The sequence below is a fragment of the Aquarana catesbeiana genome, linkage group LG04 (assembly GCF_042186555.1).
Source record: "Aquarana catesbeiana isolate 2022-GZ linkage group LG04, ASM4218655v1, whole genome shotgun sequence".
Classification (NCBI taxonomy): domain Eukaryota; kingdom Metazoa; phylum Chordata; class Amphibia; order Anura; family Ranidae; genus Aquarana; species Aquarana catesbeiana.
Genome location: NC_133327.1, coordinates 395,205,317 through 395,349,495, shown reverse-complemented (window position 1 = coordinate 395,349,495; position 144,179 = coordinate 395,205,317). Strand labels below are relative to the sequence as shown.

General features: G+C 41.1%; 1 protein-coding gene across 1 annotated transcript; it reads right to left on the bottom strand.

The window, feature by feature from the left end:
- Positions 1–23,837: 23,837 nt before the first annotated feature.
- Positions 23,838–130,677, bottom strand: CLVS2 (clavesin 2). Its single transcript, XM_073627188.1, has 5 exons — positions 129,254–130,677; positions 80,905–81,079; positions 54,879–54,989; positions 52,477–52,700; positions 23,838–39,644 (listed from the first exon to the last, which is right to left on the bottom strand). Exons 1-5 carry the CDS (start codon positions 129,640–129,642, stop codon positions 39,554–39,556), a joined length of 990 nt encoding a protein of 329 aa, XP_073483289.1. The 5' UTR covers positions 129,643–130,677; the 3' UTR covers positions 23,838–39,553.
- Positions 130,678–144,179: the final 13,502 nt, after the last annotated feature.

Here is a 144,179-nt window from a genome sequence, read left to right as displayed (position 1 = left end):
TCCAAGGCATGCCCACTCAACATATTCATTGCTACTGTATAGACAGTTTAAGTCACGTTTTTTTCCCGCTTTCATCACTTTTTTTTCTTTTGGCCCAATTTTTTTACCTTAATTGTCCTTGTCCTGTTTGTCTTCCTCTCCCCAGCTAATGACCCCCTGTTGTCGACCCTGGCCTGGCCCTGTTTATGATTCTGGTATTCCCCTTTACCTGTATATATTTGTCTGTTATTATTTGTGGGTTTCTGTTGGTGGTTGTTTGGTTGCACATTGTAGTATATTGGAGGTGATTGTATTTATTCACTTATCTTAATAAATTATATATCTTCACCTTACCTGCGTTTGTTCCTCTGTTGCTGTCCACACAGCTCTGGTCACACATGATACCTGACACACAGTCAGGCCATCAGATACCACCAAATATGCTCAGACCCAGAGGACAGAGATAAACATCTCAGAACGCTAGCAGACTTCTTCCATAAGATAGGTTGCGAAGACAAAACCATCAACATCAGCATAGACACAGCCTTGAAACCCCAAAGAGACAATCTACTTCAATACAAAGAGAAAAATACAAATAACCCTGTACCTCTAATAACCACATACAATCCAGAACTAGAAGGGATAAGAAAGATAATCAAATATTTACATCCCATCATAACAGAGAATAAAACTCTGAAATAAATAATCCAATAACCCACAAAACTGGCTTTCAGGCATCTAGCCAACCTCAGGCATCAACTAATCAGCAGGAAAATTTGCTCTGATTTTAAAGTCACAAACAATGGAAGCAAACCCTGCAATAAAAATGTATATTAGTGCAAATGAAAAATGATCATATCTGGTACACCAATTGTATATAACAACCAGAAACACAGCATACACAACCTAAAGGACAGTCAATTACCTATTCCAGACATATTTTTTTTAACCATTGATTTTTTTTCTAACCATTGAATGAGGATTTGAGGAAGAGAAGGCAGCCAATGGCTATAAGACTAATTATATTTTTGCTATCTGCCCTTCTGCCGGCCATATAATTTCCCCCTCTACATTTGCAGAATTTTGGGCAGCTGTTTTATTTTTTCATTGGAACAAGGTGGTTGTGTATATGTTTGGGGCTTCCATTTTGATAAAGGTATAGTACTAGTTTTTTTTTTTTTTTGCAGTACCTACTCGTGTTTACTTCACTAGAACAGTAAAAGAAAACACGGTAAAATGCAAATAGTATTAAATAAAAAAAATGTAAAATATGAAAATAATAAAATGTCTAAAAAATGTCTATATACCTGCAAGTAAATTGGGCATAGTTTTTTCTATTTGCTGTCTATTCATGGTCCCTGGCTAATATACCTGGAGCAGCCTACTGCTGTTTAGGTCTCTAATCAGCTGCAAAATTTGTTCTGGCCACACAGGCTGTGTCTTGCCAAACACAGGTAGTCCAGTGCTCTCCAGCCTGATGTATTTGGAAATTGGTTCCAGAGCGCATTAAAATCATTGAGCAGGCTGGGTGTTTATATAGAGCACAAAATTGCCTGACCTGCTTTAGCTGGGCTCATTGTCTAATTAGCCAACCAAACAATCTCAGCTTTCCACCCCCCTGCCCCCCTCCCCCCAAAATGAGCACTACTCTGCATGCTCATCCCTTAGGCATAATTTCTTCTTGCAAACCTAAAATCTCCCCATACAGAAATTTATCTCCCCCTGTTGAAATCCCTCCTCCCAGCAAAAACCTTTGCCCCCCATCCTTCCCCCTTCATTTCTCTCCCCCCCCCCCCAGCACAAGTCTCCCTTCCCCCAAATCACCGTCACCAGCACAAAACCCCCTTCTAGCAGAAATGACCCCAAATTTCGCCTCCCAGAAAAATTCCAAATCCCTCCTCCAAACCCCCTACTAGCACAAACTCACTCGTCCAATACCCCCTCTCAGCACAAATTCCTATAAATCACTCCTCCTAGCAAAAATCCTACCCCCCAAATTTTCCCCTACTAGTATCTCAGTACATATCCCCCTCCCAGCTCAAATCCTCACCTCCCCAAATCCCCTATCCTAGCATTAATCCTCCATCCCCCAAAGTCACTCCTCCTAGCACAAATCCTCTACCCCCCCACCCACCATTTCCCCTCCAAGCACAAATTGTACCCAAATCACTGCTACATCCTTAAATCCCCCAACCCCCTCTAAGCTCAAAACCTCAAAAAAATCATACAAGCCATTGCATCAGTTTAAATATTGTCAGTTGTAAATGTATATGAGTATACTGTGCATGGCATAACCCTCACAGTAAGCAGTAGTCTGCTCCAATTCTTTAATATCTGCTTGGTAGCATAACTTGTAGGTACCTATTAGTACAGAAAAGAGAAAAGTGCAGAAACCCCAATCCACCAAGCAGCAATTATGTTTTATTGTTCTGCTTGCTCGAAATAGGGACCAGTGAAATCTGGGGACATGTTATGGGTTACCAAACATAATTACACTTTGCCAAACACTAATAAACTTTAGCATGCAACACATGCAATTGTGCAACCATTTTTCATAGCTCTTAAACTAATTTTGATTGGTGCTGCGTGCCATTGACAAACTAGAATTTAATATTTTCTGCTCTAATAAGGCAAGCATAGAGATTACTTGGCACTCCCCATAGACAAGTGTTTGCTCTGTGTTTTAATAAATAATTCCTGTTGTTCAAATCTTCCACATGTGCTTGTAACTGTGTAAAAGCCGAGGATAGTGTTTCATGCTCCCTTGAAAGATCATTAAATGTGATTGCTAGCTCATCATGCTTATTTTCCAGCAAGTCTGTGCGTGTGCCTATTGCTGCTATTTCTTGGGACAGGGTACTTGTGGATTTTTGGATTAATAAATAATTCCAATAAAATAAGATAAGAAGTCCCAGTTTCACACTTTGCTTTATATTCTAATACATAACAATGCCAAGCACAAACATAACATAGTATTTTTGTTTGATATAATGCAACATTGTTGTCTTTGCATATTTCTGCTTGCCTAGTTACCTTAAGTATAACCAAGGATGTAACGTTTTGTAGCCCAGGGGTAAGCCACTGTAAAAGTCTTGTTGTAAAGACACATCTGCAGTGACAGTTGTGCATCGTGAAGAGAAAACACACAGCTCAAATCTTTAGTAGCCACATCCACAGCTAAAACCTTTTTGTTGTCCAATGAACCTTTTTATCTTTCAACAATAACACCCATTTTTTTGTGCCTAAAAATCAGTACAGAATACAGGAATTGCTCTCCTAAGTAATGCTAGATTCATGTTGAGATTCAGTGGACTTTTTATAACTTTATTTTCGATATTATTTGACATTAGCATGCCACCGTTTTTTATATACTCTACTTTCTGGTGCCTTAAAAAGCAGCTCTGTTATAGGAGATGTATGTAAGGGAACTAGCTTGCATTGTGCTCTGCAAAAATAGTGTGATCACATTAAAACTTCACCTTTTGCAGCTGTCTTTCCCTTAAAGCTATCATGCCCAGCACTATATTTGCACAACTAAGACACCTGCAGGGCTCCCCAAAGGGACAGTTTAAGCATACCTCCCAACAGTCCCGTATTGGGTGGGACTTTCCTGCATTTACACCTCTGTCCCGCTGTCCCACTGTATAGGAGCTTTGTCCCACATAATTCTGTTGGTTAAATGTTGCCTTCTAGCTCAATAGGACGTGCAGCATTGTGAACATCCAGCACAGCCAGGGATTGGCGAGCAAGCCGGCTGGGTGTGCATTGTGCAGCCTCTGAGACTGCACCTGTCAGATCCCAGCTGTGATATAAAGTATGGACGGGACTGCTACCCATACCCACCACCTTTGTCAAGCAACCAGCGCATAGGAAAAGAGGCATGCGTACATTGCTGGCCGAGGAAAAAGTGCCAAGGCAGGGTTTTTTCAGCCTTCTGTAGTTGAAAGTGAAAGCGGAACAGCTCTCCCATGGCTCCTTCAACAGCCTCCGTGCTCTGCACTTAGAGCTTCACCACGATCCTTATCGCCTATCTGGTCGGGGAGTTCAGGAGCTGAAAAGGAGTGTACACTGAAAATGAAGCTGTGACAGAACCAGTTACAGAAAATTGCTTTTAGAAAGGTAATCATGTGGAGGATGGTGAAGCTTTGGGGAAGGGGGGATGGGAAGATGATGGCAGAGGAGAAGTTTGTGTGTGTGTTGCAGAGGTTGTAGCAGCTGAGGAGAGGTGCAGTATTGGGGTGTACATGAATGAATGGACTCTGTACCTAGTGTTCTCTTGAACCCTGTGCATAACGCACTCCAGAACCCACCTTCCTGTGCATAACATACTCCAGGACCCAGTATATAACACACTCCAGAACCCAGTACATAACGCACTCCAGAAACCACCTTCTTGTAAACAACATACTCCAGAACCCACCTTCCTGTGCATAATGTACTCCAGAACCCAGTGCATAATTCACTCCAGAACCCACCTTCTTGTACATAACACACTCAAGAACCCAGTACATAACGTACTTCAGAACCCAGTACATAACGCACTCCAGAACCCACCTTTCTGTTCACAACACACACAAGAATCCTGCACTCTCTATCTAGCACTCTCCTGAATCCTGCACCTTGTGCATAATACACTCCAGAACCCTGCACTCTGTAACTAGCACTCTCCTGAACCTTGCATTCTCCTGTACCCTGCACTCTGTGCGTAACGCATGCCAGAACCATGCTTCCTGTGCAAAAAGAACTCCAGAAACCTGCAGTCTGTACCTAGTGCTCTCTTGAGCCCTGCACTATGTATGTAAAACACTCCAAAAACCTACTCCTTGTGCATAGTGGACTCCAGAACTCTGCACTCTGTACATAACACACTCCTGAACCCTGCACACTGTACATAGCGCATTCCTGAACCCTGTACTCTTTACATAGCGCATTCCTGAACCCTGTACTATGTATGTAATGCATTCCTGAACTCTGCACTCTGTATGTAATGCATTCCTGAACCCTGTAGTCTGTATGTAATGCATTTCTGAACCCTGTACTCTGTACGTAATGCATTCCAGAACCTTGTACTCTATACGTAATGCATTCCTGAACCCTGCACTCTGTATGTAATGCATTCCTGAACCCTGCACTCTGTATGTAATGCATTCCTGAACCCTGCACTCTGTATGTAATGCATTCCTGAACCCTGAACTCTGTATGTAATGCATTTCTGAATCCTGTACTCTGTACATAATGCATTCCTGAACCCTGTACTCTGTACGTAATGCATTCCTGAACCCTGTACGTATTGCACTCCTGAATCCTGCACCTTGTATGTAACACATTCCTGAACCCTGTACTCTGTATGTAGCGCATTCCTGAACCCTGCACTCTGTCCGTAACGCATTCCTGAACCCTGTACTCTGTACGTCATGCATTCCTGAACCCTGCACTCTGTAAGTAATGCATTCCTGAACCCTTTACTCTGTATGTAATACATTCCTGAACTCTGCACTCTGTATGTAATGCATTCCTGAACCCTGTAGTCTGTATGTAATGCATTTCTGAACCCTGTACTCTGTACGTAATGCATTCCAGAACCTTGTACTCTATACGTAATGCATTCCTGAACCCTGCACTCTGTATGTAATGCATTCCTGAACCCTGCACTCTGTATGTAATGCATTCCTGAACCCTGCACTCTGTATGTAATGCATTCCTGAACCCTGAACTCTGTATGTAATGCATTTCTGAATCCTGTACTCTGTACATAATGCATTCCTGAACCCTGTACTCTGTACGTAATGCATTCCTGAACCCTGTACGTATTGCACTCCTGAATCCTGCACCTTGTATGTAACACATTCCTGAACCCTGTACTCTGTATGTAGCGCATTCCTGAACCCTGCACTCTGTCCGTAACGCATTCCTGAACCCTGTACTCTGTACGTCATGCATTCCTGAACCCTGCACTCTGTAAGTAATGCATTCCTGAACCCTTTACTCTGTATGTAATACATTCCTGAACCCTGCACTCTGTACGTAACACATTCCAGAACACTGCACTCTATACTTAACGCATCCCTGAACCCAGTACTCTGTGCGTAGTGGACTCCTGGATCTTTCTACACTTTGTGTAATGCACACTTCCATAGTTCATGCAAATCCATTTGTAATGGAAACTCTTTATTTTTAATGATTGTGCTGGGGTTTGTATGTATCCCTGTGACTCTTGCTTGCGGCACAACAATCAAAGCATATTTTATAGGTACAAGGAAACCTAGGTTTTGTTTAACCATGCCCATTAAGCCCCTCCCACTGTTAATTTTGGCCACAGTTACTTTTGCCGCAGTGCGCATAGCACGCTGCAGGTTGCTTCCTCCCTCATTTGTCCCTCATTCTGAAGTTCAAAAGTTGGGAGGTATGGTTGACAGATGACCCAGAATATATGTAATCTATGATCTGAAGCAAGCATCAAAGCAGGCAGTGTCCTGAAAAATGAAAGGTTCAGGGCTAGCAGCATTCAGAGAAAGTAATTTTCTATCCAAAACAAGGGTCAGGGAAGGCAGCTTTCAGTTTGTATTTTATTATTCAAACCAAGAGTCAGTACAGTAAAGACAAGGCAAGGCATGGACACATGTAAGCTAGATAGCAAATGCTATTAAAAACCAGTGCTCAAATCAAGTGCCACAGTCAATTAGGAGCAAGGAGACAGAATGACTTGAGATAACTACTGCCACCCCTGTATAATCAGAATGGGGGAGGGATGTCAGGTCAGGAAGGGTGTACAGCAACTGGTTGTGTAGGAGTCACACTCCTAGTGGCAGCTGCAGCTGAGAAAGTACATCCCTCTCTTCTAACACTATACAAAAAATATTGCTTTTGTAACAAAGATAATAACAAAAATCAGCACTGTAATATGTATAGCAGTGTTAGCAATTTCTATTAGATCAATGGCTTCATGGCCAGAATCTAATGATCTAGTGTTGATTCCAGTGGGCTTTATTTTTTCTCCCTCATTGTGTTAATATAAATATCATCATTATTAGTATATTCATTATAAGGGCCTTTTATATTTGTAAGATTGTGTGAGAAATATACTGTATATATGCACTGCAGGGTACTATTAAAGCAGACCTAAAGTCTTTTTTTATGCAAACACTCTAAAATTGCAATTTAAACATTGGGCATACAGTATACAGTGCCTTGAAAAAGTATTCAAGCCCCTTGAAATTTTCCACATTTTGTCATGTTACAACCAAAACTGTAAATGTATTTTATTGGGATTTTGTGTGATAGACTACCTCAAAGTCACACATAATTGTGAAGTGGAAGGAAATTGATAAATGGTTTTCAACATTTTTTACAAATAAATATCTGAAAAGTGTGGCGTGCTTTTGTTTTCGGCCCCCTTGAGTCAATACTTTGTAGAACCACCTTTCACTGCAATTACAGATGCAAGTCTTTTTGGGTATGTCTCTACTAGCTTTGCACATCTAGAGAGTGACATTTTTGCCCATTCTTCTTTGCAAAATAGCTCAAGCTCTGTCAGATTGCATGGAGAGCGTCTGTGAACATCAATTTTCAAGTCTTCCACAGATTCGCAATTGGATTTAGGCAGTGACGTTGTGTCCATTAAGGGTGCATGGGAGCCGCCCCCTCTATCCAGCCACCCCCTCTATGTAAAATGGATAGATTCATGCATTGCACAGCCCATTAATTGGCCCGTTACAGTGGCGAGTAGGGATGAGTTTCGAGTTCGAGTCGAACTCATGTTCGACTCGAACATCGGCTGTTCGTAAGTTCGCCGAACAGTGAACAATTTGGGGTGTTCGGGAAAATTCGAATGTCGCGGAACCCCCCTTTAAAAGTCTATGGGAGAAATCAAAAGTGCTAATTTTAAAGGCTTATATTCATGGTATTGTCATAAAAAGTGTTTGGGGACCTGGGTCCTGCCCCAGGGGACATGGATCAATGCAAAAACAAGTTTAAAAAACAGCCGTTTTTTCGGGAGCAGTGATTTTAATAATGCTTAAAGTGAAACAATAAAAGTGTAATATCCCTTTAAATTTCGTACCTGGGGGGTGTCTATAGTATACCTGTAAAGGGGCGCATGTTTCCCATGTTTAGAACAGTCTGACAGCAAAATGACATTTCAAAGGAAAAAAAATCATTTAAACAACTCGCGGCTATTAATGAATTGCCGATCTGACAATATACATAAAAGTTCATTGATAAAAACAGCATGGGAATTCCCCACAGGGGAACCTCGAACCAAAATTTATTAAAAAAAAATGACGTGGGGGGTCCCCCTAAATTCCATACCAGGCCCTTGAGGTCTGGTATGGATATTAAGGGGAACCCCGGCCAAAATTTAAAAAAAAAAATGGCGTGGGGTCCCACTCAAAATCTATACCAGACCCTTTAGGTCTGGTATGGATTTTAAGGGGAACCCCGCGCCAAGATTTAAAAAAAAAACGGTGTGGGCCCCCCCAAAAATCCATACCAGACCCTTATCCGAGCACGCAACCTGGCAGGCCGCAGGAAAAGAGGGGGGATGAGAGAGTGCCCCCCCTCCTGAACTGTACCAGGCCACATGCCCTCAACATTAGGAGGGTGCTTTGGGGTAGCCCCCCAAAACACCTTGTCCCCATGTTGATGAGGACAAGGGCCTCATCCCCACAACCCTGGCTGGTGGTTGTGGGGGTCTGCGGGTGGGGGGCTTATCGGAATCTGAAAGCCCCCTTTAACAAGGGGACCTCCAGATCCCAGCCCGAGGGGTGTTTTTTGATGGCTCTAATCAGGTGCTTAAAAAAAAAACGGACAGTTGCCTGCATTTGCTGGGCACAGTTGGCTGCATTTGCTGGGCACAGTGGCTGCATATAATGGGCAAAGAGGCTGCATTTGATGGCAGAGTGGCTGTAATTGATGTTTTTGTTTCAGTATTTTTCAGAATTTTTCAGTTCATTTGCACCCCCCCCAAAAAAAAAAATTTGAGCATCAGCCACCACTGGATTTAGGTCTGGACTTTGACTTTGGGCCATTCTAACACATGAATATGCTTTGATCTAAGCCATTCCATCGTAGCTCTTGCTGTATGTTTAGGGTCATTGTCCTGCAGGAAGGTGAACCTCCACCCCAGTCTCAAGTCTTTTGCAGTCTCTACCAGGTTTTCTTCTAAGATTGCCCTGTATTTAGCTCCATCCATTTTCTCATCAACTCTGACCAGCTTCCCTGTCCCTGCTGAATAAAGGCATCCCACAAAATGATGCTGGCACCACCATGTTTCACAGTGGGGATAGTTTGTTCAAGGTTATGTGCAATGTTAGTTTTCCGCCATACATAGCGTTTTAGTTTTAGGCCAAAATGTTCAATTTTGGTCTCATATGACCAGAACACCTTCTTCCACATGTTTGCTGTGTCCCCACATGGCTTCTCGCAAACTGAAAACAGTACTTCTTATGGCATTCTTTCAACAATGGCTTTCTTCTTGGCACTCTTCCATAAAGGCCAGATTTGTGGAGTGCACAACTAATAGTTGCCATCTCTTGGTAGGTTTTCAGTTGTGCCATATTCCTTCCATTTTCGGATGATGGATTGAACGGTGCTTCGTGAGATGTTCAAAGCTTGCGATTTTTTTTATAACCTAACCCTGCTTTAAACTTATCCACAACTTTATTCCCGACCTGTCTGGTGTGTTCCTTGGCCTTCATGATGCTGTTTGTTCATTAGGGTTCTCTACCAAACCTCTGAGGGCTTCACAGAACAGCTATATTTATACTGGGATTAAATTACACACAGGTGGACTCTATTTATTTATTAGGTGACTTCTGAAGGCAATTGGTTCCACTAGATTTTAGTTAGGGGTATCAGAGGAAAGGGAATACAAATGCATGCCACACTTTTCAGATATTTATTTGTAAAAAATGTGTAAAACCATTTATCATTTTCCTTCCACTTCACAATTATGTGCCATTTTGTGTTGGTCTATCACATAAAATCCCAATAAAATACATTTACGTTTTTGGAGGTAACATGACAAATTGCGGAAAATTTCAAGGGGTATCAATACTTTTTCAAGGCACTGTATGCATACAGTATTTGCAAATGTGTGTTACCTTTTTCATTATCAATATTTTATTTTTATCCAAACTAGTGATGAAAAATAAAGTAATATGCAGTTCTGATACTGGCGCAGACCTAGTACACACTTGAACAGTAATAGGGTTAGGAATGGTTAAGGCAATTGGAACATATTGAGAAAAAAAGTTGTAAGAGACAGCTGCCAATAGCCAGGAAATAACCAGGAATTTGATCATGCGATCTAGAGCATAAAAAAAAGGTTTGCCGGGTACAGGTTTCATCCACTTACTGACAAATCAATAGCAGAGAACCCAAAAATGGCTGCACTTATTTTTATGCTATGCGGGGAGAAGTTGCAGTCCTTTTCTGTGAATCAGAAGAATAAGCTTGGAAATGGGAATAATGCAGTAGGTAAGTAGAAGGCAGCAGGGGCCAGACCACTGGGCTGCTGTGGAAGGTTGAACAGGCTGTCAAGAGGAGGAATCCAGCCCTTGTTTCTCAAGCAACCTCAATTCCTGATAGGTAAGCCACCTGTAGCCAAGAGCCATCTGAGCTGACAGGAAAGGGAGGCGCAGAGCGCTGAGCTGTCTGTGTAACATAGCTGTGCACAGCGACATGTAGCGGAGAGGAGCTTATGGGTTGGCTGTTGTTGAAGTTGGCTACTATGACAACACGTTTTGGATCTATACGCTCCTTCTTCAAGTCAGTTGTTTTTGTTAGAGCCCTTTTACACTGCCGATGCCCGGGCGTCATCGGTAAAGCGGTTTTAACCCCCTGCTAGCGGCCGAAAAGGGGTTAAATCTACCCGCAAAACGCCGCCGGAGCAGCGTTTTGCCGGCGGTATCGCAGCACTGCTCCCCATTGATTTCAATGGGGAGCAGCGGTGGAGGAGCGGTGAGTTCACCACTCCAAAGAAGCTGCTAGCAGGACTTTTTCTGACGCCCTGCCAGCACACCGCTCCAGTGTGAAAGCCCTCAGGCTTTCACACTGGAGTGCAAGGGGCAGCTGTTTTAGGGCGTTTTGCAGGTGCTATTTTTAACGCTATAGTGCCTGCAAAACGCTCCAGTGTGAAAGGGGTCTTAGTGAAGAACTAGTGTATAAATGCTCTAAAAGGGGGCGGTATTTGGAAAAAGAGAGAGGAAAAAGTGCTAATACACCCAGAGATAAGAAACTTGTTCAACAAAGCGCACAATTTAAAGGGGACATTTAAAGGATAATGTTGAGAAGGTATAAAGTGTAACTTTTTATAGTTCTCTCAATAAAATGTAAAAAAGGAAATGAAAATAAAGATACACAATAGGGAGGGGGCTGTCGCTGTGAGAGAAGACAATGAGAAAGTCCTGGATAGAAAAATAAAACATAAAATATAAAATGTAAAATGACAATTGTATATTTTTTATCTTATCTTTTATTTTTCTATTTAGTCTGTTTCCACTAAACAGACATAAGTTCAGACATCTGTCTGAATGCCTGAACAGCCAAAATTCAGTTAGAAAAATCAGCTGATCCCTAATCAGAAGCAGTGTATAGAACAGCAATTCCCAAACTTTGGCCCACTGGACTGGACCAGCCCCTGCAATGAAAGGCCCTACATACAGGGCTATAGAGTTCACTGGCCTGCAGAGTAGCAGTGAGTGGCAGGTACTTGAATGCAGAGTGTTCTGGCACTTAAGGCACCATCAGGTCATGTGGTCTATTGCCTGATGGTGGTTGTATAGTTTTGGCCATGACCTCATTGTGACGCCACGGCATTTATTATTGCCACTGACACTGGGTCATTTATTACTCCCACTAACACCGGACATTTATTACTCCCACTGTGACTGGGGCATTTTTTTACTCCTAATGACATTGGGAATTTATTACTCCCACTGACTCAGGGCATTGTTACTCCCACTGACACTGGGACATTTTTTAATCCCACTGATGCTGGGGAATTTATGACTCCAACTGACACCAGTGCATTTATTCTACTGACACAGAGGCATTATTACTTCCACTGATGCTTAGGCATTTTTTAAACCCATTGTCCTATGAAGCAGTGGCAGTTTTTATTACCACAGACCACCGTTGTATTTTTTGCATGCAGAGATACAGTGGAATTTCTAACGTCCACTGATGCTAGGGCATTTTTGTAACCCCTACTGGGCACAGTCCAGTTCTCAAATACTCCAACAAACAGTGAACTGGCCATTTGTTTAGAAAGTTTGAGGATACCTTGTATAAAAAAGTAATATATTAAAAGTTAAAATCTTGTATTAGTCTGATCATTTCTTAATGTCTGATCATTATCTAATGTTACTGTGAAGCTTGTCACTGTGACAATAAACTTTTTTTTCGTAACTAACGCTACTACAATAACAATATAATTGGCAGAAATATACTGTAACTACTAGCTGTATTTTCAAATAGATCCTCTTTTGATTACTTTAAATGTCTCAGAATCACCTTTTCCAACTCAGTTATCGTATTTCTACATAACAATATATACAATAAAGACAAGTATCTAAGGATATCTTTATGTATAAAATGTGAAACAAGAAGCATAGAACATGTCATCTTGCAGTGCTTTCATCTTCTTTAGAAGATGCACAATCCTCACAATTCTGTTCCCTGACCCAACTTCACATATAATTTTTCTGCACATCATTTTGGATGACAGACAATATTATCTTTTGCTATTCAAACTGCAAAAAAAAAAGAATATTAGCATTTCAAGATCTGAGAAAGCTTATCTTTGGTAGACAAATTAACATACCTTGGAAAGTCCAGATTTTTTTTCCTGCATATTTTGTTAAAAGATATTAATAAAGAACCCTAGATAAATATATATTTTTGGTTTTCAGTTCGTTTGGTAGTCACCGACAGACATTTACAGATAGATAAAATGTATTTATACTAAAAATGCACTCACTTTTACCCTTTAGTCTTTTACTGTTTACAGCTCAGTTACTCAGCTAATTAGTGACCTTTACAATATATTCCTCTTAATATCATGTTTTCTTTATTTTATTATGCTCAGTAAAACCTAAGGGAAGGGGATTTATCATCCACAGCATATACTGTATACTTATAAATTGTGGATACTGCCAGTTAAAAAAGACAAATTAATATAATTAGTTTTATCCCATCCATAAGATATACAGTATAACTTTATACTACTTCATACCAAAAATTCAACCTAATTAAAGCTGAACTCCGGGCTGATATTGGGCCTTATTTACACACTTGTACTGGTCCATACTAATGTGCACAGGGACATTTTTACCCACACAGGGGGCATAGGTGTAAGTGTACATCTCTGCAGGTCGGATGCACATATCAGAACACAAGCAAACTGCTTTCTGATACCTGCATCAATCCCAGGAATGTACACTCAGAGATGCGCTTACAGATCTTTGCAAATCTGTGCAGCAATTTGCCTGTCATTGATTTATTTTTTTATTCCTTATTGATGTTTTCACATGACATTCAAAAATGTATACATATATTTGTACCAAGTTTCAGTCACATATGTCTATTAGCATTCATACATGTGTTTCTTTTTCCTTTAAGTCCCGGTTCACACTGGTGCGCTGTGCGATATCGCATGTGATCCGCACCGTACTGCAGTGAAAATCACATGCGATGTCTGTGCGATGCGAATTCAGCCATACAATCTGCATGTGGACCAAAATGTTACAGGACCCTTTTTTTGGTCCACACCGATTCAAGTCCCAACTGACAGTATGCACTGCGATATGCAAACCGATCTGGGGGTGTCATTAACTTTGTATTGACACTCCCAGCGGTTCGCATCTGGCAGTGTGAACCACTGTGCGATTTAGGTGCGATGCGGGAAACCACACTGGATTTGCAGGGTTTTCACATCGCACCAGTGTGATCTGAGTTTTACTGTCCACAGGCTACAGCAGGTCCAGGACAACATGGCTCAAAAGAAGTGGGTTGAATGATACTAGTTATCAAACAGAAACATCTGGAGGCAAAAATAAGTACTGCAGGAGAAATCTCTGCATGGAGGTTAATGTTGCAGCTAAATCTGGTATTGTTTTTTTTTTTTTTTTTTTTTTTTTAATGTATTATTTATATTTTGTTATTTTTAACGATAGTTCTGTTTTAAAATATTAAACAATATTACATGAGAAGCTTAAATTGTTTGTTACCCCAAGATTTCATATTTCTGATATGTGCCTGTTGTACCATGAACTTGTATGATAAGGTATCCTGTTCTCTTTGTATTGCTTCCTTTGTTTGAAATTCCTGGCATTCCTGCTAGTCCCTCTGCTTTCCTATTAAAAACTGACCACACTATGCAGGATAACACATCGTGTTAAAAAAGCTATGGTGGGAACTCAGCCTGCTCTCCTCCAATGATCAGACTTGTCCCTGCACAGCCACTCACTGGGAAGCTCAGTGTGCTGCTGCTTCTCCTCCCTCCAGCTCTTATGTAGCTAAGAACAGAGAAAATGTGATCACTTATAAAACAGGGGAAAAAAGGTATTTATAATGTTTTTTTACATCTATACAAAAATGTTTTGCCTTTTATTTCTGTTTTAAACTTAATGGGCTGTTTTACAAGGTGACTGTTTACAATCACTTTAAGACTTATCACTAAATATAACTAGCAATGATGTACTTATTATTTCATTTCAATAGAAAGACATAAAAACCTATAAAAAATTTGAGACCCTAGAATACTTGAAACAGTAGCATAAATAAAACCATTTACATCGTGTATACTATCTAGCCAGCAAAAAAAAAAAAAAAAAAATTACACTGTTTTAGTAACCTTGGAAAGTAGATAGAGAGGAGTGCCCAGTATCCAGTAAATGTGAGTTTGAAAGTGGGTTTTAAAGATGTTTATTGAAGGTAGCAACATGTTAAATCAAGCCAACATGTTTCGGTGGGAACAGTGACTCCCCTTCTTCATGGCTGTTCAATAAACAAAAGGATTCATAAGAACATATACTGTATATAGAGCCATATAATTATGTAGAAATGACAAGGTGGCATTTAAAAACATTATTTAGATAATTGTTTGTCAAAAATCTTATAAAACTAAAATGCAATAATATTAATCCTATAAGAGTTGTACACAAAAAATATACATATGTCTAAATATGATAATCAGATGCTATAATTGGGTGTTGATACAAAAATACACTGACAAAGAAATGAATAGTAAGGTAAGTAAATGTAGTGCTGCCCCTTCAGGAACCACTGGTGAATAAATTATTCCCACCCTGCAGAGCTAGACACACAGCATTTTCCACAGCACTCTTGAGTCAAGAAACAGTCCTTGCAGCTTTGTTTTTTTTTTTGTATTTTTATTAGGGGTATTGAACTTGGATGGGGATAGGGGTATTATGGGATGCCCATTTGACTTTAGCAGAACTCTTCAGAGACAACTTCTTCTGTACAGACTATTTACACACTCCTCAGCTTCCTCCAGTACAATACTTGCTTGCAGCACAAAATTTCCAGGACTAGCTGGTACACTGATAGGTGATCTGACAATAGGGTTCAATCAGATTTAGCAAATGCCCATTACAGGCAGGGACTGTGGACCCCTTGGTTGTGTAGAAAAGTCCTAGTGCCCAGCTGTCCTTCTGTGGCTACTGATACCAGCACCACCTGGCTGCAGCTGCCCTTTCTCTAGCCCTCCTGGCTAATCTTCCACAGTCCTCACAGACTGACTCTGCATCCATTTCAGTCCCCTCAGGCTGCTTCTCAGTCCTCTCTGACTATAACACTCATCACTGCACTGCTCCTGTACCACTGCACAGGTTTCCTCCTTGGGATATCAGAGGATCCCTCCTGCACCGGAGCTCCCAGGCCAGAGGTCATCCCCAACCCCAGACTAGGGGATTACCCTCAAGGGCCCACCGACAGCCTCCTAGCACTCCGTCTCCAAATTCCAACCAAACTCTCCTGCCCAGCTGGGCTGACCCTGAGTAGTTGAGGGCCTTGCCCCTGCCAACCCATTTGCTGGGGATTGGTCAGGGCCCAAAAGTAGGGGGAGGTACCAGAGATGCTGTCTGCTGAGTCATACCAGCCTCCCTGGATCACTCACTTGACCCAGATTTAAACACAGGCTTGGCTGCCAGCCAAACCAAAACAATTTACCTACACTACAACACTATATTAACTACTCTAGCACACTAGAGGGTGCTACATAAATATGATAGAAGTAGATATAAAGATAAAATCAATATAATGTATGTCTAAAGTTAACTGGCATTTAGAAGTGTAGTGTAGAAGTTCTGGTACATAGAAGACATAAAAAATAATAATAATAAAAATGGTTATTAGTATTCTACCACTAACCTGTTGCTGCATGCTTTTGGATGGAGGAAGGATCCCAATTCAGTGTGCCTGTCGCACAAGAATCTGTTGGGAGAAAAACTGAGGAGGTGAGAACTGGTCCAGTTGTGGTGCAAAGGGTGGTAGGGTAGGGTGGAGGGAAGTGGAGAGGGGGGGACAAGGAGGGGAGGGTTTGGTGCAAAGGGTGGTGGGGAAGGGTGGAGGGAGGTGGAGAGGAAGGAGGAAGGGGGGACAAGGAGGAAAAGGAAGAGAAGGGGGGGCTGTGGGTGTGGTAGGGGGTGGAGAAAAGGGGGGGGCACTGAATTGGGATTCTTCTCCCATAAAATTATGATGCAGCCACAGGTTAGTGGTAGAATACCAATAACCATTTTTGTTTATTTATTTATTTTTATGCCTCTTTTATTATTATTATTATTCAGGATTTATATAGCGCCAACAGTTTACGCAGCGCTTTACAATATAAAAGGGAGACAATACAGTTATAATACAATAAAATACAAGAGGATTAAGAGGGCCCTGCTCAGATACACTGCAGAACTTATCCACTCCACTTATGAATGCCAGTTAACAATTGCCATATATATTGATTTTATCTGTATGTCTAATTTTATCAAATTTACTTTTATTTTGATTGCTATATTTATTTCTTTGGCAATTTGTTTCTATATTAACACTCAGTTATGGTATCTGATTATCATATTTAGACATATGTATGTTTGTATATTTTTTTTTGTACAGCTCTTATAGCATTAATTTTATTGTGTTTTATTGCATTAAAGTTTTATGACTTTTGACAGTTATCTAAATTATGTTTTTTGCTGCCACCTTTCCATTTCTACATATTTTTACTGCTCCATATATATGTTCGTCATTTTTTTTTTAAATTTTGGTTTGTGGGGGTCCCCTCCGAATCCATACTAGACCCAAGGGCCTGGTATGGACCTGGGGGGGGACCCCATGCCGTTCTTTTTCACAATTTTTTTTTTTGCCGGCATTTTTTTTTACATTGAGCGGGAAGCTCAATGTAAAAGGACTCATCGATTGTTAAGGATGCGGTGGCTGGTTTCCCGACCCCCTCCTTAGCAACCAACTATATACAGTAAAAAAACTAAATAAAAAAATGCAAAACACAAATCACAGCAAAATAGCGGCAAAATCGCAGTAAAAACGTGGTACTTGCGTTTTGGATGTGGGTCCATTGAATTCTATTACATGCAAAATGCTGCATTTTGTGGGAAAAAAGTCCCAGACCCTTTCCAAAAACACAGAGGCACAAAAATGCATTGATGTGAACATGTTCCATAGCAACCCATGTTAAAAAATTTCCCTGCATTTCTTCAAAATGCAAAATGCATCAAAAATGCATTAGTGTGAATCAAGCCTTAGAAAGAGAGGTTTTAATTGTGTATAACTGCCAATATATGTGGAAGCCACACTACCTTGTCTAAATGTTTCACTCTTTGTTATATTGCAGCCATTTGCCAAACTCATTTAAGTTCATTTTTTTCCTCATTAATGTACACACAGCACCCCATATTGACAGAAAAATTTTTTTTTTTTTGCAGATTTATTAAAAAAGAAAAACTGAAATATCACATGGTCCTAAGTATTCAGACCCTTTGCTCAGTATTTAGTAGAAGCACCCTTTTGATCTAATACAGCTATGAGTCTTTTTGGGAAAGATGCAACAAGTTTTTCACACCTGGATTTGGGGATCCTCTGCCATTCCTCCTTGCAGATTCTCTCCAGTTCTGTCAGGTTGGATAGTAAATGTTGGTGGACATCCATTTTTAGGTCTCTCCAGAGATGCTCAATTGGGTTTAAGTCAGGGCTCTGGCTGAGCCATTCAAAAACAGTCACTGAGTTGTTGTGAAGCCACTCCTTCCTTATTTTAGCTGTGTGCTTAGGGTCATCGTCTTGTTGGAAACTTTCCTCTCAGTCTGAGGTCCTGAGCACTCTGGAGAAGGTTTTCGTCCAGCATATTGCTGTACTTGGCCGCATTCATCTTTCCCTCGATTGCAACCAGTCGTCCTGTCCCTGCAGCTGAAAAACACCCCCACAGCATGATGCTGCCACCACCATGCTTCACTGTTGGGACTGTATTGGACAGGTGATGAGCAGTGCCTGGTTTTCTCCACACATACCACCAAAAAGTTCTATCTTGGTCTCATCAGACCAAAGAATCTTATTTATCACCATCTTGGAGTCCTTCGGGTGTTTTTTAGCAAACTCCATGCGGGCTTTCATGTGTCTTGCACTGAGGAGAGGCTTCCGTCGGACCACTCTACCATAAAGCCCAGACTGATGGAGGGCTGCAGTGATGGTTGACTTTCTACAACTTTCTCCCATCTCTCGACTGCATCTCTGGAGCTCAGCCATAGTGATCTTTGGGTTCTTCTTTACCTCCCTCACCAAGGCTCTTCTCCCCCGATAGCTCAGTTTGGCTGGACGGACAGCTCTAGGAAGGGTTCTGGTCATCCCAAATGTCTTCCATTTAAGGATTATGGAGGCCACTGTGCTCTTAGGAACTTTAAGTGCAGCAGAAATTTTTTTGTAACCTTGGCCAGATCTGTGCCTTGCCACAATTCTGTCTCTAATCTCTTCAGGCAGTTCCTTTGACCTCATGATTCTCATTTGCTCCGACATGCACTGTGAGCTGTAAGGTCTTATATAGACAGGTGTGTGGCTTTCCTAATCAAGTCCAATCAGTATAATCAAACACAGCTGGACTCAAATGAAGGTGTAGAACCATCTCAAGGATGATCAGAAGAAATGGACAGCACTTGAGTTAAATATATGAGTGTCACAGCAAAGGGTCTGAATACTTAGGACCATGTGATATTTCAGTTTTTCTTTTTTAATAAATCTGCAAAAATGTCGACAATTCTGTGTTTTTCTGTCAATATGGGGTGCTGTGTGTACCTTAATGAGGAAAAAATGAACTTAAATGATTTTAGCAAATGGCTGCAATATAACAAAGAGTGAAAAATTTAAGGGGGTCTGAATACTTTCCGTCCCCACTGTATTTCTGAAAAAGTTGACATTTTTGAAAAAGTCATGGAGCTATTTATTTTACTCAAGACCACCACAATGCATTTAAAGTGTAATTAAGGGCAAAACCTTTTTTCTTTCAATTTTGATAGAGTAAAGGAGGGTTATAACCCCTTTCAGTTTTTTTTTTGTCATCTGTGTCTCATAGAGGAGATTTCCCTGTACTTCCTGTCCCATAGCCAAAATAGGAAGGAGGAGGAAATCCCTCCAAAGTGAGAAAATCCCAGGGTGTCACCACAGTCACTAGAACTTGAGTCTCCATTGGAAGATTTCCCCTTTATTACTGTTCTAGTGTCAACCCAAAATGTGGAATTTTCTTTCTGTTTCACTTAATGATAATAGTAAACAGGATAAATAGAGAATGTGAATCTTCCTAAAGAGTGAACAGGTAGCTATAAAAACCCCTAGTTGCCTTTAGTTACACTTTAATGTATGTCATTTTAATGTAAAATGGACTTGAGTGCAACAAGTGAAGATTTGCTATGCAATAGGGAACATCTACTTTCAGGAGATATGGCTTTAGATTTGCTAACCTCGCTACTTTGCTGCTCAGTGATCTTCTTCCAGTAGAGGAAGATGAAGTTCAAGGGTTTTTCTCCATTTTCAGCTTCTTTCATTCTGTGCATCTGTGCTTTCACCTCCTTTTTTTTTCTGCTTCTTGATTATTCCTCAATTAGTCATCAGATCACCAGTCATCCTGAGGTGGCCCAAGATGTCCACCTCCACACAAAAAACAGGGCATGGTAGATACATAACAGGGAACAGATAAGCCGCAGAAAGTCAAAAGGTAATACTGGTGACTGGTCTTACTGCTTTATAGAACTTTGCTCACTGAATGACGTGTCAGTGATCAGTATATATAGCTCAGTTTTAATTATGTATTTTGTTTTTTTTAAATAGCAAAGCAAAAGAAATCCATCCATGTTTTTTGGATACCTGCAAAGCTGAACGATCTGTTGTAAAGTTCAGGGTAAAAGAAATCAGTGTACCGATAGTAAATCTAATAAAAGCTTACATTATTATGAATGGCAGATTAAAATGAGCACAAACTGTAAATCACAGAAATGTTTCGATGCAACCAGGTCTTTGTGAAACCAAGAACAAGATGGACCAAATCTGTGATATGGTGTTCATTGTGCTTTTAGTCTGCTGATGACAACAAAGTAACCTTACTGAATTTATTCCGGGTGCATTGATTGCCTTTATTTGGATTCTTTTTCATATCATAGTAAATTAATACATTAGTATTCTTAAAGCATGCTTCTCTGCACATTCCCTAGACTCAAGAGATTGTTTATTTAGCCCTTACACAGAGATCACGTTGCAAATAGTTTTTAGCCTTGTGTCCTTTATTTACGGTTGCCAAGGTGAAGTTCTGTATGTTCCAGAAGCTATGAAGTGAAGGTACCAAGCAGAGAGATATAAAAAAATTATATTTAAACAAAAAATGCAAAATTAAACGCAAATGCAAAAAGAAACAACACTTTTGGCCATGGTATATTAGCAAACCTGTCATGATAGGATTATGGAGGCTCCCATTGCTGACTCTTTGCAAAAATGTTAGTTGCTTGGTTGTCATACTGAACTTTTGGCTTCAATATTTTTCTGACCCATGACAGGTATATTGAATTTTGACTTTGCCTTATTTTTTATTTGCACTACCTGTTCACAGCCAAGCAACTAGCATTATCAGATCAAGGCCCCTAATGGCAGGCCCCAGGTTTCTCTCATGACAGGTGTATTTAAAAAAATTCCCAACACTACAGAAGAAAATTCACAGGATGGAGCTATGTTTGAGCAATAACACCACCTAATATAGCCAGATAGAAGAGCATTGGACCTTTAGGTTCAGGAAATCTCCTTGGTGCAAAATCAACATTTTTCACTGTACCACAAATATCTTAGGATGAAAAGAAAGTTTGTTCTAGCAATTTTAATGATATCAGAAACCCAAGTGTACTCTTATCGCCCTAAGGTAAACTTGGGGTTTGCCACAGAGCTAAGAGCTGTCTGTCACATGATCCATATGGTTACCTCCATCCCTCTACCTATTATGTAATCCTAGCTCACTCCCTGTCCTAGGGTGACAACAATGCTCAGTGAAAAAAAAAAAAAACAAATTCAGCTGCCTTATGTAAGGGCAGATACACTGCAATGCTATCAGTTTTTGTTCTTAGATTTAAATACACTTTAAATATATATGCTTGAAACCCTTATGCAGATCAGGATTTTTACTTTACTGGCTGCATGCTTGTTTCAGTTTTCTGACTCAGAAAACCCTAAAGGGCAGAGACAGCCAGAGACTAGAATCTTCAGAAGGAAATCAGCAATGGCAGCCTCCATTTTTTCTCTATACTGGTTTCCCCTAATGCACCTTTGGGTCTTCAAATCTCTCTGTCACCTCTTTGAAGACATGAAAGGGTACTGGTTGGGTAAACAAAATTCAGACTTTTCGGGCATAGAAACAATGGAGAGGCAATGGGAAGGCAACAAAAAAATAATCATAATATTATTTATTGAAAAAAGTACATAATATATCAGAATGTTCAAAAAAGGTTAAAAACATGATAAAATAATTTGTACATTGAGCCCTTGTGCGTCTACGCGTTTCGCCGTGAGGCTTCTTCAGGACACGATCAAGGTTCAGAGATGTGAAATATGCAAAGAGCAAATCTCACTATCTTCAAATGGAACTAGGCCTCCTGTACCTGTTTGCTTCAATTGGTAGGTTTCCAAAAGTATAAGATATTTATAGTAAATGTATTATAGCCTTTAAACAAAATTCTAGCAGGGGCAGGGACAAGTGTGCATTTTCGGTCCAAAAATAAAATGACCACCAGAGCACTTCAAATGGAAAATCCAAGGTCCAGAGAGGAAAAGGAAATCCTGAATAGAGTTCAGCAGGGCTAGTGGCATGTGATAAAGTCCAAACTAGCATGTACTGCATAGAAGTTGAACAAAGTATATGTGCCCCTGGGAGACAGCCAGGTGCTGTACAGCGGATGTGGCATTAGGAATGTTTTACCCCCTCTTTTCATAGTTCTCTTTGGAGACATCTCCCATCAATGTGTAGCGTGCAGTTTACTAGCCTCTTCATGTCCCCAGTGACTGAAGGTGTGGCTGACATTCTTTAGTATGTCCATTTTCAATCAATCTAATGGATATTTCCAGGGGAAAACGTACTCACTGGCATCAAAGAGGGCAATAAACAACTGATGGACTGAACCTACTTAATTTCAATTTAATCTAAACAATTGTGGAAATCTATTTAAAAAAACCTTCCCTGGGCAACAGCCAAATTAAAGGCTAAGTTCTCCTTTAAAAAAATAATATATGTGCATATTTTTGCAGAAACAAAAGTGCATTTATTATATTTATATTAGGTGCAATGCCAGTCTCCTGTAGATTTTTCTCTCCAACTTCTTGCCCATACGTCTGTACATGCTTTCAGTTGGAAAGCTGCAGGAAGTGTCAATGGACTACAAGTGTGCTGATTACCACACTTTTATTGAGAGCTACAAGTCTGATTGGTGCAGTGGCAGATGGGGGACTTGTAGTTCATACATTCACAGATTACCAGGTATTGCATTTGGACATTTAAAATTAAGAAGAAACTGCGCTTGAAATAAAAAATTGACTCAAAAGGTGTCCTAAAGTGAAAAAGCATCAACTCTGCTGTGAGATATTGGCACAGTGGGACTCAAATTAGCATTATAGTGAATCACTAAAGAACAGGATTTGGATCTGCCGGCTCAGAGCACAACACTGTTACACTAACTGTTAGCAAACTTTGGTTTACACTATGTGCATTTTTTCCATGTCTTTGGGGATGGTCTATGGGGATGATACAGAAACCATCACTACTGCTCAAACATCTGCCTCTTAACAGACCCTAAAGGAACACTGCTGGAAGACTCTGTCCGGGTTGTTTGGCCACATGCTCTGTTGACCGTTCTTTTACAAGGTCCTGTGAAGCTGGTAAGCCTGCATTCTTTCCACATTGAGGTGGTGTCAAGGCCTTGATTTTACAATGGTGATGGATGTTCACTATACACATGGAATTTTTTCATTATATATAAAGAGACTAAATTTCTTTCACTAAAATTACACTTGGTCTTTGAGAGCCCAATATTTCTAGCATGCCAGACATTTCACTCACCAAACCCACACAAAATATACACACTCTCTCACAAATGCAAAATATCACTCTCTTCACTCTAACAATTTGTAGGATCACCTCTCTTTAGGAGGTGTCCAAAAAGTCCACTTCTGCTTGATTGCTGTGGATGTGTGCAGTTAATAGAGGAAATCACTCTTTGCCTTAATAAATACATTATGCTGTATAGTTGCTACTTTGGTCATTTTGTCTTGGGATTTACAACCTGGTGATCAGCAAACACATTTCATGACACATATACTGGCAGAATGCTCATAAGTTTATTCTTGGTAAAATAAGTTAAATAAATACAAATAAAATAAAATATATATTTATATCCTAACACTTCTTTTCAGTTATATTTAAACAGGTCATTGGAAGATTGTAAAAATATTTTTTTTAAAGTTGGAACAATTCACAAGCATCACATATGTGTCAGATCTTACATAAAGAGTTACAGCAATTGTCAAGAAAAAAATAAAGCAGAAACTAATTTGTCATGTTGCTACAGAGGGTTGCAGCAAACCGCGTTACAGACTGTAAAAACCGTTAAAGCAGTGATGGGCATTCGTCAGTGTAAAGGATGTTTAGGATACATTAATTTTGTTATGCTCCCAAATGTCCTAAATATCACCAAGACCACATCATTGTTGCTACAGTAAATAATGCATACTAATTTTATAAGATAAAGAAATGGACCAAAGAGTTCCTTGTGTAGGTTATCTTTACTAAAAGGAATAAGAAAAGGTTGTCTGCTACTGGGAAAAAAACTGCAAATACACATTAAAGGCATGTTTATAAAGCAGTGAATGGGACTTCATTAAACATTTCCTGTCAATTAAAATACATGCACTTGGCCACAATTGAATTACCAATCTTCCTTAAACTCTGTTCTACCTGTATGTCATTATGATGTGCTTTCTAGGCTAAATGACAACCTTTTATGCTGTACCCATGTCCCATATTTACTCTTTTTGTTATCTACCCCTTGTTTTGTTTATTTTGCTCTGGGAGTGCGGCGGATCGATTTATACCTAATAAAAATGCAATGCTGCAAAAAAAAAAAAAAAAGAAAATACATGCACTTGCAAGAGTCACCTGTAGCAAATGTTTATCAAATGTCAGTTTCACTGCTTCATAAATATTCTCCTAGTGTTTCGAATATATTTTAGGGGTTTATATGGTGTTCAAATGAATTTTTGGTATTTATCAACTTAAAACAAAAAATATTTTTTAACAACATTTTGTATGATGGGACAACACTGGGACAACACTAATCCTGATTATGGCAGACCTACAATATTCTCCATCTGCCCTCACTTCATGCTTTGCCTCCACCAGCCTCAGTGCCTTTAGCCCACATGGCCCTTGGACTGACCTGATTTAAATAAGCAAGAACAAACTGGTAATAACTAAATACATTTAATAGAAATAATGACTTTTCCATTTTCACACAACTGATGAAAACACAGTTCCATTCACTCTGAAAAAGCATTGATTAATGTTGAATGCATTTAATTGTTATCAACATATTCATCTTGTGCTTATGTAAAGTAATCAGCAACTGCAACTGAAGGCCAGGTTAGGTTTGTTCCAGTTGGCTTTGCCTCTTTTTGGTTCTTTCCACACCTGATCTTCTTCCTTTTATCCTAAAGCCCAACTTTTAAAATGCTGAATTAGACATAATGCTTACCAGTGTAGTACGGATTCATTCCAAAATAACTCTACAATTTATAAACACTATGAGCTGGCAATATATACACTTACATGAATGCACTAAAGACCATGTCATGCCCTGTCCTGTGTATGGCTGAGAGAAATTGATTATTTTCATTTACCTAAATTCCAGTGAAAATCAGGAGAATTTGGTAAAATATGTAATTTTGATAAAAATGTATTGCCAACCATCAGTATACTTACTGGCAGGCAGTAAAAATCAGTCTCTTTTCTCCTGCTAGTATATGCCAGTGACAGGAAAAGGTTGCCAGTAAAAAATATGGCTGTGACGCTCTTCTTGGAACTGTGCATGCAGTCCAGTCTGGAGCTGTCCAGGACCATCCAAATGGCTGCTACAGTATGGTCAGGTGGTGGCAGCGCGGGGGGGGGGGGGGGGGGTCTGGTGTAGGCGGTGCCTGAGCTTGTTGTGTGATGTCATGGTGCCAGGGAGCAGAGCAGCCGGAGCCCTGTGTGCAGGTCTGCTGGACAGGAGCAAGGCAAGCCGGGGGCAAGACGTTCAGTGCAGTTTGGACTGGAGTGGACTGAAGGGACCACCTGGCATGGAGAGAGACTGTCACGGACTCAGGGGGAGATGTGTCATCTCGGTGAGGTGTCATCATCTGTGCTGCTGCACACTGCTGTCAGTGTCACTGTGAGAGTCAATATCATATGTGTATGTGCCTGCCCAATCTAATTTCTTTCCCTCCTGAGTCCTGTCCCTGAGCTACTTACTTACTATATTAAAAATAAAATAAGAAATGTTTTTTTTTGCCTTAATCACATTGCTAATTACATATTGTACTTGTTTGCTGCCTAAATACTGAAATTTGCACTTAAAACTGTAATTTTGTAACTTTTAGAAATGCCAGTAAAAACTTAACTATACCAGTAAATTTTGGGTAGGTTGGCAACACTGATCCCAAGGCTTATGAAAGCTTCTTTCAACTATCTTGAGCCAAAAACAGTCTCTCATTAGCAATATTATTTTACATTTTTTCACAAAAAAAAAGACTGTGAAAAAAGGAAAATAAAACAAATTAAAGCAACAGTACACAAATAATGTTCACATACAGACAAAAAAGAAAAAATCATGCAAACAACACCAAATGAAATTAAATAAACCACCTTAACATATCAAGAAAGGAGAACTATATGCTTTAAGCAAAGAAAAAGAAGACTAGATGGTTTTTTTTTTCCCCATGCAGATTTCTCCTAAGTAGCTCAAATAATAAAATTAAGATTTTTTGTGAAAATTAGCAGCTGAATTACTCCAGGACAAGACTACGGGAATACTTTGACATAAGGGTTTTGCAATTTTGGCTTTCCTAGCAAGCCTTTATACAATGTCTGGAATACAATCACTCCTTTCCAGTGAACCGATGGTTTGTTTTTCATAGAGAGATAATAAAAAAAAAAATCTTTGTCATAGTTTTGGCACTCAAAGGTAATCATCATTTTTCATGGTACTAATAAAGTGAGATGCCTCTCTCTTAAAATATATGGCAGAGATATAAAATGGCAGTTAGCAAACGACATACAGACAAACAGAGTGGATTTCTGCTCTGAGATATGATATTATAACATGTTTTATACACAAATGATATCTCACAATGGTTTGCCATATGGTACTTTGGCAAAGGTGCTAATATTTCACTTGAGATTGTCTTGCTTCACAAGGACAATATGAACAGAGATTTATATTGATTTTCAAGAAGATGAATTTTAGTTAGTCAAGCAAAAGAACAGACAATGTTTTTTTTTTTTATCTTAAGGATGGAAGCAAAGAGACATTTTCTTACATGAAATATTTATAATGCACTGCAGAATCGGAGCGTCAGCAGGAATCACTCTGTTACCATAGCTACACTCTAAGGCCTACAGTCTCTCTGGAGCGTGTTTTATTGTCACACAGTAGACAGTAGCTCTTAATATATTGATCATGTTCTATGCATGCTGGCTACTGTGCCCTTAGGTGACTCACAATTAAACAAAGCAATTAGCCAAATAAATGTATCCATTAAATAGAAGCCAAAATAATATCTTATTAAATCAAAGACATAAAAACATGACACACTAAGACACGAACAAATGAAAGTTGGAGGAAAAATGTGTTGCTTCTCTCAGCAATGGTTATTTTCTTTCAGCAGTTATGTCCTTATACCTCATAGTCCACACTTTGCTCAGTTTCAACCCCCCCCCGGATCACCAAAGCATCCAGACATCTATCCCAGGCTATAACCTGATGACCCGCCTTCAGTTGATGTGGTAGGTAAACTAATAATTAAAGTATTTTGATTCATTTTTTTCCTTTCGACTTCAAGTTAGTAGCCTACTGTTCAGCAGCCAACTGACAGGTTCATTAGGTAACTTTTCCACCTTTCCTCTCTTACAGGTTTTAGAACTTAGCCCCTTTATTCATATGAAGAAGGATTCCATTCATACAATGTACCTAAAAATAACCATGCACTATATAAAAAAATATGTAGCAATTCACATTAATACAACAATATTTGAAAACATTCATACCCATCCAAATGAAAAAGAATGCTCTTCTTGGGCATAATTATTTAACTATTCTGATTTATGACTACAATTTACTATTTTAAATATTTGGAAGAACTATTTACCTCTGTTTAAGTTAAAGGCTAAGTTTACCTTTTCCCGAAAAAGCCTTTGCTTACAAACTCTCTAACGGGGGCGTGGCAGGCCACGGACTGTGATGGCAGTGTGAGAGAGTAGCTCCGAGACACAGGGACTCACAGCGGCACAAAACAACTTTCCAGCAGACTTTTACAACACACCAAAAGGGCGACTGATACCCCTATGTCCCGATGACAATGCCCAGGAAGCGGAAAAAGCACAGAAAGCCACAGAAGCTGACTAAATACTTCACACAGCGGCAGCATGGAGGTAGGCAAGATGGCACCAGCTCATTCTCTACCCCGTCCCATAACACTCACTCCCTCTCATCCAAATCAGCATCTGGCAACAGAAATAGTGGATCTCCAAAAGCCAAAACTCCTGCTCGAACACACCTTAATCCGGCAGCCCCGCTAAAGCTAGATTCAGGATGGATGGCACCAGATGCAGTTCGGAGGCCGGACCTGACATTGATTCTGGGGGGGACACTAGGGAGCTGCCAGATTGCATTGAGGAATTCCCTACCATGAATCAGCCTGTAATGGACACTGTACTAAAGGACATTTTCCTATCACTGCGAAGCACACTCCAGGCTGACATGATGAGCTGTATGCAAAATTTTAATAAGGATATACAAGTAGTAGAATCCAGGGTGGATCATATTGAAACCAAAATGGGGGAGTTTGCCTCCACAATAAATGACCTAGTAGATGCCCATGATGGGAAAGAGGAAGAGATGGAGTGGATTAAATTAAAAATGGCAGATCTATCCCAGTACACTCTGCAAAAGAAAAAGAGCCTTACTACTATCACTAAAGCACTCGGGAATCACAGGATAAAGGACAGGTGGGGGGTACCTAAGAAAAATCACCATCACCAGGGATGGGAACACACACATAGTGGAATCACTGTAAAAAGGCCTATCCTTACTGAAGGAATGGCAAATCATCCTTGAACCTGCCAGCAACTCAAACTTCCCCAGGAATGTTCCACCAATGGAACCAGAGTGGAGAATGGTTACTGCAAAAAACTCTAAAAAACACGCATGAGTCTGGTAAGCAGAAACCATAACAACTAAGACCCTGTGGAGACAGGAATCTCTCTCCGTCACGAACTTACTCCTCAGAATACATCTGAGCAGCAGTGTGCTGCATCCGGGTACAAAATACCCATATCTGGAATTGGACAGTTAGTCTAGAATGTTTATGCATTTTCACAAATCTGGAAACCAACTGTTTACATTGACTTTTTTTTTTTTTTTACTACTGTTATTCCTTCCTTTTCACCACAGTCTTTTCCTATTAATCTGCAAAAACTTCCTAGATTTCGCACACAGAGAAATCCATGTGGTCAGAACTCAAACCGGAGGCACTACCAGACTAATCCTATGTTTCAATACAAAGATACAGATAAAGTATTCCATATTCTATATACAACAAAGATTAAGCTGCAAAGCGTGAGTACTACCAACAATGCTTGTACACACAAGTTACACAAGAAGAGCTATCTTAACCTTGGCCACTGGAGGGAGCTCCTTCCAAACAAACAAAATTACTAAAGAAAGACATCTCAGTCTATCATTCCTACTTTATCCACATGGGGCTGACATTTATATCTATTAATACCAAGGGCCTCAACCACCCAGCTAAAAGGAAATCAATGTGGAATGAAGCCCGACAATTTAAAAGCGATGTCCTGTGTGCACAGGAAACACATTTCTGTGACACGGCACATCCCAAATGCTCCAACAAGAACTTTCCATATGTCTTCACTGCTAATGCAGATTCAAAGAAAAGAAGTGTCCTCACCACAATCAGGGACACAGTGTCATTCAGACTCCATGAAGAAATCAAGGATCCACAAGGAAGTTACCTAATCTTAATATGCAACATTAATTCCACCACATATACAATTGCCAACATATATACCCCTAACTCCCATCAAATTTGTTTCCTCAACAAACTGCTAAGGTAAATACATACACATCAAAGAGGATCCCTGTTGATTTGTGGTGATTTGAATCTCCTCCCTGACAAATCCATGGACTCAACCTCATCATCGACTCATATGGGACCTTCGCTCCTCAATCTAATAAACCACAATAGCCAATTTGATGCATGGCGTTGCTTTCATGCTGGTAAAAGAGACTTCAGCTTTTTCTCCACACCTCACTGGTCCTACTCCCGCATAGACCTTTTTCTTGTGGACCAGGGTCTCTTAACAAGAACAATCTCTACAAAGATCAATAATATCACATGGTCGGATCATGCGTCAGTGGTTCTAACTATTGCGGACTCCTTATCATCTGACACTATCCAAATATGGAGAGCTAATCCACTTCTCCTTCATAGAGAAGACACCAAAAAGACACTGGAGAGACACTTGACAGAAAATTTTACAGACCTAACATGAAACATCTGTAAATGACTATTTTGCCTTATGGAATGCCCACAAAGCGTTCATGAGGGAATCTTTATTAAATTAGGGGCAGGAGTAAAGAGGCAGCAGCAAAAGCAACTTAGAAACTCAAAATAATCTGAACCCTTCTCCCTCCACCTCCCACAAATTGACACAGCTCCGACATGATCTGAGTTACATCTTCTGGAGAATTTTGAAAAGTCCTACAGAAGATTAAAAATGACTTATTATGCCAATGGCAATAGAGCGGGGAAAGTTTTGGCCCAACGCCTTCGCGGCTGCAGGTACAAATCTAAAATCCCGTACATAATTCACTCCCTCACCAAAGATAAACGTTACCACCCTAAAGATATAGCGGATGCTTTCAGACACTATTATGGATCCTTATAAAACCTACAAAAAGATCCACGTACTTAACCATCCCAATCCTGAATTGATAACAAATTGTCTAACCAAATTATCCCTTCCCCAGTTAACAGCAGAACAACTGCAACAATTAAATTCACCCTTTGACTTTCCCAAAGTAATCCAAGCTTTTGACACACTACCACTCAACAAATCCCCTGGACCAGATGGATTTATAGGGGAATACTACAAAACTTTCAAACAGATCCTAATGCCATGTACACACGTTCGGACTTTTCAGCTACAAAAGTCCGACAGCCCATTCGACAGACTTTCGACGGACTTTTGGCAGACTTTCAACAGACTTTCTAATGACCTGACTTGCCTACACACGATCACACAAAAGTCCGACGGATTCGTACGTGATGATGTACACCGGACTAAAATAAGGAAGTTGATAGTAGCCAATAGCTGCCCTAGCGTGGGTTTTTGTCCGTCAGACTAGCATACAGACGAGTGGATTTCTGGGTCTGGCAGAGTTACGACGTACATATTTGAAACATTTTCCAAATCTAAAGTCCGTCAGATTTGCAACTGGAAAAGTCTGCTGAAGGTCCGGTGAAGCCCACACACGATCGGATTGTCCGCCGGATTTGGTCCGTCAGCGTCCGTCGGACAAGTCCGGTCGAAAAGTCCGATCGTGTGTACGCGGCATAACACCCTATTTAGTTTGCATTTATTACACTGCTGCTGCCTCCTATTTTCCTTCAGAACTGCTTAAAGCCTTAATAATTACACTACCTAAGCCAGGGAAGGACCCATCCACTCCACAGAATTTCAGACCTATTTCACTCCTTAACAATGACCTAAAATTATATGCCAAACTCATAGCTTTATGTTTGATAGACATTCTCCCTAAACATATACACCCAGATCAATTAGGGTCCACCAAGAGACGCCAGACTTCAGATGCCACCAGGCACCTAATAAATATTATTCATGATGCTAAACTGCATGGAACGCCTTCTCTGCTTCTAGCACTGGATGCGGATAAGGCATTTGATCGCATACATTGGGGATACTTGGCCAGGGTGCTATCAGCTTTTGGCTTCGCAGGCCCAATTTTTTCAGCAATAATGGCTTTATACACCAAACCTTCGGCCCAGGTGTACACCTCTGGAGCCCTTTCAACCCCATTTAATATTACGAATGGGACCTGTCAGGGATGTCCACTGTCATCATTAATATTTAACCTGTTGATGGAGCCTCTGGTGAGTCACATTTGTAGCCATCCCCACATCACAGGTTTTCAGATTCACAATTCATCACACACCATCAGATTATTTGCAGATGACGTCATCTTATTGCTCACGGATGTGGAAAACTCCCTGGCTTCGGTACACCATACATTGAAAATGTTTAACCGCCTTTCCTATTACAAGGTGAATGAAACTAAATCCTATATCCTTGGGTTAAATGTTCCTCCAAATATCCAACAGAAACTTACAAAATTGTATCCGTACACATGGGACAGTGTGGGCATAAAATATTTAGGCATTATCCTAACACCAAAAACGGAAGAACTATTTAAAGCCAACTACACCTCATTTATAGGTAAACTAAGCTCAAAACTCCATGACCTAACTAAAGTGGAACTCTCTTGGTCAGATCGTTTAGCAGCCTTTAAAATGATTCTCCTCCCCCAATTCATATATCTATTCAGAACACTCCCTATTCCTGTACCCAACTCTTTTTTTACAGCAGCCCAGTCAGAAGTTAATAGATACTTATGGCAAGGAAAGAAGGCAAGATGCGCCTTCTCTAGACTGGTTACTAATAGAAAGGCAGGTGGAGTAGGAATGGTAATACTCAAGGATTACTATACTGCCTCAATCTTAGCACAACTTAAAACATGGTTCCCTCTATCTAAAGATTCTAGATGGAAAGATTTAGAATGTTCCCAAACACAAGGGAAACATCTGTATCACCTCCTACTCACAAGCCAATGTAACAGTCCACAAAGTACATCACTATCCCCTACTGTACTAGCATCTCTTATGGCCTGGGATACGCTCATAACTACCTTCTTCCAAGAATCCAAAACAACAGCATTCCCAGTATCGTTACAAAGCCTACCCACTATCATACCCAACTTAAATGTAAGTAGATGGGTGACTAAAGGGATAAAAGACGTAGATGACCTGATGATAGGGCCAGCACCCAAAACCTTTAGATCCTTACAGATTGAGTATGGTTTAGCCAACTGTGAACACTATACTTATTTACAAATAAACCTCTTCATTCACTCCAACACAAACAATGTCCTTTCACTACCATGGAATATAACCCAATTCTACTCTAATCCCAACACTAAGATTAAAGGTATATCCTTTTACAAACTGCTCAGCAAAAAGGATGTATTCATTAAAACATCCAACATACTGGCATGGGTAAACGAGATGAATATTAGATATACCCCTGACCAATGGCAAAAGGCACTCAGCATCACATATGCAGTGACAAAAAGCGTGAACCTATGGGAACTGACGCAAAAAAATTTACTCAGATGGTACTTAACTCCCTATAGAATTGCAAAATTCTCTCCACATACTACTGCAATGTGCTGGAGGAACTGCAGGGAGGTCGGTCACATTATACCATATACTATGGTCTTGTCCAGTCATAGCCAATTTCTGGATAGCAGTGTTTTGACTGCTCACACAAATTCTAAAGATAATATTACCCTTATCACCAGGTCTAGCACTGTCATTAAACATCGAATCCATGCCAATAGAAGTCAGAACCATAGCTATCCATATCCTCCTAAGTGCAAGATTAGTGCTAGTACGCCACTGGAAAAACCAGGAAGCTCCTCCTATCCAAGAGGTAATAACGACAACCCACACGCATGCCACATATGAGATGCCGTTTGCTTCCACACAAGGCAAGCACCGTAAGGCTAGCTCTCAAGATTTGGTCAGAATGGTACAAGATTTGGTCAGAATGGTACAAGATTTGGTCAGAATGGTACAAGATTTGGTCAGAATGGTACAAGACTTTCTCTATTACTCCATTACCAAACAGGAAACCTGACTTACTTACATTGACTGTGTTGATGAGTTGCGTTAATGTTTGTTTGCGTTATGTTGTTGAAACGCAACTACTTTTTAATAGTTTTATATTTCTCTCGTTTTCTACACACCCTAACCCCAAGTTTTAACACTAACGTTTTTTAAGGACGAATGCAGATACAATAAATAGACCGAGCAGAAGTCTCCCATGATGTGTGAATGTAAATTGTTTATTGATGTACTTGCAACATCATATATGATCTATAAGGAAACCGTTATTCCAAATGTCCTTTTATTTCTTTCCTCTGTATTAACAGTAAGATAAACACCAATAAAGAAATATTGAAATTAAAAAACTCTCTGACTCCTGACTTGTTGCTAGGACAAAAAATTGTTGGATGCCCACTTCTAACAATACATTAATTAAAATCTATGGTTTTAATGACCTACCAACAAGAAAAGAAGTGGGTATTTCTTATGCAACTTTCTAGCACCTAAATTATAATTTCTTATAAAAATGTCCCTCAGGCTTCCATAAACAATAACTATGGTTAAAGAAGGGGTAGCCTGTGCTCATCCACAAGGTTTGCCTTCTCAGTTGAGGTATTTGTGGACCACAAATCCAGGCCTAATTGATCCTGTTGCAAATAAACCTAAACAGGGATATATAATCAGCCTAGACACCTTAAAAGGGTTGTAAAGTCAGAAGATTTTTTTATCTTAATGCATTCTATGCATTAAGATAAAAAGCCTTCTGTGTGCAGCAGCCAGCCCCACCCCCCCCGGTCCCCCCAATACTTACCTGAGCCGCACCTCTGTCCAGCGATGTCCACAAGTGTCTCAGCGGTCCGGGACTCTACATCCTGATTGGCTGAGACACAGCAGTGGTGCCATTGGCTCCCGCTGCTATCAATTAGGAGAGAGAGGGGGTGGGGCAAAATCACTGCTCTGTGTCTGAATGGATACACGGAGCTGCAGCTCAGCTTGGGTTCCCATAGCAAGCTTCTTGCTGTGGAGGCAGTTAACAGGAGGGAGAGGCCAGGAGCACAGAAGAGGGAGCCGAGAAGAGGAGGATCTGGGCTGCTCTGTGCAAATCCACTGCAATAGAGCAGGTAAGTATAACATGTTTGTTATTTTTATAGAAAAAATACTTTAAAATCACTTTAAGACATATATAGAAATGAATAAGTAGGTCAAACAGTGATTTAAAGCTGAACCCTAGGCAGATTTAAAAAGCAACAATCATTGCAAATATGTTTATTAAAGATCATTAAAGTATTTTGAAATCCAGCTGGGGCATGTACCTGGACTTGGCATTGATATTGAACATGTTGACAAGATTAGAGAACTGATGGATGACTTCATCAGTTTGCTGCTTTTTCACTGTCTATTCACATACTGGGAGTCGAGAAGGTGATCAAGCTAGCTCTTATAGAGAAAAGTTAGGTCACCATGCTAACTGTATAATACTGTGTAAAACTTAGGTCTGGGTTCATAGAAATACAGATAGTTTGGCAGGTGAAATGTCTCCCACAGATAATTCAACTGTATATAACAATTTGTCTGGAGTTCAGCTTTAAGTCTTTATAAAGATGATTAAAAAAATAGAACACATTTTGTAAAACAGTTAGTAAGAACCTATATGGTAAACAAAAAAAAAACTGGCCTGCTTTGCATGAAATTATTCAAAATTGGGCACCATACTGAGTGACAATAGTTTGTCTATGAAAAAGGAGAATTACATTTTCTAGCAGTGTCAACAATAGGAGTTGTTGTAGGTGGTATAATTAGGGCCATGTATTTGTCACAAACATACGTTCCCTATAAAATAGATGTATGTTATTTAAATGCCAAAGCACATTTAATCATGGTTCGTGCCTATGTGCTTTGATCATAATTAGTGCATTTCTGGACAACATCAATATCTTAAGGGTTATGTTATGCCATTTCACAAAGCCTTTATTATTTCAGTTAACATAACACTGCCTTTAATGCCAAATTCATGGCACATATATAAGCTATGCCAACATTTTATAGATATACGGTGTATTAAAAATGTTTTCAAAACCTCAAAAAATTACAAATAAAATATGAAATTGCTTCACTTGCCATTCACCTTCAACTTTGCAATGGCAGTGTTTCCACTAAAGACCAAGAGTATAATTCAGAAAAATTATTGATTCTAAATAATTGCATATTGCCAACAATTCATACAACTCTTTACATATTGTACATTCACATCAGTCCCTGCTCCTGAGGAGCTTACAATCTAAGGTTAATATTTCACATGCATACATGCACACACATCCTAGGGACAATTTGGACAGGTGCCACTCAACCTTTTTGGAATGTGGGAGAAGGAAGGGCATGGAAGAACATGCAGACTTCCTGCAGATAATATCCTGAATGTGATTTGACCATGGACCCCAGTACTGCAGAGCAAAACTAAGCCACCGTGATGCACAGTTTATACTTTCAAGTAAGAGTTTTCAGCTATATAAAAACAGCATGTTCTTGCTGCATCTCCATATAGTAAGCACTTAGTAACCTCATATTCTAATTTTATTTCCTACATTTACACTTTCAAAAACACATTGCATTGCTCATTAATGTATGACAACTCATAACATACAGTAATACATACAGTAACTAACTACACTAAACAGCTGAAAGCACTTATCGGATGATCTAGCTATTGGGGCTTACTTCATGTATTCGGGAATTAAAGACCTTGGTGGTGGTCTCAGTCTGCCTATATATAATACTTTAAAAGTGCTGTATAATTGGATACCTGTGTAAATGTGGTGACAAAATAAGGAGCTGGTAGGGTATATATTAAAAATCAATGAAGAACAAATATTAATGACAACCTAGAGATGAAAGCTTACAAGATCAAAATTTCCTAAAATGCACCTGAATATAAAAACAGGCTTTCGATCCACTGGTCTCCCTTTAGGCTACCATTACAAAAATGAGACCCCTGACCTACCCATATTCTTAAAGCGGAGTTCCACCCATTTTTTAGTTTATTAAAAGTCAGCAGCTACAAAAAGCATAGCTGCTGACTTTTAATAAACCGACACTTACCTGCCCCATGGTCCAGCGATGTGGCCGCCCGGAGGCTACCTCCTCTCCCCCTCCTCTCCTCTGCACCGTCATGGAAACTGTGGGCACTCGGCCATGACAGCTTACGGCTTCATGGCCGGGCGGGATGCGCATGCACAAGTCGCTCTGCGCTCTCCTATTGGCCAGCCGATCTTCTGGGACCTTAGTCCTTAGAAGATTGCTAGCAGGGAGGGGCCACCTAGGGCGAGAGGAGGAGTCACCTAGGCGGCTGAAGATAGGAAGCAGAAAGTGGGACAGGAAGTCTCACGAAAAAAGGGTACACACACCTCCCCAAAAAAAATGACATGCCAAATGTGGCATGTCAGGGGGCGAGGAGTGCTTAAAGAGGAAGTTCCACTTTTGGGTGGAACTCCGCTTTAAGTCTGTCCTGGAGTAGCATCCCCCTGAGACTCAGAGCCTACTGCTTCCATGTTTCTTCAGTTTTCTGTGGTGAACAAATGTATTTTTTGATGCAGACACTGATTGGCAGAGGAAGGTAGTCAGTTCCTTGAGCCACGAGTAACTCAAGTCCTTCCTAACAGATAGAAGAGTTGGTAAAGCAGCTGCCACTGGGACTCTAGTGGGCCCAACTCCAGGTCAGGGGTAGGTATTTTGGCTTAATTATCGATCGCAATAGAAATTGCAGCCTTAAGGGGGACCAGTTGATCTAAATTAGTTTTTTGTTTTTTGTTGTTTTTTTTCTTTAGGTCCACTTTTATTGGAAATGAAACAAAAATATAAGATACCATAACTCATAGTAATAAGACTTTAGCCTTTAAAAATCCAGAATGAATCACATAATATTTGTTTACAAGCTTGTTTTCCAATGTATCCAGTCTATTTTTTTGGTCACATTTTGTTCCACTCATTCCTTTGCTTGCAGCCAGTGATAATTTGAAAAGTACATAATGCAAATTGCTTGAAGTACATATTCTAGTACATTATATATGCAGTTATAGATGGCAGGCAGCACTCATGGGACCACAAAGAAAGTGCGTAATAAAAAAAATGATGTTGGTGTCTTCTAACACTATACCTGTTAATGCTAACAAGAATGATAGTAGTTCTGTCACTGATTTTCCATTTCAGAGACACTCATACGAATACTGCCCAATGCTTGTTGTTGTTTTTTTTTTTTTTTTTCTGTTAAATATAAGACAGAAATGAAGAGGCTTTGTGGCCACATTACCTTGTAGGATAAGCATTAATTATTTTGGTAAACTGTAAATAACAAATACATATAAGGTACTATGTTCTTACCATGCACTACCTATTACACAATCTGTTTGAATACACTTGTCAAACTAAATATCTGTGATGTTGAAAAACGATGGATGACCTGATCTACCACAGTGCACATACCTCGAGTTTCTCGAAACTTAAAAAATGATCATCAGTTGATAGGCACCCTAAAGAAAATGTAGTTTGCCATTACAACCCAACAGCATGTCCAAATACCACTATACATTGGGTGCAATGAGCTTTGAACAAGCTGTATAGTGAAAATATCATGTAAAAAATTTTGTAATACTGTGAAATAACATTGCATTGTTAAAGTAAATGTATTTTCATTCCTTTATATTAGCAGAAGTTATTTCTGTAGTTGTCATTCAGAAAATACAATAGATATGGGAAAAAAGTACCTTGCACACAAGACTACATAGCAGAACTGCAGCGACACTCTGTGTTGTAATATTTAATTACAAATTTGTGAATAACAGTGTAGAAAAGTGGATGGAAACACTAATGGAAACACAAAGACGTAGCTTAAACCACAGTAATAGTTGAACGGATATGCTAAATTTAAATAGTGATTTTTGCTTGCTGTCTGTGATCACACAATAACCCGTAGTAATCAATGTACAATACTGAAGAAAAAATGACTATCATGAACATACAATAATTCTGTTACTGAGAAGCACTAATCTGACAAGATCATCTGTGCAGATAGACAAACGAGAGATCTCAAAAATAGTTCAGAGCACGTCTAAACATTTTCTACTCGATGGCACTGGTTTAACGCACTCTATTTTTTTCTGGCTTGCTGTAATAATAATACTATTTAAAAAAGAAACTAGCGTCACAAATCCCAATTACAAATTAATTTGGCACAGTACAGATATATTTTGTTCTGTTGTCCTTAATAAAACCAACATGCATTGCCTTGTAGTCTAACCTGATACTTCAATACTGGAGGCACAAAAGCCCCTTCTGTTTCCTGTTTAGAGTAAAGCAATTTCATACTGAAATGTCTTCTTTCAATATTCAGAATAAAAAGCAGTGTGGTATCTGCTATATGGCTTTATATAAAAGAATGAATCCTACTATATTAATATATTTTTTGTATTGTAAGTCTTTTTTTTTTGTACATTACATAATTTTAATTACGCAGTGGTGTTCATCCATTTTCTTTCACAGAAGTGTTCAACGGAGCACTTAGAACAATAACTCTAAATAGAGAGATTACTTTGGATTCTATTTACAAACGAGTTGGCACTTACAGAGTAAACGCATTAACTGGTGGCCCTCTTATTACTTGCAAAGAAGAGAAACCCTTTTGTAAGAATACATTTTACAACATTAACATATGTGATACATTTCCAGTTGGTACATTCCAGTAGAGGGTTTAGTTATTAAGAGAAAATCTTCTTCTCCTTTGCGAGTCTTGCAACAACGCAGTCTGCTAATCAAGTGACAGGAGAGGCTGCTGTGTCGTGTCATCTTCATTTTTGTCATTGTGTTTTAACACCCCTGGATCCACTACTGACTGAGATCTGCAAATAGACAAAAAAGAAATGTTTTTCAGTCTATCAGCACAATGTTCTCAAAGGCCCTGGGGATAATGTCTTGACTTTCAGTAATGTGTCTATAATCTGCAATGGAAAACATTTCAGCAGTGATACATATTCATATCTTGGAAAAAGCAGCGAAATGCTGTTTCTACACAGTGCCTGCTAGTTCTTTCCTATTCATATGCATGTTGCTAGGCAAAAAAGAGCTACTGTCAATTGGATAGCAAACCTGACACTTGTTTCAGAGCAGAAGACAGCAGTTAGGCATATTAAGAAACACAATATCTATATATATATAAACATCCTTAATGTGTGTTATGCAAACCTTTACATATTGCACATATATGCATAATATGCATTCAAAGTAGATGTAAAACTAAATTATATTTCATTTGCTAAATCACAATGGGGTTAAGTCACTTAAACTGGAGGGAGCACAATCTGGTGCAGCATGGTAACTAATCAGCTTCTAACTTAAAGTAGTTGTAAAGTCTAAACATTTTTTACCTTAATGCATTCCTTGCATTAAGGTAAAAAATGTTTAGGTGTCAGCATCGCCCCCTAAGCCCCCTTTTACTTACCTGAGATCTCATTGGATCCAGCACCATGCACGTCTGCAGATCTTTTCTCCCCTCACTTCCGGGTCTCGCTGGCTTTGCTTTGCTGGGACATCAGAGCCACTGGCTCCCAGTGCTATCAATCAAAGCCAATGACGAGGGTGCAGGGCACCAAGTCCCTCTGTCTGTGCCAATGGAAGCAGCAGAGGGACTTTGGAGCGATGCACACACGTGCCCCCATGGGAAGCGGCTTTCCATGGGAGCACTGGCCAGAGAGGAGGGGCCAGAGGCACCTGCAGGGGACTCGATAAGAGGATGTTCCTGGCTGCTCTGTGTGATTCCATTGCACAGAGTAGGTAAGTATAGACATGTTTGAAATTAAAAATAAAAAAAAAGTTACCTTTACAACCCCTTTAGGCTTTGACAAAAAAACCTGGAAGCTAAATGGTTTCTATGCAGAGCTCTGCCAGATTTTGCGCTCTCCACTTTTAGTAACTCATGCTCACTGTTTCATAAGGAACTGTCACACTATTTTCCCTAAAATACTGTTTTCACAGCCTTTCTCTGGTCCAGCTTCCTGATTAAGCCCTGGTTTATACTGTATGGTGTGTGGTGATTTTGTCTGATTTAAAAGCGATTTAAACACGACTTCAGTACCACTTCAATGCCATTCAGATCTGGTATGAATTTTGGAAGGAAACCCCATGCCATTTTTTTTTGGCATGGTGTTCCCCTTACAATTCACACCAGACCCAAAGGGCCTGGTATAGATAGGGCAGGACCCCCGCGCTGTATTTTTCTCAAGTAATTGCCGGCAATTTAGGAAATGGTTAAAAGTGAAAAATGGCTCAAAGGCCTTTCTGATCTGGTATGGATTTGGGGCTGATGAAGGAGGCATAGTAAAGCTTCCGAAACATGCCCCGATTGGCTCACACAGCGTTTGGACTGACAGCTCCTCACTACTCCAGCTGGACACATCGTCTTTGGGCAGACATCCAATTTCTGGGTATACCATCACAGCCACATAGGGCAGCCTAACGTCGGTCTCCCTGCATGGACTTCAGGCTCATCTTGCTCCCCACCACAGTCAGCTTTCTTCTCCACCAAGGACTACCACACAACTCCCAGCCCATTACAATACACTGTGGACTGTCATCCTCTCTCTCCCCCTCACCCTCTGGTGAGTTCCATTTGTTTTATATGGTATTTTAATTCTTAATAAATTGTGCTACACTACGCGGGTTTGGCGCTTTCTTCCCTTCCCTTCCTATTTTACAGATTGTGGATTTCCAGCCCACATAGGAAAGCAGCCTTGCCAGTACCACAGTGTCAGCCATTTTCTACCAATTGACATGTTTATTCCTATACCTCCGGGAATAAGTATCTTTGATTACTTCTTTTTTAACCTGGTATATGACATTTTATCACTAAAGGATGGGCACAGTGTCAGCGCTGTAGTGTTTTTTGGTCATGGATTTGGGGAGGGACCACTGCATTTTCTTTAAATTTGATGTGGGGTTAAAATCCATACCAGACCCAAAGGTAATTCATTAGGAAAGGGTTAAAAATAAAGTGAAAACTGGCTTAAAGTCACACAGATATGGACCCAAGCACGACTTCAATGCTATCAACATTACAGTCTATTACCGATAAATCGCACTGAAGTCGGAAAAAAGTAATACATTAACCATTTTTCAAAATGCAACACTTCAAGTCTCAACTATTAAGACAGAGCCACAAAATACATTAGGTGCAACTTCAGGTGTGATGTGGAAATCACCTGAAGTCGCACTGGTGTGAACGGAGTGGTTAAAACGGAGTTCCACCCAGAAATGGAACTTCCGCTGATCCGGTTCCTCCTCCGGTGTCACATTTGGCACCTTTCAGGAGGGAGCAGATACCTGTCTAATACAGGTATTTTCTCCCATTTCTAATGAAAGAGCGTAGCAGCATCCGCGGTGAACTACGCCATGTCTGGCCCCTCCTCCGCCCCCCTCGCTGTCTTCTGGGAGACACACAGGTCCCAAAAGACAGCAGGGACCATTCAGAACGTGCAGCGCAACTCGCGCATGTGCAGTAGGGAACCAGGCTGTGAAGCCACAAAAGATGCCAGTGCCTGCACCCGGAGCCGAGGGATAGGTCGGCTTCGGGTGAGGACATCGCGGGTACCCTGGACAGGTACGTGTCCTTATTTTAAAAGTCAGCAGCTGCAGTATTTGTAGCTGCTGACTTTTATTTTTATTTCTTTTTTTGGCAGAACTCCGCTTTAAGACAACAGCGGATCAGCACAAAAGGGGGAAAGTTGTCAACCCATAAAGGAAGTACCTAACCTCCATGGCAAGATCACCAAATTCTATTTAATGAAAGCTGTGTATTTAAGAAGACTGAAAACAATCTTTATACTACAACTAACTTGTTACAGCTTATATTAGATCTTACTGATTACATTTAGTTCTACTTTAATATAATATCAACATTGTCAGTGGGCAGTCAATTAATTTCATTACATTGCATCTCTTACAGTGAACCATGCGTGAATCCATTTTTTCTCTCTTTTTTTTACGCTCTCTGATTTCCTATTGATTGCTAAATGCAAACAAGAAAATAGGATATTATTGTACTCACTGTAAAAATGTTTTTCTTTTAGTACATATAGAGATACAGGAATTTAGATACAGTTGCGTTATACTGCCCCCTTGGACACAGGCAAACAGAAAAAAATTAATCATCCAGCCTTTGTATAACCTCTCCTCTGTCCAACATGCCCCAATCTTGTGCAAAAACAGTACCAATGGCAATAGCAAAAAATAGAGAGGGTAAAGACATGTATGCCTCAATGTATTAAAAGAAAAAGATTTTAGGTAAGTACAATAAAATCTTAATTTTTCTTATTTTTATCTTCCATTCAGGGATACAGGGATTCAGATACAGTTAAGATGTCCAAATACAGTCCAGCTGAGGGATAGCAACATATACTGATGAATCATCAAGGGAACTAAAAACTTTCCACAACTCAGAATTTCCTGAGGAAGCAACATCTAAATCTGACCAAATAAAATGAAACCCTCTGCAAGAGAACGGAAGTTGCAAACGACCAGGGGGAGGCCACAGGGATTCAACCGCATGCACAAGACAAGAATAGAGGAGAGAACTGCTCGAAGGCAATGATTTCACCAAAAAAAACCTGAGGCTGAACCAGCAAGATGTTATGAACCAAAAGCATGGTTAAGGAAGAACAAACCCACAAGAAGAAACACTGAGACAGCCCTAGAAGAACAGTTCTTTAATTGGAACCTTAGAAAACTAAGGTCCACTGAAAAAAAGACCAAGCTGTCACACAAAATGGATCAAGCCTTATGCACCCAATCTAATCTAAGAATACAGGGAATACAAATTCCCAACAGGGAAAAGGCTTTCTAGCCAGACAACCCATCTTGCTAAAGAGATATGCAAGAATGCGAGAATTGACACAGCAGATCAACTCCTTAAGTCGTGTACACACGGGCGGATTTTTCAGCATCAAACGTCCGACGGTCTTTCCGATGGACTTTCAACGGAATTACGACGGACTTGCCCACACAGGAATGGACTAAAGTCCGTTCAAAAGTCCGTTGGTATGAATGTGATGACGTACGAAGGGACTAGAATAGGGAAGTTCATAGCCAGTAGCCAATACCTGCCCTTGCGTCCTTTTTTGTCCGTTGGACTAGCATACAGACAAACTTTCCGAGTCCATCGGAAAGATTTGAAACATGTTTCAAATCTAAAGTCCATCTGATTTTCGACAGAAAAAGTCCGCTGAAGATCCGATGAACCCCACACACGGTCGGATTGTCAGACGGATTTGTTCTGTCGGACCAGTCCGGTCGAAAAGTCCGCCCATGTGTACACGGCATAAGGTTTTAAAGATGCCCCTTAAGCCACCAGAAAAATCCAGGGTACAGTTGCACAAAGTCATCCAGACTCAACAGGAGAGGCGTCAAATAGTAATCCCAACAGAGCAGTAGGAGATAATGTATACCACAACACCAGACTGCAATCAAAAGAAAAGAAGATGAAAAAAAGGAAAATAAATGTATCCACTTAACACATGGAGAACTCAGCAGGGCCTGCCTAACCGTGAACATCGAACATTGGTTTAGGAATCATCTAACCCGCCTTGGTCCAATTAATCATCCATAATCAGAGAAGCAGGAAGCTTGGCCTCACTGCTAAGAACATTCAACTGACTAAAGGTAGAGCAGGGGATGGTATATGAGGAGCCTTCCTTACAAGGCTGCTAAGCATCTACAGAACGAGGACCTAGGTCCAAAAAATCAGGTCCAACAAAATCCTTCAGAAGCACCTTTTCCTCAACAGGCTGAAACTGCAGCAAGGCCTGAGAGTGTTTTACCTGCTGACAGTCCAGGGGAGTACTGTCTGCCCTGCAGAAGATGACGAGCACCCAGATGTGAAAATCTCACCTCTCCTGAGCAGAGAGAGAACATTCTGGATGGGGGTTTCCCCAACTCCCTATGAGGAGCCTTCCTTACAAGGCTGCTAAGCATCTACAGAACGAGGACCTAGGTCCAAAAAATCAGGTCCAACAAAATCCTTCAGAAGCACCTTTTCCTCAACAGGCTGAAACTGCAGCAAGGCCTGAGAGTGTTTTACCTGCTGACAGTCCAGGGGAGTACTGCCTGCCCTGCAGTAGATGACGAGCACCCAGATGTGAAAATCTCACCTCTCCTGAGCAGAGAGAGAACATTCTGAATGGGGGTTTCCCCAACTCCCTGCCAAAGCTCTATCAGGGAAAAAGCAAGGAACACCTGGAATCAACCTTTTTTAGAGGGTTTTAGATGCAAAGTCTTGCCAAAATGGGACCAGTAGCTACTTACTTTACAGACATCTGTAAAACCCTATAGAAGAGTTATAAGTGAAAAGGTCCAAAAACATGACCCTCTTTGGACAAGATCTTCTGAGCTTTTCACAATAGTGATGTCAGTGTGACGGACACGGTGTTAGACCCTGGCCACCTTCACCAACTTGTGACAAATGGATGGCCAAACCATACCTTACTGTCACTTATACAATGACAATGACACACTCAGCCTCACTGTTCACAAAGATTTTCCAGCTCGCAGGACCACAATCTAAGTGCCAGCAGACTGAGAGTAATCATCTCTGGGTTTAGTTAATTTCGGGATTAATCTGGTGCACTGACGCCAGTTATTTTATCATAAATATCAATGTTCACAATATCAGAAATTATATTTATGACTTGAAATAAATGTCTGTAATATGCATTGGGGGTTATTTACTAAAGGAAAATCCACTTTGCACTGCAAGTGCACTTGAAAGTGCACTGAAAGAGCACTTGGAAGTAAAGTCGCTGTAGATCCGAGGGGGAAATGCAAGGAAACTAAAACAGCATTTTAGCTTGTCCATGATTGGATGATAAAATCAGCAGAGCTTCCACTAATTTCAGATCTACCCCTTAGATTTAGAGCCACTGCACTTCCAAGTGCACTTTCAGTGCACTTTCAAGTGCACTTTCAGTGCAAAGTGGATTTGCCTTTCGTAAATAACCCCCATTGTCACATCAGACAGGAATACCCAGAGATTTACAATATAGTAGTGCCCTTTAAAGATACAGAATTCATGAAGTTCTGAGTTAGTGCATCAAAGATAATTTTATGATTTTAAAATATTGTTTAACCAAAACAGGTAAAACAGTTCAAACAAAATATTTACAGAAAAAGGGTATTAAAAAAACACAGGCAATAATGCAACAGAAAAACAGAAAGAGTTTAAGAGTGAATTATTTGAAAAAGTCCTGGGTTCTGTAAGTTTAGCAAAGTAAGGTGGGTCTGTTTGCTTTCATAAATCTTGGCTGCTGGTCTTTGATGGAAACAGAGAGTTCCTGAGTGCTGATGCATTCTCTCTTTACTGGTCCCTGAAGAGGGTGTTGACAGCAATGATCTGACCCCTCATAAAATCTGAGGAGTGGCCAGGAAACTTGAAGGTTTTATGGTGTATATTAAAGCCAGATGTCGATTGTTTTAAGTTCTGTTAATGGGGTTTGAGATTGGTTAAATCAAAATGTTATCTGTTCCCTATGCTTTGTTTTGATGTTGGTCAATTTGGTTAATCAATGTACTGATAAGAGATGCTTTGGGATGCAGCTAAAAAGTTAGTATAGGAAATGTATTACAGCCATGTCTGGAAAGGTGTTACTGCTGCTAAAAAAATGTCATGGCTGACTTATGAATTTCAAACAGCATGACTCCCCTGTGTCTTCTCACACAGTTTTTGGGGTGCCCAGTTGTCATTATTATCACAATCAGGAATGGGCACTAGGTAAAATACAAGACCCACTACTCTGAGAGGTATCAGGTGCCTCTGAAGGAAGCTGAGGAGCCAGAGCATTAGGAAAAGGATCACCAAGACTGGTTCTATATACCCTTGCAGAACAGGAAATCCCTTTTGAAAGGGGGAATGCTGGGAGCTAGCCTGTACAACTAGGGGTTTAACAGAGCTCAAGAGCAGAGGATCCTTCTGAGGAAGAGAGGGACAACTTGGGAATGGTGCAGCTCTAAAGCTCAAGTCCTCAATCAGACTTGGGTCCCTGACGTGGGAAACTCAACAGAAGCTGCAACAATTTATGTAGGAACAGAAGTAAGATTTCAAGAAAACACTGAAAGAGGTGCCAGGGAAAAGGGATTCGCCTGTGGGCTAAGGCAGGTGTCCTCTGCATGCAAGGGTCAGAGAGGTGAAATGCTTATAAACCCATCCAGAAAAAACACACATTCAAGCAGAAGGAAGGTGGTGGTAATTGACCTTTGGCTCTGAGCCTTATGGGCCAAGCGGGAATCAGGCTCTAAAAGCCTGGGAGTACCTGCAGCTGACGTGAATGAAGGAAAGCAGTTCCTCCAACCCCTTTGCAGACCTACTGTGTTGAGGCAGGAGCACACTCTGCTCTTTGCAGCTGTAGGATCCCTAAAAGATGCATGAGATGGCTCAGGATCTGGATCCTCTGCAGGCTGGCTCTGGTTTCTATGCAGGCTAAATGCTCCAGATGAGTACAGCCAGCTATGTTTGGAGTGGGCATTCAGGTCTCTGTGGACATAGGGGAAGCCTCACCCGACAGGTCAGGTCACTGTAGATAAGCAGCGGAACAGACTGGAAACCACGTGGTGCCTCAGGAGCAGCAGTGGGATGATGCTTTCTCCAGGATGAATGGTGGGAGGCTTTGTCATGGCTCTAGTCCTTAGTCTTTTTTAAACCTACTATGTTTGTCTGCACATCCCTATCAGTCTCTCCTCTATCTGACACCATTTTCTCCCGTAGTTTTACTTCATTAAAGTGGTAGTAAAGTCTCTTTTTTTAGTTGTACATACAGGTAACCCTATAATAAGGTTTACCTGTAGGTACAGTGAATATCTCCTAAACTTGTACTGTTTAGGAGATATAGTTACACTACATGCAGCCGTCAACATCACTGGCGCATGTGCTCTGAAGGGACGGCATACCTGTGCCATCTCTTCAGAGCTCCGTGCCGCAGTTTTGACTCCCGTGCGCATGCACCGTAGTGATGTCATTGCGGCATGGCCAATTTGACGGCCGGAGCACTCGAACCCGGAAGGATGGTAGGGTGAAGATGGAAGCCCTGTCAGAAGTGACATTCTAAGGTATGTATTTTGTAATGTTCTAGTATATGATGCATTCTAGCACTTTACTCCAATGTCTTTCAGTTTTCTTTTAACTGCTTGCCGACGTCGGCACAATGGCACGGCTAGGCAAAAGGACGTACCTGTAAGTCCTTTTGAAATTGCCGCTGTGCCATTGCGTGCGTGCCGCCGGCGGCGCGCGCGTGCCGGCTGGGAGCTCCGTGAGTCGGGTCGCGGGTCCCGCGGACTAGATCGCCGCGGGAATACCCGCGATCGCCTCACGGAGAGGAAGAACGGGGAGATGCTAAGGTAAACAAACATCTCCCCGTTCTGCCTAGTGACAGTGTCACTGATTTCTGCTCCCTGTCATCAGAAGCAGCGATCAGTGTAGTGACACTGCTAACCCATCCCCCCTACAGTTAGAACACATCCCTAGGATACATTTAACCCCTCCCTGCCCCCTAGTGGTTAACCCCTTCACTGCCAGTCACATTTACACAGTAATCAATTGCGATTTTAATCGCATGGATCGCTGTATAAATGTGAATGGTTCCAAAATCACGCCAAAATTGTCCGACGTGTCCGCCATAATGTCGCAGTCAAGATAAAAATCGCTGATTGCCTCCACTACCAGTAAAAAATAAATAAATAAATAAAAATGCCATAAAACTATCCCCTATTTTGTAAACGCTATAACTTTTGCGCAAACCAATCAATAAACGCTTATTGCGATTTTTTTTAACAAAAATATATAGAAGAATACGTATCGGCCTAAACTGAGGAAAAAAAATGTTTTTTTATATATTTTTGGGGGATATTTATTATTGCAAAAAGCAAAAAATAATGCGTTTTTTTCAAAATTGTTGCTCTTTTTTTGTTTATAGCGCAAAAAATAAAAACCGCAGACATAATCAAATACCATCAAAAGAAAGCTCTATTTGTGGGAAAAAAAGGATGCCAATTTTGTTTGGGAGCCACGTCGCACAACCGCGCAATAGTCAGTTAAAGCGACGCAGTGCCGAATCGCAAAAAGTTCTCTGGTCAGGAAGGGGGTAAACTCTTCCGGGGCTGAAGTGGTTAAAAGGTGAGGCTTAAATTGTTCTGCTTTAATTTGTTCCAGACCCTCTCTTTTCCACCTCCCTTATTTTCCACTCCCAATAGTTTAGGTGTTAGAATTATTATTAGCATACTGGACATAAATAACTACAACAATTTGCACAGTTTGTTCATGAAATGATAGATAGATAGATAGATAGATAGATAGATAGATAGATAGATAGATAGATAGATAGATAGATCGATCGATCCACTACTGACCACTACTAATACTCCTATTTTATGATAAAGATTACTATCTTTCCTTCTTAGTTCTAGATATATATTTTTTTGTTTTCTTTACATGTTAACTTTGAAGGGGAAGTCCTTTCTTCCAAAATACATTGGCTGTGCATGATGTTCTTATCAAATAAATATTCTACAGTTCAGTCCCTCTAGATTGTAAGCTCTAACGAGCAGGACCCTCTGATTCCTCCTGTATTGATTTGTATTGTAAGTGTACTGTCTGCCCTCATGTTGTAAAGTGCTGTGCAAACTGTTGGCACTATTTAAATCCTGTTTATTAATAATAATACAGTCTGCTACCAGTTCAGTCTGTTACTAGTCCAGTCTGCTACAGTTCTGTATTCATCTCATTCCTACCAGTACAGCTTGCTGCCAGTTCAGTCTCCAGTACAATTCAGCTGTCAGTCCTGCTACCAGCACTACCTAGCCGGTAAGCATCTGTTGGGTGACCTTAGGGTAAAGATAAGAGGTATACATCCATGCTCCATGTCAGCTTGAGATAAGGGTCAATTCTCATTGGCCATTACAAAGAACACAGTATAACTCAAATTTATCTAAATTCCTGTATCCCTTAATAGACAATAAAGAAACACCTCTGTCTTCCTCTGAACCCCCAACACTATGAGGTTGATTTACTAAAGGCAAATAGACTGTGCACTCTGCAAGTGCAGTTGCTCCAAAGCTTAGTAAATAAGGTAAAGCTTCACTTTGCAAAGGTTATCCAATCACATGCAAGGGAAATAAAAAAAACAGCATTTTGCTTGCACGTGATTGGATGATGGAAGTCAGCTTCTGCTCATTTACTAAGCTCTGGGGAAAATGCACTTGGCAAAGTGCACAGTCCATTTGACTTTAGTAAATCAACTCTTAATTGGAACTTTTTAGGTGGTCCAGCTCATACTGGACCTTCCTCATACATTTTTATTACAGATCAACACAGGTTAGGATAGGGGCATAAACTAATGGTAAAATGTGCAACCTGTCCAAAATGTTATCTCATGCTTTCTGTTCATGGACCTGTACAATATCAGAGAAAATGTAGCCCCTCATATAATCCACTTTTCAGCCACACTTTTCCACTTTCCATCACATGTGCAGATTATTATGAGGTAATGGAAGTAGTGTTTCCCAATGCAACTATCTATTTCTTCCTAACAGAGTGGACATTAAGTTGCTGATATTGATTTATAATACTTGTCATTAACCAGTGAAAGAAGCAAGGGTGAGCTCTAATTCACAGATGGAAGAGGCAAAAACATCATCATTATCTGCAGATAGCAGCAATGTCACTTCTTACTCCACTTCTATCAATTTTTTATATAGATATTTCATATCTTGAATTCATAATTTTTTTAACTTAACCCTTTACAGTTTATGGTTGAACTTTAAATGGACAGCTTCAAATGAATCTCTCAGGATAGACATATGTAAGCTGCCATTGCTATCTTGTATTGAAAGATCACCACTATTGAAGACAGTGAGTAGGTCCTGAAGCCAAGATAAGGATAACATCAATCCTGGATCCTCTACTTTCAAAAGTCAGTTGGTAATGACAGATCCCTTGTTCCTTTTATAACAGGCTTCTTTTAACTTGTATTCTTTTTTCATGTTGTGTTATAACTGTCAAACATGGACACACAATATAAATAATTTAACAACACGAAAGACATATTGTCTCTTGAAAGCTGTCAACTAATCAGAGTGTGGAATAATGGTGTTGGAGAAATGGCTATGTTGCCATTTTTAGTTACATGGTATACTTGGTTGACAAAAAAAAAAAAAAAAAAACATATAATGAGACCTGCTAGAAAGTGGCAGCATTGCAAAGAAAACCAAATCAATGGTGCAATGTGAGAATTTATAGCAGTTAGATGACTTTTTATATTTTACTTTTCTGTTTTAAAGTGAGCCTAGCATCATGGTATCACTGTATTCCCCCTGACAATGTCTGCATCTGTTTTTCCTTCCAGAAAGACTGTGCCATCTTTGTCCAGGCATCATCCAGGATCACATCTGTTTCTTAATACATACAGTACAATGAGAGCAACAAACAAACATCCAACAGCCCAAGGTTTTTAATGAAAAAACTGCTTTCTGGCAGAAAAAAATATTTTATCATTCAAAACCGTGAGCTCTTTGATATTCATTTGGTACTGACATCGAACTGTATGTACTGTATGTGGATTCTCAACTCTGGGTTATTTCCCTGTTTGTGGACTGCTGCCAAACCAGAACCAACATGCCCAGTGACATTTTCAGTAACCCTTAGAAAATCTAAATCCTGTGCTCTCTTTGTTCCTGTGTTTGGACATCTATTTTATGGACTGGCACACTGGGGTTGATTTAATAACACTAGAGAGTGTAAAATCTTATTCAGCTCTGCATAGAAACCAATCAGCTTCCATTTTTTTTGTTTTTTTTTGTTAAAGCTTATTTGAACAAGCTGAAGTTAGAAGCTAATTGGCTGTACCAGATTTTTCCCTCTCCACTTTTGGTAAATTAACCCCACTGGGTCAAATACACAATCATGTATATCTTGGTTGAACTGGCTGGACCTGTGTCTTTTTTCAACCTGACTAACTATGTGACTATCTTATGACGTTATTTACTATGTTCACAAATGCCAGATACAGATCACCCCCCTGCTAGTCTCCCACCTTGTGATTTTCTAAAAATCACAGTGTTTGATTACATATTATCAGCGGGGCCTTATCACTGATTTAAAACCCTAGAGGCGCTCTGAAATTCTGTTCCTCTCCTCTGGGTGGAGTGTCTCAGGAGCTTCCCCATCCATGCTTTCTTTTAGGGCATCAACCCTAAATGCACGTATTGTTTACTTGTGTTGGAGGGCTTTTTCCTTTTCTTCTTTGTTGAGTTTTTCAAAAGTATGTCACTGGTCACTGTGATATATGACTTACTCTGATGACACATATGTTATATGCCATAATTGCTTCCATTCTATTGACTATGTTGTTTTTCTTTTGCATTATCATTGAACCCAAAAAAAAAATACAAAAAAATGACAGTTTTGCAGCCTGATCACTGGAGGACAGAAGAATGAGAAAATGATCCTCCTGCCTGCAGCAGACTGCTAACATCATTTGAGCCTAGGTAAAGTCACTGACTGGAGCTCAGGGACTTCATTTTATAAGTAAAAGCTGCACTTTTAAAGATCAAAATTGTAACTGTATATTGTGATGTCAGAAATTTATCAATGCAGGCATGTTCATTTACCCAAAGGTCCACGTTACATTGGCATTAACATACCTCTTCATGTTTTTAGGAGATAAATCTTTTTCCACTTCTACTTTTGTTGGCATAGTATATGAGTCCACATTATAATCAGTTTCATCATCATACTCATGATCCAAAAGTGTTCTTGCCCATGTTCCCATGTCATAAGGGGGCAACATTCCTCCAAACTCAGAAGGTAGGATCTCTGGGTGGATCAGCTGATGCAGACTGTTGAGATTATTACCATGCAAAAATATCTGTAAAAAAATGCATTATTTAGAAGTTTGTAACTGGTGTTTAGGAGGATGTAAAGGACAAATGTAACCAAATGTCATATTATTTTTCATATTATTATTATTATTATTATTATACAGGATTTATATAGCGCCGACAGTCTACGCAGCGCTTTACAACATTAAGGCAGACAATACAAGTACAATACAATTCAATACAGGAGGAATCAGAGGTCCCTGCTCGTTAGAGCTTACAATCTAGGAGGGAGGGTCAAGTTATACAAAAGGGTAATAGCTGTGGGGGATGAGCTAATGGAGAAAATAGTTCAGTTGTTAGATGGAGGCAGGATAGGCTTCTCTGAAGAGGAAAGTTTTCTGGGATCGCCTAAAGGTGGATAAATTTGGAGACAGTCTGACAGATTGGGGTAGCGAATTCCAGAGGATGGGAGAGGCTCGGGAGAAGTCCTGGAGGTGGATATGGGAGGAGGTGATGAGGGAGCTAGAGAGCAGAAGGTCTTGGGAGGAACGGAGGTGGCGATTAGGTTGCTATTTTGAGACTAGGCTAGTGATGTAGCTGGGGGCAGAGTTGTAGATGGCTTTGTAACTTATTGTTAGTATTTTGAATTTAATTCGTTGGGTGAGTGGTAGCCAGTGGAGGGATTGGCAGAGAGGGGTAGCAGACACTAAGCGGTTTGTAAGGTGGATGAGTCTGGCAGCAGCATTCATGATGGACTGAAGGGGGGATAGTCTATTTAAAGGTAAGCCAATGAGGAGGGAGTTGCAGTAGTCGAGGCGAGAGATAACCAGGGAGTGAATCAGGAGCTTTGTGGTTTCATTGTTTAGAAAGGGACGTAGTTTAGAGATGTTGCGGAGGTTGAAGCTTTGGAATGTGATTGGATAGTATTCTGACTAAAATGATACCTTAGCAATGTTAATAATGGCTAAAGTGAAGCATTCAAAATGCAAAATTCCTTTAAATTACATTCTTTGAAGATGCCCTGAACCTGCTTGTGAAGTGACACATCTATACTTTGTATACAACCTACTACAGCAAAACTGACATTTACAAAGAAAAGCAAATGGTGCTGAAATTGTTGGTAAATACTTGTCCCCAGTGCTCTGTTTTGCTTGTAAGCCAGAGATTCCCTTCTTATATACCAAAGCCTTATCCTAGATGAGGGTCTGGTATATTTGTTAGTAGGGGCCCCAACCCCCCAAAAAAAGAAACTGGAAGCCTACTTTAAAATAGGGGTTCCCCAGATAGTCACCTCCGAAACGTTGATAAGTAAGAGGTACATGTGCTGTTTTTAAATGAACACCAGGGTCTCAATTTGTTTAAAATTAACTTTGGAATGAGATGCTGCATTTCCAGAAGCAAGAAGTAAGGTGCGGTAAATATAGATAGTTGGCCACCTCATCTAATTCAGGCTAATGGTTCAAACATAGGTGTTGGATTTTTCCCGCTGATTACACTGTAGTAAGTGCACATGTAATGAGCTGAACCACAGAAAAAAATCATAGAAATTCACAGGATTCCCCCATCAACACAGACAGTGTGCTCCTGCCGAGCCATTTTCTGTTCCTTGCGGGGGGAGAGGTGGCTGGGGGAAGAAGTTCCCGCCAGGAAAGGACAGTGATAATCGTAAGCGACTCTGGCAGGCTGGTTGTACCCAAGTTGATCGATCAATCAACTTTGTATATTCAGCCAACCCATTAACAGTTTGAATCTTGGTTGGTTCCTGATGAGCCGGGTGAGATTAGATTCGAACCATGTATGGTGGTCTTAAATAAGCCTGTCCTGAGTTATAAAATGCTTCATCTCCACAGGCCCTGTGTTGGCCTGGCAGAGATGCACTTTTATGCACTTTTAACGCTTTTGCACTTACTAGGACAATGCACATTGTGATTGCAATGTTTTGTTTCACATTTAGGGTAAAAAAACTAAAGATTCATCAAAGGCTCACTATCTCTGAAAATACTGTTGCCCAATAACTCATTGTTAAATTGCATGCCTTTGTTGATACATGCACACTGTCATAACAATAGCTATACAAGCTATGATGTCCTCTTTCATGATTTGGCAGATCTAAGTTATTTTTCTGCTGCTCACACTATATTAAGTAGCAATATTGTAAGGTTATGGTAAAAAGAAATATGTTTAATGCAGCATACACACGTTATCATGTGATATAATAAAATTACCCTCTTTCTTGTCTTTTCCTTTAGGAAGGGTCGAATAACTGTGTATAAGGCATGAATATACCATGGCTGATTAACAAAATGGATCCCTCCAAATCGAGCTGGAAAACTATCCTGAAACATAAAATAAAATAAAATGTATTTACTGTATGTGAATAAACAAGACAAAAGCATGATGTTTTCAATATGAATTTGCTTCAAATTGGGATTTAGTTGGGCAACATATTATCATTAAATCCAGCTATTTAACTGAGTCCTTAAAAGAGAGGGACAGTGGGGTAATCTAGACAGATTCTAGTACATAATGTTGTCAATCTAACTCGCCGACAGCAGTAAAGAGCAGACTGAGCAGCATGATTACCTTATCGGTGTAGTGATATTCCTACACTGGTCACTTGCCAGGCTGTGGGAGTGTCGGTGACCATGCTGTATTGCTTATTCGACTCAAAGAAGTGAGCTTACTGACCTACCTGGCTATGGTGAGTAATGTGGGTGCTCAAAACCTTTTATACTACCCCATTTGGGCTCTCAACCTACAGCTTATGCACCTTGGTGATAGATTGAACTAGAAAGAAGGCACATGCTGTATCAAGATCTCACAGGAACATGTGGAGAACACACTGGCTGATGACAAATGAGTAGACTGCACAATCAAAGATGGATAAGGATCTTCTAGTAAGAGACCTGAGCAACAGTGAAGAAAGATTACATGTCCAGTGTCAATGGATTTGTTATGAGAATATCAAGGATAAAACCAGAAACTGCATTCCTTGTACATATTTATCTATAAGAAGTATTTGCCTTTGAACAACCTAGAAAATGATCCACAAACCTACCACCCATTAAATGAAAATCTGGTTTTATGTATAATTTACTCTTGCCTTTGGGTTCCCCTTGAGCGTGCTGTGTGCAGCCTGTAAATACTTTGCTATTTTTGTCTTATCTAGCTTACTTAATCTGCCCTTTGTTGCTAAATAACTGGCAATGAGTGTGAACAAACTGAAACGTGTAATTAAAGACATCTTTCCATAAATATATATTTAAACAGCAATTAAGAGGCAAACATTGGCTTAAGCAATAAAAAGTGTCCTGTGGGAAAAATGAAGACATTTTAGTTTATCCAAATTTTAAACCAGACATTATACTTTTGGATAACAAGATATTGTGGCACTCAGTCACACATATTTTAGAAAAGGTACAGCCCCATAATGCATCAATAAAAACACTTAACAATGAGCAGGGGAGGGAAATTGGATGTTTAAAAAAAAAACAGTTAGAAACAGCAGTAGAGTAGATAAGTATTCTCGAAAGAAGTCAACCTGGGTACCCATTCCTTAAGGGAAAAATATACACCGAAGGAAGGCATTGCAAACCTCCTAAAAAATTCTGGTTGTTTGGTAGTTATGCAGATCCTCTGACTTCTATACTTTTTGAGAGACTGATATGGCAAACTGAACTGAGGAAAGACAGCAGCAAAATCCAAAATCTTGATTTAAATAATTGTTCCTGATGAGTTATTTACCTTGCAATAAGGTAAGGAACCTATCATTTTTAGACAGATAGGTCAGCAATGGCAGGCTCTCATCCCCTAATCCTCCTCCTAAACCATTGGATGCACCCATCCCTGTATGCATTTTTGCTTTTGTGTTTTACATACCTTTATTTTAATGTTTTTAGACAGGTCTATTCCTCCCAGCGCTGGACAGTTCTCAGTGTTGCAACACTGCATTCTGCATCATTGTATCGTGAGTGCATAGTGCCATTTTGATTCCCCCTCCCTTCCCAGGTGGGTATAATTCAACTTAAAAGACTGGCAACATCTAGTGGCAGAAATAAATTACTGCAAGGTCATCACAGGAGAGGAGGTGAGTATTTCATCTTTTTATTTTTCAAATGTCTAACCGCCTAAAAATACAAATTAAAAGTGTAATTGGGCTTAAAGTGTTTGCTGACTTCAGAGAATGTTTGCCTGATCTGACTTACTAAGGTTAGATCAGGGGATGCTTAAGTCTTTAGCTGCTACATGACCATGCCAGACATTTCCCCTGCCTGTTCTTTCTTGGGAAAGTGACAACTAACCAGGCTAGATTTTGCCTAGTCTGTCACTATTATTTTCAACCACTAAATGCAAATACACATATTATCCCACATTATTTGGATATAATCAGTATTGTAGGGTTATCTCTACTACAAGTTAGCTAAAGGACAACACACAAAAACACGCATGAATGCCGTGTACACATGAGCGGAATTTCCGTCTGACAAAATCTTGGATGGTATTTTCAACGGAATTCCGCTCAAGCTTGGCTTGCATACACACGGTCACACAAAAGTTCGCTGAACTTTCGACCGTCAAGAACGCGGTGACGTACAACACTATGGCGAGCCGAGAAAATGAAGTTCAATGCCGAGCATGCGTCGAATTGTTTCTGAGCATGCGTAGGAATTTTGCGCATCAGTATTGGTACAGAGATCGAAATTTTAGATCGGAACTTTTTCCGACCGAAAAATTGGGAACATGCTCTCAATCTTTTGCTGGCTGGAATTCCGCCAGCAAAAGTCCGATGGTCGCATTTTCGGACCAAAAGCTTTCATCGGACTTTTGCTGACGGAATTTCCGCTCGTGTGTACGGGGCATTAGACTTAAAGCATCACCTTGCAAAAAAATCTGAACAAATGAATGGGGTGGGCAACTACATAGCAAATGAGATTAATGCAGGAAAATGTAAAATAATGCATTTGGGTGGCAAAAATATGAAAGCAATCTATACAGTGGGGGGAGAACCTCTGGGGGAATCTAGGATGGAAAAGGACCTGAGGGTCCTAATAGATGATAGGCTCAGCAATGGCATGCAATGCCAAGCTGCTGCTAACAAAGCAAACAGAATATTGGCACGCATTAAAAAGGGGATCAACTCCAGAGATAAAACAATAATTCTCCCACTCTACAAGACTCTGGTCCGGCCGCACCTAGAGTATGCTGTCCAGTTCTAGGCACCAGTCCTCAGGAAGGATGTACTGGAAATGGAGTGAGTAAAAGAAGGGCAACAAAGCTAATAAAGGGTCTGGAGGATATTAGTTATGAGGAAAGGTTGCGAGCACTGAACTTATTCTCTCTGTCGAAGAGACGCTTGAGAGGGGATATGATTTTAATTAATAAATACCGCACTGGTGACCCCACAATAGGGATAAAACATTTTCGAGGAAGGGAGTTTAACAAGACACGTGGCCACTCATTAAAATTAGAAGAAAGGAGGTTTAACCTTAAACTACGTAGGGGGTTCTTTACTGTAAGAGTGGCAAGGATGTGGAATTCCCTTCCACAGTTGGTGGTCTCAGCGGGGAGCATCGATAGTTTAAAAAAACGATTAGATAAGCACCTGAACGACCACAACATACAGGGATATACAATGTAATACTGACATATAATCACACATATAGGTTGGACTTGATGGACTTGTGTCTTTTTCAGCCTCACCTACTATGTAACTATGTAACCTTAAAGTTCACCTTTTGAAAAAAATAAAAAAATTAAATGCACATTTTTTTGCAGGTAAAAAATGTGCATTTATTTATTATGTTTTTTCTAAGGAGCCTGCAGAATATTGCACCCATGATCAGCAGATCACAGGTGTAATGCGAGGCTCCTGCAGACTCTCAGGATTGCTGTCTGCCCATACCTCCGACATGGGCAGGCAGTTACTCAAAAGCAGAAATATCAATGAACTGCGAGATCGCTCACCAGTTCATTGAGAACTACAAGCCATCAGGCACAAAGGCTGATGGTACTTGCAGTCTATTCATTCACAGGAAACTGTATATGAATGATGTGGCTGCATGGATGGAACCCCATATTGACTGCACTGTTTTTAATTTTTGACAGCTTGTGTGGGGAGAGAATCCCCTGCCTTCTGTCACAGGGAGGGAAGCACCAGGGGGGGAGTGGGTGCATGCTGTATATGTTACACCCTAAATATGGGTGTAACATATTCAGAAAGGTGAACCTAGCCTTTAAGCTGAACTCCAGGAAAACTGTTAAATATTGTACAAATATGAAATACATATAAAGAGATTGTATTTTTATTGAACCAGTTCTGAGATTTACACAACCCCCTCAAATAGCACAGCCAGGTGGATGACACATCTTACAGTTTACAGTGTCACTGCCAAAAAAAAAAACTAACAAAGTATCATACCCTGCCTACATTTAAAACCCCCAAAAAGAAAAAAAAGTCTGGAAATCTAATTAAAAAAACCCTATTGTTGGAAGGAAAATAAAAACTGCTGCAGGCATAAAGTGTGAGCACCTAGAGGCACATACCTGCAAGTTTACAGATGCAGCCAAATGTTAGGCCATTCTGACAAGCAAAGCTCTAGTACCTCCTCACAGTGGTGAAGCTTGCACACCGCTTCCTATTGGAATGAGGCAGTTCATCATAGTAATAGTCCAATGGGGGTGAATGGGGATGAGAACTATCAGCAAGCTCAAATACTATTCCAAAGTGTCAGAGCTTTGCCTATCAAAATAGCCTGGCATTCAGCCATATCTACAGTCCTAACTCTAAATATTGAAAGCCTCCATAGTAGAGCACGTAGCACTTGCATTATAATGGATAGGCAGAGGGCAGGTGAGCTTGGAGGGGTGCAGTGAAGTGAAGTGGTTCTGCAGCTTACACTTGTATTTGCATATGTTTGCAAACGAAACCCTTTTGTTAATGCACACTGTTAGACAGGATAACTCGGTTGGTTGCAGGTTGGTCGGTAAGTTGAGCTGGGAATTTTATTTGGTTTTGTTTGACATGTGTAGGCTCTTCTAGGTGTCTGTAGTTTATATCTTTAGCAGTTTTTGGTTTTGTTTAAGAGACGTTCTCCTTAAATTATAATGGAATATATGGTTGCCATAGCCATATGGAAATCATTTGGATATTTGCTTCTTTCAGAACAGAAAAATTAAGCTACCATTTGTAAAAGCAATAAGGTAAAAGTCATGAGGTGGACATATATTTTTGTTGTGTCAGAGCCTAAACTATAGTCACAACTGAATCTCCCTCATACACTCCTCTGACTTTGACCTTTCATACAAATATATGTTAGTGCAACCTGCCACACAGGTGTTTGGATCTGAGAGTCAGTAATGAGTGTGGCGCAGACATAATTAAAAAGCAAACATACAGGTGATTTAAGTGAAAGTTTCGTAAAGACAAGTAAAGTGGTTAGTTATAGGGCACAAAATTTCAGGCTGAACATTTAGAAGCACTTTAAATTGTCTGAAAGCTGTATGTGAAATATTCATAAATTAGAAGATTGTAGGACAACTTTATAGATTTTAGATTGCAAAGTCCTATGTACTTGGTTTGGCAATTCTCTATGTTTGCTAACTTCAGCACAATAATGGCTCTAGCAGTTTAACTACAACCCAAGACCTGCTCTAGAGCCGTATGCCTGTGCATCTTTCACACTGGCACTGTCAGACCTTAGTTTATATGTATTTTAACCACTTAAGCCCTGACCATTTGGCTGGCCAAAGACCAGAGCACTTTTTGAGATTTAGCACTGCATTGTTTTAACTGACAATTGCGCGGTCATGCGACGTGGCTCCCAAACAAAATTGATGTCCTTTTTTTCCCACAAATAGAGCTTTCTTTTGGTGGTATTTGATCACCTCTGCGGTTTTTATTTTTTGCGCTATAAACAAAAAAAGAGCGACAATTTTGAAAAAAAAGCCATATTTTTTACTTTTTGCTATAATAAATATCCCCAAAAAATATATAAAAAAAAACATTTTTTTCCTCAGTTTAGGCCGATACATATTCTTCTACATATTTTTGGTAAAAAAAATCGTAATAACCGTTTATTGATTGGTTTGCGCAAAAGTTATAGTATCTACAAAATAGAGGATAGTTTTATGGCATTTTTTTTAATAATTTTTTTTTATTAGTAATGGTGGCGATCAGTGATTTTTATGATGACTGCAACATTATGATGGACAGCTCGGACACTTTTGCCGCTATTTTGGGACCATTCACATTTATACAGTGATCAGTGTGATTAAAAATGCATTGATTACTGTGTAAATGTGACTGGCAGTGAAGGGGTTAACCACTAGGTGGCGCTGTAGGGGTTAAGTGTGTCCTAGGGAGTGATTCTAACTGTGGGGGGGATGGGCTATGTGTGACACAATACTGATCACCGCTCCTAATTACAGGGAGCAGTGATCAGTGTCAGTGTCTCTAGGCAGAACGGGAAATGCTTGTTTACATAAGCATTTCCCTATTCTTCCTCTCCGTGAGATGATTGGGGGTATCCCCGCGGACATCGAGTCCGCGGGACCCGGGATCACACTCACAGAGCTCGCGGCGGCACAGGTGCCTGCAAGCCGCCTCTTAAAGGGCAACGTACAGGTACGTTAATCTGCCTGTACGTGCCCTTCTGCCGCAGTATATCTGCGTGAGGTGGTCGGGAAGCGATTAAGACAATTTAAAATATTTTATATAAATGTGAAATTATTAAGGTAAGTATTATCAAAAGAGGAATGTCTACTAGATAATATAAAAGTCAAGTGGTTTAAAAGAAAATGTATAGCCATTTGTTCAGTGAATCTGCATGTACATTTGCTCATTGCAAATTGGACAAAAATGAATGTTCTTAAGACTATTTGCTTCTCTGAACGAATGTTCATATATTATGGGCAATAGCCACAGAGCTGAGGACCATAGGAAATACATATGTCTTTGTAACAAGAAATACATTGTAACATGTCCAGAGAACACTACAGGGAATTAGTAAATAAATGTAACCATTGGTTAGATTAATTTACTAATACCCTTTAGTTTGGAGACAGAAGTACACACTGGGGTTGATTTACTAAATGTAAATCCACTCTGCACTACAAGTGCACTGCGAGTGTACTTGGAAGTGCAGTTGCTGTAAATCTGAGGGAAAGATCTGAAATTAGGGGAAGCTCTGCTGATTTTATCATCCAATCTTGTACACGCAAAAATGCTGTTCTTTATTTTTCTTGCATGTCCCCCTCCGATCTACAGCGACTGCACTTCCAATCGCACTTGCAGTGCATTGTAGTGCAAAGTGGATTTGCTTTAAACCCCATTGGGTGTAACATCTTGCCACACCAGTTGCAGCTTGTAACTTGGGTCCTGTGGAGGATACATGGGGAGGATGAGAAGATCATCTCTACCATACTGGGGGTGTTTTGGTCTCCTTCTTTCCTCTGTTGCAATGGGTTTCCGACCTAGCTAAAGCTATCTTCAAGTAAGAAAATCTTTACTTTAAATACTTTGACTTACTTTTTCCTGCACATGGTGACCAGATATCCACAACCCTCTATTATGCGTGTTCAGCGCCCTGGTAGTTCATTGAGAACTATAACCTGACAGTCACAAAGGCTGTTGATACTTGTAGTTTCTCCCATTTATCAAACTCTCCAAATTAATTTTGACAGCATGCGCAGAGTGAAGATCCCTGGCCTGCTTTCACAACAGGAACTCTGGGGGGGGGGGGGGGGGACTGGAGCAGTAGCATGTTACATGTTACCCCCTGAATATGGGTGTAACATATGGCATGTTATAAAAGGTGAACTTATCCTTTAAACCTAGACAGGTACATCTCTATATAAGTTAAAGTGGTTGTAAAGGCTAAAGGTTTTTTTACTTTAATGCATTCTCTCTAAAAAAAAAAATTCATGTTGAGCATACCTGATTTCAATCCAGCACTGTGCAGCGCAGCAGCATTGCTCTCTCTCTCTCTCCTCACTGGACTCCTCAGAGGCAGCTGTGGGAGCCATTGGCTCCTGCTGCTTTAAATCAATTCCTATGAGAATGGAGTGTGGGGTGGGGCCGATCCACGCTGTGTCTGTCAATAGACGCACACAGCTAGCTTGGGATCGAGCTCACACAAGTGCCCCCATAGGAAGCGGCTTGCACTTGGATGGGAGGAGGAGCCGAGAGTGCCATTCGGGGAACCCAGAAGTGGAGGTTGGGCGGCCACTCTGTGCAAAACCTTTGCACAGAGCAGGTAAGTACAACATGTTTATTGTTTAACGAAAACTTTTTTATATGTAGAATAATAAAAAAGCTACAAAAGAATAAAGTAGCACTGAGAGAAACTGAGTCCTGCCCCAGCAATTGTCCACCAGCAGGTGTCTCCCAGGAGCCAGCAGGCTGTGGTAATCAGGCAAATTAGTGTTCAGCTGCCAGGGGGCTACTTAAGGCTGCTCCTCCCTTTCCCTAGCACGTCACGATTCTGATCCCTTCCTTGCTACCAGTTTGTTCCTGATTGCCAGATCCAGGATGCACTCCTTTGCCTTGCTCTTGCCCCCTCTGCCTAGCTCCTGCTTTAGTTCACAGCCTTGATCTCCTCTACCCCACATCCCTGCATTCCCTGTACCCTTAGCAGTATCTTGTATATATTTGTATTTCATTAATAGTTAGGTTTGTTAGTTATTCTGGTTCTTCTGCATTTGGGTGTTTGGTTCTTGTTTGTCTTTGGGGTTGTTCAAATTTGCTGTTTGCTGTGTTCATGGTTTGCTATTTTTCACTTTAAATATCACCTTAAGTATATATACTTTGTTTGGTCTCAGTTTGCTTGTGTAGCTACATGTCTGGTCTCCTTAGCCGCTGATCCCTAACATAATCTTGACTCTAGCCAACAACCAGATCGGCTAAACATGGGAACTGGGAGCCAGTTGCTTTGGATTTTTGTTTTTCCTTTGTCAAGGTGCTTAGAGGAAAGGTTATTTGCCATGTGCAACTTGCAGTAGAGGATTTTTGTCATTCACTTTGGTAGGATCTCACTGAGGAAATGCTGGTGGGAAGCATTCTGACTGCACATGCCTTAGCTGTTGAGGGTAGATTTTCACTTAGTGAAGTAGAACCTTTGTTTCAGGTCTGTTCTGAGCTACTATTTCAGTTTACCTCTCTGGGCCACAATGTTTTCACTCCTCTGTTTACTATGTACCAGGTGGGATTTTTGGGATGGTTGCTGTGCACTGTTTAATTGAGCAATGTGAGCAAGGAAGAGACAAACTGACTTTAGTTCACCCTCTGCTACAAGCTTGGTCAGAGATCATATCCCCAGTGCAAGATGAGTCACATAAAGTCAGATCTGCTGCTAAAGATCAAAAATCTGTTCCTCTGTTACCCTTAGCAACCTCTGCTGCTACTGAGCATTCCTTACTTCCTGTAGATCAGATACCCTGCCACCAGGGCTCAGTCTCAGGGCTCTTCCTGTACTTCTGCTACTCTTCCCTCTATTTCCCCCCAGTACTATTACTACCTTTCCATCAGCAGTACACTCTGGTCAGCACAAGGCAACTACGTACAGGACTCCAGTATCCAAGCCCAAAAATAAACAAAACTTTTCTCCTGCTCTTACAACTATGCCTCATCTGTGTTGCCTGCTGATTGTGCCCAGTCCTTCTCCATGCTGATGAATGCTGCTGATGGTGCCCAGTCCTCCTCCATGTGGATGACTTCTGCTCATGGTGCCCAGTCCTCCTCCATGCTGATAACTGCTGCCGATGCAATCCAGTCCTCCTCCATGCTGATGACCGCTGCCAATGCGATCCAGTCCCCCCTCCATGCTGATGACTGCTGCCAATGCGATCCAGTCCTCCTCCATGCTGATGACCGCTGCCGATGCGATCCAGTCCTCCCCCATGCTGATGACTGCTGCCAATGCGATCCAGTCCCCTTCCATGCTGATGACTGCTGCCGATGTGATCCAGTCCTGCTCCATGTTGCCATGCTGATGCCGCCTGCTGATGGGGTCCATGCCTCCTCCATGCTGATGCCACCTGCTGATGGGGTCCATGCCTTCTCCATGCTGATGCCGCCTGCTGATGGGGTCCATGCCTGCTCAATGCTGATGCCACCTGCCTATGGTGTCCATTCCTCCCCCATGCTGCCGCTTGCTGATGGTGTCCATTCCTCCTTCATGCTGCTACTTGCCAATGGTGTCTATTCCTTCCCCATGCTGACGTTTGCCGATGGTGTCCATCCTACCTCCATGATGCCACTTGCCGATGGTGTCCATTGCTCAACCATGCTGCTGCCTGCCATGGGTGACCTGTCACCAAGCCTGCCACGGGTGACCTGTCATCTGTTGCCAAGCTTGCCATGGTCCTGTTGGACTATGCTGGTTCCCGGCCTGCTGCTGCCCCACTGGACTATGTTGGTTCCCGGGCTGCTGCCCAGCCAGTTGATCCAGTGCCTGCTGCCCAGCCGGTTGATCCAGTGCACGCTGCCCAGCCTGCTGATTCCGGGGCCACCGCCTCACTGGACTATGCTGATCCTGGGGCTGCCGCCCCACTAGACTATGCATATTCCCGGGCTGCCGCCCAGCTGGACTCTGTTAACTGGGTTAAATTCCCACCTGCTGATGGTTCTGAGGCTTTGTTAATCCCAACTGTGGGGTCTGCACCAAGCTTCCGGACATTGGCAGTGGGGTACCCAGTCGGCATGCAGATCCCAGTGGTGGAGCCTTATGGAGCATCCAGAGGCTGCTCCTTAAGGGGGGTGATCTGTTAGGATTAAGTTCACATGCTGGTGGCACTATCCTGTTCTTGGCTATTTGCTGCAGCTCCAGTGTCCACCATCAGGTGTCTCCCAGGAACCAGCAGGCTGTGGTAATCAGGCAAATTAGTATTCAGCTGCCGGGGGGCTACTTAAGGCTGCTCCTCCCTTCCCCTGGCGCTTCACAATTCTGATCCCTTCCTTGCTACCAGTTTGTTCCTGATTGCCAGATCCAGCCTGCACTCCTCTGCCTCGCTCTTGCTCCCCTCTACCTAGCTCCTGCTTTAATTCCCAGCCTTGATCTCCTCTACCTCGCATCCCTGAATTTCTTGTACCCTTACCAGTATCTTGTATATATTTGTATTTCATTAGTAGTTAATATCTCCTAAATATGTAAATGTATCAGCTCCAAGATCCTGAATAGGAAACTTGCCTGTTGAAAACTGTACTATAATACTGCAGCAGTATGCAGAGCAAATATTGAAGTGTTTCTTCATCAGTTTATTATTATTATTTTAGGTGATAAGTGATTTAGTTGATAACTGACACTGTCGCTGGGACAGATACTAAAAACAGAGTAAAAGTGGAACTTAACCTATGATTATTGATTATTTCGGATTTTAGGTGCTGAAAGCGGTACCATTATTTTGCATGGAAATTTGGCTTTTTATATTGGAGGTCTGTAAATCTTAACAATAACACACTTAAATCTGTCCAAACCAGAGTCTAGTAGATATCCCGGGTATGATAAAGTTTGAAACACAAAAACATAAATTATAATATAATAAATAAAAATAAATAATTAAAAAAAAAAAAAAAAAATAGTAATAAAATAAATTTCCCCACAATTCACTATCGCTCAATTCTGCAAGTGTTCTAATTTACTATCGCTGTTTTCTAGCTGGTCTAAAGCCACTTTTGACGTAAAGGGACACTTTTTGGTTGCTATGGACAATCTCCAGTTTCCAGGCAGAAAGAACAGTATATATCATATAAAACTGCATGCAGGGCATGGGCCAAAGCACTGGGGACAAAAGGGATGTGAAATCATTTCATACAGTACTGTAATCTGTAAGATTACAGTACTGTATGTGTTACTTTTTTTTTTTTTTTGAATTTGCCGCCAGGCTCCGCCCCCGTGCGTCGCGCCGCTCGCAGGGAACGGAGCCTGGCACGGAGAGGCTTCGGAGGAGGACGGAGCCCTCGGACACTGCGGGGGACATCGCAGGATCCCGGGGACAAGGTAAGTAACGCCGCCCCAGGATCCTGCAATGCGATCCCGAGTGTGGCTCGGGGTTACCGCTAATGGTACTGAATTTTAACCCCGAGCCACACTCGGGAAAACCGCCAGGGAGGTTAACTGTATCTGAGCACCACAAATTGTGTGACTGGCTGGAGCCACGTGACATTACTCTCTCGCATGCGTGCTGGAGCCACCAGTCACGGCACACGCTCCTGAAGAAAAAGCATGGGTGGTCGTTCCTTCAGAGTGCATGCGCCAATGACATCATTGGTGCAGTATACAGTAAATATCTCCTAAACAGAGCATGTTTAGGAGGTATTTACAGTACCTATAGGTAAGCCTTAGTTTAGGCTTACCTATAGGTACAAATTACACATGGAGGTTTACAACCTCTTTAAGAATAATGAAAATTAGAACAGAAATAAAGTAATACTGAGATAAACTGATTACAGTCCTGTCACAGCAATTCAGCAAACATCCAAAGGGGAAATCTATTCTGGTGACAACTGTCTAAAAAGGTATTTCCCCTAGTTTTGGAGAAATTTCCTCCCACTTCCTGTTGGTCTCAGATTCAGGTTCAAGTTAAGGGAAATCTTCCTTACAGAACACAGACAGCATAAAAGAAACCTGGCATGGGTTTTAACCATCCTGTGCTTTATATGAAACTAAAATAAAGGGTTTTGGCTTTACCTTTACATTACAGACTTGTCTGGCCATCCTACTGTAGTAATACTCATCTGGTGGCCCAAAGGGCACATGCAGCCTGCAACGTCTGCAACATTTTATGTTTCAACCTTCTAACCCTGGGTTATTTTACAATCATAGTATCCATTCAAGCTGAAATTTGAAGAACATAGAAGAGAATGACACCTCCAGGGTCACTTTTCTTTGTATATTACAGGGCATCATTGTGACCTTTCTGTAACCACTGGTGATGCCTGTGGGTCTATAAGCATCCTAGAGAAAGTAATGATTCAATCTGTTGGTGATTAAACTTTTTGAGTTAGAAAGCATGGCATTTTGGGAGGCTTTTGAATCAGCTAAAGGCTAATTGTAGATACAATTATATTCTTGTGGCAAATCCTTGTTCCCCCTTTTAAATAATAATAATAATAATAATAATGATATGGAATGAAGGCTACCTTCTATTAATAGCACTCTAATTTTGCAAGCCGTTGGTACATTTTCATAGTACTTCTTTCTAATGAATACATACTACATTTTATGAGATCTAGTCACTCCATGTGCTTTTGGTCAGTTACTCCAAAGTCACTAAAACTATTTATTTAGTATAAGATAGGCAACTAATAGTTTCAGAAGGAGAGGTCAGCAATTATAATTACTATATTTTCTCAGTATGCGTTCCCTTAAACTTCAGCTGGTTATCAACGTTGGTTTTCCTTGTAATGCTGTTTCTCCCGTAATATCAGCACTTCTCAGGTTCCACTGACTACATAATATGTGCCTCATCATGATTAATGCATATGGAAATCTGTGTACACTGCAAGTGATATGGAAGAAGCCAGAGGAAATGTTGAAGCGTATCAAAGACATAGAGGCTTTATTCAGGAGGACATCTTTTCAAGAGATTGTCACTCGCCTTAATTGATGGCACATGAAGCTATTAGAATCCGACAAGAAAAAAGGTCACTAAGTCATTTTGGCGCCTCTATAGAAATCGATCTGTCTGTAAGATGACAAACTACATTTTAGCTTCCACTACATGAAGGAATATCAACAAATGAGCTGTGTGGTTTTGTAATCTAGGTTCCAAACTTCAGAATGAAAACAATCTATGATTTTATTGATTACAAATACAGAGAAAAAAAGATGGCAAGCAAACATCACAAAAATGAATGTCACAGTGGCTAAGATCATGCATTGCTGCTACATAGGAATTCTTACTAACATTTGTAATTTACACAGTATAGAATTTCTTCAGTATAGGTCAGTTTTAGCATTAGAGCATTTAACCTATCAGATTTGTATTCTGCATACAATAAAACCCCTTTTTTTAAGTATTTTATGGGAATGTGTTAAAATATATTATATCTCAGAAAAAGGAACCAAAGTACAAGTAAATGTTTGCATTTTCACACAAATGTTATGGTGAAGTGGACTGATGAAAATGATTCATAAAGCCCTCCACTAAACCTGTGGAAACACAATAACATCTTAAAACAGAATATCCCAGTTTAAACTATGTAATGCATCAAGTTTCTTTACTTGTTTAACGTGTAGTAGACACTTCTTATGATGGAAGCTGTCTGCATGTCTCACTTCATCACAAATCCCAAACTTAAAGGTTTAATCTTTATTTTATGATAGTGGTCAGAGTCATTCCCCAAGCCCTCTTCTATAGAAGTTTCTAGGCACTATGTTGATGAGAGCTCCAAAAGCATGCATCTAAGTCCCTGCACCCAAAAATAACGTAACAGCTTTAGTGTTCCAATATTACCTGATCTGTCAATTTAAAATCCAAGGTCTCCTGGATTCTCCAGCTCCTTCTGTCTAGGTTTATAAACTATGTCAAGAAAAACCACAAGGTGGCTTCAGAGAAAAAGAAGACAAGCTAAACTAGCTTCTCAACAAAAAAGTGGACTTTGTAGGCAAAGTATGAGGCAGTTCATGTAAAATATTGGATTTTAATTACAAAATATTTAAAAGAATATACAAACATGAATATTAAAATATACTAGCATCCTCTACATCCAGTATGTCTAGCAGATACCCAATCTTTAAATATGTAGATAGCGAGCCACAATATATTGAAAATGATATAAAAATACAGCAGTAGCTTTAGTTAATATCATGTCGGTATGGATTATCAAAATGCGGCCCAGCATGGCTCCACACTTATACGTCAACGCATTTCACAATAAAGACTTGCTTCTTCAGGACTGGTGTGCACTGATCAACTTCACATACAGAGCAGGGAGCGGTAAACGATCAAACGTGAACATAGGTGCCATCTCAAAGGAAGGAGAGTGTGAGTAGCAGTAGAGAAGGGGTCCCCACTGCCAACTAAAACAGCAACCAGTCAAGCATGGAGAGGTAAATATGGTAGTAACCACCAAAATGAACCCATAAATAACAAATCACACTTATGTATAGCAGGTGAGCTCAGGGATAACAATGGAGATAAACCAGTCAGAGGTTAGAAAAGAAGTACACGATAGGAAGAAATATTGTTTCCTGGATACGTGAGATCACAGAATTAACTCCCGAAAATGCCACAATAGGATGGAGTAAGTAGGATAGATGCCACTTATGCTATGTATAGCAAAAAAATATATTGCGTCCTGCCATCAATGCTGGCATCTCATGGGGATGTGAATACCCCAGAGCGGTAACCTACCATGCAACATGAAGCAAAGTGGGCCTCTGAGCTGTGCTATATAAAGTGACCATGCTATGTTTTATATGCAAAAGGGGCCAGCCTGAAATGATCTATCAGGAATTAATTTTCTGATTAAAGTTCCACTATAAGGATAATAACACTTAGTAAGCCTCACACTGTGATCCTGGGACACAACCGAAGCAGGACAATTAACTCAAAAGTGGGACAGCCTAGCAAGTCCAGGACAATTGGCAAGTATGTGACTCATGTGTATATTTATGTTTGCTGAGAGAAAAGACATTGCATGTGCCCTCTTTGCTAACACATCTGCAACAATAGCAGTAGAAGTCATAGTGGGGATGATTTACTAAAACGTGAGTGCAAAATATAGTGCAGCGTTGAACAGAAACCAATCAGCTTGCAGGTGTTATTGTCAAAGCTTGAGTGAACAAGCTGAAGTTAGAAACGGATTGGCTACCATGTACAGCTGCACCAGATTCAGAGTGCTCTAGGTTTAGTAAATCTTCCCCACTGTTTCTTCTTAAAGCCAAATATAAGATTAAAGTCTGCAATGATTATAATTGTTGTGACTATTAATTGATCTAAACCTATGGGCACTTAAAGTATAACTAAAGGCAAAGCATTATTTTTAGTGTAGTGAATAGAGTGGAGAGGGATTAGAACACTTGTCTGTTTTTTACTGATGTCTGTGTCTCCATTATGGTGATTCACTCTCTTTGTTTTGTCCTATTTACTGTTATCACTGAGAGTGAAAGTGAAAGAAAATCCCACACTCTGGATTGTCACCAGAGCAGGAATGGGGGCACTAGCTCAGGTGACGCTGGTGACAACAAGGGATCCCTAACTTTGGATAGATTTCACCTCACTTCCTGCTTTGGCTATGGGACAGGAAGTGAAGGGAAATCTTTCCAATGGGGCAGATGGCAAACAAAAATAAAATTAAATATGAAAAAAATTGCCTTTAGTTCTACTTTATTAGTAACACCCTTCACATCACCTCGGTATGCTTCTGTAGTGCCTCAGGGTCCTTACATCTTGAAACATCCCTTGCTACCCTATTGGCTAGATGATCCAATAGTGAAGTACAGTGGGTGGGGGGACAAGTCCGAAATCAAAAATATTTGTATAATGTAGTGCCCTATCTTTAAGGGGTCACAGAACACTATAGAAAATCAAGGGTGAAATGATGTGTAATATTAGTGAAATGTGTTTACTGGTTAGGGTCACAAGGAGTTTTCGGTTCATTGAAGTTTAGAAAAAGGAACTATATGCTGAAATATTGCACTGCTTGTGTAATATAATTTAGCATCTGAAATATGAATAAAATTTTACTGGGTGGCTACAGAGTTCGGTAGAGAAAATAGTTGTATGCTATTTTGATATTACTGCAAAATTATACAGAAACAAATTCATGACTAAAAAGAGCAATCAATTGCACTTGGATGTATCAAATGAATGCCTACAAGCTGCTGGTGTGAAGAAACAAATAATTTAGTAAAAAATGTAGGCAATGACATTCTGTGGCACAGATATTGATATATTGGGCAATAAGCGAATGTCTTATTTCCTGACAGTAAATTTAGGGGAAGTTAAAGAATAGTGGTATAAACGTAGAATGTAAAAATGACTATGATATATGAGTAAAATCAGATTTTGACGTTCCTACACGGATGATATATTTCTTATCTAACTTGTCGCTGTCTATATAGAGGGTTTTACCTGACATACAGAATAAAATGCTAAACTTTCTAGCTGCAGGCTGGATGGCCTTTTTAATAGGTTACAAGCTACCAAAGATAATTTTCTTTTACTTAAAGGAGATTCTTCCTAACAACTAACAGGGGTGGGGAAAATGATTAAATTTGGAATCTAGGGAGATAAGGAAGACCACAGGCTTGATAGCCAAGTTTTTCGTATCTAACTTTTCACTGTCCATACATAGAATTTTTTCCTGACATACAGATTAAAAGTGCTAAACTTTCTAGCTGTAGGCTTTATGGTCTTTTCAATTAGTTAAAATCTACCAAAGATAATATATATATATATATATATATATATATATATATATATATATATATATATATTTACAGCTTGAAGTTTTCACAGTGAGAAATATGAAAAACACCACGATATGGAAAGCCATTTAACATGTTATATTATACATGCAGAGTGATTGTCACCCATAACTAAATACATATGTAACAGTAGAAAAAAAATAAATGGCCGATTATAAGATTAAAAGAGGAGGGAAGGGGAGTACAACGATATACAGTATATTGTAATAAGTGTTAACTCCATCTCTATAATAATGTTAGAAATTGCCTCTAGCCCTGATACCCATGAAATTAACATACTGAATTTAACAGATGTGAAATGAAAATTGTAGAAAATAAGAGGGGTGCCTTAGCATGTAGAAAAAAAACAACCCTTTAAAATGGAGCTATTATGTTAAATAAATGCAAGCTATGCAGCTGTGATGTATCATCCAGTCACTCTACTGTTTACAGAAGGTTCCCCACTTGCCATTTTTATGGTGGACATAAGTTCGAATTTCATCATAGGAGATGTTCTCAAGGAGCTGGCCCCTTGAGAATATCTCCTACGATAAAAAACAGAGCAGAGTAACACAGGGTAGAGCGTGTGTTGATGTCATCATGCTGGTGGATGGAAGTGGCTTGTTTGCTGTCCCTTGTATATTTTGATTAATGTGAGTACCTTTCTCTTATATGAATAAACAACACAGCAGTTTTACACTATGAAGCCTTTGTCACTTGTTTGTTACCAGAATAATGATGCGTGCTAAGCAGAGGTGCTGATTTTAGCTGATTCCATTTAGAATAGTGGTTTGAGGTATGAAAATGATTTCCTTATGCCACTGTGTCTAACTGTAAATTAGGAACTAGTTAAGAACTGTATAGCACAAATACAGCCTAATCTGCAGTTGTTCATTTCCAACTGCATTTAGCTGTTTTGATCTGGCTTCACACCTATGTGTTGCAGTTACCATAACGTATGACAATGTATGTACTGCAGTGCCGTGCACTGTGGTTACATTAATTTTGAATGGTACCACAATGCATTAACTATCGCACAGCCAGTATATCTGTGTTGCAGTGTAGCACATTGCACTGCATCAGCGAAAAACAGTTCAAGTCTGAGTTTGGGTCTAATGTAGTGCATTGCCAGCATTGCAAGTGGAAGTTCACCCTAGTACTAAAATCTCTAAATCTACTGGCATCCACAATCTAAGACTAACCTATCTAGCCCTGTAAAAAAGAAATCGCTATACATACCTTTTCTGAAGCCGATCCGGTCCGATCTCTTTCTGTAGAAGAGACAGCCAACAATGGCTGGCAAATGAATGGGAAGTGACGTCACCCATAGAGTTACTATGAAGCTTCCATTGTTGCTGCCTCTTCTGTATTTGCCTCCACAGAGCCGCCACTGACAGCTTAGCATGGAACCGGACCGACCCGATCGACTTCACAAAAGTTATGTTTAGTGATTTATTCTTTACAGGGCTAGATAGGTTAGACTTATATTGTGGCTGCAAGTAGCTTTAGAGATGCTAGTATCAGGGTGAACTTCTACTTAAATGCAATGCATCAGGCCACAGGTGTAAAGGGACAACAGGCCCTCATCCACACAAAGTATGGAATACACAAGTCTATGAAGCAGGCTTTAGAGCGAAACCTAACTAAAGGTGACCATACATAGATGGATCAAAATTCAGACAGTTCAGCAGGAACCAGCTGAATTTCAATCCATGTGGGGCCACTGCAGTAAAACTACCATTCAACCGCCCTAACTCATAAAAGCCACTCAATCACTGGCTGCAGCCTATGGCCGCAGGGCTGATTTTTTGTATTCTGATAGTGGGAGAGTCTCCCAGCTGTCAGAATACAATAGAGCAGCAGCGAGAATTCCCCTATCTGCCTCAAATACTGTATGTGAATAGGGAAATCGGTTCAGCTTTTTAATTTATCCCACTGGCTGAGCAAAAAAACTGAACTATGTGCAGCCAGCTTAAGATAGTCATCATAACATGAGTCAAGCCAATAGTTACTAAAAAGCTCCTTTTTTGAAGAAAAGTACAGTAGAACTTCTGAAAATGGGGGCAATACATTTAAAGTTTCAGTTAAAAAAAATAAAATAACAAACATGTTATACTTACCTCCTCTGAGCAGTTGGTTTTGCACAGAGCAGCCCAGATCCTCATCTTGTTGGGTCCCTCTTCGCTGCTCCTGGCCCTTCCCTCCTGACGAGTGCCCCCATAGACCAGCAACTTGCTATGGGGGCACACTAGTTGATCTGCAGCCCTGTGTGTCCATTCAGACCCGCCCCTCCTTCCCCTGATTGGCTAGCTACCTTTGACTGACAGCCGCAGGAGTCAATGTGCCCCAGCCAATCAGGAGGAGAGACCCGGACAGCTGAGGGAATCGTAGTTATCGCTGCCCTCAGGGTAAGTGTTGGGGGGTGCTGGGGGGCTGCCTTTACAACTCCTTTAATTACCTTTACAGTCTTTTGGCCTTCATCAGCACACAACAAAAAACAAATGATTTAACGAGTCACTCCATGCTATAATATAAGAATTTTTTATTCAAGCAATATTCCAAGTCTCCATAGCAGTTATCATCAATCACTGTAAAGGACTGCACTTTCTCAGATAAAACACAGAATTGGACTTTGCTAATTAAAGCAGAGACACAATGCACCATTTTGTAAATTTACTATTAATAACAATGTATTAATGAACCACTTGAAGACCGGACTGTTACACCCACTTCCTATCCTGGCCATTTTTCTGTTGTCAATACTTTGAATGACAATTAGTTAGTCATGCAACACTGTATGCAAATACATTTTATATGATTTTTTTTTAGACAGATAGAGCTTTTTTATTGGTGGTATTTAATCACCACTGGGTTTTTTTAATTCTTCCTATATAAAGAAAAAAGACCAAAAATTTAGAAAAATGCCCAAAATGTATCCTGTTACATTTCTTTGAAGAATAAGAAACAATCTGTGTATTTTTTTTCCATCTGTGTGAACATTATAGAGTCTACAAACTATGGTATATATATATATATATATATATATATATATATTTATATGAAAATTGATCAAGCCTGTACTGACTGACTATCTCTATTCCTGAGGTGTTGAAATGCCAACACGGTACAAATACGAAAGAAAAAATTACCCTTTTTTGGAAATTTGAAAGTTAAAGGGACACGGTGAATTTTTTAAAGTTGTATTCTTTTGTCAAACCTTTTTAGAAAATGAAGAAACTATTTTAGAAAAATGTATTTTTTTCACAAAGTTGTCATTTTAACAAGTTATTTTTCACACACAATATAGGCATACTTTCAATAACATCTCAAAACACATTATGCTACACCTTCTGAGTATGAGGATACCATGTGTGAGACTTTTTCACAGCCTAGATGCACAGAGGAGCCCAAAATCCAAGGAGCACCGTTAAGCTTTCAAGTAGCATAAATTATGCATCTAATTTCCTGACTATTTATCATATTTCTTGAGTTCCTGAACTGCCAAGGTGGGAAACACCCACAAAATGACCACATTTTGGAAAGAAACACATCAATGTGTTTTCTAAAAGATTTAAAATTTTGTTTTTTGCCACAAGATTTTGGAAAATCCAAGAAAGAAAATGCAAATGTATTTTTTTTACACAAAGTTGCAATTAATAAGATATTTCTAACACACTGAATAGGCATACTTTTTCACAGCCGAATCACAAAGAGGGGCCCAAAATCCAAGGTGCACCTTCAAACTTTCTAGAGGCATAAATTACGCATCTAATTTCATGACTACAGACCATATTTTTGGGCGCTGTGACTGGTGTGGTGGTGATACCACGGAGACAATGTGTCTGGCTGCACTATTAGGGTTGGTTCACATGTAGAGCTAGTGGTGGTAAGACCTTGCGGTTGAACCACAATTTTAGTGCCCCCAACCACTATCCTCTTTAGCGGCAGAGGCAGTGGGTGGGGATGTACAAATGCAATGCTTGGCTTCACAGCCATGGCAGGAATTACACCGTTGAAAAAAGGAGGGGTGTGGAGGCGCCAACTGTGGTAGCTTGTTTATGCAAAAATAAAAGTTAGTGTAGCAATTACACTTACTGGTTCGCAGGGTGGAGGTGTTTCTTTGAGATGGAAAGTGTCCTGGGATGTGCTGTTATCTTGTTTCCGGCTCGGATTTCATTCCTTCAGGTGTCTGGGTGTGGAGTCTGTACACAGGCTGAACCGCTGCATCCAGTGCATGGAAAGCTCCACGCTGACCACTCTGGAGCGCGGAAGAGGAAATGACGTCACTGATGCACGGCAAATGTCCAGGCGCTTGTTGGGGATAATGCAGGGATAGTACAGGCTACGCGCTCGGGGCTCACAGCTCCTTCTACTGGCCTTTTTGCTCCCTGGAGGAGAGCAGCTTGAATATATAGTGGAGGCAATTAGGTTAATTAGGTTAATTAGGTTAAAGTGTATGGGCTGGAGGTCTGTGGCTGTGGAACCACAACAGCCAGCAGACCTACAATATTCCAAAAAAGCACAAAAAAGTTGAAAGTAGAGTATGAAGAATTAAAAATATGATGAATTGGGGGTAAGTTTAATAAATATAAGGATAATAATAGTAAGTGGAGTTAAAACATTTATTTAGAAGATGAAAAAATGTGGAAAAAAAAAGAAATAAAAATAAATATAAACTAAAAAATAAAATGAAAAATAAAAATAAAAATGGGAAAAACAATGAAAAATAGAAATAAAAATAAAAAAAATAAATAAAAATAAAAATAAGTATAAAAATAAAAATAAATGTAAAATTAAAATAAAAAAAATAAAAAATGAGATTAAAAAGCACTGGGATACTATTATCCGACACCAACACTTATTCCAAACTCACTCATGATCCCTTACCAGAATTCACCCAGAAAGCCACAAAATTAGCCCACAGAGCCCTAGAAGATGGTATTATTTCCAAAGCTGAACTGTCATTTCTCATCAAAGGTTTTCGTAAAACTCCCTATTTTTACCATTCACCAAAAATCCATAAAGTCCAGTCCAACCCACCAGGCCGTCCCATAGTTGCTGCTATGGAGAGCATCACCAGCGGGTTTTCTATGTACATAGCCCATTTCCTTCAATCCCTTGCGCAACACCTCCCATCTTATATTAGAGATAGTACCCACCTATTGGAGATGCTTTCCTTTTACACCTGGGAACCCACCTACCAGTGGGTATCCTTGGACATTACATCTCTATACACTTCCATCCCCCAGGCAGTAGGCCTCAGAGCAGTAGAATATTTTCTCTCTGAGGACCCCCTCATCAATCCCAGACAGGCACAGTACATCCTGGAGGCTACACAATTCTGTCTAGAACACAACTACTTTGAGTTTGACCATACCTTCTATCTACAAACTCAAGGCACTGCTATGGGTTCCAATTTTGCCCCAAGCTACGCCAACCTGACTATGGGCTACTGGGAACTTCAATACGTCTCACATAACAACCCTTTTGCCGCCCATATCATATATTATGGGCGCTACATCGATGATATCATTCTGATCTGGGAGGGCACATCAGAGAGTATAGAGTCCTTTGTCAAGCATTGCAACTGCAACTCCCTAGGGTTATCCTTCACCCATGTCATAGACCCTGAAAAACTAATCTTCTTGGACTTAGAACTTTTTCATAGTGAATCTGAAATACATGCTACAAACTTTGTCAAACCCACCGCTGGGAATTCCTATATTCAGTACCAGAGTTGTCACCATCCAACATGGATCAACAACATAACGAAGAGCCAATTCCATAGAATTTGGCGGAATTGCACCAAGGCCACCCAAACCCAAAACATCAGATAATCCACAACCAACACGTTTCACTACCCAGTTTCATGATTGTCACAAGAAGATGGAGATCATCTTAGCCAAACATTGGTGCATCTTGCTTGGAGACCCCTTTCTAGGTTCTTCCCTCACCCAATTACCCAAGGTTTCATATCGTAGAGCAAAAAATATTAAAAGTAGGATAGCACCCAGTAAAATCCGTAAAGTCCCACCCACTCCAGCCTCACACATCCCCCTAATTCCATTAGTGGGAATGTACCAGTGCTGGAAAAAATTATGCCTAACTTGCAAATTTGTTGATCATGGACAAAAAACTTCACTGTTAAAGACAAAACATACACCATAAAAGACTTTTATAATTGCTCCAGTGAATACGTGGTGTACTGCCTGACCTGCCCATGTGGTCTCTTTTATGTGGGCAGGACCATACGCCCCCTACGCCAATGTTTTGGCGAACACAGGCATTTCATAGAAAAGGGCTGGGACAAACACAGTGTCCCTCTTCATTTTTTGAAGGAACACCAAAAATCTACCATGGGCCTCAGAGTCTGGGTCATCGAGGCCATGCCCAGAGGTCTTCCTGCTGCGGAACGTTTCAAACGCCTGTGTCAGCAGGAGGCCTACTGGATATATTCATTGGGTACTCTCTCGCCAGGGGGACTCAATGAAGAATTAGAAACACATTCTTTGTTGTAGTTTACTTCCCCCCCCCCCCTTCCCCTCTCCAATCATACATTCATTCTTCACTTTCTTAATATATATATATATATATATATATATACACACACCTTGCCCATCACTATACAAACCATGTAGAAGTTTCTTACAACATAAAAATACCCCCATGGTCCTTTGCTGTTATATCATCCAGTCACCTGAGGGACCGCTGTCCCCTCATGGACCCAGATACCAACTCCACCGTTCTATAAAACAAATTCACCCCTTTTTTTTTAACACTCTGATTGCTTACCACAGTCCTTCAGCCTTTGGTTACAAGTGTGATTGCTCTGACTTGTTGGCCCTGTACCCCAATCTGTCATTCACTGTGTCTGAGGCTAGAATCAGCTAGAAGCCATGCATGATCGAAGGATGTGGGAGGCTGTATATATACACCCTCCTGCATTGACAAAGCTCCCATAGCCTCCCACTTCCATTTATGTACATTGACCAGATGGGAAGCAGATAAATGTACAGTATCTAAAGCTTAGTTTTAGGCGAAGGACCCTCTGACAAATGTGACCAAGACAGAAAGTAAATGGAATTACATTTTTTTTTAGTTGTTATAAGAGGTAAGGGGACATTTTTAAATGAGGCAAACACTCTACCACCAGCTGTCTCAGACAAGAATTTCACTCACTCTTGGGAGATTTCTTTTCACTTCCCGTTGCATCCCCAAGAGAGGAAGTGAAGTAAAAATCTCAGCAGCAGCACCCAAACAGCAAAATTTAACTAGAAAGGGGTCTTATCCCTTTCCTACTCTATGCAAAACAAAAATGGGTACATACATTTTAAGAAAGCAGTATGTGCAGAAGGAATCAGCTGTAGCAGCCAGGTCAGTGTTGAACCTACAGTCTGTTACTAGTATTATTAGTGTTTAGTGTATTTTTTTACAAAATGAAACACATCAAGTTGTGCACTTTTCCATGGAAATCATCTGGAATTAAATTTCCATCGTCATCAATAAATGATGTTAAGAAATCTGTACTGCCTACACAGTGCTTCTCCAGGTCTTACTAATGTTTTCTGCTGCTACACTGTCCTCTCTCTGTTGAGTTCAAGGGGTTGATTTGCTAAAGGTTATTGGGCTATTCACGTTGCAAGGGAACTTTTATTTAGCTTAGTGAATTAAGTGAATCTGATAACTTCCATCATTCAAACATGCACAGGCAAAAATGCATTTTATGGTTTTGTTTTTGTTTTAATCCATGCTTGGGTATTTATTGCAACATGAATTTTCACCACATTCACTAAGCTAAATTATATTTCCCTTACAAAGTGAACATTCCCTTGAAAAAAGAGCAGCCTTTTTTTCCTGTAGTAAATCAACTCAATACCTCTTTGAATAAAAGATTGCATCTTGTCCACACAAGAAGTTGCAGATTAGCAGCTTCTAGATCAAAGAAAGTATTTAATCTGCCAAGGACACATTCTTCATCACTGATTCATCCAGTTTTGCTCTCACTAGATGTATAAATCATGCATGTTTTAGCCCCCAAGAGTACACAGTATATTTATATTTGTCAAAAATAAACCTCATTTGTTGTGTAATTGCCCAATTCAGATCTCTTTCGAAGTCTGAGACATCTTGCAAGAACTGATTTACAATATATGTATCTTCAAGCATAGAAATGGTATGCAGGTATATGTATAGCCAAAACTTTTTTTTGTTTTATTTAGAGTAGGAAAGGGATAAAACTGATGTTAACTGTTTCTGTGTGTCATTGGAGAGATTACGCTATGCTTCCTCTCCTGCAAATGCAACAGGTAGAGGGAGGAAATCTCTCTAAAGTGAAAAGGTTTTGGCTATGCATACACTTTAATCCCAAACTTCTATGTCCATTCTAACTCTATTGGTTTGGATGGGCATACATACTTTTTCCTAAGCATATCTTTTGGCATTATGTGTACCAAGTGTAACATTGTTTGTCACAACATGTAGTCTATAACTAGTTTTAAAATTAAACTTCATATTTTTAGGATATTTTTACGTTTTGGATAGATAGTATAGGTATGGAACTTCTCTATACTTTCTGTGTGGTCACCAATTGAGAAAAGATATCTATAAGAGCATTGGGGAGATTAGCATCCCTGATAAATTTATTGCCCTCTGTGTCCCTCTTTAGCTGTATAGACTTCAGAACAGGAAATAATGGGCAATTCATCCCAATTGACTACACATAGCAATAAAACTCTCAGGATTTAACCCCCTTTTTTGCAAAAACAGGTTTTTGTCTGGAGTGACATCTTATATAATTTACTGTAGACGGTGAGCAATTATGTCACAAAAAAGGCTCTCTCACCTGAAGACCTTCTATTGCTAGTCTCAGCATGCTTGGAGTCAACTTTGATGCTTGTTTGAAGGTAAAGTTGCTCCAGTCTATTATTAAAACAAATCCATTCACTTGAAGTTCTGGGTCTTCTATCATAGCTTCTAGAGATAGCAGTATCGCACGCAGAATATCCACAAGTGTGTATCTAAGAAAAACAAAAAATATTTTGTCCAGTCAGCTTATGCATAAAACAATCTTTAATATAAAAAAATCATACAAAATACAAGGTTAGCTTCATGATTTAAGAATAGTACTGAGGAGGGAAGAATGAGAAAATGTTGTAGAAAGTAGAAACACACTCAGTATAAATTTTTGTAAGCAAAAGTTGGAAGAAGTGCACAGTTAAATGGAAGAAAACAGGAACATATAAAAACTCACTTACATTACGGTGAATTTGTACTTTGTAAGAATCAATGCAGTATGAGAGCGCTGACCTGTGCCCTCGCAATTCATTGAGGAAAAGGTAAATTAATTATGTGGCTGTGTGGGCAGGACCCCACACTGCCATGCTGTTTTCAAAAAGTGACAGCAGGTTCGGAGAGAAGATCCCTTACCCACTGTCACAGATCACAGAGTGCTGGTGGTGGGAGGTAAGTGTATAGGAGTATATTACATGTTACACCCAAATATGAATGTAACGTGTAACTTGCTCCTAAAGGTGAAAATGTAATGGCCAATTAAATCCAGGTTAAGAGTTACTAAATTGCCAATAAGTGGCTTTTATTTGCATTTGGTTTCCTATGATTCAATGAGTGTCCTTACAACAGGGTGGTAACTGAAAAAAAATCTCTGGTGACTGGGTCATTTAGATGAGCACTGAAATTAGTATTTCATATGACTGTGTGATGTCATGTCAGTTATTTGACAAGTTGGAGCAGTGTTAAAAATGTAATAATATGAGGTAGAGGGAGAGGCTACAGGTAGAAGAGGGTTTCCTAATCCAAGCACTGAAAGAGCCAGATCAATTGTGCATGGGCATAAGCTGGAAGGGGCAGCACTGTTGTTCCTGGCACACAGCAACAAGAACATCCTTTGGGTGAGCATCTCTTTTGACTGAGGTAGCAGTAAGTATATGGAAGCTGTAACCCAGGTGAAGGAGAGAAGGAGAACTTTCTTGGGAGGATGCAGAAGGTCCTAATATCTCAATATCTGGAGGAAGTTCATGCAGCCATCCTTATGAACTTTGTGGCCTGTCACCATGCCGCTATGTGGAAAAAATATTCTTCTGCAGGGAAAACAAAAAGCCTCCCTTGCATTGGGCCTCCCCCCACACTGCTTATGTTAAATGCTTATTTAAGTCTGGGGTATAAAAAAAAAGTCTCCTACATTCTGGCTTATGGACTGTCCCACAGCTTCCTCACATCCAGTGTAGGTCTATGAACCCTAAATCGTACAAGATGATGTCAGAGGACCTGTGACTGCTGGAGCATAAGAGAAAAGCCTGCAGGCATGGTCATGTATTTATTTTTTTAACCAGTACCTTAGACATGAATGAGCATTTAGCCTTTGCAGTGCAGTAGCCATCTCAATACAAATCTGGCACACTGTATTTGAGCAAATTTCTACAGTTTATTATGGAACCTTAGCAGACAGAGGTGGCTGATTAGGGGTACGTGTTTAATTATCCCAGTATTCCAAATTTACCCATTGTACATATACTGCATGTGGCTTTTTTTCAACTTTTTGTACTAAATAAAATTGTACATATTGTAATATTTTACCACATTGATTTTATGATTTTTTTTATGGCACCTCAAAAGTCCTAATATTAGAAAGAAGCTGTTGTATGCAGGATAGAGCTTTGGAATAACCCAGTTCCCACGATGCAAGTCATGTCCCTTTTAGTAAAGGCACACGCTTTGCATTATGGGTTGTGGAGTGAGGCTTATGCCCCGTACACACGGTCGGACTTTGTTCGGACATTCCGACAACAAAATCCTAGGATCTTTTCCGACGGATGTTGGCTCAAACTTGTCTTGCATACACACGGTCACACAAAGTTGTCGGAAAATCTGATCGTTCAGAACGCGGTGACGTAAAACACGTACGTCGGGACTATAAACGGGGCAGTGGCCAATAGCTTTCATCTCTTTATTTATTCTGAGCATGTGTGGCACTTTGTCCGTCGGATTTGTGTACACAGGATCGGAATTTCCGACAACGGATTTTGTTGTCAGAAAATTTTATATCCTGCTCTCAAACTTTGTGTGTCGGAAAATCCGATGGAAAATGTGTGATGGAGCCCACACACGGTCGGAATTTCCGACAACAAGGTCCTATCACACATTTTCCGTCAGAAAATCCGACCGTGTATACAGGGCATTAGACTTAAGCTCAGTCAATATTGGAATAGTAAGAGATGGAAGATTCTGGGGCAAACAAGAACCATGCTCAGAAAACAAATAGATGAGGTGGCTGCTGTTACCCACCTTTATTACTTGCATTTCTTTATAGATGTTTTGTTTTCACTAGCAGCTCTTGCACACACAATCAACCCCATCAAGACGAGGCGTATTACATACCTTTCTAGTGGGCTGCAGAAATGATTATAGGGTTCACTGCCCTTTTTTGGAGTGTATTAGCTATGAAAACTTGCATTGAACTGTTTTGTTATATGGATGTAATACGAGTTGATTAAATATGTCCTATCAACTTGAATCTGATTGCATTGTGGCACAGCTAGCGAATGTTCCCATGAAGCCTACAGGCAGCATTACCACAGTCTGCTTGTTTTGCTGTCAGTAATCCTTGAAACTGTTAGGACTTAAATTCCTCCCGAGTGATGCACAAAAGGAAATTCAGATTCTTTTTATAATTGCTTGCTATGAACAACACTTGTAATAAATCACTCTACTCTACATATATACTTTAAAGCAGTTCGGAAACAAGTTATTTTACCTGTATCGATGAATTACTCAGCAGTTTTGACAGCTGGTAAATTTGGAAGAATTGGAAAACAGTTTTAATATGGATAGAGTGGTGAGAAAATAAAACTGTCAGGTTTTAAAGTGGTCTGTGTCCCCATTACCCAATCAGGGAGATTTCCAATGTTATAAGGAATAAAAATATGAGTAAAACCAAAATTTGGAGTTGCCATCAGGACTAGTGAAATAAGACAGGATTTCCCTTACACTGATGTATCACCCTCCTAGCGTAGGATGCTAGGTAAATTTGGTTTTTAGCTCCTTGTGTAATCAAGGGAGCAGTAATCCTGACCTGGTCTGTTTGGGTTTCATAAACTTGGAGTTTGATTTCTTCCTCGTGTCTCTGGAAGAAGCTGCAAGAGCTTAGGGTGGGAGATTCAAAACCAGCCTGAATATTTATGAGGTTCCAGCCAAACCCCGGAGAGGAGTGTCATGAAGGGGGGCTGGAATGGTGAAGCACTGGAGAACTGGGTGCCTTTTCCTCAGGAGGGTTCCAGAGCCACAGGGGCTGCTGCCCTCAGGCAGCCAGTGGACAGTATAGCTGCTATAGTGTTCTCAGCGGTGTCAGGGCTGAGGGCCTGGATGGATCTGCATAAAGGCTGAATGCAGAACCTCACCAGAGGTCTGGAGAGGTGCCATCTCAATTACTGGACTGTGTCCAGAGGAAGCTGGAAGGTGGCAGCTGTCATGGGGACTTGTGAGTAAAGACCCTGAACTAATAAATAATTACTCAACAGTGTCCACGCAACAAAAAATATTCAAATTCAAAAGTGAATCCAGCTGTTGACACACTCTGTGTGAAGACCCTAAACTGATACCTGTGACTGTAGTGTTCCAGAGAATGGGTATCAGCAGTTGTGCAAGAGAGGTGCAAGAGAATCAGATGCAAAAGACTTGTCCCATGGTCTTCAGCTGTGAGGCCTTACACTGCTCACAAACGTGCCTCATCCCCAGCTGTGAGACATTAGCTTATTCAGAAAGCTAACTCATGGTCTTCAGCTGTGGGAGTTTAGACTGTCCAACATTCATATCTTCTGAAGGAGAAGACTGTCCTTTCATTGCTGGATTCTAACAGTTTCAGAGTGTCCCATGCCGTAGTCCCTCTCTTGTTAAAGTTACTTCAAGCAATAAATACTTAAAAGACAAACCGTAGACTGATTATTGTAGCCAGAATGAGTGAACTGATGCTTGGGTGGATAGGCAGCCTCTGCACTTTTAGGGCTCATGAACACACAGATTATGTTGACCGCTGGCCATGGGAAAATGCATTTTGGGGCAGGCGGTTAAAAGGTTCCTATCCTGAACGCGATTCTTCCATGTTCAGGAGAGGAAGGTTGAGGGAGGTTGAACCTAACTGCAGCAGCTTCAAACTCTTGTAAAAGCCTTTTAGGCTTTTATGGAGTTGACTTTAGGAGCCTTGGCAAAAAAATGCCAAAAGCTCCTAAATTCAAGTTTAGAAGCTGTAGTGTACATGAGCCCTGGGAGGGAGAACCAGCTAGCACCAGTGGCCACTACAGGGGTAGCAGTGTACTAGAAAATATTCCTGTTCAGTCTACAGGACAGGAAGTGCAGGGAACAATGTTCTACTGGCAAAATAATAGCCTGTTCTGGATTTTTATTTTTAATGTAATTGTAAGACAAAGGGGTTTATTTAATAAAGGCAAATCCACTTTGCACTACAAGTGCACTTGGAAGTGCAGTCGCTGCAGATCTTAAGGGGGGCATGCAAGGAAAATAAAAAACAGCATTTTTGCTTGCACATGATTGGATGATAAAAGCAGCTCATTTCAGATTTTCCCCTCAGATCTACTGCGACAAAGTGTGCAAAGTGGATTTGCCTTTAGTAAATCAACCCCAAAGTCTATTCAAAATTACCTGAACCAATCTTTCCTAGAAGTTGAACTCTGGGGAAAATCAAAATCCTCCCTTGTAGGGGGGGTTGCTCCCACACCACAATGGTTAAAAGCACATAAATGTCTAGGGTACAGAAAAAAGAACATTTATTTACCTGATTTCCACTCGCAGGCTCCCTCTAGGCTGTAAGACTTTGCTCACAACCTGTTATCCCCTACACCGCAGTGTTCACAAGTCTTCTGACATAGTCAATTACAATAAAAGGCCCATAGACCATCATTGGGCATGAAGACACCAAGGGACAGTCCAAGCTGTAATGTAGGGGAGTGTCGGTTGGCAGGGGTGCATTGATTATGTAAGTAAACTGCTTTTTGATACCCTAGACAGAATCAAGCATTTAATATTTACAGTGCAGGGGTATCTCCATCGAAAGGGAAGATTTTTGTTTTTCTCAGAGATTTTAAGGGGTATTAAACCCAAAACCAAAAATAGGAGGGTTCCAGAGCTAGAGGGGTTGCTGCCCTCAGGCAGCCAATGGACAGTACAGCTGCTATAGAGGCCTCGGCGGTCTCTATAGCAGCTCTATATATTGCATCATTAGAACACCTGTATTCGAGTGCCTACATTCTGGACGAAGAAGCAACAGAGGCAACTTTAGACAGCAGCATTGTCAGTCTGGGGGGTATAAGAAGTACTATCAGATTTAAATACACTAACAAACTGAAAACAAACTCCAGCTAACACACGATCACACCAAAGTCCGTTCGTTTAGAAAGTGATAGCGTATGACGGGACTAGAGAAAGGAAGTTCAATAGCCAGTAGCCAATAGCTGCCCTTGCGTCGTTTTTGGTCGGTCGGACTAGCATACAGACGAATGGTTTTCCTGATAGGAACTGAGACCATCGGAAAGATTTGAAACGTGTTCTATTTCTAGGTCCGTCAGAATTTTAGAAAGAAAAAGTCAGATGAAGCCCATCCACGATCAGAATGTCCGACGGAATGATCCTTCGCACCTTTTTTGCCGGAAAGTCCGGTCATGTATACGCGGCATTAGAATTGGTAAGCTGTAATATAATACATGTTTATTTTTTGCTTTTGGATCTAATACCCATGTAACTGTAGACTGACTATGCATCTTTCACCCATCTGTACAGTCACATGCAGGTTGCTAAGTAATTTTTTTTTAGTTCTGTTTGAGATTTTTGTAGGGCTAAATTAAAATGTGTTGATGTCCTCTCACAGCTCAAAACTACAACATGTGTCTACCTCTGTAAACTATTGCAGGTTATCAGCACTATCCAGGTTAATTATTGCAAACATAATAAGCCCTAGGCATTAATTGCTCATGCAAATAGGAAGTATTGGTTATCTTCAAGGGCTTCATTTGTTTTCGTTGAATAAATGAATGTAGAGCTCATAATAATGTCACATATGAAATCAAAATTGCATACAGTGTAAGGCCAAGGATGAGCCATGTTTTTTTTACAATAAATAGCACAGCTAGGACATTAGTTTAAGTGCTTGTCTAAATAAGCTTTTACATTTTGTTCTTGACAGATGCATTAGTCACCCACAGTTCCAAGTGGAAAAACAAATCTGTCAAATCATAATATTACAAATTCATTTCAGTGTAATACATGAATTTGCTTACTTTTATGTATTATTTTCTTTCTTTTTTTTTTGCAATTTTCAATTTTTATTTTTAGAAAAAAAGAAAGAAGACATTTTCCATGTAAAAATACATGACAGAAACAATAATGATCAAACATCAGAACAATATACATATATCTAGAGAATTTGATCAGATCTGTTCCATAAAGTGATAGATATATCTCAACAAAACAGTCTAATAGCTATCCCATCTCAGTCATGAGCTTAACAAACAAAAACCCTAATTCAGGGATCATGAAATCCCCTTGAGTTTAGGAAGCTGCCAAACATTTTTCTCCCCTCCCAGCATTCCAAAAAAAAAGAAAGAAAAAGTAAAAAAGTAAAAAACAAAATAACAAAAAAAAAAAAAGCCAGTAAAGAAAAAGTAGGGTGGATATTACTAAAGAGCCAATCAAAATTAAAGGGCATGATACGCAAATTCCATCAACTAATAGGACTCACATTAATGAGAGTCTTTCCCTCCTCTGAACTGATAAACAAGTTCCATAAGGACCAAGTTTTCATCCATACCCTTCGTTTCTGCTGGGCAGTCCAGACAAGGCCTTCCATCTGGTTCAACTTCTCCACCCTCCTGAGCCACAGTCCCACTGAATTAAGCTGTGTCTGTTTCCAGGTAAGGGGAATACAAGATTTAGCCACATTCAAAAGATGAGTAATAATAGATTTCTTATAAATTTTTCCAGGAATTTTGGAGACGTGCAACAAGAAGAAGGCCATATCTTGAGGGACCTTATAATCACATTTTTGAGTGATTTTCTGGACCTCTCTCCAGAATCTCCGTATTTTGTGGCATGACCAAAATATGTGTAGTAGCATCCCACATTCCCCCTGACAGCTCCAAAAATGATCAGAGGTTTTTAGAAAAAATCTGTGGGGAAGGGACGGGTCCGATACCATTGAGAAAAAATCTTGAAATGTATTTCCTGCACTTTCGTGTTAATTGAAGGATTTAATGTTAAATATATTATATTAGTACATTGCCCTTCTGAGAAGGTTCTACCTAGGTCGGATTCCCACTTTCGAAGAAAGGGTAATTGGTAGTCCTCCGGAGGTGTAATCAACCATTAATACATCTTTGAAAGAGTATGGGATAATGGATCTCGCTCAGTGCAATGTTTTTCAAATGGGAATGGGCTATGGTCTAAAATACCGGGAGCAGGTAAAGTATGTAAAAAATGTCTTAATTGTGCAGCTCACCAAAAGTGTAGTTGGTAGCTGGCCAGCAGTGGATGTCAGCATCTGTAATGTGTGCCGAGACCCTGATGTCACACAGCCCCAAATTCAACAATGTACTGAAAGCTCCTTTACGCAAACCTGGAGTGAATTGTGGATTTCCAAAGATGGGGAACAACGGAGACTCGACAGAGGACAGCCTACCATTGGAAAAAAGCCGAGAACACAAACACGTCATAGGCCCAATAAGTGGATGTACACTACTTCCATACCGGGCCTATTCTGGCACTCCTCTCCTACATGTAAAATCATAATTTTTTTGGAAGAAAATTACTCAGAACTCCCAAACATTATATATGTTTTTTTAGCAGACACCCTAGGGAATAAAATGGTGATTGTTGAAACTTTTTCTGTTACACGGTATTTGCACAACAATTTTTCAAACGCATTTTTTTTTTTTTGGAAAAAAACTGTTTCATGAATTAAAAAATAACAAAACAGTAAAGATAGCCCAATTTTTTTGTATAATGTGAAAGATAAAGTTACGCTGAGTAAACAGATACCTAACATGTCACATTTTAAAATTGCACACACTCATGGAATGGTGCCAAACTTCGGTACTTAAAAATCTCCATAGGCGACGCTTTAACATTTTGTACAGGTTACCAGTTTAGAGTTACAAAGGAGGTCTAGTACTAGAATTATTGCTCTCACTCTAACGCATGTGGCGATACCTCACATGTGTGGTTTGAACTGCATTTACATATGTAGGCGGGACTTACAAGTGCATTCGCTTTTGTGCGCGAGCTACACTTTCTCTTTTAATTTTTTTTTATCACTTTTATTCCTATTACAAGGAATGTAAACATCCCTTGTAATAGGAATGGTGTGTGACAGGTCCTCTTTATGGAGAGATGCGGGGTCAATAAGACCCCGCATCTCTCCTCCAGGCTAGAAAGCATAAAATTTTTAAAAAATTCACGATCCCATGCTTTCCAGCCACAATCGTGGCTTTGTTTACAAGCGCGGCCTGGACATGATGTCATAACGTCGCGCCTGGGCCTCCGACGGTCATAGAGATGACTGGTGACCATCTGGTCTCCGGAAATATCCATGACCATCATCCGGCGGCGGCCGATTCTTTATCCGAGTCCCCGATGGCACGGGAGAGCCTGGAGAAGCACCTGAGGGCTGTGGGAGGGGGGATGTCCCCTCTCATCGCCTGTAAGAATGATCTAGCATCTCAACTACCGCTATGATCATTCTTACGGTGCACAGAATTGCCACCTTAAAAAGAGGATATCTGAATGATGCCTGTAGCTGCAGTCATCATTCAGATATTCCCACTGAAATTCAAGGACGTCATATGATGTCCTTGGGCTGGAAGTGGTTAAAAGAGGATGAAAGATCACTAAAACACCACGGGGCCCTGTGCAGCAACAGGTTGCTCAGTTCCAAATTCGACCAGAATTGTGTTGTGTTCTCCCAAAAGGCTCTAATCAGCTACATGAAAGTGAAGGTTGCTGCTCACATCTAAATGCATTCCTGTATATGCAAGTCAACAGTAAAAGATGTGTCATGCTGCACTCCCTTAAGTAACATTAAGTAAATGCTAAATGTGCAAACAAATCAATAAATATAAAATATAACACAATATCTTAATCAGTGAAAAAAAACACCCAAAGTCCAGTAATAATACATATAGGGGTTGATTTACAAAAGGCAAAAAGACTGTGCACTTCGGAAAGTGCAGTTGCACACGGCAAGAGCAGTTGCTCCAGAGTTTAGTAAATGAGCAGAAGCTCTGCTGACTTTCATCAACCAATCAAGTGCAAGCAAAAATGCAGTTTTTTTTATTTTCCTTGCATGTGATTGGGTATTCTTTACAAAGTGAAGCTTTACCTCATTTACTAAGCTCTGGAGCAACTGCACTTGCAGAGTGCATTTGCACTTTCCATGGTGCACAGTCTATTGGCCTTTAGTAAATCAACCCCATAGTTCCAAAGATACATTTTCTATGTCCAAACAGTGTCTTCCTCCACTCTGTGCCCTGTATTATCAAAAATCCACACCAACATGTAAGTGGGTCCCACCACCATTCCTCCAATGTGCTCACCTCAAATATTGGGCCTAAAACGTTCGTAAATTAGATCTAAATAGGCATTTTCCCCTAGGGGGTATGAATATGGGATCTGTTATTTTCCTAAGATTACTTCAGATGGATCTTCTCCCTTTTGATAGAACACCTGGTGTATTTCTCCTTAAGAGACCACCGGTCTTTACCTCCTCCACTGCCAATATACTCAAGCAAACACAGAATGGCCTCTCATGGTGTAATAAAACAAGTACCAATCATTTTATTAAAGTACTGCACTTACAAGGTAAGAATGCCTTTAAATCTCAATGTGCAGCAGCAATCCATCACTCTTGCGGCATCAGCGCCACTCGGCTCCTCCCATGCGTTACGTCACTCCACGCGTGACTTCTTCCCAGGATCCCTCTCCCTATCTTTATTGGCCAATATAATTGCAATTGTATATATATATATATATATATATATATATATATATATATATATATATAAATATATACTGTATATACACAGTATCTCACAAAAGTGAGTACACCCCTCGCATTTCTGTAAATATTTTATTATATCAATACTGAAGAATTGACACTTTGCTACAATGTAAAGTAGTGAGTGTACAGCTTGTACAACAGTGTAAATTTGCTGTCTCCTCAAAATAACTCAACACACAGCCATTAATGTTTAAATCGCTGGCAACAAAAGTGAGTACACCCCTAAGTGCAAAAGTCCAAATTGGGCCCAGTTAGCCATTTACCCTCCCTGATGTCATGTAACGTGTTACCAGGGCTTTTTTTCAGGGGGAACTTGGTGGAACTCGGTTCCACCACCTCTGGCTCAGACCCTTGGGGGGGGCTGCTCTGCACAATCACTTGTAAACACAGAAGTCTGGTTTCTGTGTTTACAAGTGACAGCTCTGCACTCTGTGTGTAATGCAATCCTGGTATTTAATGCCCCTTTAAGACCCTACTACTGTTCATGAAATTTGACTGACCACACCCACTATTTGATGTGATTTGGAGGGTGTGTGTGGGGGAGGGGTTTTGGGGGGTCGTGGTTACAAAAAAGCCCTGCGTGTTACTGTTACAAGGTCTCAGGTCTCAGATGTGAATAGGGAGCAGGTGTGTTAAATTTGGTGTTATCGCTCTCACTCTCTCATACTGGTCACTGGAAGTTCAACAAGTCACCTCATGGCAAAAAACTCTCTGAGGATCTGAAAAAAAGAATTGTTGCTCTACATAAAGATGGCCTAGGCTATAAGAAGATTGCCAAGACCCTGAAACTGAGCTGCAGCACGGTGGCCAAGACCATACAATGGTTTAACAGGACAGGTTCCACTCAGAACAGGCCTTGCCATGGTCAACCAAAGAAGTTGAGTGCACGTGCTTAGCGTCATATCCAGTGGTTGTCTTTGGTAAATAGACGTATAATTGCTGCCAGCATTGCTGCAGAGGTTGAAGGGGTGTCATGTCTCAGACCATGCGCTGCACACTGCATCAAATTGGTCTGCATGGCTGTTGTCCCAAAAGGAAGCCTCTTTTAAAGATGATGCACAAGAAAGCCCACAAACAGTTTGCTGAAGACAAGCAGACTAAGGACCTGGATTACGGGAACCATGTCCTGTGGTCTGATGAGACCAAGATAAACGTATTTGGTTCAGATGGTGTCAAGCGTGTGTGGCGGCAACCAGGGTAGGAGTACAAAGACAAGTGTGTCTTCCCTACAGTCATGCATGGTGGTGGGAGTGTCATGGTCTTGGGCTGCATGACTGTTGCCGGCACTGGGAAGATACAGTTCATTGAGGGAACAACGAATGACAACATGTACTGTGACATACTGAGGCAGAGCATGAACCCCTCCTTTTGGGGACTGGGCTGCAGGGCAGTATTCCAATATAATAACGAACCCAAACACACCTTCAAGACAACCACTGCCTTGCTAAAGAAGCTGAGGTTAAAGGTGATGGACCGGACAAGCATGTCTCCAGACCTAAACCCTATTGAGCATCTGTTGGGCATCCTCAAACAGAAAGTGGAGGAACACAACGTCTCTAATATCCACCAGCTCTGTGATGTTGTCATGGAGGAGTGGAAGAGGACTCCAGTGGCAACCTGTGAAGCTCTGGTGAACTCCGTGCCCAAGAGGGTTAAGCAGTGCTAGAAAATAATGGTGGCCACACACAATATAGACACTTTGGGCCCAATTTGGACATTTTCACTTAGGGGTGTACTCACTTTTGTTGCCAGAGGTTTAGACATTAATGCCTGGATGTTTAGTTATTTTGAGGTGACAGCAAATTTACACTGTTATACAAGCTGTACATGGACTACTTTCCATTGTAGCAAAGTGTAATATTTTTTTTTTCACAGTTGGGGCATGGAAGGTTTTGGAAGTATTTTCTAGGCCCTGGTCTCACACCAAGGTTGAGAACCATATAAGAATCTATAGCAACAGAAAGTCTAGCTGAGAATCACTACTTCAGTAAAAAAGTACAGAACACAGCTAATTATGATTATCCTCATAGGCAGTGTCCCTCACAGCTAAGTCCAAGGTAGTTCTGGTAACACAAATGAACAATTGGAAGGATTCAAGGATACACTGCCACCCCACTGAAATTAGAGTACTCAGGCTCGGTTCACACTGGGGCGACTTGTCAGGCGACCTAGTCGCCTGACAAGTCGCCTCCCGTTCTGTGCTATGGAACCGTTCTAATTGGAGCGACGCAAGTCGCTCCGACTTAGAAAAAGGTTCCTGTATTACTTTGGGGGCGACTTGGGGCGACTTGCATAGACTTCTATGCAGAAGTCGTCTCGCAAGTCGCCCCGCAGTCGTTTGCAGGTCGCCTCGCTGAGGCGACCTGCAAGTCGTGCCGCCCATGTGTGAACCGAGCCTAAGGTAGCAACTGGGAAGTTGCTCCTTACAGTAGTTGAGTGTTCCAGAGATGCTGAATATTACCAGGCTTCTGCCCAGCTGCTTGCACACCTGTTCTGACAGTGAAGTGCCTCTCACCTGGTTTTAGATCACTTTCCCAGCTACCTCATCAGGTGTGACCTTTCTGAGCTGCTGAGGGAGGGAAGCAAAAGACGTCTTGCTTTGATGTGTATGGCAAACCAGGAGGTTGTGAGAAAAGGTAAGGGGACATGTGCCTGCATCTGAACATGGTGAGAAAATGGACACTCCATTACAGGACAAAAATTTATATCATGCTTTTAGGAGCTCTCATTTCTGCACTCCTGTGACCCAACTGCAGCATCTGACCAATGCTGCAGCCACATAGGCGATGTTTAATGTTTTCATATCCCGCACTTTTTCTTTAAAGGGTAAGTTTCCAGACATTTCCATTAGTAATGTCTTTCTTCCTGATCAGACTTTAGGTCATGACACAGGAAGGAGTTGACCAGCTGACCTCATTAGCACACACCCTGCATCATCCACCCACCCATTCCCAGATGCACATTATTTAAATGAAATGCAATCAATCAGTGATTACCCTTTTCACTAAATACACAATCAGATTGCATAGTGTATGGCCATCTTTATACAAGTACATAGAATGGAGTGGACAGAAACACTCAGCTGTCAGGCCCCGTTCACATCTCTGCATAGCGGAAACTCGCATTCCCACATGCATTTTGGGGGGAGGTGTTTTGAAACATTTTCACTCATCACACATAGGGCAGCCCATCCACCTGAATAGGCTGCCCTGCACACAGCAATCACCCCAAAGAAGCTTCAGAACTTTTTTTAGAGTGGAGCTTAGTGCGTTTTTTACTGCGATTTTTGGTGCAGTGCCTTTCTGAAATGCAAGGAAATGTACAAATGTGAATGGAGCCTCATTGTTCTTGTGTTACTGCACCAATTTCACTTTCAGGCCCCATTCACTTTTAGCATAGTGGGAGCGCATGTTTTGTGTCTAGTTTTTCCTGTGACACGCATATGGCAACCCGTTGATTTTAATTGGCTGCACTACATATGGTTAATGGGACATTTTGGCGTTTTGTGTGTTTTTCACTGTGCAGCATTTGCCCCTCGTTTTTTCACATGGCAAAATGTGTGTTTGCTTCTGTGTTTGGTGTGCCCTTAACAATTAATGGCACTGCTTGGACCTTGAAGAAGGGGACATACCCCGAAAGCTTGTCCTGAAAAATTGTATGTTAGTGCAAATAAAAAAAGTATCACGGACAGTACTCAATTTTCTCTGGCACTGAAAGCACAGCTAGTAATTTTAGGTGTATAAACATGGCCATACACTATGCAATCTGATTGTATTATGTGTATTTAGTGAGAAGGGTGCTTACTGATTGATTTAATTTCATTTAAAAAATGTGCACCTGGGAATGGGTGGGTGGATGATGCAGGGTGTCTGCTAATGGGGTCAGCTGGTCAACTCCTTCCTTTGTCATGACCTAAAGTCTGATTAGGAAGAAAGACATTACAAATGGAAACGTCTAGAAACATGGATTAGGACAAGAAAAGTAAGCTTCTGTAGATTTAATGGAAAGCTTTGATATTTTTGCAAAAAAAAGTACATAAATGCTATATTGGTGCATAGGGGAGCTGGAATTTAGAAAACAAATTGTACAAAGGTGAACTTACACTTATAGTCAATATATTAACAGATTCAAATAACTAAACCAAACACTATACAAGAATATACCAATATAATGCTAAATCCGAAGGCACAAATACCAAGTTTATAAAGGATATAAAGAGATCATCTACAAAGAATAAATAAGCTATATTTAGATATTTAAGCTTGTATATATGTACATAGTGCCCAAGGAAAACATCCAGATCATGTGGGTGTCATTAAGGTGGGAAATTATTATAAAGGAGGGTACAGTTATTTCAGAAAAAAAACACTACTTTCCCTGTCCTTCTCAATCCAAAGCTTTCTGAAGGTGCCAAAACTAAAGATCTAAATAAAGCCTCAATCCCCAACATATTCAGTGGGCTGCAAAATAGCTTCATTTTCATAACTTTGGTAATATTAGTACATTATATTGCAATGCACCCAGGAAAAAACGAATTTGTTTATTTAAAATGTTACTGAAACGTAAAGGATTCATTCACATCTTTATATTTCATTAACGCATGCTAAAACTAATGTTTTGCATTACCACAATGCAGGGTAGTGTATGCACTTAGGTGTATGCATTGCTGTGCCAATATCTTTAAATGGCACCCACCACACTGTTAGGTGCCTTTCACACGGACGGCTGTTCTGCCGCAGATAAAAGCATATAATATGTTCTGTGAAATTCAAGACTCCAGGCACTGCGATCAGCTGCATTTGTACAGTTCGATTACTTGTGTTTACGTGCGGTTACATGCGGTTGCATTTAGCTGCGGTAGTCATTCCCTAATGTTTTTTTTTGGTCCCTTGAATCTACCCATGATGTATTTCGGTCCTCTGCATTTCAAACCATCTTTTTCCTGTCTCTTTGTTGACTGGCTGAGTGTGTGTTGGAGTTTTGCAGTGAGAGGAGTGTTCTGTGTATTGTGCTGAGATCGTTCAAGATGAATGCATGTATGGGTAGTTTGATGGCAATGCTCATATTGCTGCTCATGAGAATGAAGAGGAGAAGAGAGATCGAGTGGAGGAGATGCCCCCGTCGTTACTGGGTGCACCCTTTAACCTCATAGCGTCTTTCTATCGGCTACTTTGCCCTCATGTTTGGTGAACTGAGAACTCACGGAGACAAGTTCTATAACTACACAAGGATATCAGTGGCAAGTTTTGATGAATTGTTGGGACTTGTTCGAGGACGCCTCACCAGACACAGGACCAACCTGAGACGATGCATTCGTGAGGAAGAACGGCTGTTACTTACTTTAAGGTAAGTTTTCCATATCTTGAACATATGCTTAAATTCATGCACATGCAGGTTTACCAATATTATTGACAATAGTCTGTATATATATACATCTATATATATTTTATACTTTTTTATATTTTCTGAATTGTTCTCAATTTTGTATTGCAGATACCTTGCCACTGGAGCGAGTTTTACCTCCCTTCATCATCAGTTCCTAATGGGAATTTCAACTGTGTCGACTATAGTACATGACACCTGTTTTGCCATTTGGGAGGAGCTTAAGACCACAGTCATGCCAGAACCAACAGCCAGTCTGTGGGAAGAGATAGCAGAGGAATTTTGGGAGAAGACTAACTTCCCAAATTGTATCGGGGCATTAGACGGAAAACATATCAGGCTCATCAAGCCACCAAACTCAGGTTCATGCTGCCTTCTTCTCTTTCCTCTATCCCTCTGAACTTCCTGTGTCATTTCCCAGGTATACCTACTGATTATGATGTGCTTCCTGTTGTTCTTTTTTTTTCTCACGCTGCTATCCGCAGTTGACACAAAAGACTGCGATTACCTGCGGTTATGTGCATATAGCTGTGCTAAATCGCTCCTGGATGCAGTCAATTCTATTTTTTCTATCCACACCAAACCACATGTAACTAAATCGCAGCTAAACGCAGTGTGTGAATGGGGCCATAGGAAAGCATTTTGTGCTTTTAGCTGCGGTAGAAAACTAGAAAATCTGCAGCTAAAAGCACAATTCTATCTGTCCCTGTGAAAGGGGCCTTACAGTAGCAGCTGTACTGCAGCACACAGTGATGTATCACTGGTTGCAATCAGTCAACAAATGATCACTTTTGCAGTGATCTATTGTCGAGAGACTAAAAGCAAGATATCCTATATGACATCACTTTCTGTGTAAACATAATGCCAAAGCATTGTTTCACATTGTGTTTACTGTGCTCTGCTAATAAGAGCTCTGTTTGCAGGAGCAGAAGCCCAGGAGTTGATTGATTTAACTCCTGGGCTAAATGATGAACTGTTGCAGTCCCTGAAAGCTGGAGGTTCCATCAATAAAGCCTGCAAGAGCCATTGTTACTCAACAGGCAGACCTCTGTGCTCTAGACTAGAGTTGGATGAATGATTTGGGCCGAGCAAAAGTTCCACCTGAACATCGCCTGTTCATCGAACACATGAATTTTCGGGACACTCGGCAGAATGTTTCACCCGCCGAGCGCCCCACAATGCACTGCGTGCTTCACAGTGCATTCTAGGGCCCTAATTGGATGAAGCAATGCACCTGACCTCTGGTCAGATACAAGGCTTTGCCAATTAGGGCACAGAGCACTGTCAGAGCCCTGATTGGACAAAGTGATGATCACTTTGTCCAATCACGGCTCTGTGCTCATAGTCCCACCCCACACTATAAAAGGTTCCTTCCCACAGGAAGCTTTGCAGTGTGTTGTTTGAGAGGAAATAGCTAGAGCAAGGCTCAGTTTGCTACTAGCGAGTTAATATGTTCACTTATTTTGATTCTGAGTTTAGAGTGTTAGTGTAGTGTCAGTATAGTGTGGGTATAGTGTGTCAGTATTGTGTGAGTATAGAGTGTCAGTATAGTGTGCGTATAGTGTGTCAGTATAGTGTGAGTATAGAGTGTCAGTATAGTGTGCGTATAGTGTGTCAGTATAGTGTGAGTATAGAGTGTCAGTATAGTGTGCGTATAGTGTGTCAGTATAGTGTGAGTATAGAGTGTCAGTATAGTGTGCATATACATGGGCGTCCGCAAATAGGGGCAAGGCAGGGCAATTGCCCCCCCTGGAATCATCAGATGTTGTTGGCTTGCATACTGTGTGTTGAAATGTCCACCGCAGCCGCAATCGCGGCCGCCGCAGACTTTTTTTCCTACGTCTGTTTCTCTGCTGGCTGCTCTGAGCTCTCTCTGATCACCCCCTGCGATGCTGCAGCAATGGTCTGGTCTGTGTCTTCCTCCTCGCTCCTCCCACCACTGCTGCTCTGCCGAGCCAGGCCTGTTACAATTCTCCGCCCGAGCGGTGCAGCTGCTACCGCACACTGTGTCTTCCGGACCTGGTGAACCTGAGGCTGAGCCAGACACCCTCCCTCCCTGCCAGTGTCCTCCGAGGTGAACTTGTGATAAGGGGGTGTGGGTTGGCATGGTGTTCGCTGCCTTCAGCTGATGTGCTGTGAGAAGAGGATGGGGTGTTTGTTTCTTCCTGGTCTAATAAGGGGGGAGGCTGCTGTGTCCACCACCACCCACTAATGTACCAACTCACTGCTTTTAGTTTAAAGGGTGATTCAGTGATTGGAGTGCAATAATTTTTACCTGGGAGTCATTTTTTGATTTGACTTTACTTGCTTGCTGTTCCATGTTTTGCTTGTTGTTTTTCAATGCAGCTTTGAAAATGCCTGCTGGATTCCTGTGCAACTCCATGCAGTGCAATTTGTCAGCTCATTCATTTAACTGGGATGAAATCACATTGGATCGCACAAAAATGTAATGCACACACGACTTTTTCAAAAGCGTACTGCACCAAATTGTATGGTACTATGGTACCATGAGATCCATAGATCTGAGATCTATAGTGTGTCAGTAAAGTGTGGGTATAGTGTGTCAGTATAGTGTGGGTATAGTGTATCAGTATAGTGTGGGTATAGTGTGTCAGTATAGTGTGGGTACAGTGTGTCAGTGTAGTGTGGGTATAGTGTTTCAGTATAGTGTGGGTATAGTGTGAGTATAGAGTGTCAGTATAGTGCTTCAGTATAGTGTGAGTATAGAGTGTCAGTATAGTGTGAGTATAGAGTGTCAGTATAGTGTGAGTATAGAGTGTCAGTATAGTGTGTCAGTAGAGTGTGGGTATAGTGTTTTAGTTTAGTGTGGGTACAATGTGTCAGTATAGTGTAGGTATAGTGTTTCAGTATAGTGTGGGTATAGTGTGTCAGTATAGTGTGGGTATAGTGTTTCAGAATAGTGTGGGTATAGTGTGTCAGTATAGTGTGGGTATAGTGTTTCAGTATAGTGTGAGTATAGTGTGAATATAGAGTGTCAGTATAGTAACAATATAGTGTGTCAGTATAGTGTGGGTATAGTGTTTCAGTATAGTGTGGGTATAGTGTGTCAGTATAGTGTGGGTATAGTGTTTAAGTATAGTGTGGGTATAGTGTTTCAGTATAGTGTGAGTATAGAGTGTCAGTATAGTGTGAGTATAGAGTGTCAGTACAGAGTGTCAGTATAGTGTGTCAGTATAGTGTGAGTATAGAGTGTCAGTATAGAGTGTCAGTATAGTGTGTCAGTAGAGTGTGAGTACAGAGTGTCAGTATAGTGGGTCAGTATAGTGTGAGTACAGAGTGTCAGTATAGTGTGAGTATAGAGTGTTAGTACAGTGTGTCAGTATAGTGTGAGTATAGAGTGTCAGTATAGTGTGTCAGTATAGTGTGAGTGTAGTGTGTCAGTATAGTGTGAGTACAGAGTGTCAGTATAGTGTGAGTACAGAGTGTCAGTATAGTGTGAGTATAGAGTGTCAGTATAGTGTGTCAGTATAGTGTGAGTTTAGTGTGTCAGTATAGTGTGTCGGTATAGTGTGAGTTTAGTGTGTCAGTATAGTGTGGGTATAGTGTTTCAGTATAGTGTGTCAGTAAAGTGTGGGTATAGTGTGTCAGTATAGTGTGGGTATAGTGTGTTAGTAGTATAGTGTGGGTATAGTGTGTCAGTAGTATAGTGTGGGTATAGTGTTTCAGTATAGTGTGTCAGTATAGTGTGGGTATAGTGTTTCAGTATAGTGTGAGTATACAGTGTCAGTATAGTTCTTCAGTATAGTGTGAGTATAGAGTGTCAGTATAGCGTGAGTATAGAGTGTCAGTATAGTGTGAGTATAGAGTGTCAGTATAGTGTGTCAGTAGAGTGTGGGTATAGTGTTTCAGTATAGTGTGAGTATAGAGTGTCAGTATAGTGCGAGTATAGAGTGTCAGTATAGTGCAAGTATAGAGTGTCAGTATAGTGTGAGTATAGAGTGTCAGTATAGTGTTTCAGTATAGTGTGGGTATAGTGTGTCAGTATAGTGTTGGTATAGTGTTTCAGTATAGTGTGGGTATAGTGTGTCAGTAGTATAGTGTGAGTATAGTGTGTCAGTATAGTGTGGGTATAGTGTTTCAGTATAGTGTGGGTATAGTGTTTCAGTATAGTGTGGGTATAGTGTTTCAGTATAGTGTGAGTATAAAGTGTCAGTATAGTGTTTCAGTATAGTGTGAGTAAAGAGTGTCAGTATAGTGTGTCAGTATAGTGTGGGTATAGTGTTTCAGTATAGTGTGGGTATAGTGTGTCAGTATAGTGTGGGTATAGTGTTTCAGCATAGTGTGGGTATAGTGTTTCAGTATAGTGTGGGTATAGTGTTTCAGTATAGTGTGAGTATAGAGTGTCAGTATAGTGTGAGTATAGAGTGTCAGTACAGAGTGTCAGTATAGTGTGTCAGTATAGTGTGAGTATAGAGTGTTAGTATAGTGTGAGTATAGAGTGTCAGTACAGTGTGTCAGTATAGTTTGAGTATAGAGTGTCAGTATAGAGTGAGTATAGTGTGTCAGTACAGTGTGAGTATAGAGTGTCAGTATAGTGTGTCAGTATAGTGTGAGTATAGAGTGTCAGTATAGTGTGTCGGTATAGTGTGAGTACAGAGTGTCAGTATAGTGTGAGTACAGAGTGTCAGTAAAGTGTGTCAGTATAGTGTGAATATAGAGTGTCAGTATAGTGTGTCAGTATAGAGTGTCAGTATAGTGTGAGTACAGAGTGTGAGTATAGTGTGAGTATAGAGTGTCAGTATAGTGTGTCAGTATAGTGTGAATATAGAGTGCCAGTATAGTGTGTCAGTATAGTGTGAGTATAGAGTGTCAGTATAGTGTGTCAGTATAGTGTCAGTATAGTGTGTCAGTATAGTGTGAGTACAGAGTGTCAGAGTGTCAGTATAGGGTGAGTACAGAGTGTCAGTATAGTGTGAGTATAGAGTGTCAGTATAGTTTTTCAGTATAGTGTGTCAGTATAGAGTGTCAGTATAGTGTGAGTACAGAGTGTCAGTATAGTGTGAGTATAGAGTGTCAGTATAGAGTGTCAGTACAGTGTGTCAGTATAGTGTGAGTATAGAGTGTCAGTATAGTGTGTCAGTATAGTGTGCGTATAGTGTGTCAGTATAGTGTGAGTATAGTATAATGTGTCAGTATAGTGTGTCAGAATAGTGTGAGTATAGTATAGAGTGTCAGTATAGTGTCAGTATAGAGTGTCAGTATAGTGTGTCAGTATAGTGTGAGTATAGTATAGAGTGTCAGTATAGTGTGTCAGTATAGTGTGGGTATAGTGTTTCAGTATAGTGTGGGTATAGTGTTTCAGTATAGTGTGGGTATAGTGTTTCAGTATAGTGTGAGTATAGAGTGTCAGTATAGTGTGAGTATAGAGTGTCAGTACAGAGTGTCAGTATAGTGTGTCAGTATAGTGTGAGTATAGAGTGTCAGTATAGTGTGAGTATAGAGTGTCAGTACAGTGTGTCAGTATAGTTTGAGTATAGAGTGTCAGTATAGAGTGAGTATAGTGTGTCAGTACAGTGTGAGTATAGAGTGTCAGTATAGTGTGTCAGTATAGTGTGAGTATAGAGTGTCAGTATAGTGTGTCGGTATAGTGTGAGTACAGAGTGTCAGTATAGTGTGAGTACAGAGTGTCAGTAAAGTGTGTCAGTATAGTGTGAATATAGAGTGTCAGTATAGTGTGTCAGTATAGAGTGTCAGTATAGTGTGAGTATAGAGTGTCAGTATAGTGTGTCAGTATAGTGTGAATATAGAGTGCCAGTATAGTGTGTCAGTATAGTGTGAATATAGAGTGCCAGTATAGTGTGTCAGTATAGTGTGAGTATAGAGTGTCAGTATAGTGTGTCAGTATAGTGTCAGTATAGTGTGTCAGTATAGTGTGAGTACAGAGTGTCAGTATAGGGTGAGTACAGAGTGTCAGTATAGTGTGAGTATAGAGTGTCAGTATAGTTTTTCAGTATAGTGTGTCAGTATAGAGTGTCAGTATAGTGTGAGTACAGAGTGTCAGTATAGTGTGAGTATAGAGTGTCAGTATAGTGTGTCAGTATAGTATAGAGTGTCAGTATAGAGTGTCAGTATAGTGTGTCAGTATAGTGTGAGTATAGTATAGAGTGTCAGTACAGTGTGTCAGTATAGTGTGAGTATAGAGTGTCAGTATAGTGTGTCAGTATAGTGTGCGTATAGTGTGTCAGTATAGTGTGAGTATAGTATAGTGTGTCAGTATAGTGTGTCAGAATAGTGTGAGTATAGTATAGAGTGTCAGTATAGTGTCAGTATAGAGTGTGAGTATAGTGTGTCAGTATAGTGTGAGTATAGTATAGAGTGTGAGTATAGTGTGTCAGTATAGTGTGAGTATAGTGTGTCAGTATAGTGTGAGTATAGTATAGAGTGTCAGTATAGAGTGTCAGTATAGTGTGTCAGTATAGTGTGAGTATAGTATAGAGTGTCAGTATAATGTAAGTATAGTATAGAGTGTCAGTATAGTGTGTCAGTATAGTGTGAGTATAGTGTGTCAGTATAGTGTGAGTATAGTATAGAGTGTCAGTATAGTGTCAGTATAGAGTGTGAGTATAGTGTGTCAGTATAGTGAGAGTATAGTGTGTCAGTATAGTGTGAGTATAGTATAGAGTGTCAGTATAGTGTCAGTATAGAGTGTGAGTATAGTGTGTCAGTATAGTGTCAGTATAGAGTGTCAGTATAGTGCGAGTATAGTATAGAGTGTGAGTATAGTGTGTCAGTATAGTGTGAGTATAGTGTGTCAGTATAGTATGAGTAAAGTGTGTCAGTATAGTGTGAGTATAGTATAGTGTGTCAGTACAGTGTGAGTATAGTGTAATGTCAGTGTAGTGTGTTAGTGTAGTGCAGTTTTTAACACACTGCTTTTTGGGGGGTTTATTGTCTTTTATTTGTCCCCTGCCTGTCCCCTTTATTTTAATTGTCAGCTGCAGTTTTTCTGACTGCAACACTGGGGTTCCCGCTTTTTTATTATTTTATAGTTTTTACATTTCTGTCAGCATCAGTCCTCAATTTAAAGTGCACCAAACATCTCTTTTCATTCAAAAAAGTGCATCCAACCACACATTTCCTAGTTTCTATTTCTAGTTTCCCCCCCATCATGTCTGGACAGCCAACGAAGAGAGGCGGACGTTTCCATACCCATATGAGGGGGCCAGCAGCATCTGTGTCCACAGGCAAAGGTGGACGTGGTCCATCCTCAGGCAGGGCACATTTGTCTCTGTTTAGTGTTGTTGCCCATGCTATCCAGCCACAGAATGCAGAGGAGGTGTTGGACTGGCTTACGAAACCGTCCTCATCCTCCTCTATCACCCAAGCTGACACTAGTGCACAGTCCACCGCAGCTGCCAGGGCAACTTATTCTGCCTCCTTGTCCACAGCTACACCTGCCATAGCACCCACATCATGCATGGAGGATTCAGCTGAATTATTTGAACACAGAGTCAGCCACTTGCTTCTGAGGATGCACAGACATTACTTGATTCTGATGTTGGTTCTGAGATTTAGGAAGGGACTAACATGAGCCTACAGAGAGGGGAGAACACTGATAAACAACAAATTTGCAGTCATTTTCCCCCATGAACTTGGGCCTGAATGTACTATAATTTGGCCTCTTCACATAAGGCTTGCTCACTGTGGTGCAAAAATTTGTTATGTCCATCCAAAGTCTGCCAAAGAGACACCAGAATTTATCTAAAAAATCTCTAATCTTGTTCCCAGTGCACTATAAATTGCGGCCTCATCATACAGACTGGCTCCCCAAGCCATTGTTTACAAAATAAAGAAAGCTTGCAGGGAAAATCATTTTAAATGTCATTTTTTTTTTCTTTATATATGTCATTTTTGCTGCAGCAGGTTCTGTACACGATACAGATGCATCCCTACAGGCAGACTAAGGACCCCTAAGGCACTATATCAGTGATGGTAAAATATAGTGCAGTGATGGCGAACCTTGGCACCCCAGATGTTTTGGAACTACATTTCCCATGATGCTCAAATACACTGCAGAGTGCATGAGCATCATGGGAAATGTAGTTCCAAAACATCTGGGGTGCCAAGGTTCGCCATCACTGCACTATATTTTACCACTTGAGGACCAGCCACTGCTGTTATACTGCGGCAGGTTGGCTCCCCTGGGTGAGCCGTCGTAGCTGTACATCAGCCACTTTAAGACCACTAGGGGGCACGCGCATGCGGCGCAATGACGGAGCCGATGTTCCCTGGGCACCCGAGATCGCTCCTGAGAGAAACAGGATGGAGATCTGTCAGTGTAAATAGATATATCTCCGTTCTGTCAGGAGAGAGGAGACCGATCTGTTGTTCATACTAAGTATGAAAAACGATCAGTCTCCTCCTCCAGGCAGTCCCATCGTCCCACAGTTAGACCCTTTCACACTGTGCCGCCACCGGCGTCAGCGGTAAAGTGGCGCCAATCTTAGTGCCGTTTTACCGTTGTTTTAGTGGTGTCCGAAAAGGGGTTAAATCCACCTGCAAAACGCCGCCGGTATTGCAGCGCTGCCCCATTGATTTCAATGGGAAGCAGCAGTGGAGGAGCGGTGAGTTCACCACTCCTTCACCGCTCCAAAGAAGCTGCTGCCAGGACTTTTTCTGACGCCCTGCCAGCGCAACCCGAGGGCTTTCACACTGGAGTTAAAAGGAGCAGCTGTTTTAGGGTGGTTTGCAGGCGCTATTTTTAACGCTATAGCGCCTGCAAAATGCTCACGTGTGAAAGGGGTCTTAGAATCACTCCCTAGGACACACATTTAACCCCTTGATCGCCCCCTAGTGTTAGCCCCTTCCCTGTCAATGACATTTATACAGTATTCAGTGGCTATTTTTAGCTCTAATCACTGTATAAATGTCAATGGAACCAAAAAAGTGTCAGAAGTGTCCGATCTGTCGCAGTCCCACTAAAAATCACAGATCACCGTCATTACTAGTAAAAAAAAAAAATTAATAATAAAAACGCCATAAATATATCCCCTTTTTTGTAGATGCTACAACATTTTGACCAAACCAATCAATATATGCTTATTGCGATTTTTTTTTACCTAAAATATGTAGAAGAATACATATTGGCCTAAAATGAGGAAGACATTTTTTTAAAATATTTTTTAGGGGGATATTTATTATAGCAAAATGTAAAAAAAAATGCTTTTTTCAAAATTGTCGCTCTTTTTTTGTTTATAGCGCAAAAAATAAAAACCACAGAGGTGATCAAATACCACTAAAAGAAAGCTCTATTTGTGGGAAAAAAAAGGACGTCAATTTTGTTTGGGCACAGGATCGTGCAATTGTCAGGTAAAGCGACGCAGTGCTGTATCGCAAAAAATGGTCATTAGGGGGCAATTTTTTTATTTTTACTGTTTCACTTTGAGCATAAATAAAATTACTGCTCCTTTAAAATCAATATTTTAAAAAAAAAAAATTGCATTGATACATGTCCCCCAGGGCAGTACCTGGGACCCCATGCCTTTTTTATGGTCATATAAACCTTCTAAAAGGGCACTTTTCATTTTGCAAATTTGGGTCCTATAGAGTTTAATAGGGTTCGTGTCCAAACTTTTGTGATTGAGAGTTCTGGCGCAAACTGAACCAGGGGGTGTTCAGCCCATCTCTACTCTAGACCTGAGCAGAGGTCTGGAGCACAGCAGTCCAAAACTTGAACTCTGGCAGGCTGCATGGGTCCTGCTGGCTGCTTGTTGGGCACCAGCGATCTAGAGTTTTGAAGCCATTAGGCTTTTATTAGACGATATCATCAGAAACCATTGTGTAAAATCCTGATGTGAGACAGTACCTATCAGTGTTATGAGCAGCTATTATCATGCTGTCCCATTAAGATCTGAGCAAAGACAATTATGCTGCTTCGAGTTAAGTCCTTTCCAGATATTTGCACTTTAATACAGGATTATAGGTAGATAAAAAAAAATTATCCCGCATTTAATCCAGTTATGCGTTAATAAAAAAAAAATCCTAAATGTATTTGAAATAATAGTATATATATGGGAAAATTGCACTTAGTGATCTAATTATAATTGATAATAGGTGACATTACAGCAGAAGATCTTCTATTAAACGAAACGTACGTCAGGCAAGGCAAGGGATAGCGGCGGCGTCTTACCACTCGTCGAGAGTGTCTGACTGATGTTTTTCTGCTATACCTGTGTAACTTATCTTTGCTGTAAGTAGATTTGCTATTAAACTCGTTTGCTTTTAATTGAACGCTGCACAGTGAGTTTGTTTCCTCTTCCTTCTGGTTTACTGCATGATCGGGTCTGAGGCTCGATATATGCATCACTGGCGTCCCTTAACAGACTGAACAGTTGAGCTGGCTTAATATCTGGTAAGAAGATATTTTTGTCTTATCTATCCCATGGGGAGCACAAGGTGATCACCTGTCGTTAATTGGAAGGACACCACCCTTTTTTTCACCTAAGGATTAACTGGTGTTTGGACACTTTCATCACTTTAAACATATAACGTGTTTTGGATTATATGAAGGACTTTAACAGTTCATATCCTGTGATAATACATTGAGGAAAAACTTTATAATATGTATCACTATTTTCACAGCGCAACATTTTTTCTTTATTTATTTTAAATAATAGCCCAACCATTTTCTTTTTAGCCTCCTACTAGTTCCTTCACAGTAGGACTGAGAAAGAATTGGACAGAATTCTAAAGCCAACTAGAGTCTATGAGGTTGACTTACTAAAACTGAAGAGTGTAAAATCGGGTGCAGCTACGTATGGTAGCCAATCAGCTTCTAACTTCAGCTTGTTAGGCTTTGATTAAAAAAAAAATGAAAAACTGGAAGCTGATTGGCTTCTCTGCAGAGCTGCACCAGATTTTGTACTCTCCGGTTTTGGTAAATTAACCTCTATATTGCATCATAATGTACCGTTGATCTTATACCAAGGGCTTGCTGATAAGAGGAGAGAACATAGAGATTACTTTATTAGTGTTGCTTTCTATCCAGTCACAGGCTGAGAAGTTCACTGACCTATCTGTTTGTTTTAAGGCTTCATGTACATGGGACGTTTTTACAACCTCTAACGATTTAACTTGATAGAAAGTAACCCACGTTTAAAATGTCCGTTTTGCCGGGTTTACATGTCGTGTTTTGCCACGTTTGCGTTTAGAAGCATTTGAAAATTTTTTTTTTTCATTTTCAAAATAGCCAAAAATGTAAAACACCTGTAAATGAAACACGGCTAAATGCGAGTTACCACGTTTAGCCACGTTTAGAAGCATTTGGCGCTTGAAATGCCTCTAAACACAGCTTCTGAACGCATTTTTTTGGGGTCCAAAAAAAGCCTCTAAATTCAACTGCCTAGAAATTACTATAAACGACCCTGTGTACATGTACAGATAAGATAACATAGCGGAGAGTTCAGGAGCAGTTGAAAAAAATGCCCAAATGCTCCTAAACGTCCGTTTACCAGCAGCAGTGTACATGAGGCCTTACTGCAGGGGAGAAAAGAAAGGTCAGGGACCTAACTTGCAGTCTGGCATGAATGAGAAGGTCATTAAGGCAGGCCATAGATGATACAATTTTCTATCCTTCTTTCCTTCCACCGGTGGCTTGATTCCCCCATCAACACAGTCAGTGGGAATCCCTGCCGCAGCACTAAGTGCGGGGAGCATTCCCTGCTAGCAGAACACAATGCATAGTGTTGTCAGCTATAGCTGGCGGCACTAATCATTCAGGAAAAACTCAACAGGCTGCTTGTACACAACCAACCAAATTTCGATCCATGTATGGCCGGCTTAACTATTGTCTACAGATCTGCTTTAACTAACAAAAGATACTGAATACAAAAAAATGACTACGTGTAAAGTTTAAAAAAATTTTCCCCCCAAAGATGATTAATAAATATTTCATATTTTGAATGTTATTATGTATTCCATTAGTCTTAAAACAAACTACAATCAAAGACATTGCACGTGTTTTTAATATATACCTAGTGGCTGAAAATGTAACATTTAGGTTCTTTAGAGGCACCTTCTTTACCTTCTTCACAATTACAATTTCATTTTAAAATTTCTCCATACTAAAGCAATGCAAACAAAATGGGAAGCAATCAGAAAAATGATTGAAACCTTTCAAATTGCATTCTTTCCCAATGAATGCCAATGAGAATTGTAATTTTCCTTCAGATTATCTGTCAACTTGTATTACAAATCATATCAATGTCAGGAACAAAATTATAAAATTAAAACATAACCTAAATTGTCAGTTATGAGTTACAGTACATGTTAATTTGGGAAGATTTTCATGTAGAGGATCAGACTGATCATTTCACTGCACCCTGACATCATTGTGTGTGCTGTGTATTTCCATATAAATGACTTCATAATATGGGTTTCTTGAAATCTCTTCTCTAACAGTGGTATTTAACCCAAAACCAATCCTTATATGTCATGGGTGCATTCATTTACTTTTTTTGTGGGCTTTTATTCATCTATTTTCAACTGGTGCTCTGGCCAGCTACACACCTACTGTATTAGAGTGCCTCCACTATGGATGAAAGAGCACAGGGGGCACATTTGGACAGCAGCATTGTCAGTCTGGGGGAAGAGGAGTGTTAGATGTACTAGGAGATTTAAATACACTAAACAAATTGAAGTTAAACTTTAAAATGTTTTACATAAATAAATAAAACTGATCATTGTAAGCACCTCTGCCAGCATTGAATGGTTTGTCTCATCCCTGTAACTGATACATCTGCAAGAGGGCTTGTTCTTTTGAGAAACAACAGATTTACTGGCTGGATTACCAAATGAAAATAGAAGAAATAAAGCCTAAACAAGAAAATGATTGGAACATCGTATCTGAGAATTGGTAAGCTGCAATAAAATAAATGCTTGGTTTTGCGTTTAATACCACTTTAAGAAAAAGTCTCTTTCCATGCAATGATGGCATAAAAAATCACTGAGTGCAATAAAATCTGATGGGAATCATATTGTTATTGAAAAAAATGATTCCAGACTTTTCTGTCCTGCAGTAATCTCATTGGATCTGACTCATATCTCCAAGAAATCTGCTTTCAGTATATGACTGACAGTTAACAAGCCAGATCCACTTTATTTACCGAATAATCTCCCTTAGGATACCATGCAGCATATGACCACCAACCTTTAAAAAATGCAGATTTTAAAATCATCTGTACCAAGTCATAGAGCCGCACCAACCTTCCCTCAAGGATTCATTTAGTGTTAGCTTGTGTATTTCAGATCATTCCTCAGCAGTCTTCTTGGAGCATCCTTTATGCAACACACTTGCTCTCAATTCAGAAATGCTAAAAGCTATGTTCATGCTCAAATAATTTATGACAGGCAGGCACAGGGCAAAATGCTTTTCTATTTTTGTACCTTGTGCAGTAGAATACAATAAAGGTACACTGCTGACAATATTTTAATACCCCTTTATATACCTAGTATATGTCCAAATTAGGTGCTAGACAACAGATACATGCCATCAGTATTGTCCTATCTAGTCATAGCTATTGGGTAAATATATATAGTAAAAACATTAAGTTATACCCAAACACAAAAGCACACCTAGCTCACCTAGCTTTTGTCTGGTTAACAGCATCATACAGTTGTGTGCGTGATTTATAGGGATAAGCGTAATGATTTTGCAAAGAAGATTTTATCTTTGATGAAATGTCATCAACATCTTTGCAAGCACTGTGATACCCTCAAGGCAGCCATAAAATTTTGAGGAAAATGGCGAAACGTGACACTGCGAATTAAAGGGGTTTAATAGCGAAACATGCGAATAATAGCTTCATGGTTCTATAGTGACAGGCTTGTAGGGTATTAAATTTCAGTAATATGGTCCTCTGAACCAACTGGGCTGACTTAACAAAGAGAGGTCATGGCCATCTGGTGAGTTCTTCAGAGTGCTGATGATTCATGGTGGTGAATGTGAAGCACTGAAGGAATTTTCTGCACATAGAGCACTGAGCACTTTATACAGTGACATTTTTTTATTTCTTTGACACGGACACTTAATATTTTTTATTTTGGAACACATTTACTTGGATATTTTTGTTTTTCATAGGATTTGGCATAATTATGGATGCACTTGATTGACATATATGCACTGTAGCACTTTATGTGAAAAAAAGTCCAATTTTGTTCCTATAGAACCAACGCCACAACTGAAGGCTTATTAAAAAATATGACTCTCTAGAGAAGTCATATACAGCGTGATCATAATGGTCAATGACAGGCAGGGCATCCACTCAATGGAATAAGTGGTTGACTAAGGACACTAGTACCCCTGAATATCCTTGATCCAGTTCCACAACCTCCATATGTACTCAGAGAAAAACATGAGACCAAACTCTCCACATAGTGTAAATTCCAAGATTTGGAAGTTATTATAACATTAAAATGCACTTACAAGTGAAAAATAGCGTGATTGTGCAGTAAAATTAAATTCCAGCTGGAAAAAGCTCACTTCCGGGTCAACTTCTGGTAGAGCAATGACATCAGCATGTAGTTCTACCCTGTTACACTGGGGGCGATTTACTGAAACTAGAGCACTCTGGTGCAGTTGTGCATAATAACCAATCAGCTTCAAACGTCAGCTTGTTCAATTAAGCCTTGGAAATAAAACCTGCAAGCTGGTTTCTGTGCAGAGCTGCACCACATGTTGCACCATACAGTTTTAGTAAATCAACCCCGCTGCGTTCCAGAGCAGTGCAACATTATGTAAAATGTTTGTATAATTTCTCCCACTCTGCTCAGTCCTGCATGTAACTACACAGAAGCACATCGCACTACACTCCTGTGCAGTTATTTGAATAAAGTGTACATGATACATAAAGTTAATTTAAAAAAAGGAAGCCAGATGTTTCAATAAAACACACATCACACAGTCCCCTGCTGCACCGCTCTGCAGCCCAAATTGCCGTAGGGGCAGCAGTGGTTTGAGCTGCAGATAGGATGAAAGGGCCCTTAGTGAATAGACGTTTCCTAAAGTGACCAATTTCCCTAGAAAGGTCAAAGGTACACTGTAATGATTAATAATTGCTTGTGGAAAGAGAAATAGTGCAAACAAGTATTTTTAATAATTGATTTTTTCCCTCTTTTACCTGCAGTTTTTTTTTTTTTTGTGTTGTTGACATGGTCTCTATAATCACAACAAAGAAGCACCCTGTTCCACTCCTAGTCATATTTAGGTGTCCTGCCGCCCAAGGCCAACTGGCCCATGCTACTACTCCAACCGTAGCCAACTGGCTACCAATAGTGTCACACTAAAGCTGGTCATATACTGAAAATTCAGCCAGTTCAGCAAACTTTTATTACTTATTCTTCTGGCTGCCCATGGGTTGCTTTGTGTATTCCATACTTGCAGATGTGTAGAATACTTGCTTCCTCATCACACACTGTGGTTTAACCCATCAGCTTGCTTGTCACTGCAGGATGTACAAGCCAGTGGGCGAAACCACAGCATGCAGCCAGGGTAGCAGGTATTTGACCCACCCAATATGTCAAATACCTGCAGTGGTTGGGAAACAGTGAAGCGACAACTTCTTAACATACCGGCTGCCAGGAAAGTAAGTAAGCCTCTTCTTTTAGAGACTACAGGTATAGACCCTAAGTTGAAAGGGTACTTAAAACCCTTTACCTGCATGTAAACTGATGCAAATAATTGATGTTAATGCACCTTAAAGGACAAACTGAACACCAAAAACTAGTAAGCACTGAGGATACAAAAAGTATTTTTTGCTGCTTCTTTAACATGCTTCTAGACACTGAGGAAAACTACTCATGTGTGAATGAAGCCTACAGCCTTTGGTGCATTTAAATTCAGACAGCATTGTTTAACATTGAGATGCTGATTTAGACCATGGATACTTTTATTAAATAATAAGAATGTCAGAGCATCAAGACAAAGAGGGTTTGACATACTTTTATAATATACTAGTGATTACTTTAAGTGTGCTTAAAGTGGGACTTAACTGTATCTGAGCACCATAAACTGAAAATTCCATTTAATGCATTTTTATTACTGAAAGCAAGCTCACCCATCCATCCATATATTTTTATTTTTTTGGGGGGAAAAGTTTTTGAAAACACCCCTTAACATTTCTATTTGTGGCAATCTTGAGTAAATGCAGATGATTCATGTAGCATTTACTTCCTGAAATCCATCTGCCCTTGGTAAGCTTAGCTGAGAAAACCCCTCCTACTCTCCCTGAAAGAATAAAAATATGCCTATGAAGATACTTGAGATGTAAGACATTAGTCTGGCCTAGGCCAGAAACCGGGAAGCAACTGCAGAAATGTAAAAAAGTTTAAAACAAGTAAATATAATATGCCTTCATACAGTATCTATTTCCTTAAGCTAGCAGCATAAGGATTAAAAAATAGTTCCTGTTGATTGAGAGGGTTTAGTTCCACTTTAAACGGTAACTCTGCATTTGTGGTTGAAAAAAAAAATAGCATATACAATTGCAACTCAAGTCATATTGTATTTGAATATCATTACAAATTACCTTTTCTTTTCAATCTGCAGCTCTGTCATTTTCTGTAAAATGCAATGCAATATGGCTACCTGGAGGTGTTCTGTACACAGAATGTGTACAGAACGCCCCCAGAAACATAATTTTCTGCTTGTGTGTTTGATTTACTGATTTTTCCAGAAGTTTGCACTAAAGGCCCGTACACACTATAGGAAAATCGGGCAAATATTTTCATCCGAGGTACAATTTTCGTATAGTGTGTATTTAACTTTTGACAGCCAATTCCGACTTTTCGGAGGGACAAATTCCAAAATTTTTCACGTATGGGAACAGAATGAATGGTTTTTGTTTAACCCCTTCACGACCCCCGCACGACAATATACGTCGACAGAATGGCACGGTTGGGCAAAAGGTGTACAGGTACGTCCCCTTTAAGATGCGGCATTGTGGGCGCACGCGTACCCGTCGCATGCTCCGTGACAGCGGGTCCCGCAGACTCGATGTCCGCCAGGTGTCCGCGGTCGTGTCATGGAGCGGAAGAACGGGGAGATGCCTTTGTAAACAAGGCATTTCCCCATTCTGCCTAGTGATATGACAGAGATCACTGCTCCCTGTCATAGGGAGCAGTGATCGCTGTCATGTGAGTAGTAGCCCATCCCCCCCACAGTTAGAATCACTCCCTAGGAAACACTTAACCCCTTGATCACCCCCTAGTGGTTAACCCCTTCCCTGCCAGTGTCATTTACACAAAAATCAGTGCTTTTTTATAGCACTGATTGCTGTATAAATGATAATGGTCCCAAAATAGTGTCAAAAATGTCCGATGTGTCTGCCATAATGCTAAAAATCGCAGATCACCACCATTACTAGTAAAAAAAAAATGTTGTTTTTACCAAACATATGTAGAAGAATACATATCGGCCTAAACTGAGGATTTTTTTTATATATATTTTTGGGGGATATAGCAAAAAGTTAAAAATATTGTGTTTTTTTTTCAAAATTGTCGCTCTTTTTTTGTTTATAGCGCAAAAAATTAAAACTGCAGATGTGCTCAAATACCACCAAAACAAAGCTCCATTTGTGGGGAAAAAAAGACGTTGATTTTGTTTGGGTGCAACGTCGCACGTCCGCGCAATTGTCAGTTAAAGCAACGCAGTGCAGTATCGCAAAAAGTGCGCTGTCAGGAAGGGGGTAAATCCTTCTGGGGCTGAAGTGGTTAATGTGTACCATTCTCCTACGATTTTCCTACAAGAAAAATCGCATGATCATAAACAATAAACAACAACAAAAAAGCCTTTGTCATACGAGAATTTTCATTCATCGGTTCTGATTTGCTGTAAAACAACAAGGAAATTCACCTGGTTTTCTTATAGCATGTACCCCACTTAAGATACAAGTCAGATTTCAGGCATCCCCTACAACAAAAATTTCATTTTTGGTGAGATACTCCCAATAGGAAATCACATCTAAAGGGATGCATGCTTTGCAATTTTGCTCATTAGAATCCTGCAGGTGCAGCAGCTAATAGAAAATTACAAAACCACTCCCATTAGATTCACTTTCCCACATTAACAAAACACAGAGGGATTTCTTCAGATTAACAAAAGGTAGGAATCTGCAACAATGTTTGTTAAAATCTCTGCAATGCACATAGATCACCCAGAGGGAAATGTTTTTCCTCAACAAAAGTGGAGTTACCCTTTAAGGGGAAGTTATGCATTCCAAACTAAAAGCAGGACCAGGTAGCTGACACATAATCTGTCAGCACCTACAGTGGTTACAAGGTGGAGGTTGAGGGAAGTAAAAATCAAAAACTAAAATATGGTTGCATAAGTGTGCACACCTTAAACAAATACTTTGTTGAAGCACTTTTTTTATTTTATTACAGCACTCAGTATTTTTGGGTATGAGTCTATCAGCATGGCACATCTTGACTTGGCAATAATTGCCCACTCTTCTTTGCAAAAACATTCCAAATCTGTCAGATTGCGAGGGCATCTCCTGTGCACAGCCCTCTTCAGATCACCCCACAGATTTTCAATCAGATTCAGGTCTGGGCTCTGGCTGGGCCGTTCCAAAACTATAATCTGCTTCTGGTGAAGCCATTCCCTTGTTGATTTGGATGTATGCTTTGGGTTGTTGGCATGCTGAAAGATGAAGTTTCTCGTCATGTTCAGCTTTCTAGCAGAAGCCTGAAGGTTTTGTGCCAATATTGACTGGTATTTGGAACTGTTCATAATTTCCTCTACCTTGACTAAGGCCCCTGTTCCAGCTGAAGAAAAGCAGCCCCAAAGCATGATGTTGCCACCACCATGCTTCACAGTGGGTATGATGTTCCCCTTGGTGATGTGCAGTGTTGTTTTTGCATCAAACATATTATTTTGGAATAATGGCCAAAAAGTTCAGAAATTGGTTTTATCAGACCATAACACATTTTGCCACATGCTTTTGGGATACTTCAGATGTGTTTTTGCAAAACTTAGCCAGGCTTGGACTTTTTTTTTGTAAGAAGAGGCTTCTGTTTTGCCACTTTACCCCATAGCCCAGACATATGAAGAATATGAGAGATTGTTGTCACATGTACCACACAGCCATTACTTGCCAGATATTCCTGCAGCTCCTTTAACCCCTTCCCGCCGAGTGTACACAGATGTGCGTACTCAGCTTTCCGGGGTTATACCGGGATGATGCCCACAGCTGCAGGCATCATCCTGGTACCGTTGTTTAGAGCGGGCGATCCATGTATAACAACCAATGCAGCTAAAAGCCGCTCGGCTGTTATACCGGAGGAGCGGGAGGGGACTTCCCCCATCCCGCCGCCTCCTGCCGTTCTTACTGGGCCTCCCCTTCCATCGGGAGGCCTGATGACCAATCGGCCACCTCCGGCGGCTGGGGGCGGGCTGGAACGAAGCCGCGGGCGGCTTCGTTCCAGCCTCCTAATCGTAAACATGGAAGCGACGTCATGACATCACTTCCTGTTTACTCGGCTGCCAATGGTGCTGGTTTTAAAAAATACACAGTATTCAGAATCGCCGTTTTTGGTGATCTAAATACTTTGAAGTGCAAAGGAGGGATCCCTCCATAAAGAGTACCTGTCACCACCTATTACTGTCACAAGGGATGATAAAAGTCATCAATTTTTTTTTTTTTTTAAACACAATTTATAAATATAAAAATAAATAAAATAAATAAGAATTTTTTTTTTTTTAAAGCGCCCCCGTCACCACGAGCTCACGCAGCAAAGAAAACGCATACCAAAGTCGTGCCCGCATATGTAAACGGTGTTCAAATCACACATGTGAGGTATCGCTGCGATCGTCAGAGCGAGAGCAATAATTCTAGCACTAGACCTCCTCTGTAACTCTAACCTGGTAACCGTAAAAAAAAATTAAAGCATCGCCTATGGAAATTCTTAGGTACCGTAGTTTGTCGTCATTCCACGAGTGCGTGCAATTATAAAGCGTGACATGTTTGGTATCTATTTACTCGGCGTAACATCATCTTTCACATTATACAAAAAAATTGGGGTAACTTTACTGTTTTTTTTTTTTTAATTCATGAAAGTGCCCCTTTCCCCAAAAATTTGCGTTTAAAACACCTCTGCACAAATACCGTGTGATATAAAATATTGCAACAATCTCCATTTTATTCTCTAGATTCTCTGCTAAAAAAATATATATAATGTTTGGGGGTTCCAAGTAATTTTCTAGCAAAAAATCCGGATTTTAACTTGTAAACACCAAATTTCAAAAATAGGCTTAGTCATTAAAGGGTTAATTTTGCTGTAGGCCTCTTGGCAGCCTCCCTGACCAGTTTTCTTCTTGTCCTTTCATCAATTTTGGAGGGATGTCCAGTTCTTGGTAATGTCACTGTTGTGCCATATTTTCTACACTTGATGATGACTGTCTTCACTGTGTTCGATGGTATATCTAATGCCTTGGAAATTATTTTATACCCTTCTCCTGACTGATCCCTTTGATGCTTTGGAAGCTCTCTGCAGACCATGGTTTTTGCTGTAGAATGTGACTAAGAAAATGTCAGGAAAGTCCTACTAGAACAGCTGAACTTTATTTGGGGTTAATCAGAGGCACTTTAAATGATGGAAGGTGTGTACTGACTCCTATTTAACATGAGTTTGAATGTGATTGCTTAATTCTGAACACAGCTACATCCCCAGTTATAAGAGGGTGTGCACGCTTATGCAACCATATTATTTTAGTTTTTTTATTTTTACTTCCCCCTCCTAAAAGATTCCAGTTTGTTTTTCAATTGAGTTCTACAGTTTATAGGTCACATTAAAGGTGGAAAAAGTTCTGAAATTATTTATCTTTGTCTCATTTTTCTACATCACAGAAACCTGACATTTTAACAGGAGTGTGTAGATTTTTTATATCCGCTGTGCATCTTACCAACTGTTGCTAAGATCAAAGTGCCAGTAAACCAGTCGATCAAAAAAGAAAATAGTAAATATGAGAATACATTGAAATTGGAAGCTGCATTTTTATGGTGAAGATTTCATCCACTTGTAAAGGTGTAATGTATGAAACTGGATTTGGCTACAGAAGTGAAGTAGGGGGTCACTGGGAGGAATCACTGTAAGCAGCAGGGAATCAGGAATCTGATACTCTTTTATGTGTCCATTTCTGAAGAGATATTTCTCTTCACTATAGCATTGTTTGTTGGCACAAACAGAGGAAATTGGAAGTATTTACTATCTTCGTGGGTAAGGAATTATTTTATTTGCACAAAATACCTTAAGATGTGGATAAAATATGTACTCTAACATTGCAGCTTCTGTATTCCAATGCTGCAGTTTCCTTTAATTCAATGCAGATCCCTGGAATTTAGAGCTATGTGATACCCACCCTTCCCTCCCTGACCCAGCTATCATGAATAATTTGACATCATGACCCTGACATCTGCTTATTTGCGAATGAAACAACCTAGGGGGTTTAAAAGCTGCTAGACTACATGGTGCTTAAATACATGTCATTCACTCGCTGGTGCTCCCTATCCCCAGCCTGTCTAGTAGAAGAAACTTATGAAGCTGGAACGGTTACATGACTGTATCTTTGTAAGTAAGATTAATGTATTTTTTTCTTGGAAAGTAATAAAGTAACAAATGAATTTCAAAGGAATTTGGGAGTAAATGTTGTTTTTGGTCTGATGAAATTCTACACTTTGGCTTAAAAGAAACCTTTCCTGAGAGAAATACGGGGCTGCGATTGCTGGAGGTTGCTGTTTCTGACTCCTCATCTTTGAAATGCTAGTTGCCTGGCTGTTATGTTCACACTCTATACTTAAAGTGATTGTAAAGGTTCTTTTTTTCTTCCTAAAATAACAAACATGTCATACTCTGTGCTCTGTGCAAGGGCTTTGCACAGAGCGGCCCCAATCCTCCTTTTCTGGGGTCCCTTGGCGGCGCTCCTGGCTCCTCCTCCTCATTGAGAGCCACTATCCATGGGGAGCATTTGTGCGGGCATGCTCTCGGGGCCTGCTGCTGCGTCCAATGACACAGATAGCATGACTCGGTCCCACCCCCGGCTCCCGTGTCTCTGGATTTGATTGACAGTAGCGGGAGCCAATGGCTCCTGCTTCTATCAATCTATCCAATGAGGACCTGAGACAGTGGCTGGAGCTGCTGAGCTTGTGCTCGTCACTGGAACGATCGGGTTCAGGTAAGAAAAAGGTGGGCTCTGGGGGGCAGCTGCACCACAGAAGGTTTTTCACTTTAATACATGGAGTGCATTAAGGTGAAAAACCTTGAGAACTTACATCTCCTTTAATACTCTTAGTCACTAACCCTGTATGAAGAAGCATGTAGAACATGTATGCAGAAAAGTATTTAAATAATTTACTCTGACTTTCCTGATATCCATACTTGTTGCAGGGCACTGTCACAGAAATTATTTAAAGTATAGGCTCAGCATAACAGCCAGGCAACTACCATATTCAGAAGGAGGTCAACAATAACAGCCCTCAAATTCTGTTGTTACTTTTAAAATAGGCACGCCTATCCTTGGTGGGCATTCGTGAGTACACACAAAAAAAGTAATTTTGTTGTAATTTTAGCTATACTTCTGTTTAGATATGATTTGACTTTATTTTTGGCTTTCTTAGTAAGGCACTGCAATACATTTTGCTGATGTATTGTGCCAACTACCATTTTCCTGCACAGTTCTGTATTATGAAAAAGCTTTCTTGTATGTCACAGTCTATGCCATGGCACATTGCTTAGCCATTTTTTTCCTTATGATACAGTAGCAATCTCGCTGTAGGGCATGCCCTTTCAGTGTTTCTGTAGATAGACAAGTCTTTGTAGCTTTCTATGTGTGTTGCAGTCTAAATATTGCATCCACTATTTTTTACAGCATTCTCATGTAATATAATTGCTTTTTTTAACATGATGGTGGTAATACAGGCTTTTCAGTAGTATTAGGTGTTTAGGGTTTGTAGGGCAATCCAGGCTCAAATGGATTCAATTACAAATGTATTTGGTTGGGCTATGGGTGTCTTTCTTGGAATTACAGTCACCCTGTTCTTTAGCTAAATCCCCTTCAGCATTTCATATCTTAGGCTAGTAAGCAGACGAAAAGCATTAGGCAAGAAACCAGACATTGCTAGAAAATAATCAATTATAGCCATAAAAGTACAAGCCCAATTGAAAAAATAGCTTAACAGGAAGAGATGGAATCCTGAATGCCATGGAGGCAACAGCCACACATTGATTGACTTAGTTAGTTCGTCCAAAGTTGTCAAGACCTCAGAGCAGTCAGAATCAACTATTTATAGTAGTACTACATCCTGGTTATAGAGGACATCCAATGTAGGTTCCACAGCATCTGGGAGCTGGTCATACTAAACACCTTGAACAATCGGGGCGTGGCCTGGACGGCAATGGGATAGGACGTGAGTGACCAGAGCTCCGTTCGTGGTAGATCCTGAACACAATATCCTGCAACCTAAAAACTGACTTTTAGCCCTACATTTGTGAGACCGAAGTCTGCTACAACCACTGCGTCATGTCCCCGCCGAAGAGGAACAATACAGCCTCCTCGTCCCTGGATAGGTACCGGAGAACGTAGCGGGGCCTCGAGGGGCAAGATGGCGCCTCTTCAACAGCACATGCAGCTCCTCATACAGAACATGAGGCAGCCGACACGGCGAAGGTATTGGAGGCTATATCCCTGTGTCAGTCCACCCTGACGACTAAGCTGGAGGAAGTGAAAGTGGACATTTCTTTAATAAGGCAGGACACGACTAAACTCCGGGAGCGGGTCACCAAATCGGAGTCCAGAATCAGTCGGGCGGAGGATACACTATATCCCTTACAGCACTCCCAGGAGGATTTAAAACGCCAAATACAACAACTGGCACAGAAGCACGATGACCTGGAAAACCGTGCCTGCAGGTCCAACCTTCACTTCATCGGCTTGCCGGAGGGCTCAGAGGGCACAGACCCGGCCACTCTTCTGGAAAAACTCCTGATAACCACATATGGCAGAGAGGCCTTCTCCGCTACATTTGTGACGGGACGTGCACACCGTATGCTCGCACGCCGCACGCCTGAAGGTGCCCCACCACGCACATTCATCGCGAAGTTATTAAACTTCAGAGACCGGGACGCGGTCCTTCAACTAGCCAGAATCAAGGGAAATATTCCGTTCCAAACAGGATTTGTTTCAGCATTCCCAGACTTCTCCACGGAGGTACAGAAACAATGTGCCCGGTTCACGGAGGTCAAACGGCGACTGAGAGCACACCACATAAAATACGCCATGTTATTCCCGGCCCCTCTCCGCATAGTGGGAGAGGATCTAGCATATTTTTTTGAAGACCCGGTGCTTGCCTCAGAGTGGCTGGATCAGCGAGATGCGGAGAAAAACCGACCCGCCTGAAGGTGATTTCTGCACGTCGAGATATATAGGTGAGACTCCCATCCATACCTTGATACTCAGCCTGCGTAATGCACCCATGTTAGAGCCTCCATTCCCCGCAAGTGCTGCAGGTTAAAAGTTGCCGATTCTGCATCGCTTTGGAACTACTGCAAGGCTTATTGTGGAGCCGGGTGCTTTGTACCTTATACTCTTTTGTGTCCGGAGTAACTCACTTATGAACTCTCCGAGTGGGGTATATTTCCTGGACTCCGACACATGGATCGTTATGACCTGCTTTGGGACACCTCACTACCAGATTTTCCGCAGCTGGAGACTTTATCTAACTAAAAGAGGTTTACTACAACCCTGTCTTCTTCCCCACTTCTACATATCCTAAGTACTGACACAAAAAGGGGGGAGGGGGGTGAGGGGGGTTATCAGTTGGATGCCAATTGATGGTTGATTTCACTATTTCCATAGGATGTTTATAAATGCTATTTACCACACCTGGGCGAACGAATGGGCTTACATAGCCAATAAGTGCTGACAAATTATAACGTCTATATATCTCACTGCTGGGCTTATAACCAGCGGTTGTACGCCCCCACTAGTAGTATGTTATACTATCACCGGCGTAGCCCAATAGGCTTCTGCTGATGACGGTACGCTTAGTGCGCACTACTTCTGTTTATAAAGTTAACATGTTACCAAAAAGTAGTCGCACAGGTTTTGGGTCTAATTCCCCAGCCAAGTTTGGGAGGCTGAGGGCTGGGAGGGGGGAAAGGGAAACGTTCAAGTTAAGTTCAAAGAACATGAGTTATAATTCACCGAGATGTATTGGTAATAAGTATATGCGATATCACCTGAAGTTGAGATGTAATACTCTACATGTAACTGTATGGAACATGGATAAACCTGTCCTGGGAAATGGTATCCAGCCGTTTCCCCATAAGCATCTACCTGATAAATATGGCTGACATCAAGTTCCTAACATGGAACATCAGGGGAATCCGTGACGTGGTTAAACGTACCGCAATTTTTGGATGTCTCAAGTCCTACCGTGCAGACATAATTGTACTGGTTGAGACACATATTACAGGTCAGCTTCAACTTGCGCTGAAGCGCCCATGGATGGGCATATCATATGTACACTTCCTACTCAAGGGGCGTGTCTATATTGATTGCCAAAACAGCCCCATTTGGAATTATTTTAGTGCGGACTCCCAGGGCAGGTTCATTTTTTTTGCACTGTACTATTTGTGGCTCACAATACCTGATTTTGGCCTTCTATATTCCCCCGCCTTACAACTCCAATTTGGTCACCGAGGGCTTGTTATACATGGCGCAACACCCTACAATCCCTGCTATTTGGTTAGGGGACTTTAATGTGGTCCTAAACCTTACAATAGACAGATTACAGTTGAGTCAGAGTGGTCAACTCCCTAACACCACTCGCTTTGGGCGTAAAAAAGAAAAAAAAAAAACCTTGAACAATCACCCCATCTTTGCAGTGGAGATGTTTTCCACCATAACTTATGAGTTGCATCTTTCTGCATCTAAAAATGCATGTATCTACCATCCTAAAGCTGACGTATAATCTGGTTATAAGTTGCCTTTTCTCCCTCCTCCCTCATCAACATGGTAATTAAATCTCTAAATAAATAAATCTTTTCAATTTTAATTTTCATTCACTTGTTGTCTGTGTTTCTCTATGCATTACAGTCAGATCATGACTAGTGGGAGGGTGCTGTACATAGTTTTCTTGCCCTGAAGCAAACCGTCTTGCTTTTTTGAGGAGTTATAAAGTATCAAAATGGCTGGATTGGTGGATATCGGTCCTGGGAAGGGGGCACTCCTCCGCCTAGTTAATAACCACTAAAATGCAATGAGTAAATGGGGTGGGCCAGAAACAGTCATTAGGGAGAAGAAAGGGCTAGATGATGCTGAATGTCCAGCAGCAAGAAAAACAGGCAGGCTCTAGTTGACTTGCTGCAGCTTCCAATGCACTCTATGAATAAACTTATAGCGTGCAGTAAAATCAGTGTATGAAACTTCAGCATAGTGCAAGACTGAGGGCCAGTTCACACCACATGCAGTCCAGTGTGTTTTTTTTTCTGCATCAAAAACGGATGGAAAGTAGGTTATATGGTTTTCAATGGCATAGTTCACACCAGGGCTTGCAGTTCCAGTGGATTCCAGTTCCAGAAAAAAAAGTAGAAGATGCTGCATTTTTCCTGCACTGGACTGTACGGGAACGCTGTAAAACACATCAAAGACGCAATGGAATGCACCAAAAACGCACTGGAATGCATGTGTTTATTTAAAGTTAAGAGCCCTTTCACACTGGGGCTGCTGTGTGTTAGCTGTAAAGCGACGCTCGTTTTGCCGCTGCTAAAGCAGCGCTTTTTTGACCACTAATGGGGTGCTTTTAACCCCCGCTAGTGGTCGAAGAAGGGGTTAAAAGCGCCCCTGTTGCGGTGCTTCCAAAGCGCTTTTCAGGCGCTTTCATTTCAATGGACAGAGCATTTTGGGAGCGCTGTATACACTGCTTGCAGGACTTTTCCTAATGTCCCACAAGCGCACCGCTCCAGTGTGAAAAGGCACACTGAAATGAGTGGGAGACGGTTTTCAGGCGTTATTTAGAGGCTATTTCTAGCGCTAAAGTGGCTGAAAACCGCCTCAGTGTGAAAGGGGTCTAAGAAAAAAAGAGGGGCAAAAATGCACTGGACTACACCAAAAATGCACCAAAAACACATCACAAACCGCACTGGAATGCGTCAAAAACGTGCCTGCAGAAAAGCATCTGGAACGCATCTGGATTGCGTTTCTATGGTGTGAACTGGCCCTAAAGGTCTTCAAAAATGGACTGAAGGACTGAAAAACATGTGCAAGTTGCAATGCATATTTTTCTGTAGGGCTATATATTTATGTAAGAATAATGTTGCTAATTTTAGCTTAACAGTCAAATTGGATCATAAAATCTCCCAGATTTTTAAAAATTCGGTGTGCCTTAACTGCTGAAAATTATTGATGAGGATCTCGAAGCTGCTTAACATAAGAAACTTGTACATAACATTTAAAAATGTTAATGAATGATTAAATCAGTACGGATTTTAGTTTAGCTGATATTTCAGAGCAAGCATCCTCTGCGTGTGGGGTGGCAGTACTCTGCCGATGAGACAACAAGGAGTCCTGGGTAAGATAAACCTATCACATTTGCACACAGACTGCTCTGGTGTCATTAGTGTTGCCTAGGAACAGCTGACTGATATTGTACAGCGAGAAGTCTTGCCAGGGATGAGACAGTATCCTGGCCAGGCTTCTAGGTTTATGATGTTTTAGGGGGTCCTTTACAGATAAAGATGTGCTGCTAGAGATCTATCTCTGCCTTACTGAATGCAGCATACATACTTACAGTATGTAGCATAACAACATAATTACTAGTGTGGTATAATTATTGATCCAGTGCTCTTATTAAGCAAGTACCTGCTCAGCTTTAGCAGTGAAAAACCTCTTGAGTTCCCGCTGCCCTTAAGCTTTATAGTTTGACCCTTAAATGTGTGCCCCCAGGACTCGTGCACTGGTTTATGGTAACTTTTCCTGAACAAATGAACAGGTTGTAGACATGAAGAAAGCCCAGGGTCAAGTTTAGTCAAGAACAAAGCTGAAGTTGGTAAAGATATAGGTCCCGAAACATCAAATTAAAAGTTAAACTTGATGTTGTCGCAGTTAACAGGAAACTAGACTTATTTGGATCAGTTAATTTTTTTCATGCTTCACGTATTTTATGTCAAGTTTTGATTACAACAATTACAACAACTTGGCTGTCCTGCAAGGGAGTCTTCTACTTTGCCTATAGATGTATACAATGTACTGTTGATAAGTTAAAAATAACATATTCTGCAGAAGGCAACTTCAAGTGCAAATAGATGTAGGAGGGCGGTAGGTTGTATAGGCACAACCCAGCCACCCACCAACTCCATGAAGGTCCTACTGCTTCATTAACAAAAACATTCTGCTTGGATGGCTTTCTAACTTGCTGGGATGATTGCTTCCCTAAACAACAGTCAGTTGTTGGGCTCAATGGTCTTCGACAAAAAACTAGGTCATTAGATGATCCAGCTACTGAATAACTTCATAAAGACTTGAATGACGGTAGTCACTAGTGTGAAATTCCCCTTACAGGGCTAGTTACACATAGTACAATAGAAGGTTGAAACTTTAACATTGAAAATAAGGGAATCACGCTAATTAAATGTGCAAATTTGCATACATGACATAGGTGCAAAATAGATACAATATGTGTAAAAGGAGGATAAATGCATGTTCTGAAACTTTGTCTGACAATAACATTTAAGCTGGAATTCACCTTAAAGAGACTATCACAATAAAAAAAAAAAAAAAAAAAGCTTTTGACAGCTATAAAGTGGTGAGGTATAGAGGTCCTATTGCATACATGTAGAAGCTTGTATTGCCCCCTGATATAATTAAATGCTGAGCTGTTCTGAATGTGAAAACGATGGCACCACTTGTTAGTAAAGGACTTTGGCTGCTCACTCCTGCTTCACAGGCATTACTATGGACCAACAAAGCAGAGCCCATCATGGGGTTATCCAATAAAAATGTTGGGGGGGTATACTATTGAAATTACTCCTGTGGCATTGGCTGCTTCAGGTTTTCCGAGGTCAATTCATCAACTTGCTGAGAACTATAGCTGTGTAAGGTTATAGTAAACCTGGGAGAAATACAAGGGCTGCAATTGCTCACCTGCTTCTGAAAATGTTTGTTGGTTGTTTGTTATACTGACACTCTGGCTTAAATAATTTCTGTGTCACTGACCCTGAACAAGTTAACAGATCAAGAAAGTCAAAGCAAAGTCAGAACTTCTGATCTGCTTGCAGGTTCTGGGTCAGTGACTCAGACAGTACTGAATCCAGTGAGTCAACTACAGTAGACAGCTAGGCAAAAGGAGAGATGACAGCCTTCAAATGCATATCTAACTCACAAGCCATGCAGATGTATGAATAGCTAGGTAAAGTTTAACAAAATTGATTGTCAGAGTGCTCTCAGAATAGCTATGTTGCAGGACCTTTATAGCAATTAACCATCAAGGAAATGAAGACTGGCTCTCTTAGCAAGTTCACATTCATAAAACGTACTGTATGTATTTTTCTTTGTCTAATTTTCTACCTTTGGTTATAATCTTTTAAATGTTTTTGTATTTTCTTTTAAATTTTATTTACAAAATGTAGCAAGCAGTAGATGTACACAACAGTCAATATACTTTATTAAGAGAGTGTGCAGACTAGCAAAAGTTGTTACTGTTATGTAAGTAAATAACACGTATAACTTTAAAAAAAAAAAAAAAAAAACCCACCCTCTACTGTATATTAATGTGGAAGTGAACCCTCCTATCGCTTTCAGCCAAGGAAGCTGTCATCTTGACCTCTGTTTAATCTATAACTGCCATGATGCCGCACATGTGATGAGGTATGACACTAGCCATTGGGTGGTTTGACAGTTTGGTTGAGAGCACACAAAAAGTGACAGTTAGGGCTAGTTTACACTTGCTTCAAAACAAGGCTTCGGACATACTTTGTTAAAGCTCTCTGAATGCCAGTAAAAAGCTCCTGACACTAAATAAAATGGTTAGCTTACAGTCCTGTTTACACCTTGCTTCTGCTTGGTGCTTCGGTGTTGCTTCGATGAGCCTTTGGTGGGGCTTCAATGAGGCTTTGGTGAGGCTTTGAGGGGCTTTGATGAGGCATCGGTGGGACTTCAGTGGGACTTCAAGTGAGATTTGCCATAGACTTCTATGGAGGCTTTGAAGACGCTTTGAAGCACAACTAAAGCGACATGGGGTATAATTTTTGAAGCAAAGCAAAGCAAAAGCAAGGTGTAAACAGGACTGCAAGCTAACCATTTTATTTAGTGACTGGAGCTTTGACTAGCATTCAGAGAGCTTTAACAAAGCGTGTCGGAAGCCATGTTTTGAAGCAAGTGTAAACTAGCCCTTAATGTGTGTTGAAGCCAAAGCAAGTGTAAATGAGCCCTTACATTCCCAGCACATGCCAAAAAGAAATGTAACTGTTTTTTGAAACTGTTAAATCGATGGGTTTACTTCCACTTTAAGTATCCTCTTGTGGCTAAATTAAATGGTAGCATCAAAGCTCTTCATCTTCTTTCACTTTAAAAGCCGAGTACTTGCTGGTATGAAGCAACACATGACACTCCTTCTGCGGCTGCCCTACCACAATGCAGTGCTCTTCTTACCTAAGTAAATAATATCTAGGCCTGAATGCTCTCACATGGTGGGTCTAAGTTAGTCTAGCACCGTTCAAAAATAGAATTTTAGGTTATTTTTTTTTATAAGATATACGCAGTAAGGTGTATATCAGTGAGTTTAGACAACAGAAGGTGCCTGGAAGACATTGAAGTATGGGTGATATGTTTCCTTTAATATTAGGGACTTCAAATTAAAACTGCTTGATGTGCTGCCATCCCTTTCTTTCAGTTAGAACATAATGGTTTGATGGGACACAGCAACTGTTAATACTGACTGTACACATAGGTATCAAAAAAGCATGTTTGCCATTCATTCCTAGATCATTAATGCCCAGGCCTTAACACTTTAATGTTATTCAATCGCCATTAAACATGACTACTTAGTAAAGCACTGATGTTGCTAAGAGCTCTACTTTGCTAAAAAAAAAAAGAAAAGCAGGTTGCAGAGTCCTTTTGCAACTGATGCTATAACCTTCAATGTCCTAAATGTCCCCCACCCTCACCCCGAGCAGGATCATCTCTTAAAAGAGCATCAGCATGGGAAATTCAAACTCATGTTATAGACTGTAGAGCCTGGAGTTTGCATGTACAAAACCAGGTTTATGTAGTCAATGTAAAATGGCTGCTGTACCAAAGCCTGATATTGAAACTGTCTAGTAACCTGCTCTAATCAAAAAGTTCTACAGAAAGGATAAAAGCCCTTGCCATTATGATTAAAATATACAAATGTGCTGAAGCAGAGTTTTGTACTAGACGCACATAAAAAAGCTTATCTAATATAAGGACAATGTAAATATTAATGGTACTTTATCTTTAAATATATGAGCCAAAAACAGAAGGTGGATCCTGTTGCAGAAATAACCAGATTTGCCTAGAAAGTGGTCCAAACATGGCTGTACAAATCAATATTTGGTGATTGTTATGTAACAATGAGAACAAAGATCTTCATTTTAATGAGATCATCTAATCAATTGCAAGGAGAGAGACGTAAATCCACATAAACAGTACATTCTGCATACTGAGTGTTTTACTTTTACTTAAGATTTGCATTATTTTTTATAGACAAAGCTTTCCTAGAAATGCATCACATATGACAACATAGATTAAGAGAAGGGATCAGTCATTAGTCAAACTATCAGTTTTAAGTGACTGATTCATTTGAATTGGTTAATTAACTATTGTGTTCACTGTCCACTTTTTACAATGGTAATAATAAGACATTAATGCTTGGCCTTTTATACAATAGGGCCTTGGATACCATTGTGTCATTTGTTAGGACTCCAACTGTCTAATTGCTATTGTACTTGGATCCTGGTAAGATGTATTTCTTAATTGCATCCAGTAGAATCAATGTTATATCAAATAAACTGTTTCCCCAAAATTGATTATGGTGCTGACTGCTTACTCACAGGTTTCTGTGAAATGAGATTATCTATCTAAATTACCAAGGTAGCAATGTATGTGGCCATTTGCAGTAACCCATAGCAACCCAGTAATTTTCAGGTATCTAGAAGACAGATCAGCAAGAGATCTTGACTATTGGCACTCTTTACTGTCTCTTTAATAGGACTATATCAATGCAAGGACAGAGATGTAAATCCAGTGAAACAGGTCTTTGGTAAATGAGATTACCCAAAGGTTTCTGTGAAATAAGAGATTATCTGTCTCATTTACTAAGGTAGCTCAAAGTGCAATGGGTGCATGGTAAGTCATAGTAACCCATGCAATTTCAGGGGACTCTATATAAATAATATTGTTATATATATATATATATATATATATATATATATATATATATATATATATATATATATTTTTTTTTTTTTTTTTTTCTAGATTTGTTAGTTAGGCCACCACTTTACTCTGGTCACAGTTGACAGCATATAATACCAAGAGCTTCTTTTGAAAGTGGTTAAGATTGGAGAGTTATCCTGTAACCCATAGTAACCGTTCCATCACTTACTAAGATTGCTCAAAGTACCATGGATGCACAGTAACCCACAGCAACCTGTAACTCAATTACCATTTTCAAATATTTGTTAATTAATGCTACCACTTTACCTGCTCTGGTCCCAGTTGGCAGCAAATAATACCAAGATCTTCCTGCCAAAGTGGTCAAGATTGGAGAGTACTCCTGGAAATCCATCCTTAAGCCCTTGCTTTATTCCCGGATCAGTGGCCTTGAAGTTCTTGAACATATCCAGGTTTTGTTGGCGGTACTCAAAGTATTGTGCCAACAAGCGGAAAGCTTCAAAGTGGTTAAACTTCCTCGCCCTCAAAAACCTCAAAATGAAGGCATCATCTGTCCTGAGGAAACCAATATCCGGCCGCGTGATCACCATGTCCCTTACCTCCTGGATATCCTGGTGCAATGTATCAGGGTTCTCATTAAGCTCCAGCCGAGCTTTCTCTAGAGTCTCAGGGGACAGGCCAGCCTGCAAGTGAGTCATGTTGCCTGGACAAGAACAATTTGACTTGTATACCTGAGAGGACCAAATGGTAAACTATACCAAATCAAACTAACAATAAATATGCCAACAGTTAAAATGCAGTAAAATCTTGTATGCGGTGTGAATAAACAGCAACAATTTAATATTTGTCTAAATATATATACTTAACAAAACACAAGCCCCTCTGCTGTGTCCTCTGGCCTTACAAAACTTGAAGATCTAGCCCCAGACAGCAGGAGGCAGCACTAATAATCAGAAAAGAGTACATTGAGCATTTTGGCCATGATTTTACCACCTATATCCCAGAATACTAATACCAAGCCGGGAGTACATCATTTTCTGGATTGTATTCCTGTGTATTTGAGAAAACATCCACAGTATGATGTTTAACAGCTGGGTTGTTTTAAAGGTCTGACAATTCCCATCCTACTGCTGTAATCCTAGTGGTCACAAATCCACATGCATACATCCCAAGTTCAGGGGGAAAATCCTGATTAATGCGGCAACCTGCAGTAGCTGTTCCAGTAAGAAATGACCTTTATCCATCAGCAGAGAAAGACAGCATCAGTGTAGGCAAAAAAAAAAGATCAAGGAGGAGGCTGAGTCCCCTCTACATGTGGCTACTGCAGCTGATTGTGTAGCGGTGATGACAGCGCAGCATCTTCCCAGGAGATAAGGCAAAGCGAATGGACCACTGCCTTTATCCTCACATGCAGCATCAGATCCTATGACGCCTGTTCATCACATTGCAGCTAGAAAGTGGACAGTCTGTCTGTGCAGCTTGTGTTCTTGCTGTGCAGTTGCTGTGGCTTGGATGGCAATGAGATGAGAGGCTACCCGTCTGTTTTGTGCATTCAATCACTTCTGGTCCTGCTGCTGCTGGAGGGTGGGTGACGTCAGCCTTGGCTGAACCAATACTATGCAGCTAGTATCTCTGCTTAGAGCTGATGATGCTCATAGCCTTAGCAGGGACTCCAGCTGCCTGCTTCCTCCAACAACTCAGCAGTATGCAGCATCCTCCCTGTTCTTATCTCCCCCTCATCATGCCACTCAATATTCTTTGTTGCCAATCTCTGTTATTTTGCACCTGCTGTCCTTTTTTTTGTGGTCCTGCTGCACAGTCCCTCCCACTATGGTTCAAGCTCCCCAGAAGGTTAGCTTTATGTACAGAGAGCAAGAAAAAATCCCCCCTCCTTCCCCCCATCACTAAAGTCTTTGTTAGTTGAACAGTTGTTTTATAAGTAAAATCGATGGAACCGATGCATTGAGTATTCTGAAATGCACTTAGTGAGAATCACAAAAGGAAACACTTTATTGAGGCGAAGGGCATATTATATAAGTGGAAGAAGAGGCCACACAACGACACACCTGTTAAATATTGCTTTCCCATTGATTTATACTCCACCGCAACATTTAATCACCACCTAAATACATTTTTTCACTGAGTACACTTGACCGCAAAGCTCTGGCTCTATCCAAGTGACTTATCAACAATGTGTGTAGTGCAGGTTGGTCCCCACTGTGCACTTACTGACTGCATATATTGTGACCCCTGCATCTCCCCACCTGCAGTCTCCAGCACAGCAAAATCTCTAGTTTGCAATTACCACCCACCCCTCTCAAGAAAAGAATAAATGGCTTTGTGTTTAGCAATATTGTCTTGCATCGCTGAGATCCTGAGCTCAGTTCCAAAGAGGCATACTTGCAGTGGCAGCTGGTGCTCAAATTTTTTTGGGGGGCGCAAACAAACTGAAAAATTCTGAAGAAAAACCCCATCAATTGCAGCCTCACTGTACCATCAGTCGCAGCCACTGTGCCATCAAACACAGCCACTGTGCCCATCAATTGCCACCACTGTACCATCAAACGCAGCCACTGTGCCATCAAACACAGCCACAGTGCCATCAAACGCAGCCACTGTGCCCATCAAGTGCAGCCACTGTGCCCTTCAAATGCAGCCACTGTGCCATATCAAATGCTCCCACTGTGCCATCAAATCCTGCCACTGTGCCCCATCAAATCCAGCTACTGTGCCATCTTATGCAGCCACTGTGCCCATCTTATGCAGCCACTCTGCCCCATCTTATGCAGCCACTGTGCAGCTTAGAATGCAGCCACTGTGCCCATCAAATGCAGCCTCACTGTGCCCACCAAATGTCTCCTTAAGTGGGCAGCAGGCAGTTGCAGCGGTGGGGGAGACTGCTCCTCATGCTTCCTCCAATCTCTGTCTCTCCGCTCGGGCCGTGCGTTCCACTGAGGGGCTGGCGTCACTTTCGGTTTATCACTGCACAGGGAAACCAGAAGTAACGTCTTAACTCGGAGAACTAAGCACCCAGCCAGGCGGAAGTTGTCGGGCGCGATGGATTGCACCGCACAGCAATTCAAAACCCCGTGAATGAATCGCCTCGTCTGCAATCACGTGATTGCATAGACCTGGCGCTTCCCATAGTGCACTGTGTCCGGCGCCCGAACACAGTGCACTTAAAGAACATTTTTTTTATTTCTATTTTTTTTGGGACTGCCTGGGGGGGCAGCGCCCGTGTGCCCCTTATGGACGGGCCGCCACTGTGTACTTGTATTATATCATTGTGTTTGTGTGGGTGCGGTGGTTTGATTAATTCCCTCAATCCAAAAACATAGCCTAAATTTAACTGACTGACACCCAAATAGGTCCTAAAAGTTTATATCTGTGATTGTGGAGAGGACAATCTGAGCTCCTTGAACCCTCCCCATCCCCAGGATATATGGTATTTATGCTGTGCTAGTAAAATTATATTCCCTGCCCCAACTGGCCTGGGAGTAATGGAATACCTTACCTATTAATTTTATTTAGTGAAATAGAGATGGGCCCTCGCACCAGAACATGCGAACAGGTAAAAAGTTGGAGCGAACATGGGAACCCTATAAAGGTCTATGGGACACAAACATGAAGAATCAAAAGTGCTCATTTTAAAGGCTTATATGCAAATTATTGCCATAAAAAGTGTATGGGGACATTGACATGTATCAATGCAAAAATAAAAAAAGTTTTCAAAATGACCATTTTTTCAGGAGCAATGAATTTAATAATGCTTAATCACTTCCAGGCCACCACACGCCAATGTACGTCCTCATTTTGAGGACGGATATCTTTGTTATGGCAGCATCTAGCTGCCATAACCCCAGTATCACCGTGTTCGGCCAGTGGTCTGGTACAAGATAAAAGTGGTCTCTGTGGTGGATTCCCTGCAAGATCACTTTTATCGGCGGCGGGAGAGAGCCCCCCTCCCGCCACGATCAAGTGCCCTCCGCCGCTAACCGGAGCCGTCGGCAGCGGCGGAGGCAATCGGATCCTTCCCATGGCTGTGCATGGAGACAAGTGAGGGGAAGATGGCCCCCACCCGCCTCCATGACACTGCAGGGTGGAAGCGACGTCAAAACGTCACTTCCACTCATAGCTCTTAAAGGGCCATTTTTTTAAATGACATTTTTTTTTTTTTTATTGCATTTTGTAACTATGAGATCTGAGGTCTTTTTGACCCCAGATCTCATATTTAAGAGGTCCTGTCATGCTTTTTTTCTATTACATTCCTTGTAATAGGAATAAAAGTGAATTTTGTTTTTTTAAACAGTGTAAAAATAAAAAATAAAAGGTAAAATAAATAAAAAAAAAAAATTTTAAACACACCCCGTCCCACCGAGCTCGCGTGCAGAAGCGAACACATACGTGAGTAGCGCCCGCATATAAAAACGGTGTTCAAACCACACATGTGAGGGTATCGCCACGATCATTAGAGTGAGAGCAATTTTTCTAGCCCTAGACCTCCTCTGTAATGCAAAACATCCAACCTGTAGAATTTTTTTAATGTCGCCTATGGAGATTTTTAAGAGTAAAAGTTTGTCGCCATTCCACGAGCGGCGCGATTTTGAAGCGTGGCATGTTGAGTATCAATTTACTCGGCGTAACATTATCTTTCACAATATAAAAAAAAAATGTGCTAACTTTACTGTATTTTTTTTTTTAATGTAGTGCACTTGTAAGACCGCTGCGCAAATACGGTGTGACAGAAAGTATTGCAACGACCACCATTTTATTCGCTAGGGTGTTAGGGGTGTTAGAAAAAAATGTATAATGTTTGGGGGTTCTAAGTAATTTTCCAGCAAAAAAAAATGTTTTTAACTTGTAAACAACACATCTAAAAAAGAGACCCGGTCCTTAAGTGGTTAAAGTGAAACAATAAAAATGAAATATTCCTTAAAATATCATGCCTGGGGGTCCCCTTAGTCTGCCTGTAAAGTGGCACATTTGTGTGATGTGTAGAACAGTCCCGCAGCAAAATGGCATTTCTAAAGGAAAAAATTAAACTTGCACGCGGCTGTAATGTATTGCCGTCTCCCGGCAATGTTGATGGGGACTAGAGCCTCTTCCCGACAACACTGGCCATTGGTTGTTGGGGTCTGTGGGTAGGGGGCTAGGGGTACAATGTACCCGATACCCATTTACATGGGGGGGCTGGGATCTAGGGGCCCCTTGTAAAAGGGGGAAGGGGACTTCCAGATTCAGATAAGCCCCCTGCCCGCAGACCCCGATAACCAATGGCCAGGATTGTCGGGAAGAGGCTCTTATCCCCATCAACATTGGGACAAGGTGCTTCGGGGGCACCAGAAAGCACCCTCCCCATGCAGGTCAGGTGCGTACTTTGGCCAATCTGCAGCCGTCAATGCACTGCAGTGCACATTGATGCCTGATGCCTCCTCTGTAGTTCCAGCTCCAGTGAACTCAGACGGAGGCAACGGGAGTAGTGCAGAGAGTAGGAGGAGAAGAAGAAGGGGACTTTCAATGGCCGCTCTGATCACAGACTGTAGGAGGGAGCACGGAGCTCAAGCTGGAGAAAGAGATGAGATCCAATGATGAGTCTGTGTGTGGCAGAAGTGTGTTGTAGAGTGCGGGGGGGGGGGGACAGAGGGGGGCCAGAGAGCTGGATCAGTGTGTGTATAAGGCAACAGTGTGATCCAGGAAAAGGGGAACAGAGAGCCAGAGCAGTGTTTGCATTAAGCATGTAAAATTCATGTCAGTAGTCAGAGGGATTCAGAATTGTGAGTTTAGCAGCCCATGAGGTCCGAAAGGTTGGCGACCACTGGTGTAAAGTAAATAGATACCAAAGTGTAAAGCCTTAAAATCACATTTGCCTCTGAGCTGGTGACAAACTTTGGGACCCAAAATTTTACATGTGATGCTTTAAATGCCCTTCATGTCATCACTCATCAGTTTCGAGTTAAAGTGGTTGTAAATACTGAGGGTTTTTCACTTTCATGCATTCTATGCATGAAAGTAAAAAACCTTTAGCATGGAGCTCCTCCCCGCAGCTCCCCCCAATACTTACCCAAGCCTGATCTCAATCCAGTGATGTGCACAAGAGCAGTTGCTCTCCCAGGTCTCTCCCTTCCCACTGCTTTCAATCACAGCCAGAGAGGACGAACCCCACTTTGTGTTTCTTATGGACACACAGAGCAGGGCTCAGGTGCAAGCACGCATGAGTGCCCCCATAGAAAGCAGCTTACTATAGGGGCCAGGTGCACCGAAAGGGGACACCAAAGGGGAGGATCGGGGCTGCCCTGTGCAAAACCATTGCACAGAGCAGGTAGGTATAACATGTTTTTAATTTTTTTTTTTTAATATTTGTACCTTTCAATATCACTTTAGGCCCCTGGTGTTTCACCTGTCTTATTTTGAAGCTAATGGAGTACAGACCGTGCTCCATTAACTTCTTCCCTGGCTACTGCGGCTGGGGAAAGTAACAGCTCTAAATGGAAGTGATATTTTACATATTGCTTCTGGGATCTTACTAGGTAGGGGAGATTAGCAGATAAATGTTCACTGGTCTCGCTCCCCTCCACACATGAGCTTCAAGTTTGAGTCGAACGTAAGTTCGACTCGAACATCGGGTTTTCGCCTGTTTGCCGAACAGTGAATTTTATGGGGCATTCATGGCAAATTCGAGCACCCCATAATGCACTGCAAGACCGCAGTGCATTGCTGTATGATGATTGGCCAAAGCATACACCTGACCTGCATGCTTTGGCCAATCACAGCGTGCTCTGCTGAGAGAGCAATATGTTGGCCAAAGGCAGGGTGCCTTTGACCAATCATGGCTCAGGGGCACTAAGTACATGCCACACACTATATATGGCTGCTTACACATAAAAAGTGTTTGGGGACCTGGGTCCTGCCCCAGGGCACATGTATCAATGCAAAAAAACCCGGCCTTTTTTTGGTAGCAGTGATTTTAATAATGCTTAAAGTGAAACAATAAAAATGAAATATTCCTTTAAATATCATGCCTGGGGAGTGTCTACAGTATGCCTGTAAAGTGGCATAGTTTTCCCATGTTTAGAACAGTACCACAGCAAAATTACATATCTAAAGGAAAAAAAGTCATTTAAAACTGATCGAGGCTGTAATGAATTGTGGGGTCTCAGCAATACAGATAAAACTCATTGAAAAAAAACGGCATGGGTTCCCCCCAGTCCATTACCAGGCCCTTTGGGTCTGGTATGAATATTAAGGGAACCCCAAACCAAAAATGTAAAAAAAAAATTGCATGGGGGTCCCCCCAAAATCCATACCAGGCCCTTCAGGTCTGGTATTTGATATTAAGGGGAACCCTGTGCCAAATGTAAAAAGAAAATTGCGTAGGGGTCCCCCCGAAATCCATACCAGACCCTCCAGGTCTGGTATGGCTTTTAAGGGGAACCCTGTGCCAAAATTAAAAAAAAATGGCGTAGGGGCCTCCCAAAATTCATACCAGACAATAATCCGAGCATGCAACCTGGCAGGCTGCAGAAAAAGAGGGGGGACGAGAGAGCGGCCCTTCCTCCTGAACTGTACCAGGCCACATGCCCTCAACATGGGGAGGGTGCTTTGGGGTAGCCCCCTAAAGCACCCTGTCCCCATGTTGATGGGGACAAGGGCCTCATCCCCACAATCCTTGCCCATTGGTTGTGGGGGTCTGTGGGCGGGGGGCTTATCGGAATCTGGAAGCCCCCTTTAACAAGGGGACCCCCAGATCCCGGCCTCCCCCCCATGTAAATTGGTAATGGGTACATTGTACCCCTACCATTTCACAAAAAAAGTGTCAAAAATAGTAAAGAAGACACTTTGGGACAAGTCCTTTATTAAAAAATAAACAAATAAAAATGTCCCGCAATGTAGATCCATCTCACGCCACTCGACAAGCTGAAAAAAAGGAAAAAAAACCCCTGCAACAGCTCCGCCTCCGTGGGAGGCTCCCGCCGAGTGACGCTTCCTCTCGATGACAGCTGTTATACAGCCGGGGGTGGGGCCACTCAGTGACGTAAATGGGTGACTCCGCCTTCCTCTGATGTCACATGGCATCAGAGGGGGAGGGGTTACCCATTTACGTCACTAGGTGGCCCTGCCCTCAGCTATATAACAGCTGTCACGGAGAAGAAGAATCACTCGCATTAGCCTCCTATGGAGGCGGAGCTGTTGCGGCTTTTTTTTCTTTTTTCAGTCCGTTGGGCGGCGAGAGATGGATCTACATCGCGGGACATTTTTATTTTTTAATAAAGGACTTGTCCCAAAATGTCTACTGTCTTTTTTACTATTTTTGTCAATTTTTTGTGAAATGGTAGGGGTACAATGTACCTGTTACCAATTCACATGGGAAAGGCCGTGATCTGGGGGTTCCCTTGTTAAAGGGGGCTTCCAGATTCTGATAAGCCCCCCGCCAGAGGCGTCATCAGGGTGTGGCTATTGGGGCTACAGCCCCGAGCCTGGGGCTAATAGCCCCGAGTCTCTTGTCCCGGTCCTAGAATGCAGGGGACAGGGGTGGACTGAGCCCTGGTAGCGCTGGCTCCGGCTCCAGCTCCACCCCCCGCCTGACTCTACTCTTGGTCACTGGTTACTATAGCCGCCTAGCGGCTAGCAACCAGTGACGTCACTGCCCACTGTGCCCACACTGCCCAGCATTCATAGCGGAGGAGGATTGCACTTCCTCCTCCTCCGCGCTACTGCTCATGGGGCCTGCAACTTCTGGATTGGAGCGTCCCTCCGGTAGCGCTGTGGAGTGCAGAGCAGCAGGGATAGGGATACCTGGGCAGCCGGGAAAAGCCCAGGAGGGAGAGAGAGAATACACCGCCACCCTGAGCAGCATCCCCAGCGCCTCCCAGAGCCTGCACTCCACCTATCAGTCCTCTCCCAACGCGCTGCAACTGGAAGAGGAAGAAGGCGGGAATTACAATTTGGCCGCCGTGCGACATCGATTGGCACTCAGGCGGGCGGCTCTCCTCCTCTCCTCTGGCTGCCTCACACACCAGCACCACGGCTGAGCTGCTGCTGCAGGACCTGGACACATGAAGTCTGTCTCCTTCTGGTCAGGTAGGTCAGTCAGTGTGTGTATGTCAGGTACCAGGTCAGTGTATGTATATCAGGTAGGTCAGTGTATGTAGGTCAGTGTGGGTCAGGTAGGTCAGTGTGTGTGGGTCAGTGTATGTAGGTCAGTGTGGGTCAGGTAGGTCAGTGTGGGTGGGTCAGTGTATGTAGGTCAGTGTAGGTCAGTGTGGGTCAGGTAGGTCAGTGTGGGTCAGGTAGGTCAGTGTATGTCAGGTAGGTCAGTGTATGTAGGTCAGTGTATGTCAGGTAGGTCAATGTGGGTCAGGTAGGTCAGTGTATGTAGGTCAGTGTATGTCAGGCAGGTCAGTGTATGTCAGGTAGGTCAGTGTGGGTCAGGTAGGTCAGTGTGGGTCAGGTAGGTCAGTGTGCATCAGGTAGGAGAGTGTATCAGGTAGGTCAGTGTGGGTCAGGTAGGTCAGTGTATGTAGGTCAGTGTAGGTAGGTCAGTGTGGGACAGGTAGGTCAGTGTGGGTCAGGTAGGTCAGTGTATGTAGGTCAGTGTAGGTCAATGTGGGTCAGGTAGGTTAGTGTAGGTCAAGTAGGTCAGTGTGGGCCAGGTAGGTCAGTGTGGGTGGGTCAGTGTATGTAGGTCAGGTAGGTCAGTGTGGGTCAGGTAGGTCAGTGTATGTAGGTCAGTGTATGTCAGGTAGGTCAGTGTATGTAGGTCAGTGTATGTCAGGTAGGTTAGTGTGGGTCAGGTAGGTCAGTGTGGGTCAGGTAGGTCAGTGTATGTCAGGTAGATCAGTGTATGTAGGTCTGTGTATGTCAGGTAGGTCAGTGTGGGTCAGGTAGGTCAGTGTATGCCAGGTAGGTCAGTGTGTGTCAGGTAGGTCAGTGCGTGTCAGGTAGGTCAGTGTATGTAGGTCAGTGTTTGTCAGGTAGGTCAGTGTTTGTCAGGTAGGTCAGTGTATCAAGGTCAGGGTAGGTCAGTGTGTGTCAGGTAGGTCAGTGTAGGTCAGTGTATGTAGGTCAGTGTATGTCAGGTAGGTCAGTGTATGTAGGTCAGTGTAGGTCAGTGTGTGTCAGGTAGGTCAGTGTGTGTCAGGTAGGTCAGTGTATGTCAGGTAGGTCAGTGTAGGTCAGTGTATGTAGGTCAGTGTATGTCAGGTAGGTCAGTGTGGGTCAGGTAGGTCAGTGTAATTCAGTGTGTGTCAGGTAGGTCAGTGTGTGTCAGGTAGGTCAGTGTGGATCAGGTATGTCAGGTAGGTAGGTCAGTGTGTGTATGCCAGGTAGGTCAGTGTGTGTCAGGTAGGTCAGTGTATGTCAGGTAGGTAGGTCAGTTTAGTGGTCAGCATTGATGGGCACTGGTAAGCTAGGCAGCAACCAGCAAGTCAGCCTACCCCCGCCACACAACCACACAACCCCTCCGCCCAACCAAAAAAACCCAGTGCCACTAGAGGCCCCCCCGTGCTGGGCCTTGGACTTCGGGCTGAAGCCCCTGGTCTTTTTGCCACCTAGCAACACCCCTGCCCCGCCCACAGATCCCCACAACCACTGGGCAAGGGTTGTGGGGATGAGGCCCTTGTCCCCATCAACATGGGGACAAGATGCTTTGGGGGGCTACTCCAAAGCACCCTCCCCATGTTGAGGGCATGTGACCTGGTACGGTTCAGGGGGGGCGCGCTCTCGTCCCCCCTCTTTTCCCACAGCCTGCCAGGTTGCATGCTCGGATAAGGGTCTGGTATGGATTTTGGGGGGACCCCTAAGCCATTTTTTTTATTTTAATTTTGGTTCCGGGTTCCCCTTAACATTCATACCAGACCCAAAGTGGTAATGGTAATGGACTGGTGGGGGATCTATATTGCCGAGACCCAACAATTCATTACAGCCCTTATCAGTTTTAAATGACTTTTCTCCTTTAGAAATGTCATTTTGCTGTGGTACTGTTCTAAACAGGGGAAAACTGTGCCACTTTACAGGCATACTATAGACACCCCCCAGGCACGATATTCAAAGGAATATTTCATTTTTATTGTTTCACTTTAAGCATTATTAAAATCACTGCTCCCGAAAAAAACAGACATTTTTAAAACTTTTTTTTGCATTGATACATGTCCCCTGGGGCAGGACCCGGGTCCCAAACACTTTTTATGACAATAACTTGCATATAAGCCTTTAAAATGAGCACTTTTTATTTTCCATGTTCGTGTCCCATAGACTTTAATGGTGTTCGTGTGTTTGTCCAAATTTTTTGCCTGTTCGCAAGTTCTGGTGCGAACTGAACTGGGGGATGTTCGGCTCGTCCTTATTGACCATGTAACCACTATCACAAGACAAAATTTGAAGGGAAAACCACAATTTTACAGTTGTCTCCAGAGTCAGTGGTGTGGATAAATCTTCCAATGGGGATACCTGTTCATCTGACAACTCTCTAATGTAGAGATTTCCTCTTATTTCCTGTTGTGTCTCAGGAACAGAAAATAAGGAAAAATGTTCCACACCAGAACACCCAACTTTATCTAAAACAAAAAATTTTGGCTGTACATACACTCCAAATTAACCCTCCCTTATTCTGACCATAATAAAAAAATATATAGTTGGTTGTTTATTTTTATTTATTTCAGGTACTTATATAGTGCCGTCAATTTACGCAGCGCTTTACATATACATTGTACATTCACATCAGTCCCTACCCTCAAAGAGCTTACAATCTAAGGTCCCTAACTCACATTCATACATACTAGGGACAATTTTAGACAGGATCCAATTAACTTACCAGCATGTCTTTGGAGTGTGGGAGGAAACCGCAGTACCCGGAGGAAACCCACGCAGGAACATGCAAACTCCAGGCAGGTGGTGTCGTGGTTGGGATTCGAACCAGTGACCCTTCTTACTGTTAGGCGAGAGTACTACCACTACACCACTGTGCCGCCCATTAATACACTTTAAAGAAGAACATCCCCTGTTTTTTTTTCTATCCTCTCCTTACCTCTTATGCAGCAGTGTCCTCAATCCGCATATTTACCTGCTCAGAGAATGCAACATTGTACTGTTGCAATCCACTCTACTGCTGCCACATACTGTGTCCTGCACTGCCATCTTTTTCTCTGACGTTATCAGGAGCCAAGCTGTCTCTTTTAGGTTCAGGCAGTCAGTCCTCGCTGACATGCATGTACAACTCTGCCCTCTGGATGCTATTTATCTCTGCTCATGCAGTTTTTTCTCTTTCAATCTTTTATTGAAGTTTTATACAGTACAATGAAAAGAATAACAAAAAGAAACAGCTCATACAAATACATGGCATACAGAAGCCGAGGCCTCAGGAAAAAAAAATCTTTGTACGTTATTGAGTTCCCACAACTAGACGGGGACAAAGGAACTGTAATCTAAACTGTATAACAACTAACACATGAGATATTAGAAACAGTCAGGAATGAAGGGGGATGCGAGAGGACCTCGTGTACCCAAGGGAAAGTGAGGGAAGTAATACTGAGCCTCCTCATTCCCTAAAATCAAAATCCGGCTTAGAATATTTATGATACCAAGCGTGTTGGAAAGTCATGTAATGACAGATTGAGATGTGGAAAAAGGATGGAGAGAGAGAGATAAAAGATAGGACTAGCATAGCCCGAGGAAAATAGAGAGTAAGGAGTAGTAGAGAAGACCAGAGGTCACCTAGGAAGATATTCCGCTAAGAAACCATATCTCCAGGGTATAAGGGAATCTGCACATGAGCCGCCCATGGTTCTTAGATTGATTCAAAGACTCTGATTTTATCTAGTAAAGTGCATACTAATTTTTCTTGGGCCATAGTCCATGATATTTTCCTTTTGGCGGCATTTAGTGAGACCTATGTTTTTTCCAGACTTTAGCAATCGTAATTTTGGCGCATAAAAGCATATAAAAGTGTGTTAGTGTACGTTTTCAACTCTGTGATTTAAGAGGGCTATTTTGGGATCTTGTGGTATGGCAGCGCCCGTGACTTTACATAGCAAGTGAAATAATTTATTACAAAAACTCCTAATACAGGGACAAGCCCACCATATGTGGAACATGGAGCCCAGGAGATTACATCCTCGGAAACAAAAGGGAGAAGAATCTGGAAACATTATTGCTAGTCTGGTGGGAACCCGATACAATCTAGTAAAGGTTTTAACATTTGCCTCTATTAAAGAGATGTTCATGATGCTTTTGTAAGAACGTTGAAAACATTGAAACCACGTATCTGGGTCCCACTCGTCTACAAGGTCAGATTCCCAGCTCCGAGTCTAGGAAGGTTTTGTCCAGGGCTTCCACCAGGGAAGAATAAATGATGGAAATACCCCACCTCTGGTCCATGATATTAGAGCACCATTGTTCATAGGCTGTAAGTCCTGGGGGATCTGGTTTGTTGGACCAGGTAGTGTGTAAGAAGTGTGAAATTTGGGATAATCTAAATTTCTCTGTTGAGGGAATGTCGAGTTTGCTTACACAATACCCTGTTGAAATGAGACCCATGGAGTTGAAAAAATGCCCAACTCTGAAGAGGCCTTTATTCAGCCAAAAAAAGCTTTAATTTTCATGCCTGGGGAAAGTTAGGATTATGAAATAAACATGTTAGTGGATGGAAGTTGGAGGTTAGAGGTCACATAAAGCTAAGGTGTGAAAAAGGGTAGGTGCTAAGACCGGGGGTCTAAGTTTGGGAGGGCTTCAGAGTAGGTAATCAATAGAGTGGTGAGGAACTGCTTGTCTCTGCATTAGAACCCAGTCCGGCTTTGGGCCTCGAGAGTATACTATGGAAATTTGAGCTAACTCTGCTGCCTGATAATACCACAAGAAATTCTGGAGAGCAAGCCCTCGATGGCTCTTCAGCCAGTAGAGTATGTTTTTAGAGCAATGGTGTACTTTTCCCCCCCATACAAAGCAGATTATTTTAGATTGGAATTTGAGTAGATGGGTTTTCTTGAGTGGGATAGGCAAGGACCAGAAAAGATATAGAAGGCGTTTCATGCAGCTTTTTGAGATAAGTAATGGGGGTTTCCCAGGAGACTGTGGGAGCAAGACATATCATTCTTGTCTAGACGAATTGCAGGGGAGGACAAGGAATGTTTAAAAAGTAAACAAGCAAAAAAAGATGGACATTTTAACTAAATGAAGGCTACCACGGAGCCGGCCAGTTCTGGGAGGGCGTCATATGACATCCTCCTGTGATTGCGCCCGCTGTGGTGTGCTCTGAGATCGCCTCCTGATCACAGATTGAGGTAAGGAGCCAATCAGCGGCTCTTTACCACGTGATCAGCTGTGTCCAATCATAGCTGATCACAATCTAAACAGAAGCCGGTTATCGCCATTCCTTTCCTCATGCTGACAGCATGAGGAGAGGAGAAGAGAGACGATAACTGGCTTGTGTAAAAGGGACATGTACACTGATGATCAGGGCACTGATTATCGATGTCCTGATTATCAGTGCAGTCCCAACGGAGCCTACCAGTGCTGCCAATCAGTGCCCATCCGTGCTGCTAATAAGTGCCCATCAGTGCCTCTTCATTAGTGTCACCTATCAGAGCCACCTATCAGTGCCCATCAGTACAGCCTCATCAGTTCCTCCTCATCAGTGCCCACCAGTGCCACCTCATCATTGCCCATCAGTGCAGCCTATCAGTGCCCATCAGTGCTGCATCATCAGTACTGCCTCATCAATGCCCCTTAGTGCCCATCAATGCAGCTTATCAGTGCCCATCAGTGCAGCCTCATCAGCGCACATCAGCGAAGGAGAAAAATTACAGGTACCTGTTTGCAAAATTTTATAACAAACTATGAAAACTTTTTTTTTTCAAAAATTTTAGGCTTTTTTTGTTTATTTAGCAAAAAAATGAAAGAACCAGTGGTAATTAACCACTTGCTTACTGAGCACTTAAACCTTAAACCCCCCTCTTACTCAGACCAATTTTCAGCTTTCAGTGCTCTCACACGTTGAATGACAATTACTCAATCATGCAACACTGTACTCCAATTTTTTGTCCTTTTTTTCCATACAAATAGAGCTTTCTTTTGGTGGTATTTGATCACCTCTGTTTTTTTTTGTTTTTTTTTTATCATTTGCGCTATAAATGAAAAAAGACCGAAAATTTTGAAAAAAAAACAAATTTTTCTTAGTTTCTGTTATAAAATGTAGCAAATTATTAATTTTTCTTAATACATTTTGGTCACAATTTATACTGCT

What these genes read in the sequence shown, in the direction of transcription:
- CLVS2 (XM_073627188.1), bottom strand. Translation starts at nt 129,642, where the DNA reads ATGACTCACTTGCAGGCTGGCCTGTCCCCTGAGACTCTAGAGAAAGCT. An exon ending in GCCAACTGGGACCAGAGCAG is followed by an intron (nt 81,080 to 129,253) that starts GTAAAGTGGTAG and finishes TGTTTTTCTTAG; the next exon opens with ATACACACTTGTGGATATTC. An exon ending in TAGCAATAGAAGGTCTTCAG is followed by an intron (nt 54,990 to 80,904) that starts GTGAGAGAGCCT and finishes TTTATGTTTCAG; the next exon opens with GATAGTTTTCCAGCTCGATT.